The sequence below is a fragment of the Trematomus bernacchii genome, unplaced genomic scaffold (assembly GCF_902827165.1).
Source record: "Trematomus bernacchii unplaced genomic scaffold, fTreBer1.1, whole genome shotgun sequence".
NCBI classification, from domain to species: Eukaryota; Metazoa; Chordata; class Actinopteri; order Perciformes; family Nototheniidae; genus Trematomus; species Trematomus bernacchii.
In genome coordinates, this window is record NW_022987839.1 from 3376616 (window position 1) to 3520794 (window position 144179).

At 39.4% G+C, this 144179-nt stretch overlaps 7 protein-coding genes across 12 annotated transcripts; all 7 read right to left on the bottom strand.

Moving 5' to 3' along the window:
• Positions 1–963: 963 nt before the first annotated feature.
• hectd3 (HECT domain containing 3) lies at positions 964–12608 on the bottom strand. 2 transcript variants are annotated; one of them, XM_034153071.1, is made up of 20 exons: positions 12501–12608; positions 11726–12171; positions 10029–10282; positions 9507–9642; positions 9126–9247; positions 8183–8296; positions 8009–8091; positions 7230–7395; positions 6981–7062; positions 6163–6345; positions 5604–5656; positions 5333–5501; positions 4713–4826; positions 4530–4619; positions 2840–3046; positions 2621–2750; positions 1968–2042; positions 1740–1818; positions 1566–1637; positions 964–1191 (listed from the first exon to the last, which is right to left on the bottom strand). In XM_034153071.1, the coding sequence occupies exons 2-20, from the start codon at positions 12083–12085 to the stop codon at positions 1107–1109; spliced, it is 2574 nt and encodes an 857-aa protein (XP_034008962.1). In that variant the 5' UTR covers positions 12086–12171; positions 12501–12608; the 3' UTR covers positions 964–1106. The 2 variants fall into 2 exon arrangements, with proteins under 2 accessions (XP_034008962.1, XP_034008961.1); XM_034153070.1 differs by having other exon boundaries at positions 7230–7410.
• A 1042-nt stretch (positions 12609–13650) lies between these two features.
• best4 (bestrophin 4) lies at positions 13651–18858 on the bottom strand. The gene is made up of 10 exons (XM_034153072.1): positions 18834–18858; positions 18562–18740; positions 18375–18475; positions 17278–17511; positions 16211–16365; positions 16015–16092; positions 15659–15811; positions 15479–15559; positions 14652–14806; positions 13651–14065 (listed from the first exon to the last, which is right to left on the bottom strand). Exons 2-10 carry the CDS (start codon positions 18711–18713, stop codon positions 13819–13821), a joined length of 1356 nt encoding a protein of 451 aa, XP_034008963.1. The 5' UTR covers positions 18714–18740; positions 18834–18858; the 3' UTR covers positions 13651–13818.
• Positions 18859–22613: 3755 nt separating this feature from the next.
• si:ch211-106k21.5 (leucine-rich repeat-containing protein 38) lies at positions 22614–32389 on the bottom strand. Of its 2 annotated transcripts, none has more exons than XM_034153201.1 (4): positions 32269–32389; positions 26279–26432; positions 24985–26204; positions 22614–23861 (listed from the first exon to the last, which is right to left on the bottom strand). In XM_034153201.1, exon 3 carries the CDS (start codon positions 26200–26202, stop codon positions 24991–24993), a length of 1212 nt encoding a protein of 403 aa, XP_034009092.1. In that variant the 5' UTR covers positions 26203–26204; positions 26279–26432; positions 32269–32389; the 3' UTR covers positions 22614–23861; positions 24985–24990. The 2 variants fall into 2 exon arrangements, with proteins under 2 accessions (XP_034009092.1, XP_034009093.1); XM_034153202.1 differs by having other exon boundaries at positions 26275–26432.
• A 1263-nt stretch (positions 32390–33652) lies between these two features.
• LOC117500128 (zinc finger protein GLIS1) lies at positions 33653–75176 on the bottom strand. 3 transcript variants are annotated; one of them, XM_034152827.1, is made up of 9 exons: positions 75104–75176; positions 59161–60274; positions 50997–51158; positions 46157–46270; positions 43346–43454; positions 41667–41814; positions 36192–36319; positions 35918–36016; positions 33653–35209 (listed from the first exon to the last, which is right to left on the bottom strand). In XM_034152827.1, exons 2-9 carry the CDS (start codon positions 60028–60030, stop codon positions 35088–35090), a joined length of 1752 nt encoding a protein of 583 aa, XP_034008718.1. In that variant the 5' UTR covers positions 60031–60274; positions 75104–75176; the 3' UTR covers positions 33653–35087. The 3 variants fall into 3 exon arrangements, with proteins under 3 accessions (XP_034008718.1, XP_034008716.1, XP_034008717.1); XM_034152825.1 differs by having other exon boundaries at positions 36192–36325; XM_034152826.1 differs by having other exon boundaries at positions 36192–36325; positions 59161–60269; positions 75104–75160.
• A 2109-nt stretch (positions 75177–77285) lies between these two features.
• On the bottom strand, positions 77286–85817 carry LOC117500316 (heterogeneous nuclear ribonucleoprotein C). 2 transcript variants are annotated; one of them, XM_034153142.1, is made up of 9 exons: positions 85712–85817; positions 84006–84096; positions 82400–82665; positions 80832–80865; positions 80575–80625; positions 79972–80141; positions 79053–79166; positions 78771–78916; positions 77286–77874 (listed from the first exon to the last, which is right to left on the bottom strand). In XM_034153142.1, exons 2-9 carry the CDS (start codon positions 84008–84010, stop codon positions 77776–77778), a joined length of 885 nt encoding a protein of 294 aa, XP_034009033.1. In that variant the 5' UTR covers positions 84011–84096; positions 85712–85817; the 3' UTR covers positions 77286–77775. The 2 variants fall into 2 exon arrangements, with proteins under 2 accessions (XP_034009033.1, XP_034009031.1); XM_034153140.1 differs by having other exon boundaries at positions 79035–79166.
• A 1220-nt stretch (positions 85818–87037) lies between these two features.
• On the bottom strand, positions 87038–98904 carry LOC117500329 (putative ferric-chelate reductase 1). Its single transcript, XM_034153164.1, has 7 exons — positions 98797–98904; positions 98052–98152; positions 91999–92205; positions 89568–89678; positions 88550–88691; positions 88022–88276; positions 87038–87182 (listed from the first exon to the last, which is right to left on the bottom strand). The coding sequence occupies exons 2-7, from the start codon at positions 98148–98150 to the stop codon at positions 87130–87132; spliced, it is 867 nt and encodes a 288-aa protein (XP_034009055.1). The 5' UTR covers positions 98151–98152; positions 98797–98904; the 3' UTR covers positions 87038–87129.
• Positions 98905–123884: 24980 nt separating this feature from the next.
• On the bottom strand, positions 123885–132350 carry LOC117500274 (putative ferric-chelate reductase 1). Its single transcript, XM_034153086.1, has 7 exons — positions 132244–132350; positions 131501–131601; positions 129080–129283; positions 126364–126474; positions 125753–125894; positions 125327–125479; positions 123885–124486 (listed from the first exon to the last, which is right to left on the bottom strand). The coding sequence occupies exons 2-7, from the start codon at positions 131597–131599 to the stop codon at positions 124434–124436; spliced, it is 762 nt and encodes a 253-aa protein (XP_034008977.1). The 5' UTR covers positions 131600–131601; positions 132244–132350; the 3' UTR covers positions 123885–124433.
• Between the last annotated feature and the right edge of the window lie 11829 nt (positions 132351–144179).

Below are 144179 nucleotides of genomic sequence, written 5' to 3' on the forward strand. Positions count from 1 at the left end.
ATTTCAAGCATACTACGTCATCGAGTGCCGCCGAAGTACTGTTCCAATCTCTAGTATACTTGGAAATCTACCGAGCCCGGCGTACTCCGTTTGGAGAAATATCGAGTCTGCACATGAGTAGACTTCGCGGCCTTAAAATCCCCACAATGCTTTGCGCACGGACCAATTTCCCCAAATCTGTGGCGAAAGATGTAAGGCGGGGCCTCTCATATGACGCACACCTGCACACTTGCTAGCCTGTTCCACTCTTCGTTTTCCGAATGCCAGGAAGTATTCTTGACTCGCTTCTGAAGCAAGATGCTCGGCAGACATGTGCTACCAAGCAAGCGTACTCGCGATTGAGAAACACCCCGTGTCTGACTGAGGTCGGAAGGTAAACAGAAGCATACAGCGGAAGCGGAAGTTTTTTTTTTTTCTTCTTCTTCTCTCGGTTTTTTGGCGGATTGCAACTTTAAGGTGCATACCGCCACCTACTGTACTCGCCGTGAAGTTGTTTGCGGCCTGCCAGTAAACCCAAAGCAGAAGAAGAAGAAGTGACGTCAGCGGCTCATTTGCCTAATCCACCCCCAGGAACTCATTTTGGTGTGAACGCGATCTGCTTTAGTTCATCAGAACTAAAAGAGCTCTCATGAACTACTGTGGGAAAAGTACTTGGTGTTACAACTATGACGTCAGTCAAGATAAGCGATTGACTGACGGGCAAAAGGCATTATTTTCTGCTTTATTTTTGTATAAATAGGCATCCAAAATGTGTAGAACTGGAAGCAGTATTAACAACAAAAAAAACTGTGAGCTCTGAAAATGCAAATATTCTCATCATATCCTTAGTCCTGTTTCAGTTGCAGAACAATACTCATCCAAACGTTGCCCTCATATAACTTTTCAAGCCCGCCACAACATCTTATAGCAACTTCAAACACATCCATTCGTTTAATGTTTAATTCAAGAAATAATAAAAAGTCATTTCATTGTTTCCATAGAGTTCTTTATTATATACAGCTATGATTAATTGGCAGTTGTGTCGATATGTGGATACAATTGGCGTGATTTTTCTTCATTCATCAGTGATTTGAAAAGTGTTTGTTCAGGTAAGCAGCAGGAGACGATCACTCTTCCCAGGGGCTCATGTCGGTGTCGATGGCCACGCAGTTATAAGCAGCGTAACGCAGCTTCTCCTCACAAACCTTTGCACTGCAGGCACAACAACAGCAGAGAAAAAGGATGGGATTGAAAAAAGGAACATTAGTGTCAATAAAAATATGTTTTCATTCATAAAAGCTCTGACCAGTTGCACAAAACACCAAGTTCACAGATTAAACTAACTTTAAGGGATTCACTAACTATAGACAAAGACAAAACCTTTGAATGCACAAGTGAACATTTGAAGGAAACCCCCAAGAAGAAGACTTTAAGGGTTTTTTGTGCAACCAATTTTATTTTAAAGAAGAAATGAGCTCACAGCTGGTGTTTAACGTAGTGTCCTGCTATAGCGCCACAAACAAGTGCACAGTAAACACAACTGTACAGTAACAGATTTAGCAGGAACAAAACACATATCAGCGTACCTTGGGTAGTTGGGTAAATACAGAGTGCTGGAACAAGTGGACGAGCGTGGAAGTGCATCAGTTGTTTCCATGCTAAATGAGAAAACAGAGATATTAATACCATATTCCTCTATTGTAACGTTCTTAAAGATCCGTTTTTGAAATCTATAATTACATTTTTGGGGATGCACTCACCCTTTATCAGGAAAGACGTAGATCGGCGCAGGAAGACGACTTCTACCGGTTACAAACCTCAGAAACCTGCTGCGATCCTCTGAAAACAGATTTTAAAAAGTCAGTCAGAGTGTTTAAATTTGTATTTTTTCAGCGTAACAAATGCATCATAACACTAGTTGATATCACAAGATGTTGAATACAGTAGATATGCTCTGTAAAATATGGAAGAATGAACAGCAAACTGACCATTGGTGAAGCTCGTCAGTGCGTCCCATAAGTACTGCACTCTGACGTCACTCATTTCCAGGTCCTCATAGCGTGCTGGTGGGGAGAAAGAAACAAAATGAATGTATTATAATTAGTTCTTTTTGGCAGTGTTTGTTCGAAGATGATCCACAATCAAACATCTTCAGCCGTTCTAAAAAAAAAATTCATAGATGATTGTACGTTGATTCTTCTAAAAGAATAATTCTGATACATAGCTAGTTTTAATAACTTTCTCTTTGGATTAACCTCCTAATAAAGTTGTTTAAATAATCTGCTTTGCTTGTTAACATCCCTTTTGACAGTTGTGATGTTACTATCACATGTTTTCCAATCTTAGAAATCACAATGTTTTTTTAACTTCATTACATTTTTAGACAGAATTTGCAGTAAACAACAATTATTCTTAAGATGTGTCTTTTTGAGCTTGTTAGCATTCTGATGTTTAGCAGGCATATAAGCGTGCTAAGATCAGCAAGTTATCACTAAGCACAACTAGAGCTGAGGCTGATGGGAAGTATTGGATGATGGCGTTAGATTAAAATTGTATAAATCACTCAAGTTATGATACTATTATAATACTCGTCGATGGTTTCTAGCATGGCACTAAACGGACGGTGTCACTGAACACTCACTGAGTCGTTTCAGGGCTTCCACAGTGATCTCAGGGTCTCCGCACACTTTCTTCTCCACTTCCTGCCAGGTGAGCATGTCCAGCACGGCCTGAGGAACGACCTTCAGCAGCCCCGCCTGCACGGCTGCGATCTGAAACACACACACACACACCATCAGGCACACACACTTCAGGGATTTAGCTTTGGAACAACTAGCAGTGTGAAGAAAGGCAGTCCCACCTGCTGCCTGCTCTCCTCCAGTCGAGCTTTCTGCACCAGGCGGACAAACTCGCTGCGTTCCTCGTAACCAACGGCAACATTACTGCCGCCGGGGATGAGCTCCACCATCTGGCCGTCGCTCAGCAGGGTGGTGTAAACCAGCTCCTCCCCAAACCTGAACTCATACGTCTCCTGGTCCATGTTCTCCATGGCGTCCAGCAGGTTCACCTAGACACAAACCCACAAGTAACTTGAGACAGTGGCTAGAAAAATCCGGATTAGTGGCTACATGAGACACGACTGTGTATTCGTTATCATTTAATGCAGAGAGGAAAGATTAAAAAGGGTGTAGCATAAAGTATGGGATTTTAACGCTAAGTGCAAGGAATGGGTAAGATACCAGCATATATCTCCTGAACTTCCCCACTCAATCTATCAAGACCCGAGCAGTTCTATTAGAAGTCCAAGGTAAGGCACGGGCCGGCGCATATCGCTCAAAGGAATCCCTCGCCATATGAACTTTGACCCTTAGAAAGTAAAAGTGAAGAGGCACAACGTGTCAGCTCCCTTAGGATAGGTCTGAGAAACAGGGGTATGAAAAGAAAAGTAAGAAACAGAGGAAGAGAGGCACAACGTGTCTACGTACATGCACTCTCCTAAAATATTAAACGAGAAAAGAGGTGAAGAAATACAAAGAAAGAAACTGAAATGAAAAGGCACCACATTGCGTAAATGCTTCCCCTTAGAATAGGGTGGAAATTATGAAAAGGGGACAGGGGACACCAGTGAAGAGGGACAACAGTGAAGAGGCACAACGTGTCTAACCTTGACGTAATTGCACTCCCCAAAGATAAAGAAAGTAAATAGTATACGCAGAGAAGCACAACGTGTCTACGTACATGCACTCTCCTAAACTAGTTCAAGGGAGAAGGGGTGAAACACTAAACAAAAAAATTGAAAATAGAAAGTAGGAAGTAGAGAGGCACCTACCTAAATAAATGCACTCTCCTAGATTAAGTTAAAGAAAATAAATAACAGAAATAGGGAGCAAAAACAAGTACAAGAGGAAAGGCCCAACGAGTCTACGTAAATACACCCTCCTAGAATAGTTCAAAGTAAACGGGGTAGGAAGAATATAGTAAGAAACAGAGATGAAAAGGCGTGCGAGAACGCTTTCCCTCTAGACTAGGATGAAAATGTAGGATAAGATATAAGGAACAGAGATAAGGAGGCAACAACGTGTCTACGTAAATGCACTCCCCTGCCTGTCTAATGGATACTTCCTTCTTTGAAAAGTGTTTGTTGTAAATTTCATATAGAACATTTTTGCTGAGTTATTAACATTACTTTCAACCTTGTTTATGAGCTTTTCTGTTTGATGTTTAGAGACACGTGTCAGCAAAAAGATGAAGACTGGTTCGGAAATAGATTTGAACTCAATGAGATCTGGGATCTGTCAATCTGAACGCGGCCAGAATTCTTAGACAAAAACACGCTGCTGGCTTTTTACTAAGCATATCTGTATTTTTATTTGATTTATTAATGTCAATAATTGATTCCCAAGACGTGTAAGACTCAACAATCTCAAAATCGAGTCTATAAAATATAGATCAAATATCAATCTCTCTCCTACCAGTGCTGCACAACTCAGTCTGCAGAGCCTACGTTTGACATTCAATGTGATCAGGTGAAATCATTTTAAAGTCCTCACCAGCACAGAGTCTACAGCGGGGAAGTCTTTGTTCCAGCTGACTGCCTCTCCGGTCAGCTGCTTCCACACGAGCCCGGGCAGCGCCAACACCTGGGGGGTCACACACAGAAGGAAATCAACTCTGAGCATACTTTTATTCTTACTTTATTGACATACAGTTTATGGAGAGTAAACCGCACTCACCAGGAAGTCTTTTCCTCTGAGGGCCGCTCCCATCAGCTGGCCGATCCACTCGTACTTGTTGAACTCTCTACAGGACGGGTTGGGGACGTAGTAATCTCTGGCTTCTAAGGAGCCCTGAGGAGCAGCAGGTGAAGAAAAACAAGTGTTGATTTATTTGTATTCAGTATTAGTTAGGGGTGGGGGAAATAATCCATACAGCATAGTATCGCGATACTTTGCGTGGCGATATTGTATCGATACACGGACGCCGAGTATCGATATTTTATTATATAAACTATTCATATTGCAAATCCAAATTAAAGTTTTTGGTAACAATTGCTTTTTCAATCCACTAGATGGTGCTGAGCTTTTTCTTGTGTGGTCATAGCCATGGGCAGGAAGTTGGTCAAAACAAAGATGGAGTCAGCGGATAAATATATATATATATATATATATATGAATATATCGTATTGCAATATTTAGCATATCGTAGAATCGCAATACTGTTGTATCGTGGCTTAAGTATCGCGATATTATCGTATTGTGGGAAGCCTGGTGATTCCCATCCTAGTATGATTCCTGTAACAATTATACTTTGGTAACATTTGTATTTTCTGTAGCTGGTGAGGGTGAGGTGTTACCTGGTTGGACGTGCGACTGAAGAAGGGCAGCGGCATGGCGCACTCGGCTGAGCTGGGACAGAGTTCCTCCGACATGTCAGCCAGGCTGTCCCGAAACCCTCCTCCCTGATCGATGATCCCCTCGGCGATGAACTTACACTCCCACCACTGGTCGTACCGCGCCGGCCATCTGGCAAACACAGAGGAGAGAGGCGGTGGATTCAGATCTCAATGGTCTTGTGATTCAGTCAAATTCAGGTAAAAAGCAAGATGAAAGGCTACAAATACACACCTGTAATCCAAAGTCTTCTCAAATTTGTCAGATGGCTTGAGGCCTTCATACACCTGCAAGGAGAACAATGATGCATTATGGGAGCTGTTACTATTGCTTTATGATTTTCAGAGACAGACAGACAAACTGAATAATATTTCCTCAAACCATAATCCCCCCCAAAGATGTTTTATGGTTCAGTATTAGCACACAAACGTACCAAAACTTCAATGACTCATTATGCAGAAAAGCCCATATTAGAACAATTCATTGGATTATAACTATTGAACGATTCATTTAGGTGTCGCTTTAATGTTGAAGCAACTAAAAGTAGGGCTTATTAATTACTGGAAGTATAAACTAACACCAAATAGAAATAGTCAAGTACTTTAAGAAGTCAAGGCAAGTTTATTTCTAAAGCAACTTTCAACACAAGGCAATTCAAAGTGCTTGAAAATGAAATACATTAAGAGAAACATATTATAAAATGGCATTTAAAAACACTTTGAACATTTAAAAGTGTACCCAAGTCCAGTACTTGAGTACATGTACTTAGTTCCTTTCCATATAGTGCGAGTACCTGATTGAGCACAGCGTTCTTGCAGCTGGGGTCCAGAGAGGGGTTGTCTCGGTGCTCCATGGCCAGCCGGCGGTTGATGTAGAGTCGGGGCATGAAGTTGGGCTTGCTGGTCTCCGAGTCCTTCAGGCACTGAGTGATGAGCGCCGAGCGCCGCTTGGACAACAGCAGGAACTGCTTTATGCTCTACAGGAGCGCAGGAGAAAGACATTTCAGAGTTATTTTATTAAGTAGAGATGCACTGAGAAATTGGGACATTATCAGAATGAACAAATAAAGCTTTTACAAGATGTATCAGCTAGTGGTTGTGGAGAGATATTTAATATTAGTGTCCAACATCAACTAAAAATATTTATAGAACTTGTAGATATTGTCAAAAGAGCATGGTAACACAAACTATAATATCTGTTATGCACTGTTTAACACTACCGTAACAGCCTTTTTCAAACAAATGTTCCTATGAATACCATTTATTTAATAAGGAAGTCACCTTGAGACTGACATATTATAATGATTAATATAATAATAACAAAACAAAGATTAGACAACAGATGTTAACCTGTTGGTCACAGGGGCACTGAAGGAATAACATGTTGCTTATTGTATACAGCGTACTGTATATGGAGAGAATAATGATAAGTGCTAATAAGAAGTGCATGAGGATATTCAATAAAACATTTATTACTTAATCTCCAAACTCTTTCAAAATGCTGTTTCACTGCAATTAAACAAAAGCCCTTTACCAGTAAGAGCAGCTACTTTGGGCTTAATTATTATTCAGTGTTTGTCTGGCATATATTAAAAGCTTCACAAAGACTCACTTTGATCTGGTTGAAAGTTCCCAGACTGTAATCCCAGGCGGGAACCAGGTGTGGGAGCACGCTGTCCAGCAGACAGATGAACCTGAGAGAGAGGACACAACAACAACATTGAGAAATGCTTCATGCTTAGAAATCGGAGGACCTGTCAAAGCATTGCATCTGACTTTTAATTTCTAACATTTAAACCACGTTGGAGTAAATGTATTGCAAAACACAGCTCATTTTGGGGATGAACATGTACAAGTGTACCTCTGTATGACGAGTGCTCTGCGGTACAGGACGTCGGGCGTGTTGCCCTGCAGGCGGGGGTAGCGCACCAGGTTGGAGGACTGGAAAACATCTGCGTTCAGACCCAGGTCTCTCTCACAGGACGATTTAATCTTCAAGCCTCGGATCCGGACATCTATGCCCTCATCTGCAGGATCAGAAACTTTATTTAAGGTTCACAAAAACACTTTAGAATCTTTTGATGTCTTCAAAACCTGGAAAAAAAGACACAAATACATAATAACAGGGTCTACTGATCAATTTCATATAGATATGGGACTTAACCAGGCCTGGCCATAATAGTATAGACATTTAATTGGAATTATTAACTTACCTGTATTTATTTAATTGAAAATAAGATGATTGATTTTCACTTGTTCCCTCTAATCCAGCGGTTTCCAACCTGTTGGCCAAGGCATTGCAAGTGGGCCGCCAAATCATTTGCAAGACATTATGATTTGTTTGGAAACATTTTCATTATTAAGATTTTTTTTAAATTTCAACCTCCCTTCCTTTCTATTTCTTGATCCTCCTTAGCAACGGTCATTACAGTCCTTGACAACGGTCTGTTCTACTGGATTTACAACGTGTCACATGTTCTGAATTGACCAATCAGAACTTTATTTAGCCTCCGTATTGTTTATGGTTGAATGTGGGCCGCGAACTGAGTTGAAAAAAGGTTGGGAACCGCTGCTCTAATCCACGCTATATTGAATTATTGTTCATTTGACTTTACAGAGAAGCCTGTTCAAAAGCCTTACCTCTACATTCCTCAATCCGAACCTCAATCACAGGCAGGTGAGCCGTCATATCCTCCAGCACACACACCTCTCCAATCAGGTTGCTGGAGGAAAATATATATATATATAACAATTATTATTATGAACGTTTTTTGGGAAATATGTTGACAAATATATATTGTTGAAGAGGCTCACTCGTCTATGGTGACGTCACTGAGCTTCTTCAGGTTGTCTCCCTCTCCTCCGTACACTGTGACTCTTTTGGGCATGTAGTTATCATCTGTGGAGTCCACCGTCAATATCAGCTTACTGGAAAAGCACATGATATACAATAAAGGCATGTCCACAAGAAGAATTCATTTGAGATGAGCTTAAAATACATCATAGATGAATGACCAGGAATTTAATCCTGTAAATCCTAAAAATACAATGTGAAACATGTAGCTGACATCATGAAACTCCTATTAAAAAGTTCAGAGATTAGATTACAACGTGTAAAATGTCAAGTCATTACAACTGTCTTTAAAGGTCCCCTATTATACTGTTTTTCATCAATATATTATAGGTCTCAGATATATACAAAACATGTCTCTGAAGTGTTTTGCTCCAAACACTAAACAGATCATTGCAGCATCCCATAATCCCCTCTGTTTCAGCCCTGTTTCAAAAGTGCTGATTCTCTGTCTGTTACTTTAGATAATAATAATAATACCTCTGAGAGATATTTGGTTAAAAAGAACACAATGGTGCTCTAGGAGGAGATTCAGGTGATAAGGTGGGGGGGGGGGGGGGTTACCTTGGTTGGTGATTGGCTAATGGTTAAACAAGCCAAACAATCGTTATGACATCATAAAGTGGCCAAAATCTGATCAGCTCATTTTCAGACATGTTTTTATATAAATGGATCAGGACAAAAAGAGAGAGAATCTTTGTTCCTGAAACTTTCAGAGTCTCTTTACACAGAGGGGACACATGTTGATGTAGAAAAGACATGAACAAGTGGATTTTGCATAATAGGTGACCTTTAAGAACTTGAGAGATAGTGTGTGTTTTAAACGCGTCTAAAGTGGCTTATGATATTCAGGAAGGAAGCTGTGACACAATGTATGACGCAGCTGAAGACCAGCAGCTCCCTCACTTCACCACGGTGCCTCTCCTCATGTGCAGGCGGATCCAGTGCTGGCCCTGCATGCCGTCGCTCTCCCAGAACGTCTCAGGGTCGCCGTCCGTCAGGTAGCTCGCCCCCCCGCTGGGATCCTCCTGTCAGCAAATAACAAGGTATATCTATGAGAAAATACCTTCGCCGGCTGACTCTTAATTACATATTTTTTTAACAGGGACTCAGTTAAAAGTAGTATATTATGAATAATGTCTGACAAAAATGCGTCATCATCGAGGTGAAAAGCAGACAGAAACAACCAGACCAATTTTCATATGCATTTCATATGAAATTCAAGACATACATCTCAAGAACCTACAAACTTTTGTACATTTAATACACACCACCAAAAACTCTCACCGAACATGAAGAAACATCGATGCTGGTGACGCACTGCTTCACACTGCCCAGGTTCTCATCCTCCTTCCCTATGTGGTCGTAGAAGTAGTGCACCAGGTCCTCGTCACACTCGTATGACCAGGTGGGAGGAACAAACCTTAAAGATTTGAAGGGGAAAATAAGCTTAATATGAAAATCTGTATCTGTATAATCACAAACAGGGATTCTCTGATCTGACTCAAGTCTAGGGCTGCAAAGATTTGGAAAAAAAAGAACTAACAGCGATAATTTAGGATGATTTTGCACTTGGGATATGATTCTGGGGTTGATTAATTTTTTCAGCATTAAGACATATTTTTAAATATGATTTCTTGCGTGTGTAGAATCATATTTGTAGGTTAGGATATCTTTGCAGCTCGACAATACTTAAAACATTTGACAAATATTGTGGTTCCTGCGATTTGAATATTGCAACAGTCCATACTGCGATTTGGATAAAATATTGATTAATTGTGCAGCCCTACTCAACACAAACATGCTCACCTCAGCTTCTGGACGGCAGAATCATCACACTCGGCGATCTTGGGCTTGGAGCCGATGTGCAGGGCGTTCTCCACCCCCACCACCTGCTCCCAGCGGTTGCAGGGCTTGTGGTCGTATCCGAAGAGCTGCTGCTGTCGGCTGATGGTCTCCGGAGACTCCACCGGCACCAGCCTGTCCCCCCCCTCCGTGTGTTTGCACACCAGGATCCAGCCCTCCTCCAGCTCCTGGCCCGGACGGTGCTCCTCCAGCTGCTCCTGGAGACAGACGGGGACAAGTTATGTCAACATGTGTTTTCAGACCACATAGAAAGTCATCCAAATGTAATAAACAGCTGATACAACTGTAAGAAGGGGGAACAGTTTGTTTCTGGTACATTTAAGAGTCGTAAAATGCCACTCAAGTATCTGAGTTTTATCTTTTGTAAAAGGTCCGACTCTTTGTTTGCATCTGTAAAAGAAAAATTGTTAAGATCTACATCAATGTAGTTCTTCTTGTTGTCCATTAGGGCTGAACGATTAATCGATTTTAAATCGAAATTTGAAATGATGCGATTGTCAAATCGCAAAGCCTGCAATTTTTTTTTAAACTTTCTTTTTTTGTTCTTCTTGTGTGTCATTCATCCACACCAATCAGAAGTGCTGTGCTCCACATGTACCAGCCATTGTTAACCAATCAGAAGTGGCCCATGATAGAAGGTGATAGACAGATTGATCCAATCATCTGCCAAGTATTTTTGAAAGTGCCTGCCCTTTCCAAATGGCTTCCAATGCAGCTTTCCTAGATGGTTTGGTGAAACCATCTGAGTCAGGTTAGTAATGCTCCATCACATGTTATCTATTACAGGGTGAGTCTTAAACTGAAGCTTGACTTTAAAGCAACCCAACAGAAGTTTCATGTAAGTTTAGTTCTTTCACTCGTAGCTCGGGCTGCGGGGGTGCTAGAGACGGGAGCACTTTGATACGACCTTCCTAGCCGGAGATATGGCCGCATTTTACAATAAACTTCAGTTGGGTCGCTTAAAAACAAATATCGCAAATCGAATCGCAATATCTGTCAGAAAAAAATCGCAATTAGATTATTTCCCCAAATCGTGCAGCCCTATTGACCATTTAACAAAATATATCCGAAACAGTCAAACTGCAACTCTCTCTGAATAAAGCCTTTGTTATTAACTTCACACCACATTCTAAAACTAAACAGACCCACCACTTATTTTTTAAATATATGTATTTATGTTCCTTGTTCACATTGCAAATTCTTTTTTATAATGTTGTTTTTCACAATATTGGCTCTTGTTTTCCCATTTGTATTTCTATTAATCTGTTTATGTATGAACTAAAGCAAATTCCTGGTACGTGAATCGAACTTGGGACTTCATATGATTCTGATAGACAACAAAATGATGCGTTTACAAAGATGAAAATCCTGAATATTAGTACTAAAAGACACCCATCTGTTGAAAAGTAAATTAATATAATGTAGTAGTTAAAGTAAAGTAGTTATGACAGCTCTTGAGGCAGAATTAGAATAGTTGAAGTAGATTACTGGGTGGTAGTTCAATGTTATGTCTACTTTCCTTTATAATCCTTTTCTATATATATTCGTTTTTTTACACATGTGCTTGCCTCTTTATTTAATAAGTCAGCCTACTAATAAAACACTAATACAGTAACCTGCAAGGGGGGAACTAAACGTACCTTGCTGATTTTCACCCACAGACCCTGGCTGTTGCAGAACTCCTCCCCTGTGGTCCGGATGCAGGTCCCTTTCTTTGGCTCTATGTAGTACTTGCATAGCTTCTTGATGTTTGGGGTCTGGTGTGGGCTGTCAAACACGGGCACGAGCGTCTTCCCCACCGTGGAGACTCCTCCTGAAGTTCCTCCTGTGGATGGTCCGGAGGAAGAGGAGGATGAATCCTTGCAGATCTTGTAGCAGACTTCTCTGGGAACAAAACACAGACACTGCGGCACCGCCTCGCTCCTCTTGAAGCACTCGATGCAGCGGTTCAGGAAGCGGATCCTGCCCAGCAGCAGGTGAGGGTTGTCGCCCACAGACATGATGAAGATGAGGATGAAGCTGGAGGTGACAGTCAGCAGCTCAGCAGGGGGCCCACAGCTGACATTATACCACTTTCCTGATGTTTCTGTCAAAACAAAGCCAACAACACAGAATATTCTCGTTACACAGAGCATTCAGTGAACAGCAGCCACATCCTGTAATGTAATTAGATTGTTGTCTCTCTTCCACAGGAGTATAAAGGTTATATTATCCTCTAATTAGTGACCAAAGTCCGCAAACAGGGAGAAAGTCTCGGCTCCTTATAAGAGCTAACGTTAGCATGCTAGCTAGGTAAATGTATTCTGAGACGTTAACGACAGCCGTTATCAACAACAACACGTTTATTTTAGAGTTAATGAGAGAGATGTAATGACATTAAAGACAAGGTGGTATCTAAAATTAACACTGACGTACCCTTTCTGCCGATTTATATTTATAAGTGAAACTCGTCTGTCGTTCTAATCTGACTTCTTTGGATTTCTCAACGCGGAAGAAGCGCATCAGAGACTTTTGACCCTCTGCGATTTCCGTCGTGTGTATTTCAAAATAAAAGTCTCACCGCGGATGGTGAATCATGGATGTATAAAGAGATTTGGAGGCTTTGAAAAAGGGGACAAATAAAACGGCTGCATACAGAGCGGTTGGAGTGGACCGGAAAACAATTGCAGAGACACTGCGAGAAGGGTCCAGCTGCAGCCGCAGCCAAACGGTGGAGGTTGAACCTGTAGGAAGTTGTACTTCCAAATGATGGTCAGAAGAGAGCGCGCCCAACACGTGAGACGCTGACGCAAGGATATTTAATGAGGGAGGTTACAGGGGAGGCTTTGCCCAGGGTAGATTCACTTTGCGAATCGCCAAACTTTCCTGGCAACCTCCTCTTTCGCGACCCAGTGACGTCCCACTTAAGGATGTCGTGTTTTTTCATCATCATCCGTCAGTGTCACAAGTTTAATGAAGTCAGCTTCTGTTTTCCTCAATGTAGTGTAGTTTTCCTTAAGACCCTCGATTAGATCGGTGCAATCTGTGACTGTTATAAACACAAATGTATTTGTGATGAGTAAAGGAGCAGCACTTTGCAGTATCTCATTCTGGATATCGGGGCTTGTAAGTTTCCCGTTCCCCGGCAGGTCGTCCAGTCGCCGTTTTATTTATGGGTCATAGTGAGAGATCATAATAGTCGAAAATTATAAAAGTAGGGTAGACATGTGGATATTATCCGGCTGAACAAAACGTGCATTTATCTAACAGGTTCGTTTCCCACAGATCTTATTTCGAGCTATTTTCCAAAATCCTATGGAGAAATCTCATCGCTTTTTTGTCGAGGGAACCGTTCTTAAACATGCTTTTATTGGCATGGAGTTTGTACATTAAGACCTTACATTACTACTTTAACTAAAGAAAAAATACTATTTATTTGACCCTTGCCTACAGACTGTAGTCTTTATAATGCATGCTGTTTACAATATAGAGTCTATATATCTTGTGTTTTGAAGGGAACTGCATTGTGTTTTTAGGACATGTATAGTTGGTAAAAAAACGAAAATATGTTTGATACATTTATTTTCATAAATGAGAGGGGAAGTCACACTGAATAATCACATTAATGTTTCAAATGCACACATAGTACTTTTATTATAGTATACTATTATGTGTTATTTCACAGATTGTTTCAACAATAAGAGAACATTTCTGGTTCAAAAACGCACAATGTGTTCAAGGGTCCCAATCATTTTCAGTAATTGTGTTCCACTGCAACTTTAAGCAATGACATTTCTTGTTCTTTCTGGTTGATGTTGATGATATTTTCCTCAGGAGAAGCATCCTCCTCTTCCTCCTCATGTGGGAGTGACGCCCCATCCAGCAGAGATGGAAGGCTGCAGCCGCGAAGGATTCCTTTACCTCTCAGTAGAAAACCCTCCCGACCCTCACCCTGAGAGCCCTTCAGAGGTAAATGAATCTCCAGATCCTCCGCACTCATCCTGCAAATAGCAAACATTTGAGTTTTAACGGTCCCCTATTATACTGTTTTTCATCAATATATTATAGGTCTCAGATATATACAAACATGTCTCTGAAGTGTTTGGCTCCAAACACCAAACAGATCATTGCAGCATCCCATAATCCCCTCTGTTTCAGCCCTGTTTCCAAAGTGCTGATTCTCTGTCTGTTACTTTAGATGAAAATAAGGAGCCCCTCCCCACGCCCCTCTGAGAGATATTTGGTTAAAAAGAACACAATGGTGCTCTAGGAGGAGATTCAGGTGATAGGGGGGGGGGGGGGGGGTTATCTTGGTTGCTGATTGGCTAATGGTTACGCAAGCCAAAACATCGTTATGACATCACAAAGTGGCCAAAATCTGATCAGCTCATTTTCAGACAGGTTTTTATATAAATGGATCAGGACAAAAAGAGAGAGAATCTTAGTTCCTGAAACGTTCAGAATCTCTTTCCACAGAGGGGACACATGTTGATGTAGAAGAGACATGAAAAAGTGGATTTTGACCTTTAATGTTACTGGTCTGTGCAGCAGCAACAAAAAGCATTGCAAAAGTTAAAATGAGTTGACCTCATGTCAAAGGTGGATCCTTTGAAGGCGGGTGTGAGAGTCTCTGCTGCCGTGGACAGAGTGTAAGGGACGGAGAAATGTCTCTGCTCCCAGTGCTTGTCCTTCTCGATGGGAGCCAGGTTCTGGTACATATCGTCTACAGCCAGCATGGACACCTGGAGCAGAGAGAGTGAGCGGTGAGCAGTCGATGTTGAAGAGAAACCTCAGATGCATTAGTGGATCATGAGACAATGAGCCCCTAGGCAAAGACATGCAAAAGGCCTCAAAACCCTACTTTACATTGGAGCAGGACACATATAGATTATTGTTTGGTCTCTTTTTGTTGTTGTTTTCAGTCTTTTTGTAGTCATTTGTTTCTCATTGTAGTACTTTTGAGTCTCTCCGCTGTCTTTTTGTGTCACTTTGTAGCTGTTTTGTATCTATTTTGTGGACATTGTCAGTGTTTTGGAGTTGTTGTGTTTCTGTCTGTAGTACATTTGTGTCCATTTGTTGTCTTTTAGTGTCTCTTTGTGGTCATTTATGTCTCTAGGTAGCAAACTTGAATGTCGTTGTCTTTATTCCCAGGGTGTTTGTGGTTACAGTGAGTGTCCATGGTCATTATAAGTCGCTTTTGTAGTCAATGTAATCTCTTTGTACTTGTTTAGCATGTCTCAAGTTCATTTGTATCTCTTTGTGATAATCTTGTTTTGGTAATTGGGTGCCTCTTTGTGGCCTTTTTTAGCTTTGTATTCAGTCTAAGTGGTCATTTTCTGTATCTCTGTCATTCTGTGTCTCTTTGAAGTTGTTTTGTCTCTTTGTGGTCATTTTCTGTATCTTGAGGTGACAACCTGAATGTTTCTGTCGATCAGCTGGTTGGTTTCGAAGTCGTCATCATCCTCGCCAAATGGATTGATGATCAGCTCCCCGACCTGCAGAGAGGAAACCGGTCATGAAATCCCAACAACAGATTCCTCAACAAAATTAAAACAAAAATCAGTTTACTACAAGATAAACGAGAAACACGTTACCTTGAGCCAGCCGGCGTAGAAGAAGAACTGCAGCAGAGTGAAAACAGGGACGTACAAGTCTATTTTGTGATCCTTGTATCCTTTCTCAGGGTTCAGGAATTGTCGTCCAACCACACAGAAGGCAAAAAAAGAGTAAACGGCTAAAGTGACTACCTGCGTGGATGGAAAAAAGAACAAGTCAGAGATTACATGTGGTGGTAGAAGATCGTGTAGTTGATAAATAGTAGATTAAAATGAAAAAATATAACAATTTTGGATTGATTTTGTATGAAAATTGACTAAAATGTAAGATAAAGGACATCAAATAAAGTAATAAGAAGTTTTGTCTTCTTATACTTTTGACCTCCTGATGATACCTGAGTGTAGACCAGAGGGATGCTGATCCAGTCGTAGTGGAACAGCAGGCTGCATTTTCCTCTGTACTTATTCAGCTCCTGCAGGTTTAAAAACACATCATTACATTTACAGGACGTGTTGAGACACTGGGACTTTTAAACTGCATTTCCACACATCCCTCAAGTGTGAAACGTTGAGTGGTTTTGTCCCACTCACGTCCATCAGCAGTCTCAAAGCGATGTCGTCTCTCACCCTCCCCTCCTCCCTCGCTCGGGACGCCAGGTTAGAGAACCAGGTCAGAGGCATCCAGTACTTGTTGAAGTCCGAGTGCAGAGACTCAAAATTATTCAGCTCGTGTGTCGTCATAAATCCTGTACACAGATCACAAGGTACACAGCGTACATTTTGTATTGAACATGTATGAAGGAGCAGTACAGCATAAACAAGGACACTATGTATTAGGTTTTTGGCTTTATTCAGAATTGCTATTGACTTGGATATAAATATGTCAAGCATCCTCATAAATCAACATAATTTAAATCTGGCACTTTGCCTACTTAAGAACCAGTTCAAACAGGGCAATGGAGAGATACATACTCAAAATACTGATTTAAAGAGAGAGGGATGTAAGCTTGAGACATCTGGAGATGGGAGCGGATGGATTCTTTACACAGATATGTACTTCTGATGTAATGCATATTCATGTGTCTGTATTCATGCAGAGATGTTCCACCATTTATTTCTCCCACCTGAACATCAATTGTTTTTTAAATTGTTAAAGGTTAAACATTGTTTTAGTATGTTAGGCTTTGACAGACCATTTTAAACAGTTCAATTAATCAAATTCAAGAGCATCCCTTTAGGGTTTTGTGTGACTTTGTCTCAAAATTGTTACTTTAAAATCAGCTGGGTCCTTCTTGTTAACTATAATGTTATATATTTATTAACTTACATTCTACAAGCAACACCTTCTTGTTCAAATGAATTCATAAAAACTTCAGGTTTTTCAGATAAAAATTGAAATATAATTTTATTCCATTCTATTTCTATGTAAATACTGCTATACTTTACTATTTATTATAGTTTTCTTAAAATAGTTATATATCTGTGTTTTTAATTCTTGTTTTACTTTTATGTACGCACCACGACACCAAGTCAAATTCCTCGTACGTGTCCACCTACCTGGTAATAAACCTGATGCTGATTCTAAAAGGTCCAAAGGAACAGCAGGACTTTAATACTGCACTAAATGTAACCTGTACCCTCCCCTCTTTATCCCTCACCGGCCTCCACGATGTGCTCCATGGTCGGGAACCTCTTGAGGACTCTGGTGCTGATGGAGCGCAGGATGAGGACGGAGGATAAGTTGGCGTATCTCATGAGGGTCCGTCGCAGCAGACGCCCCCTCTCGTCCGTCCCGTGCACGTTTCCAGAGACCACCATCATCAGGTTGTCAGGCAGAGGGAAGTTGGTGTACTGACCCCACCATCTGTTGAAGGCCAGGGTCACATAGAAGCCTGCACAAACAGTGAGATGCATCCAATAGACATTTTCTTTTAATTCGGCTGTTTTAATGCATGTGTTCTTTTGTTCTTTTATTCTTATTTTGGAACTTCATCCTCAGCTCCTATAATAGGTCTAAAATAAAATCCAAAATATTAGATCGATAAACACAAAAATCACCCCTCTGAAACCCATTAAAACCACATTTGTATCTCACTGCCATAACATTATTCATCATATTACATCAGCCCTTGCTTCAACATGTGTAGTTTTTTCTTATTTTATACTTTGGACATTGCTGCTGTATTATGTGTAAGATGCAATTTAACATAATCAGCTGCTAATCATTGACATACCCCAGACTGTGAACCCCCCTAGCTAAAATAAAAGGACAACATTTTAATTCAATTTGATACTACTGTATATAAGGATTTTAGTAAAAAAAAAACACTGTCAAAATTATAAATAATAATAATACACAGTAAGTGGATTTTTTTTTACATCTGATACTGTACAAAAATGTTAAAAGGCATCAAAATCAAAATGTTTGCTAATCATTGACATATCCCAGAGTTTTCATTTTAAAATGAAAATAAAACAAAAACACTAGCATTTTATAAACAACTATAAATGATTAAAATATAGAAAATTATTATTTGATAAAGTAACTTTAAGGACTGAAATGGTTGAAAATGATATCTAATTCAAAGAATAATTTAAAAGTTTGTGGCATTTTTATGTAAGGGACATTTTTAATGATCTAATGACTTCAGAGCAACTTGATTAAAAAGGAGAAACAAGGGTTCGGTGTCTTATCTTTTCATATCAGGCTGTGGTGAATTATCTTCAGATTATGTGACAGACAGGTCCGACTCACCGAGGACGAACAGAACTGGGATGAAGTTGGTGTTGGTGAACTGGTCGCAGTAAAGGGCGATCCGCTCAAACAGATCCTGCTGCTTCGGGGACAGGAGGAACCTGGGAGGAGAATTAAAACACCAGAAGCAAACACTTAATCATACCAAGCAAACAGCAGAATTAAAAGATGGAATCAGTGCATTTACCTGTAAAACACACTGAAGAACACATAAACCCCGCAGAAGAGCAGGAAGTCTTTGTAGAGCAGCTTGTAGATGCTTCCCTTCCACCTGAGCAGCAGCTTGCAGAAACCCCCAAATCGAGCGTCGGCCACCTCAAGAGTGTAAGAAACAGTCATGTCTGGGTTCGTTACAGCTGAATAATCCTGTAAAATATCAATATGTGATGCATGAATCATGATGTATACATTATATTACAACAATCTCCCTTTAAAATACAATATAAATCAGTGTCTCACCTGTGAATGCAGGTGAATCACCTGGTGCGGCCGTCCTGGGAGGAAGAGCTCTTCCTCTGGCTCTCAATTTAAACCTCTCTGTTGTCGTCATAAATTAACTTTACTAATTTATTACCTGGGAACCTGCAGATACACACCTATAGTAACTCAGTGAGTGTGCAGTTTTATCCTCGATTGGTAATGTTAGGGGCTTATTTTGTGTGATCAGATAACATTTATCATTGATTTAAAATATGAGCACAGAAGCAAATTCCCCCAGTGTTTAAAAAGTATTGATTACAGTTCAATTCAGTTCTTTGATCAAAGTTGATATGAGAGTATTTGTTTTCACAGAGCTGTAAATGTCCAACATGATTTAAACCGGATTTTCTTGACTTTTTATGAATGATTCATCTACAGATTATTTTCATAAATAATTCAATAAATAGTTGGCAATAAAAAAGTGTTGGAATATAATAAAAATAAGATTAAGAAAAAGAAAGAAGAATATAGTCATACGAATAATCATCACCATAATAAGGTATATAATAATAATAATAATAATAGGTTTTGTCATTGTTTGTTTGTTTGTTTTGAAAACTTGAGTGGGGATGAAATATAACATGACAACCATCTCTGTTGTTCTCTTATATATTCATATTTTACTTCATATATCCTTTTAAAATAAGTGTTTCCCATTAATTAATTAATTAATTAATTAATTGTATCTCTGTTTTCTTTTTGTTGCTAATTCATTTCTTAGTGTCATGTTGAAATCTTGAATGTGATGTAATTTTACCCCTACTCTAATACAAAATTATACAACAGAAAAATATGTAGAAACAACGCAAAATCGGTCATAAAATAGTTGCAGGTTTCATTTTCTGTTTATTTAATATTGATTTGAACTTTCCCTTACAAGAAACTTTGCTAATGCAAATAAAAACAACCGCACAAATATAAAAGACAGATATAAAACAATCTCAAAAACAGTTCACAAGAAACAGGAAGTAACGTAGAAGGTTAAGCGTAGCCCTTGATGGTTAAAAACAGTTATATATATTTTTCTTTTGAGAGTATAAAACAGTATTTTGAGTATTTTTCCACATCTAGTATCCGTTCCAGATTCTTCTAAAATCAGGACACTCTGACCTCTGTTATCTGAGAGAAACCGATGCCCGGCCACAGAACATCAAATAACCCCCAGATTGATTTGCACAGCAGAGTTATTTACTGTCCTGTGATAAAAACACGTTTACAGTGTCAGATGAGTTCGTCTCTCAGTCTGTTGTCATTGGCTGCTGTTCCCTGCTCACTTGTTTGTTTTTCACATCGTTACAAAGTGTGTTGTAAATCTGTTTTATCCTCTGACTCTATTTGCTCTCCGCTCAGCTGACAGGATATTTATGAGACCGTCTATCCTCCATCAGAGCCGGAAAACTGATCCCTGTGGACTTCCCTTTATTATTTATCAGCAGAATGTGAGCCTCACTCTGACTGTAGATTTAACTCAATGCATTTATTACCAATAGATGAATGCATTCATCTTAATAAAGTGTTTTTTCTTTGGCTGATAAATGACAGATGTAGTTCCTGTCACTAGAGGGCGCTCTCGTTGAGCAGCAGGCTCTCAGCAGGCTCTCAGCCCTGAGGCCTGTCGTCTGTATTTATCTCATAAACAAAGAAACATTAAGGCTCTTTATTGACAGAAAACAGTGAAAGAGCATCTGACTCATTTAATGTCATGCTCATTCAAAACACTGAAAGAACAAATCAGCTGTTTGCACTCCATATTATTACATTATTACAATTTCCTATAATGTTAATTGTTATTTTTCAACTGAAATATGCAGCAGTGGACTAAGAACACATACTCAAGTCATGTTAATAAGTATAATTGAAGTACCTTAGTTGACTATTTTAATACACCCCTACTACATTTTGGAGTCATACATGGAGATACATAAGTCTATATACATAGATTGTATTGGCTGACTGTTTTTCTTGCAATTAAACACCCAAAATGTTAAGCTCCTCTCTACAGTCTTATTCCTGAGATATCCAGAAATGATGCCCACTGGTATATAAAGTATTTCAAAAATGAATATCACATGATCTCATACATATTACTCTTAAATGGACTATGCAAAAATAACTTTTGTACTTTGATTTTGAATGCAAGTTTTCCTTGTAACATTTGTCCACTGTTGAATTGTTACTTTTACTTAGGTTAAATATCTGAGGACTTTTTCTACCTCTATAAGTATGACACAAAAATATAATTTAAAAACGATTTTACACGTACTTTCCACTTTTTCATGTGTGTCTCTATCCCATGTTAATCTAGAGCAGGGGGGTCAAACTCAATTTCATCACGGGCCACATCAGCATTATGGTTGCATTCAAAGGGCCGGTTGTAACTTGAAGACTTTATAAAAATACATATATAAATATATCATATATAAAATAATGTATTATATTACATTATTGCCTCTGCATTGGATTATTATCGGATAGGGTAATAACTTCATAATTAACTACGTCTGAAAGCAGAAGTCTAGGGCAAATAATTGCAAGTCTCTTCAGTGTGAATGTCACAAAATGATTTAAAAGGAAAAGCCACATTCTGGACATTTTGAAGAAAAAAAGTCCAATTCTAAGAAAAAGTCAAATTTGAGATGCATTGTGGGACATGTAGTTTATGGGCAATGTGCTTCTGTAAATCGGCATGTAACCGTATAATAAACATATTACATTCTTTCAGAGCTCTTGTGGGGCCACATGAAGTGAAGTCACGGGCCGGATTTGGCCCCCGGGCCTTGAGTTTGAAACCCCTGATCTAGAATCAATGGTTAGACTTTAATCTTGATTTATAGACAAAATAAACTCCCATAAACCTCCATAGATTTTGTTTTCCATCGTTTCCTGCTCATATATTTCCGGTCTTGCACTGGATCTCCTGGTCCTTGGTTTAGGCTTTTGAGAACAGGACAGACTGATCGTATTGGGTTTCCTAACGCGGTAATTACAACTTCCCACAGCGAGGTGAAATTAGAGCTCAAAGTGGGATTTCAGGTATCTGGGGGCGGCCCGGGTCATTGTCGGTTCAGAAAGATACGAAAGGCCACAGAAAAAAAGGTTAAATGAAAAGATCTGGAGCATGCAGCAAAAAAAGGAAGCAAAATAATAAAAATATTTAGTTTCTGTTTGTTTGTCATCATCATCATCATCATCATCATCCTCATCATACACTGAGGCACAAATCTGGAATTTTCTTTTTCTTGCAACAATAAACATTTTGTATATAAAAAACTGTGAAGTTAGTGCATCTGCCAGAATAAACAATATAATATTAATCAGTGCATCATACCAGTATACCCATTTAGTTTAAACAGACAAGGATCACTAATGCTATATGCTAGTAGCTGTTACTAAACAAACAGAGGTTAAGGACTAAATTCACTTTACAAATGTTGAGGTCATAGGTTCTTATTACTCTCGGCAAGTTTGGACCAGAAACCAACATCAAAGTCTCTAAAATTGTTGATCCAGATTAATAATTTATTCTTAATGTATCATTTGAAGGCCTAAAAGAAGGCAAGTTGTAATTTATTGAACCTAAAAGACATGTTTTAATTGACACTGGCAGTTAGCTTAGTCTAGCTTAGCAACATTACAGCACAGCAGGCCTGAACATTTGGGGATTTATTTAACAGTATAACAAGAAAAATACTTGTAATCCAAAGACTTTGGAGGCTGTTGTGCTTTTTTTTTAGCCTTTCAAAAAAAACAACACAAGAACAAAAGTAGACCGTGTTTATATGCGGTATCGTCATCGCTAGCATGAACACTGGTAGCCAAATGTTACTTTCAATTTACCTAGGTAGATACATGTGCCAAAAAAATGGCTAGTGACATAGTTTCAGAAAAAATAACAAGCCTGTATTTGTCAAGCCAATTCTTGGGAACATCTGACAGTTAACAATAAGATAAACCAAATAAATAATGCTACCAATAGAATGGTAAAACTACATTTGCCTAGTAGCTACAATACACTTACATTTGTTATATCAGGTTATTTCTCTGTGTACAAAATTACAAAAAGCAACATTCACTCATTTGTCTGCTTGTCTTTTGACCTAAGGACCTCTGGCAGTAAACCTCACAGTGTCCATAAATAAATCTTTAATGGAAAAAACTTGATAACCCCACTGGAAAATTACCTCCGGTGTTTTAAATTCCAGGAAGCTCCACACCCTTCAGGCTGCACCCACTTTCTGTGTGTCCGTCTCACTAAACACGAGGCAATTAGCGTTAGACGTTTCCCACAACTTGGATGACCCTGATTTTTTAGTTTTTGTGTCTCCAGTGTCATTTTGTGGTAGAACCATTGCACAGAAATGCTCTACATCTCAGGTTACTTTACAGAGATTTGTATCTTAAAACCAGCATTCCCCTGCATTTAGATCTGACTGCGCTGATTGTTTCCAACATATACGCACATTTAGTACGTGACGTGAACCATGAGCAAGCCTTTCATCCTTTATCCAGGGGCATATATAAATTTAGACTCCTCACCTAAGCTTTACATTCCACATTTCACAATGAATTAACTGTTGGCCCTGCAATGAGATTAGTCATTAGTCATTGTTCATTTCTGGATGTGCAGCTTAAAGTGAAGGATCCAGAACATCCTGTATGCAGTACAAGTCACACTGGAAAGCCTTAAACAATTACACTTGGGTGAGTTAAAGGAGAGTGCACACAAAAGAGTGCCTGACTTCGATTAATAATGCATTTAAAATATGTCCTGCTCTTTGTAATACAGGTGAAAACAATATGAAGTGTTCATTTGTGTGGAGTGCAACATCATATATACAATAAATGTCTTAGTTTTTTCCAGAGTGAAAAAAGGCGGGCCTCCCTTTCAAACGTCACTGCGTTGCTCAGGTCCCACAGGAAAAGCTCCGGATTAAATCACTTCCTCTTACATTGTGAAAGCACAGTGGTCGGACCACTCTCTCTCTCACAATAGATAACTTGCTTTTTCTGTAACACACACACACACACACACACACACACACACACACACACACACACACACACACACACACACACACACACACACACACACACACACACACACACACACACACACACACACACACACACAGGGTCTGTTTAGAGCATCATTTGACATTTTGATGGAAAACACTTTCTTGTCAAGAGTTAGATGAGAAGAAAGATGCAGGTTCTCAGAGACAGGATTAGCTTAGCCTAGCTTGGCATGTCCTCTGTTCCCATGATCCTATGTTATTTATATAAACTAACATATTCAAATATTTGTAAGGGCTGTATTTGCAGAGAAAATTGTAAACAAATAAAGGGAGATGGACGATTGAAAAGAGGTTTGAATGGTAAAGATCTTTTAACCCACAGCCATATATCACAACTTTGGTGACTGACTAGCGCTAGCAGTTTTCTTGTTAGCTGTTAGCTAACCAGCTACAGTAGCTTTCAAACTAGTTCTGCAAAAATAGTGACATCTTCAAAAAGCTTCTTGCCTTGCCTAATTCAAAAAGAGTGGGTGGATAAACTTAAACTTTACCACTTTCTGGTTTCAACAAAGCTCACTAATTTATAGGTTGTATCTAATAAGTTGAATCGACATGTAGAAACAAACACAACACAGTCAGGCTATCTGTTTCCCTGCTTCCAGTCTTTATGCTACGCTAACGGCTCTATACTTTAAGCCCCAAAAATAAACTTGGTTTCAAAACTTAAGTTTCTCTTTAAAATGAATGTTTATCACTAAATAAGCAAGAGTCAAAGTTTAAGTAAAGGAAAATATCCATATTTTGCAGTTTAACACTCAACGATGTTCAAACCAGTGAAAAGAGCACAGATAAAAACTAATGCAGAAATCTGTGAGTGTGAATTAACTGAACTTTGCTGCTGTGTTTATTGTATTTTTGTACTTCTGGCACAACAATTTCCTTCGGGATAAATAAAGTCTTATCATATCTTAACAAAGTTTTTTGTTTGACTCCAAACCGAGAAGCTGATTGAGCAAATAGATTTTAGAGAACTTTAAAACAAACATATGTAGGATTAAAATCTTCTCATGTAACTCTTGTAAAAAAAGAAACTACATTTGAGCAATTCTTTTGACCTGTTGTCACGAGAGGCTGACGTTCTCATACTCTCCGTGGTCCGAGTCCTCGAGCTCGATCCCGGGCACCAGGCTGTAGTACTCGGTGCTCTGAGTGAGGTACGCCTTCTCTCTGTCAGTCGAGTCCTTCATCACCTCCGTCACGCTCACCGTGTCCAGCTCGGTCTTCTTGGTCCCTTCAGAGCCCGGAGGAACCTGCTTCCCCTCTGAGGAGCAGATGGAGGTCACACGAGGAAGAGACTCCACCGAACCCAGCTTAATCTCCACCTCTTCGTAGATGTCTCTGGTGCTGCCCAGCAGGGTGGAGGCTGGGCGGAGCAGCAACTGGTTCTTCAGGATCCCCTCTTTGTGTTCTGCTTTATTTTGATCGCCAGGCGTAGGTTTCTGCTTGCTGCGATGCTTCTGGCAGTTACTGGAGTTGGTAGCTCTCTTTTTCGAGGTGCTTAATGACGCTTCCTTCTTCTTCCTCTTCCTCCCGCAGCACCAGCAGAGCACCAGGGCAGAGAGGATGAGGAGCGGCAGCACGATGAAGAGCGCGGTGAGACCAGCTGGGCGGCACACGTCACTGATTCTCACCGAGAACACCGTCCTGCCGGCCAGGTGCCGAGGAGTCACGCAGGTCAGGTTCCTCACCAGATCCTGCATCTTAACCGTCCTGTTCAACTTCCCAGCGTCCTCCAGGCCTTCCAGTAACACACAGGAGCAATCCCACGGGTTCCCATCCAGATCCAGGGTTTGCAGACGGGGCCTCACAAGCACAGAGTCTGGGAGGAGGCGAAGCTGGTTCCCCTGAAGATTCAGCTTCTGGAGGACGTCTGATTCCTGGAGGAAACCCTCAGGCAGCTCCTGAATCAGATTCCCGCTCAAATCCACCTCCATTAGCCTCGGCTGCCCGCTTAGAAACCCCCTGGGCAACACTGTGAGTCTGTTATGACCCAAGTAAACCCTCTGCAAGGTAGACACGTCGTTGCCGGTCATATTAACCGAGCTGATATTACAGAAGGAGAGATCCAGCGTCTTAATGTTCGTCTCGTTGGTAAACACAGACCAGTGCACATGGCTGAAAGTGGAGCCGGAGTAGTTCAAGCAACAGGCGTCAGCAGGTATCTCAAAGGGAAACTGGGATAAAACAGTGGCTTCTGGACATACACATGCTCTCACAGGTTCCATCTTCAACAGGAACAAGAAGATCAGCAGGGCGCCACGCTGGGAAGGCATCTCTGAAACAGAAAACAGACTGTAACTTCACCTGTGCTGCTTAAGAATCCATCTTTCTTTCTCTCTTCTTACCTACCTGCCTCCTGTCTCTCCTTCTCTGACTGGATCAGCTTTATGAAGGCTCACGGTTGTAAACCTAGCGATTTCTCCGAGGACTCCTTGTTGCCGTGAGGATTGGGGGGGTTGGCATGGTGATGCGGGTCACTGGGGATCAGGAGTCCAGTGTTTGGCTGTCGGAGAGGAAACAGATGCTGCTGTGAGTTTCACATGAAGGCTCTGCTCTTAATTGGCAGATGGAGGTTGTACAAACATTACCTGAAGGCAAAGATGGAGCCTGAAGAGGTTCAGCCAGCAGGTTATTGTGTTTACTTAGAGTGGAAGCGCCCTTAAATCTGATGTAAAGATTTAATTTATTTTATATTTTAGGCTCCTTCTAAATTAAAGGTGGGGTAGGTAAGTTTGAGAAATCGGCTCGAGATCGCTAGAATTTGAAAATACACAACCGGAGAAAATCTGCCACTTCCTTACAGAGCCCCTCCTCCAACACACACGAACGCGCACATGACCAATGAGGGCACGAGATAAGTTTGTGCACAGATGGAAGGCTGACAGGCAGGTAGGCCATCCAGTTATTTTAGCCGGGCCGGCTCAGATGATTGGTCGTGCTTTTTACAGTACTACGGCTTCCACAGATGAGATTTTATGGATTTTTTGTCAAAGCACTTAAGATATTCATTGCTATCGGGATGTTAAGAGCATTCCATGGAATATAACAAAAAGTGTATCTCGAGCCGGTTTCTCAAACTTACCTACCCCACCTTTAATGGAAATGATCTGTCAATAAACCTAACTTGTTATTAATTGTTAAAAATGTTTATCCATCTAATCTTAAAACAAATTGCTCGTGTTTTCAGTAATTTAGAAGTTTTCAGTCAATGTTGCGGTAATTAAAGATTTATCCTTTATTTTTCTCTTTTGACTGTGTAAGTCTTTTCTTTTGTTGTGTTCTTTTGTTGTGTACTGATGATATTGTACATGTTGTTTACTATGGTGGAAAAACTAACAAAAACAGAAAAGGCTTTCTGACAGGGAATGGAAGCCATTATAAACCATCTGTCAGCATCATTTACTTTTAGGAGGTCTAAGTAATAATAATAAATAATGTGAGATTCCCTAAACTCACTGTAATTCATGTAGAATTTCCCCCTGTATGGCTATTTCAGTGTCATGTTTGATACCGTGTGTCTACTTGACAGACCGTAACATGACAACATTTGGGAAACCCTATAATTGAAGAGATTAAAAAAGTAATTGCTGGGCACTTCCTAAATCTCCTATGTGTTCAGCGACGCTGCCTGAACATAAAAGCATGTGTGGTCGACATAAACAAGGCCTGTGTTTTCTGACTTTACATGTGAAGCAGGCAGGAAGAGAGGGAGTGTGTTCGGTCATCAGACTTCCTCACACACCACAATGGAAATCTGCTCCACAGTCCGGAGGCAGGAATGTGCTAACACCCCAAACAGCACCAGAGGATAGTTTAAACAGGACCAATGTGTCCGCTGGGATCATCCATTAACCAAAGAATCAATTCACCTGCTGATGTTAAAACGCTATTTGCAAAGACGTTCACTTGGACTGTACTTTGTCACAGTTAATGCTCATCTCAGCATGCTAACAAGCTCAATAATGATGACGCTGGATTTTAGCATGCTGACATTGGCTAAACAAGTGCAGCTAGGGCTGATGGGAATGTTTGGACATAAAGCAAAGACATATTAAACATTTGATCTGATGAATGTGCCGAATGAAAGCTTTTGTCTCATTCACTAGGCAAGCATTCATCGTTTGAATTGACGAGAGCAATCTTGCAGTCCAGTATGTAAAGAGTCAATAGGAGCTACTCTTTAAGAGTTCTTAAAAGTAATAATGAACCATAGAAATGAGAAGACTACACATGTATTTTCAGCCTGGACTTCAGCAGAGCAGCAGAGTGTCTAACAAACGCAGGAAGTGTGCGTCACAGGAAAGAAACTCTGACTCTTTGTTTCTGGCAGAGATGATGTAATATATCCAACATAGAGCAGAGGGTGGGAGGATGAGATACTGCAGGTACGAGGAGGGCTGTTTACGTTATCAAGAGTTATTTTCATTCTTTTGTGACACTGTACTTAATAGTAATCTAACATGGAGATAATCAGCCAAAACCTAGCAGTGGAAAGTGACAACTATTATGACAACTCATTTTAATAAGAAATGAGCAACCTCAAAGTACATAAATATGTTAAAATCAGCTCCACATTTACAAGCTGCAACATAAACGTGATTTAATGAAAGATCACTTTTATAATCAATAATATAAATCATGAAAATAATGATGTTTGTTTTGAGTCTAATGCTGATTTAGTTTTACTTAAACAAGGACTTTTACATGTAGAGTATTGGTGTTATTGATATCTTTATTCATGCCTTGAGTTTTCTTCCACTTCTGTCAACACAGAGTAATATTCAACCAGGTTGTTTTTGTTCTCCGTGGTTCACAGCAGGTGAAACAGTTAATATTTCCGGCAGCAGACGGACGGAGAGCCGGTTGTTTGGATTAAATAAAAGAACAAAAGGTGATTGATGTGAGAAATGACAGCTACCACAGCTGAACAAAGAGCAGATACACGTCCAGTGAAAGTCTCCATTATATTACAATATAGTCATCAACTTCATCTTTCTGCCCCTCATTAAGGGGCTACATGATTTCATTCAAAATAACTTAAACGCTGCAAAAAACAAGGTGTTGATATAACATTGATATGTTATCACCTTTTAAATTGAAGACATGCATTTATGGTTGAAATAGCATACACAGATCAACAATAACTTCAATTTAAAGGGGGGGTAGGTAAGTTTGAGAAACCGGCTCGAGATACACTTTTTGTTATATTCCATGGAATGCTCTTAACATCCCGATAGCAATGAATATCTTAAGTGCTTTGACAAAAAATCCATAAAAAAATGTCATCTGTGGAAGCCGTGGTACTGTAAAAAGCACGACCAATCATTTTAGCCGGCCTGGCTAAAATAACTGGATGGCCTACCTGCCTGTCAGCCTTCCATCTGTGCACAAACTTATCTCGTGCCCTCATTGGTCATGTGCACGTTCGTGTGTGTTGGAGGAGGGGCTCTGTAAGGAAGTGGAAGATTTCAGCCGCCGTCACTGACGTTCAACCACACAACATCAGCCGTTAGCTGTTAGCAGTTAGCACACAGAGCTCACAGCTCCTCATATCCGTTCAGAAACTGGACAAAAATTAAACAAGTACAAACCACAGACTGTCTGTGTCATGGTGCATACAGTCGCTGCTTATTTATGTCTGTAGGCCGTTGTTATGAGTGTGGAATGAGCATATACAACGTTAGCTTAGCCTGGTTGACCCGATCTTCATTCAGAAAACAAGCATTTTAAAAGGTGTTTTGCCTGCCGTCTTGTCTGCAGACTTTAAAAGCATTAATTCATGGGTGTTACTAACCGGTATCAGTATGTTGTTACTTCGGCATCATTTAGAAACGTGTATTACAATTTAATCACGGTAAAATATGTTCATTTGTTGTAGTTGTAGCTCCCGAGCCAGCGCGTCTTGTTTGAATGATGCGAGTAAACACAGCTGGCAGCCGCGGTGAACCTCCAGCGTTTAGAGCGATGCGATAGGAGCGATTAGAGCGAAGCGAATAGTCGCATCGCGTCCGGTGTGAACGCAGCATAAGGAAGTAGCAGATTTCTTCCGGCTGTGTATTTTCAAATTCTAGCGCACTCGAGCTGGTTTCTCCAAAATTACCTACCCCACCTTTAAGTGGAGTATTTTTCCAAGTGATGAATTGAGTCAAATATTGTGTCCTTTCCATCTGTGTTTAGCGGCTTAATGCTCCACTATATTTACCAGCTAGTCAATTACCTTTTCAGCGGTTTTATGCTTGACAGGTTGAGTAAACTTTTTAATCAAAAACAGCTGACTGCTGCTGGAACTGTTGAGAGTAAACCAAACTGTTAAAGTTGTGGGACGTAAAACAACAAGATAAAAAACTCTGTAAAGCTGAGAGTAACAGCAGAGACTTCTTCCACATGCAAGAAGCCTTGTTGTCATGTTTATATACATTTATTTATTAAAGTAGCATTTTATTTCAAAGATATGTGACACTTATTGCTCTGTGATGCTGTTTAGTTCATTTGGTTCAATTTAAAGCAGCAATTTCTTCTTAAATCCCCCAGAAAATAGAGATAGAAAGGCTGTTTTTGTTCTGCGGGGCACTTAACAATCACTTGATGCTTTGAAGGAGATACATATAGTTAAATGTGTGATTAAATCGACCTTTTCAGATAAGCTTGTGTTTGCTTTTAATCTCAACCTTTAATTTAAAATGTTACCGTGTGAACTGAGCCTCCTGTTATTAATACACATTTCATATCCTCGTTATTTGCATGCTGCACTGCTCTGTACAAAGCGCTTGTCCTCACCGATAGCTATCAACAGACGTTATATTCAACATTTGAGGAAAAGGAAATAGTTCTATGAGGGTAACAATTTGCTTAGATTTGGATGATTTGGTCGTAGTTTGATGTAAGACTTTTGTATGTGTTTCTAATTCCAAGCATTCACTAATTGAGATAAGTGTGGCTGCTCAGCTGATAAGAGAAAGAGTGAGGTGAGAGTCGACTCACACGTTACGCTATCTGACAGAAGAGCAGATCTGCAGTCACTCAGGTTTCTGCACAACAGTTTCAAGACAACAGTGTGAATATCTGCAGATGAGTTTATCTTTGGGTAACAGTTCAGATAAGTGACTTTAAACACGTCTGAAACAACTGATCACCTCTTTTACAATGCAGTGTTTGTCTATGGCTCAATAAATTGATTTTAATCATAATACATTTAATTGATAACTACTCAAAGACACTTTACCTAAAGGTTTTTCAACTGCAACACTTGATCTCAAAGGGACATTACTCATGGACTCTTTTTTGAAGATTTGAAAGAGGACTTTTTGGTTAATAATAATCTTTTTTTGGTACATTTTAATACAAATCCAAATATATGAAAGTGAATCCTAAGTTTCCTATTGAGTTTCTTTCATTTGTAAAAGCTTTGAAGTTAATGAAAAACAAGAATGCAACAAAACTGTTTTGGACATGAAATCCCTAGACTTATTTTGCCTTTAGTATTATTATTATTATTTGATATTGTAAAGTCTTGTTTAAGGATTCATTAAGAGTTGTAAGACTTTCACAGGTAATCTTGGCTTTTGCACCTTATTCCAGTCAATTATTGCGAACACATCTTAAAGCCATGTTGTTTTGTGCATTACAAATGAAAAACAAAAACGATATGAGACACTTGTTAAACTGAGCCTTGGAGCTGTGAGTTTGACACCTCATAATCCAAACAGAGAGATGAAGTTCTCCTCTCAGGGTGTGAAGAGGAGTGAGGTTTAAATCTGGGGAACATGGGTGATGTCACGCTCTAACAATGTGAGCAGCTACATCCTCTCTGAGGCAGCTTCCTCTCACATATAACGGTCTCCTTTCATTCAGCTTTCATCATCAAATATGTTAAAAAGCAGGGCTGCAGCACCACAAACCAGAGACGGACATTTTCTGAGGATTTCAGTTTCCAAAAATTAAAGTTTTTAGGCCTAATTGTCTTAGTTCGTATACTTAATATCATTAACATGCACAAATTCAAGGTAACGTAAATACAAAAGTAGTCAAGTTTCAGAATTTGTGTAGGTATAAAAACAACAAAATACTGAACAGAACATTATCAAACAGTTCTACATCAATTAAATGCAAAAAAACAGAATTAATGAGTTAATTTAATGTACTTTCTTGTGTTTAGTCACACTTTTTTAAGGGGTGGGGTTGAATTGTGGAGGACTCATCATGACCCCCGTATATCTGACTGCACCTCTGCACAAAACACATCATAATATCACTATAACAACTACACCCTGTGAATCAAAAACAACACGTTAACCATGCATGCACACACCTGTTTGAGATATAAACACGTGTCTTCTTACCTGTGACGTTCATGTCCGCTGCAGGTGTTTCTCCGTCTGAAGCTGGAGAGAGATGAGACTCTTCTTCAGATTTCAGTCTCCACAGCAGCGGTGAGTTCCTCCTCTCTGCATCCCGGCAGCAGCTCCCCTCCTCGGGTCAGAGGGTGTGTCTCCCTCCGAGCGGAATGTGGACATACAGCTTCCAAATAGCATGTGTGAGTGTTGGTGTGTGTGTGTGTGTGTGTGTGTGTGGTAATCATGTTTATTCACACACACAGTGCGTTTATCTTCGACTGAAACTGGCTGATTTAATCTTTACGTGTTTCAGTGACCGCAGAGCGCCCCCTGGTGGTTAATATTAAGTTTATCATCAAACTGTTGAAAGTAAAGGTTCATGTTAATCTTATTGCATAATGATACAAGCATTTAAACCTTTTCAAACTGGTATTTCCACTATAGTTTCGTGCTTGAAAATGAGTTTCAATGACTTCGGCTACAAGTTTAATTGAGTTGATCAGTTGGTTTTTATTTAATAAGTCTAATCACTTAATTGAATAAGTTCATTTTCAGGTTTCCTTTCAGTAAGGTAATTAAAGTGCTTTGTTGACACATACATTACTCTAGATTGTTTTAAAACAAATATTTCTCATTCATTTAGAATTTAACTTGGCGAATTTGATGCTATTTTAATAGACATTTTACGTCCTATTGTTTTCCAAAATGACTATTTGTTGTGTACTTAAATTATTTGTTCACACATTGCTTCATCAGTTGTCTATTGTAATTGCTAAGAAATACCTTTTTTCCTTTATTTGCTTACAAAACATTTCCCATCCTTCATTATAACACTTTTCTAAATCTTCCTTCTATTTACTTAAGTGGCTTTTTGATTCAAAGTGAACGAAAGAAAAACAAAATAGTCCTACTGTGAACCATTCACTTTTTTTTTGTATTTCTTCAGAAAGTGAAATGAGCTTATCTTTTAGTAAAACTAGAACTTTTTTAAGGCCTTCAGCTATGTATGACCAATAGATGGCAGTATGTACCAGCACTCAACAAGCTAAACACAATCTGTTAACATACATTTACACACTTTTCAACAACAGAGGCTGATATAAGATGACTTATTTAGAAATAATTGAAAGATAGTTATTTTGATAATCTATTGATGTTACATTTCACCCAAAATGCCCCAAACACTAACTGTTCCAGCTTCTCAAGGGTTAGGATTTGCTTAATTTCCTTGAAAGTAAATACAAAATGTTTTAATATTCTGCCTTTACATTTCAAGATGTAATCTCAGGTATTTTTCACAGTTTTTAAACATTATATAACGGATTATTCAAGAACATATCATCATTAATGAAAGTAACCATTGGGTTAAAGCACTAATACTAACGCAAAAACTAAACACAAACGTATACAAACAGATTTATTTGATATAAAAGACAGGAGCAGTTTTTATAAAGTCTATATACACTGGTCAATGACAATAATGTGAAAATCTTTTGCTACAAAATTAGTGTAAACATTTTTTCTGGTTGGTCGTTTTTTTGACTCTGTGATGAGACAGAGTGCAGAGAACTTATTGTAAACAATGCACACCTCCCTCTCACTGAATAAAACACTGATACAACATGTGAAGAAACAGAAAGACAATATAAAAAAGGAGATTATGCTACGCTGTTGATCGTTGTTAGGTTATATTGACACTTATTGAGTTGGCACCTCTCAGTCCATGGCAGAAAATCACAGATGGAATATTTTAGTGCAGTTTTTGTTGTTTCGTGTGTCAGTTTTAAGTCCCAGGAGTCGAACACACAGACTGTATTTATATAATATTTATATACAGACACTTGGTGGCAGTACTGCTACAGTTTATCCTCTTCTGCAGCAAAATGAAACTAGAGAAGCAGCTTCTCAATAACCCTTTGGACACATGCTACAATCTTAAATAAGTATTTTGACGTTACAGCAAAAGAGTATTCTATTATAGCAAAAACAAACTCCTCCCGTCACCATAGTTTAGCCTCTTTGCACTGGTTACCAATTTATTTTAGAATCTATTTCCTACAGTACTTCTTGTCTCACAGTAGCCAAATGTTTTAGCGTACTGACATATTGTTATCAACCCTCTCTTCTAACTCATATCGCATATCTCAAACTGCTCAAGTTGCATTAATGCAACTCATCATGATCTGCTTTAACATAAACGTTTTCTTCCTTGTGGTTCCTTAAGGTGAAGCAACTTACAACACCTTTCACACCTCGAATGATCCGAGTTGTGTGCAGTTAATATTAAAATATAACTCTCTTCTTAACTTCTCAGATTGCTTTCATTTGAATAAGGGAGCAGACACAAATTGGACACAACTAAAGTATAACTTGTAGAGCAGAAGAGTGTTGTTTTGTTCTTTGGTATCTTCATTTCAAGAAACTTATATATTGGCCTTAGGTTTTAAACCACTACATTAAAAGATTGCGTGCTGAAAAATGACAGTATTTAACATTTTATTGAGACAGAATGAACCTTACTGGAGCCAGAGAATCAGCTACCTGTTTCTATCAGATCAAACTAACCAATAAAAGCTCATAGCTCATTCAGATCACAAATGCTGCGGTCATCTCTGAACAAAAAAGTCACCGCTATTAAAAGACACTCTGACTTTAGTTATATTTTGCATTTAGTTTGTGCCATTAAAACTCCCACTGACACATGTTCTGCCTCCTTCAGCCTAGAATACACTTTGATTGTCTGCTGACACACACACCTTACATGCTGCCTTTAGTCTTCACAAAGACAAAGAGATCTGGGCTTCAGTTTCTTTTGGTTCTGGCCATCATGAGTCCAGGTAGATGGAGTAGATCTGGTTGAGGCAGCGGTCGACGCCTCCTGCCTGGAACAGGAAGCTGTCGTCAGAGTACCCGCCCCCCCCCTGCAGCTCCTGCAACAGGTCGAACCCTGAGGGACGGAAATGCAAATCTGTACACAGCTCCTTTTCTTTCACGTGAAGCAGAGTGGGCAGGCAGTGGTTGTAGAGACGGACAACACAATCATTTGCTTATTGTTCATTCTATGACATCCGAAGCAGGAGGTCAATAAAATGTACACTCGTCATAGAGGGGAGCTCGATATTGTTATATACTTATAGGCAGTCATACTGTTGCACAAATTAAAGTGACAGAAATACTTTAGTCAAGCATTAAAAAGACAGTCAGAAGTCAAGTTTCCGGAATATCCTAAACAGAAAAAATGTGTCTTGATGCATGTTCACTTTTATTTTGTATCCCGGTAAAGTGTCTTTGAGCACCAGTAAAAGCGCTGGATAAAATAAATATATTATTATGTTTTCATCCAATATGGTTATGTGAATATTAAGGAAACATTGTATTTATATTTCTTTAATGTATTCATTGCAATCCTTTTTGCATTTTCTTTTACAATAACACAAGCTTTTTTTCAGCTTTGTGTGAAAACATTTTTGGGATATTTTTAGGCTATTTTCTTATTTTATTTTGGAATAAATAGTTATTTCACTCAACCCCACTAGCTTTCTCACCTCCACACATCTGGCCCCAAACGGCAAGAGGTGTGGCGGGAAGAGAGGGTATCAGATAATCTAAGAAGCCCTCTGATTGGAGGATATGGACCATTGCTCTGCGGTCTTACCTGTAGAGTGAGAGGTGGGGGGGTTTGAGAAGTAACTGGTGGGTTCGAAGCCCCCGTCGCTGCCTGGTGGTAGCGCCTTTCCTTCTCCGTACAGACAACCTTTAGGAAACATAGAGGAACCGTCAACACCACGAACGCTCTGACACCCTGATGCTGACACACTGATGCTGACACACTGATGCTGACACACTGATGCTGACACACTGATGCTGACACACTGATGCTGACACACTGATGCTGACACACTGATGCTGACTCCTCCCCTCCTCAGTACCTTGCTGCTGTGAGAACACCTGCTGCTGGTGGCTGTAGATCTTGTGGTACTCCTGCAGCTGGACGTCTCCTCTGTCTGAGGAGGAGCTCACCGGGCTGACGTCAGCCGACATGAACAGTGACGTCGGTCTGTTCCTGTTGGAAACACAACAACGGGTAACTATTATACTCAGTTCTTTCATATCAACATTTATGTGAGTGCAGGGACTTGCAAACACATTTCGAGGGATGGTTGCACATGTGGCGATAATCATTCACAGTGCATTTGTTTCAGCATTTGCCTTAAATCATTTCTACATCTAGAAGAAGAAGACTCATAAAAAGCTTGTGTCACATGACGGGGCAGAGGGCGTTACTTCCAGTCACTTTTTTATGGTTAAGGGATCTTAATCTAGAAATACAAGTTTGGATGACAGTGATTTAGATTGGTCTTAAACCACTAATTATGGGCTATTTGCTTTCATGCAATCACCCAAAAAAGAATCCTCCAGAGGCCTTGTGCACATCCTGGAAATATTAAGCCATTTCAACTCAAATACTGTATTTCTTTATCCATGAATATGGTTTCTTAAATCATAAAAAAAACTCAAATTTCAGTTTTTTTACAACTTCATTTGTCACCCACTTTATTTTCTTTGAATGTTGGTACCATTCATTTAAAGTAATGGTAAATAATTTATCTTAGAATAAGGCTAATTTGTAGCTATGCAACAGATTTGACTTCATTTCAATCTATGTATAGTTTTTTTAAAGTAGGTTTCGATAAAGTTGAACTCTCTGTAGTGTTCTGCAGTCTTTGATGCTGATAACCGTTATCCAGCAGTGTGGCAGCAGCTGTGTAATCACACACAAACATGTAAATACTTAAAACTGAACAAACAGTGCAGTTTATACAGGAAAGCGTTTCCAGGGGGGGTAAAATGGGCGGGCTTTGTATCCATCGTTACGCTGCAGGAATGTGCTGACTGTGCACAAACACTCTGACTCAACATGGAAACCATTGAGTCAGTGGAGCCAAGTGGACGAGAAGAAAGGAAAGACGAATATCTCTCCGAGGAGATATGGAGCTGAAAACCCCCAAAATGGTATTTAACCCCCCCCTCCTGCTTCTTCAAAGTCTCAGCAGTTCATGCGGCCTGAGAACTCTCCTGGATGATGGGCTGCAGTATATTCGTCCCTGGAGAAATAAATGGCCTTAGATTCTGCTTGAGGATTTTTAGTGGTCTTCATAAACAAGCCAGACCTCGTCAGAGAGACTAATGGCTGCCGGCCGAAGCAACTTCTATTTACGCATCTGACCAGTTTCTTTAAAAAGAAAAATGTTTGGAGATTTCTTTACATATCTTCCATTTATCATCCCCAGGTCCCTTTATTACCCATTTCCCATGTCAAATGCCATTACATTTAATTTAACAGTCCCCGGGGAGAATGACTATAAAAGCCAAGATTAATCAGGAGGACTTTTTGAAACCCAAACTGATATAACTTACAGATGGCTGCTCGGCTTCCTGAGGTAATAAAGAGCAGGCTTTGTGTAGGATTATGTAAACAAAGTGGGCTTTGATATAGTGCGACTGTTGAAATGAATGTGCCGCGATGACTGCGAGCCCCAAGAATCCAACACTTCTCTGGATTCCCCCTCGCGGCCCCGCACCATCAGAGCTGACCTTAACTATAAACAACCGCGGCTGTTCCGCGGCTCACATTCTTGCGAAGTTGCAACAACATAGCTGGGATGTCTGATCCGTGCTGCGTGGATCTGTCGTTTTGGGGCCGCTGTACCCAAAACCTTCTGATGCACGAGCTTAACAGAGCCGGAGGGAGAGTCTGTCAGCACAAAAAAGTTTCTCTGATCATATTTTACCGGCGAAACACCCCTTCATCATTTTCTTTTCTCTCTATCTAACTAAAGCCAGCAGCTCTCTGAAATCTGGAATGAGAAGAATCCTGCTTGTAGAATTTAAGCTCTTATGTTTATTTGCTTTTTTAATAGCAGCAAACTTGGACTAGATCAGAGACGGGGATGAGTGGTTTTACTAGAGAAGGTGCCAGCTTGTGCTCTGCTCTGTTTTCAGTACTGGCAAGAGGAGAGCTGCTGTGACATAGATTGACTGGATAACAGAAGATCATGTTGAATGTATGTAACACAGATGGAGGTTTAATGTGATCTAAGGGCTACCAATCAAGTACTTAGAGAGACATTTATTGCATGTTAAAGACGGGGAAAATACAAAAATGTGCGGGCATGTCAAAACATTTCAGCTAAACCAGCTCTTTGGATCCGATGTCAGTCGGAGCTTCTGCAAAATAAACTTCATTACGTCTCTTTCCCTCAAATTGTATAATAGTGTTTCTGTGTGAGAGCCATCCCAGTGAGTATTTGATGGAAACGCTGCTCCGAAAAAGCCAATCCTGCTCTCCCCCGACCGCAAAACACACAAACACTGAACATCACAAACACTCGCTGATGGACAAGCCTTAGCGCGGGCCTCTGAATCCCTCCAGTATAAAATAATTAAAAGAAGTCGAAATGGCTCGTCTCGGCCAGAGTAAACACGCGCCTGGCTATGAGGTCAGAGGAGCACAGATAATTTATTTTCACGTGTTTAACGTCTCGCTAAGTCATTTGGGGGAAAAACAAGTGCTTGTCTGGTATTGGCTTTGGCAGGCCGTGCACTGCGGGCAGCGAGGGACTCCATGACATCCTCAGTGTCTATAAAGAGACTCAATGGACAGACTGTGAAGCTCCCGCTGTAAACTGTGAGCAGATGGAGGCTGAGGGATGCTGCTTTAATGTGAGTACATTACTGTATATGTCCTAAAACACATACAAACAGACACTAAACTCTTACCTGAACATCAAATGGAAAGGACTCAAATGTTTATTAAAACTTAGCTTGGTTTGTTGAACTCCAAGAGCTTTAAATGGGTTGGTTTGACACCTAAACATCTCCTCATGTCAAGAAATCCAGGTGACAGATTTACTACATTTACAGAAGTACTTCCATCATCATTTTTTCGAAAATATTAGGATGTGCAAGGCTTATTCGAGGTTGGCAGACATACTTTAAAGTGGACCTATCATGGTATATTTAAATGATATATTGTAGGGCCATACCTATATAAGGTATATTTATACGTTTCTGTTTTCAAAATACCAAACAGATCATGCATTTTAGCCATGCCTCATTTCGCTCAATTTGCACTTTTTTTTAGCTCTGCTCTGCAAGGGCAGATTCAGTGAGAACAGCACCATCTACAGGCATGGCATATGTACTACAGCGTCTCCAGCGCTTTCGAACGGCAATGGCCGTGGCTGTCTCCTCCTGATTGGTGGAGTTAGCCCAATAGCCGTAGCGCCACCGTCCTGACGTCAGGACAGTGTTCAAATCTGGATCAGTTTTTATCAGATCCGTTGCAGCCCCTTTTTTAGAGATTTGGGTATGGAGGAAAATAGAGAGGGTTGTGTTTTCTGACACTTGGTGAGTTCCCTGGAACACCGGGGACACATATTCATGTATAAAAGACGTACAAAAGTGCATTTTGCATGATAGGTCCCCTTTAAACTAAACTACAATAAATCCACTTTTTATTTCTTACACTACGACAACTTGTTTGGGTTGTTTTTGTTCAGAAAGGAAAAAAAACTGATCTGCACCTGTGCTATATGGAAAGCACATTTAAACTTACACATGGAAACACTAGACATATATATAAAATATGGGATTTGGTAACCCTTGTTTTTCTATGAACTTACAGGAAATAAAAATGATTAGACCCGATGAAAATATAAAGTGGAAATCCTGATTTTACCTTTTACTTTTGTGTGACGATTATTGTCTCAGTTTTCCTCGATCATCGTGATGCATTTTATATTAATTGAAAAAATCACAGCGTTTACAAAAAAATCGCAAACCAAACAAAAGTGAATCGATGATTACTTCAGCACTTGCAAACGTTCAAGGCTTTTTAAGGCACTGCACACATTCAGCACATTATGCAGTCTCAGTACCAACATCACAACATCCTTTTTCAAGTTCCATAGATTGTGACTCAAAGATTTAGATATCAAGCTATACAACTTTTTCAAACTGTTTTTCCCAAGGTCCATAATAAACCTTGAGCCCAGGCATATTTATAGGTTTGAATTTGTGTTCAGAGAGAACAACACATCTCAATTGCTCTGCCATGACCCAAAGCCTATTTTAAAACAAGGTTTCGCAGAAATACGAGAGCATCAGTTATAAAACCACGAAAATTGTTATTCTGACCCTTATCAAATCTCTTTTATTAGATAGACTTCCTTTGTTGTTGCTGTTGTGCCAATAAAAGTCAGTTTACGGGCGATTCTTCAATGAACAATAATTTGAGGCCATATTGACCAGAAACGGCTGCCTGAGGCCTTCAGCTGCAGCTTTTTAGTCTCACTTCTACTTTTATACTGGGCTAGACAAAATGTGTCTCAGTTTACAGTACACATAAGTTCTGCGGCCTCCAACTACCCAATCAGGGAGACCACAAAGCCATAACTCCATCTCTGGTGATAATGTCTTGGGTTTATTCAAGAATGCACGAGCTGTTTCTGAGCCTGAGCTCTAAGACGAGGGAAAGTCACATCGGGGATTTGATGGCGTCCATATACTTGAGGTTTGACACTTGGAAGAGTTGAGCAGTTTTAAAATGGCTTGAGTAGAGGAATCGTCAAATGAATAAAGAGTTTAACGGCGAACATCCAAAAACGCAAAGAGGCGCAGAACACTGTGGTCAGTTTTTTTTTGCTATTTTTATCTGTCCTAGAAAATAGCTCCGGATGAAAACTGCCAAACTCAAACACAATCCCGTTCAGCTGCATTGTATCGGGTTGGCAGCAGAAGTCGCTGCAGCAGATGAATCAAACCGTTGCCAGACAGCAGCAGGGGGGGGGGGGGGATTTGGATGAACTGACCATTTAAGTTTGCCTCTGGGTATATCATTAGCCAGTAGCAGTAAAATACCCATGTTTCAAGGAAATAAAGGCAATATATTAAAAAATGCACGACAGTGAGAACATTAAAACGTACTTTTGACGTTTAACAGCTGCATCTCCTGATATGACAGGTCCTTTTTCTTAATGATTTCAATCACTGGAGCAATAAAACAGACATTCAAAACGGAGAAAATAAACACAATCTTTCTCATGTTAAAAACCGCTGAGCTGCCCATGAGTAAGGCCCTTAACATCTAATAGCCACTATTTAAATGTTTATAACCGCAGCTGAAGAATCCCATGTGTTTACTGTTTATTACCTCCGCATATGAGGTTATGTTTTTGGTTTGTTTGTTTGTTTGTCAGCATGATTACAGACAACTGGCCTGATTTTCTTGACATTTCGTGGGAAAGGTGTACCGGGGGCCAAGGAAGAACCCATAACATGTTGGAGCTGATTGGTTTTGGCAACACATTTACCTTCGTTGATCTCCTGGATCTTACACTCACCCTTCTCTCACGCTCGTCAGTGAAGATATCGGGCTGTTGGCATCAAAGTTTCCCTCCACGCCTCGATACCTGGAGCAGGTGTCCGCGGACGGAGGGAGGAACTCAGGATTTGCCCTGTTGTGGACGGAGCTGCTGTTGGAGTACACACCTAAAAGAGAGACATGGATACATTAAATGGATTAACTTCACTGAAAATCAGTTTTCTGAGTATTAACAAAAGCCATGAAAGGTAGCTGCTCACTGGTAAAGGTATTTTTCACATATAGTAAGTTAGATAAACAAGTTACAATAAAAAAGTAGGAGAACATCATACTAATATGATATGAAATATGGGTTAATAAATAGCTACAGTCTGTGGCTATCTGCTATGAACTCAAGAGCTGGGGCGACACTAATGATCACTCTAATTCTCCATTTTACTGTTGTTTACCTGGAAATGTATTAGTTGTTCCACAAAATGTCAGTAGTAAGATAGATCCTAAACGCATAGGTTAATTTCTTGTTTGTCTGACCAACTGTCCAAAAATTACTAAGAGAATAGAAAATACTTCACAAGATAGGAAAAGCAACAACTTCTTAAATCTAAAAGAGCTGTTGTTTGTTATTTGAAAAAACTATTACTATAATTTAGCAACATAGCAAACAAAGAAGCTTTTCACAAAACGGCTAATCAGCTAACTGTGATGGTGAGAAACATAACTATTTTCACTTTAAAGAAAATACAATGTTTCCAACTCTAAGCACACACATGGGCCGAGGAGATGTGAGTTATGTTTCAAGCGCAGTTTGACAAGTTTCTACAGACTTTTATATATTCTCTTCACACTAAAAGTATTTTGTTAAAGTTCAAATGAAACCTGACAACAGCGGCTGCTCCCTGCAAAGAATAAAGATTTTCAGAGTCACGTTTCAAAACTACAAGAGGTGTTTGATATTGAAAACATTATTTTTTGGTCGCATACATTTAATTCTGTAACACAAAAACCTTCAAGCCTTTCAACACTTGGGTTTGATTTTAATGGCAGCTGATGATTGTTAGCGTATGTCGCCATAAATCCTGCATACATACAGTAAAGTACAGACACTCGTTTATACAAAACATTCAGAAAGTTACATTTGGGTATTTCTGATAAGCAGAAAGTCCTCTTGGGACAATTTCAAAATTAAACACTGACAAGCTTGTTTCGCCATGAATAAAAATAGCGGATAGTGTGCCGTTTGAGGCTTTCCCCTCAAAGTCTTCTGGGTAAAGCTGCAAGTAGTCTGAAGTAATAGACATGGACAGCTCTCCTGGACACTCTGCTCTCTCTTCTGCCAGCTGAGCCTCAGTGTACCTGACAGCTTCTTGATCCCTGTTCAGCCATTGAAAGGGGAAAGAAACAGAGCTTGGCTGGAAAAGGTTTTTTAGCTGAGGGACGGGCGGGGAGGAGGCCAACTCGCCCGCAGTCAGTGCCCGGTAATTGGACAAGGTAAACACGGGCATGATGAGCTATCATCGCAGGAATGGTGGAGAGGAGGGAGAGGAAAAGGAGTGAATGAGGCCATGGGAGAAAATGAAAGAGACACAGCTTAACGGCCCAGGTGTTTGGGCAATTACTCTTTTCTTTGTTGTCTCATTTCCACAGAGAGTAAACACTGATTTGTACATTTGCTCTTGCTACCGTTTCACCCGTGCGTACCTGTGAAGTCATCGACGCCAGGTAAAGGCGAGTTGTTTCCCTGGTGGAGATGCTGCCTCGCCAGACAATCGCTCAAAATGTCCGACTCCAGCAGCGTGTGCGCCTGAACCTGTCACACAGAACACAGATCATGTTCAAGTAGATGTGAAAAGTGGTAGAGATGGAGATTCATACCCTTTACTTAAAAGGCTGGCATTGTTACTCAAGTTAAAGTAAGTATAATTAGGTAAATATAGCTCAAATGTTCACGATGCAGAAGGATTTCTCATGTGACCCTCATTCTATTACTATTATTATATCATTGGATTATTATTATTATTCATGCATCAATATATATACTGTTGTAGTTTGTTGAATTGCAGCTAATTTTGATTTTTTTTTTTATCACACTGCAACTAATTAGTAATTTCGAGATTTATCGATTGATTCTTTTGGTTTAAAAAATTCAGAAAGAGTGAGAAATGCCGTAACATTTACCGCGTTAAACGACTTATTGTTTCAGCTGTACTTATTTTATTTATACTGTTTGGTAGTGTAATTTATAACAATATTTAAAAAGCTCTTTGTTTGCAACTAGTAACTATACCTTTCAAATAATGGTGAAGTTAAAAGTACAATAAGAGTTTAATAAGGTTTTAAAACTTTAAAATCCAGTACAAGTACTTCAGTTAGTTCTCAAGTACATGGACTTTTGGTGGTTGGAGTTACATTAAACCACTGAGAAGTAAATGGTGGAACATGTTATGTCTTCATGTTGGGGAACATGTGCCTGCTTGTACGGATGAGAGTAATTATGTTTAAGCAGCAGCTTTCTTCCAATTGTGTTTTGCTGTTGGGCAACACGGCTCCCATGAAGCCAAACATTGAAATGATTAATTTTGATTACAAACAGTAGATCAATTGAAAACACAGCGCTGTGTCCACGGGCCCTTTTTTTACTGTTCATTTTTCAAAGAAATGTCACTTGGAGCAGATGCCTGGTTCTCGTTTGGTCTTTCAATCCGACTTCTCCAGAAATATCGCTTATGCAACTTATTCCAAGATGTTCTAACAAAGTTAAGACAAGACAATTTATTTTATTATCCCGCGTTAACAGAGGGTCCCCCAGGACTTTCCAAAACAGTTTATGGTCAGCTCCAGGACTAGCAGAGAAGCTTGTGAAGGACACCAAGGAACCACAAAAGAGTTATGAATAATCAGCGAAAAATGTGCACCCAAAACCACTGTTTATGAAGATACAAACTTCATAAGCTGTGACGCATCCGCCTGAAGAAATGTATAACCGTGAGGAGTTACTGAAGTACATATTCATATTTTAAAGTTCTCTGTAGCCCCGCAGCGCACAGGGCGTGTAGGCCATGTCACAACTTACAAGCACACGTGTTTCTGTTTAAGACAAACAAGGCATGGGAATACACACAAAGCCCTGTGTCACTCACGGGCCATAGAAAACAAACAAGGCCCAGATAAGGCTGAACAATAGGCTCCCTATGCTGACTTCCAGCGAAGTGTGTGTAATACTTTGTTTTGTTGCGTTTCATCCTACTGAATCATAAACATGCTTGCTCTCTCCTCCCGTGGCTCTACATCTCGTTCTCACAGAAACTAGAGTTATTAAGAGCAGAGCCAGGCTGCTTCACTTACGTCACTGACCCTCTAAGATGCTTTCGGAGAACCCAATGTTAAAGAAGTCCTTCTTATTAATACACTTTATTCTAAAAGAACTGCATTTTTATATCGTTTTGCTATGTTTTTCGGAAAGCATGAGACATTTCATGACACAATGATTCTAGTCACAATCATTGGGATTTACAATGTCTAATATCTTGATTATCATCAAAATATGCTTAAAGTGGCGCTTAAATAAACTGGAATAACGTTGCCTAACTTTTGTTAAAAGGGAACATTGTTAACTGCATGCCAGAAAGGAAACATGTTCTTTGTGATCATAGTTTTTAGTGAAAAACAAACAAGAAATGTTTTGTATTTATATAATATAGTTAAATATACTGTATATATGGTGGCTGTGGCTCAGTGGTTAGTGTGCTGGACTTCGAATCAGGGGTTAGCAAGTTAGAGTCCCACTGCAGTCAGCATGTCGTTGTGTCCCTGGGCAAGACACTTCACCTCAAATTGCTCCTGTGGGGATTGTCCACAGTATTGAATGTATGTAAGTCGCTTTGGATAAAAGCGTCTAACAAGTGACATGTAATGTATATACAGTATATATCTTCGAATTTTACAATTTTCATGAGAAGTCATGAACTGTGTTTTTTACAGAATGTTATCCCTGATACGACAGAGGAGCTTCTGAAACAGTATTTGCACGATCGTAAAACTGCCCAGAAACCAAGATGAATAAAGATTAGGGTTAACCACTATATTGAAATGGACCTTATTTTCCTAGAAAATGCTATTTCAAAGAAACTTTACTGAATCTCTGTTCACCAGAGGTCAAGCATCAAGATTTTATGACCGTTGAGTAATAAATAAATGATTTATGAGGGCTTTGTGGTGGCCTAGCGGTTTAAAACCCCGACCATTAAACCGCCATGCCACTGGTCCGAGTCCAGGGGTGTCGTTTTTACTGCCACAAAAAAAAAAGTAATCATTTTTACTTTTGAACGAAGAAAACTGTTTATATTGACCTCTTTTACTTGATTTGTATTTAAAGCCTTGCCTTTCCTCCACTTCTAATCTCACATATCTTTAGAAAACACATGGAGGTTTTATTAAAGATGTTGGTGATAAGAGAAGTAATCAGTGTTTTCCTTAATGTGCAACATGTAAGGATATAACTGCTGTTGTTACCTTGACCTCTCTCTCCTGAAGGCCTTTGGCTGAATGAGCTTTGACGTGTTTCCGTAGCGAGCTGGGGTCGGTGTAGCGCTTGGTGCATCCTGGGAGCTGACAGGCGTACGGCTTCTGTGAATGAACCACAACAAGAAGGGGTGAGGAACGGCAAGAAAAAGATAAACAAAGCTGTGAGGGAAGAGAAAGTACTGTAGTATTGAGTCATTTTAAGTGTGTTTTTCATGTTCCAAAAATGTTATTGTACCGAGTAACTATAGTAGCATAAAATTGAAGTAAAGTACAAATACACTTAAGTTCTTTCTTAGGTAACATTAAGCTGTCTTTGGCTCTTTTCTGCTGTAACAATGTAAATTCTCTGTGGGACTAATTGTAATTTAGTACAAAACTTGAATAAAAGTACTTAGTTACTCCACCAATTAACCTTATTTGACCCTTTACAGAATATTCAACTCTATACTTTTAGTTTCATGACTTACACAAACTCAGAACTTTGTAAATCAGGTCACAACATTCACCACATCTGGTTTATGGATATGATGATAAACACAGAATAAAATCGTGTTTAGAAATAACAAGTAATACAAGTTTAGCTGAGTCATAGTGCAGATTGTTTACAGGTGTGAGGCTGTGTACAGTAGTACTGTGTATTACACGCAAACATTTAGGATACATGTGCTCACTCGGCGTGACATGTGTACTAACAGGAAGGAAAGACGTAAAGATTAAGTCAATATTTTATAGGAAAGACTCAAAATGCAGTATATTTACCTTTAATCTGCAGGCTTAAGGAGAGGAAGAGAGAGAAGAGTTCAGAGGAACAGATCGTAAACACCTCATCCTGTTCAGTCATAAATTAATGTGTTCATAATGTAAACTTTAGATAGTGATCGTCCTACAATCAGTAGCTGGAGAGGAGTTTTCCAGATGGTTATTTCTAGATGTAGTAAACCTTTCAAAGCAAAGGATCTATATATGATATAGTAACCATAAAATAACACGTCTTTATATGGAAAATATAAACATTTGTAGGGTTCGTATCGCTTTCTTACAGTAACAATTATTGATGTTTTTTCAGACTTAATCATCACATTTATATTGTTACTATAAATGCAATTGCAAACAAAGCAGTTTCCTTCATACCCTAACCCAAAGCAATCAATGTATATCGCGACACAGGGTATGTTTTGAATACTTTCTTGGTTTATTTGAGTGATTGAGTAGATGTAAAACAGATTATGTTGAAAGTAATGTATTTTTCAAGGAGTATTTTTTAACTGAAGCATATTTTCTAACCTTGAAACAACAACAGTTAAAAGCGAGCGATTTCTAAACTTTGAATCGCTGTTTTTTTATAGCATTTAGCTAGAGAGAGAAGCACATTTCTGCTCTTGGATTTTGTGTCGTGTTTTTCCCAATCTCGTGAAAATTGATAGTTTGGTTAGGTAAATGAGCTCATTTCCATGAATCTAATTCCTCACAGGTTTTTTTTCCCCACTTTGGATAACTGAGTGTTTCACCAGGTGGACTGAATTAAGTTTCCATGAAAACACATGTGAATTATTTCGATGAATCTTGTTGGTTTATGTAGTAGGATCTGAACATAACAAGTCAAAAATAATGACCTACGTGGTGGTAACAAAGAGAACAAACTAACCCACTGTTTATCAAATAAAGGGTGGAGGGGTTTTTAAAACAGCACAATGTACAAGGTCAAAAACACTTAACCATGAATGAAGTATTTAAAAGTTATAAGTAGGAAAAAGTCAGTTTGATTACGTTACGAAACAACGGTAAGGACTTAAATATACAAATATATTTCTGTTATTTTTGTAAGTGAACATATTTAGCTCACGTACAGTTTGAAAATGTGTATGATTAGAATGGGATGTTATTGAAGCAAAGGAGTGACAGTGCACACTTCTTAGTTTTTTCAAATCATACTTGTTATTGTATTTAGTTGTATTATCCTCCTCTACAGTATGTACAATATGACTTTAAACGATATTTCATGCGAGGCAAAACGGATAGTGAAGCGTTAAACTTGACTGTGTATCCTTGGTGTTTGCATGTCAGCATGAATTGATGAATTTACATCTCAAAATGCAACTGTGTGTGTCAAAATTATACAAATATGGAAAACATAATCAACAGCAGAGCTTAAACAAAGCTTTTCTGTGTAATGTTGAGATTCAAGATGTTAGGACTAAAATGCTTTAGTGTACCAAAGTGACGAAGCATGTGAATTCAAACAGGAAACAACAACATTCAGATTTTCGTGGTCTTGTTGTGTTCAACATTTGCTAATACATGTACTTGATGGATCAATAAAGACTTGAATAAGCACTAGGTAACTGTGTGATATCGGTTTAAACTGATTGAAAAACCCAAAAACAAGCAACATGTGAGCTGCACATTTTAGTTGAGACACATCTGCATGACACTGACCACATCTTGGAAACAAATCTTTCATAACACACTATTATTTATAACATTAGTAACACAATACAAGATATTAAATCAAACATAAATAACTTGTATTGACACCAGTCTTTTCTTGGCTGCTTGTAATACTATTTTCACCAATTATTTACATCTAGACACATCTGGCGCCATCTCGGAGCCCCAGATGTGTCTGAAATCTGGATTTGTGACGCAACTGCGAAGCCGCTATTAGCCAGCGTGAAACCACAAAAAGGAGAAAATAACTCTCTCCTCTTGTTGCAATAACACTGAGTGCATCGTACGGCTCCATCTCACCCGTGTAATCAGAGATCTGATTTGCTGGATTACTGCTAAGTCCTCATCGCTTGTCAGCAGGAGTAAAAATAACTGTGGTTTACAGAATAAATCCACAGCAGGTATGTAGTTACACGATCCTAAAGAATGTTCTGTACTGTACCCAGAAATAGGATGGAGTAGGGGAGCAGTGGCACTTAAAATTAAACATAACCCCTTATTACCAACACATATTGAGTCATAAAGAAGTCCGTCTATTGAGAGCCGACAGGAGATTGAGGATTTATGCCTACAAATGCTTAAGTTATATATTAAAGTGACGCCTTTTTGTTCTTCAGACAGGGAAGGCTTTAAAGTAAATGTTCCTAATACATGGAAGGTGCAAACTACTTTATTGGAAGGGGCCATTTTATGCTTTTTGGGGGTTTCCCTTTCCTGTAGTGTGTTTTATAGGTTTAGGGTTTATGGTTAGGGCTACTCACTATCGCTTCAACACATTGTACATGAGAGGCTAAGGGGCGGGACATCTCTAAGCGGTTGACCAATCACAACAGAGCCGGCCAGCTGACCAATCAGAGCAGACTGGGCTCTGGTTTCAGACAGAGGAAAAATAAAGCACTTTGAACATTAAAGGGGACCTATCATGCAAAATGCACTTTTGTACGTCTTTTATACATGAATATGTGTCCCCGGTGTTCCAGGGAACTCACCAAGTGTCAGAAAACACAACCCTCTCTCTTTTCCTCCATACCCAAATCTCTAAAAACGGGGCTGCAACGGATCTGATTATTATTTGAATTTTTCTGACGTCAGAAAAGGGGTGCTCCGCCTAAATGGGCAACTCTCCACCTATCAGGGGAATGAGAGACCTCTCGAAAGCGCTGGAGACGCTGTAGTACATATGCCAGGCCTGTAAGTGGCGCTGTAGTCTGCCACAAAAGCAAAATCAGCCCTTGCAAAAACAGGGCTGGGAAAGAGCAAATAGAGCGAAATGAGGCATGGCTAAAATGCATGATCTGTTTGGTATTTTGAAAAAAAAACTTCACAGACATGTTTTATATAGGTATGGCCCTACAATATATGTTTCAAATATAGCATGATAGGTCCACTTTAAATCATGTATACATGTCACAGTAGAAGTGAGAATAAGTGTAGAAAAAAATTTCAGTATTTGCCTGTAGTGAATGTAGTATTTTTGAGTAGCATAACATGTAAAATGCATGTACTGTACCTACAAATTGTACTTGAATAATTTAGAGCCTTGATAGGAACTTAACGGAGAGAGCCAGATTGTTAGGGCGATCTTTTGGCAGCGAAAGGGAGCAGTGGCGAGTTTTTAAGATGTGATTTCAAGGAACAAGAGCTTCTTTCTGTATCCTCTCGGGTGTCATCAGTAGTGGATTTCATAACTTCTTTTGTAACAGAAGCCTTCATTTATGATCCTGATCCCCTGAAACATCCCCCAGTCAGTTTAAGCGTTTAGAGTTATTAGATGATGATTTCTTCAGCGTGTTTTTATAAAATGTGATAGTGAAGAACAAGATTTTATTTTAATATTCTATCGTCTACTATGCAGTTCATATAAATCATAGCTGCAAAGTCGTCACTGAAAGAGATGGATTTGAATGATAAAAAAACACTTGCGATTTGTGTGCAGATCCCAAGATTTTTTTATTTGAAGTTCTGCAAGAATGCAGTTCGACCTCATGTTTTCTATTAAACTGTTTTTGGTTTTTGACATTTTTCCTGTTTAACTAAGCTGTTCAAACCATTTCCTCCCCACAACACAAAGCGCCAAACATACAAAGTTAAATTGGCTCATCAAGAGTTTTTCACGGTTTAATGGATTTCCTTTCTTTCTTAAAGTTGTTAATTAGCTGATACATTTATTAAGAGGAAGTTGCTGCATAAGGCCCATTGTTTTTCCTCATCATTTGTACTCATAAAAAGAAAAACTCATTAATGGAAAGTATTTCTTCAATACCATAACAGACAGAACATTCTGGTTACTGGTTTCATTTAATGAGACTTGTGTGCTGGTTATTTTTGAATGTAAAGTGTGGTCTTTAAGGCACGTGCAGTGTGGCTGTGTGTTACTGACCGTGTCCAGATGTGTGCGCTGGTGTTTGGCGCGGTCGCTGGAGTTGCTGAAGGCCTTGAGGCAGCCGGGGTGCTGGCAGATGTACGGTTTCTCTCCCGTGTGGCTCCTCAGGTGGATCTTCAGGTTCTCCAGACGGGAAAACGCCTTGAGGCAGCCCTCAAACTGACAAGGAACATATAAACAAAGAGCCTTACTGAAACCTGACACATCAAACATTTGAGGAGAGTCAAAGTGAATAGTTAAAAGAGTGAGAGTTTATAGCAGCTTAAAGTTACATTAGGGTCAGGGCTAAAGAGAGATTTCATCCAACAGGGCGTAGTAATAAATGAAAACATAATTGAAAACGAATACTGGGCTTATATAAGAATGCTTACCCAATATCTGGCACATTTGACAGTATATCAATAAATGTTTTTGTTTGAATTGAGTAAATTATGATAAATTGTGAAAATTACAACCATGGACAAAGCAATGTGATTCCTATTGGACCTTTTAAGTATTTTATATTCACATGTTAACATCCTTGTTTTATCTTACTTCTGGTAACCAAAAGGAAAAATGATGTTGGCCTGTAAGTAACACATAATAAAAGTCATATTTTCACCTTACATGAGTGAAGTTGAAGTCTGGTCCAACAGTAATAACGAGTAAGGAGGTCATAAATCACGGTTTAATTTTATACGTTTTAGGTTATTGAATCATAAACCTCAGGTAATGGCCTTTCCCCAAATTGCATGGAACAACACACACACACACACACACACACACACACACACACACACACACACACACACACACACACACACACACACACACACACACACACACACACACACACACACACACACACACACACACACACACACACACACACACACACACACACACACACACACACACACACACACACACACACACACACACACACACACACACACACACACACACACACACACACACACACACACACACACACACACACACACACACAGCAGAGAGAACGTGCTCCAAGGTGTAGTTCAACTTTACCCGTCTCGATGTGGACAATGCTCGTTGCCAATAGTGCAATAAGAGTTTAGTATCTAAGGGCGGTAACACGAGCAATTTGTCTAAACATTTAGCAAAAGTGCACCACATTCAGACGGAGAAATGCACCGGGTTCGACTGTCTTTCTAGTAGCTCTGTAGCCACATCCACGAGTAACGTTTCCACGTCAGAAACTGTGTCACATGTAATCTCAAATCTCACACACTACATTTTTTTTCATTTATGTCATGCAAGTTAAAGTTTATATAGAAATATTTCTCAAGGTTTGATTTAAACATCCTGGCTCTCTTAAAGGAAGTGGGAGAACATACAGATGATCACAGGAGAGCATTTTTCCATGATTCAAAACTTTCTAAAATCACCTTATGTTGTAAATGCAACACTTTCTGAACATTAGGAATGTGTTTTTAATGCTTTCAGCCATCATTTACATTCAACTAAGTGCAATCTACTTACAAAAGTACGTAAAATAACAGTTGGTTACATGATGTCATGCCATTAAATAAGGTAAAAGCCCAAGTTTTTGAAAATGATTAATATCTCCGTAAACAAGACTTCAAACAGGAACCGGGGTTTGGTTCTTAAATAATTAAAATACAAAAATAAAGAGTTTTCATCCTTTGTAAACTAGTCCAGAGGAAAATATGGAAACAGTTTTTCTACCCAATATTCATTCCAGGGGTTTTATTAGGTCTCGCTAATGAGTCAGTAAATGTCATTCACCTCGTTTATTTTAATAACTGTGTGCATTAAGAAAGACTACATCATGGAGATTAATTCATCCAAGACTGGAACTCTCCTTAAAAAACAACAAAAACAGAAATAAAAAAGCAACCCATAAAGCAAAACAGATCCGTGACTGAAATAAGTTAACGCTCGAATGCTCATGAGTACTTATCTAGCAGTTTATTAGCACACATCGACTATAGATCATGTCTTTTTATGAGAAGGGAAACTGAGGAAATGCAGCTTTATGTGGACTGATCAGTCAAAGTTTAACAATGAGTTGTTGGAAAGGAGGAAACACTCATTACCCTTTAAGTGTTGCTCGTCACTAGTTCAGGCATGAAGTAGTAAAAACATTGTTTAAAAAACCATTAAGAAAATGTTAACACACCCTTGAAAAAATACACATATGTCCACTTAAGAGAAACATATTTCTAAAGTATTTTACAGTAGAAATACGAAGTCAAGTTTTATGTTGGCCGTTACAGTTGATGTACTTTATTTGCTCGTTATGACAGCATGTATATATATATATATATATATATTATACCGTGTCTCTACTACCAAACATAATTATATTTTCTTTATTATTACATACAACTAAGAAAACTCGAGGAAACAGTGCATTGAACTTTATTTTGTCAGATATTTAATGAGAGTAAAGTGTGTCCTTCAATATGTAGATTATTACTCAGTACTGGTAATTGTACATTTTTCAATTTTAATCATTGAATGTATTAATGTGTACTTAAATTATTAAAGGCTGGCAATATTCAACAAACAAATCGTATAAAAAGAGGTGATGACAATAACTTTCATTTAGGTAATTTTAGTCAGGGGACAATGGTGGACCAAAATAATCAATGTGGTCTTTAGGTTGGAATAAATAAATCAGACAGAAGTCTTTCATGTTAAAGGACAATACTTTGTTGAACTAATGAGACCTGGATTTCTTTGTAACTTCAACGTACGTGTATATTACGTGTATGTCGTTACGTGGAACTGAGTAATGATGCTGTCATATTTCTTGTACGGAAAGTCTTGGCGATGTTTGTGTGTGATTGACGCAAAATTAACTACAGTGCCCTTGTTCATTTTAGTAAAGAAACGTGTCAGCCAGTGCAAAACTATGAGAGGCCGTCTAGCTCACAACTCATACTTGGTCTTACAAACAATATCAGAATCTCACACATACACCATTAAACTCTTTTATACATATAGCTAAACACTTTTACACGCATAATCATACTCTCTTTCACACACTTTTGTCTGGGCCATAAATCAAACTTACTTACATACCAAACTGTACTTTCTTAGAAACACTATTATTCCCACTTACAGACAACATCATACTACAATATAATACTCTAGTAGTGTATGCAAGATAGAAAACTTTGTGTGTGAGAAAGAATGATAGTGTATGTGAGAGAGGAATTGTAGTATGTATAAGGGTATAGTAGTGTGTGTGTGAGAGAATGATAGTGTATGTGAGAGGAATTTTAGTATGTATGAGGGTATAGTAGTGTGTGTGTGAGAGAATGATAGTGTATGTGAGAGGAATTTTAGTATGTATAAGGGTATAGTAGTGTGTGTGTGAGAGAATGATAGTGTATGTGAGAGGAATTTTAGTATGTATGAGGGTATAGTAGTGTGTGTGTGTGAGAGAATGATAGTGTATGTGAGAGGAATTTTAGTATGTATAAGGGTATAGTAGTGTGTGTGTGAGAGAATGATAGTGTATGTGAGAGGAATTTTAGTATGTATGAGGGTATAGTAGTGTGTGTGTGAGAGAATGATAGTGTATGTGAGAGGAATTTTAGTATGTATGAGGGTTATAGTAGTGTGTGTGTGAGAGGAATGATAGTGTATGTGAGAGGAATTTTTAGTATGTATAAGGGTATAGTAGTGTGTGTGTGAGAGAATGGATAGTGTATGTGAGAGGAATTTTAGTATGTATGAGGGTATAGTAGTGTGTGTGTGAGAGAATGATAGTGTATGTGAGAGGAATTTAGTATGTATGAGGTATAGTAGTGTGTGTGTGAGAGAATGATAGTGTATGTGAGAGGAATTTTAGTATGTATAAGGGTATAGTAGTGTGTGTGTGAGAGAATGATAGTGTATGTGAGAGGAATTTTAGTATGTATGAGGGTATAGTAGTGTGTGTGTGAGAGAATGATAGTGTATGTGAGAGGAATTTTAGTATGTATGAGGGTATAGTAGTGTGTGTGTGAGAGAATGATAGTGTATGTGAGAGGAATTTTAGTATGTATGAGGGTATAGTAGTGTGTGTGTGAGAGAATGATAGTGTATGTGAGAGAGGAATTGTAGTATGTATGAGGGTATAGTAGTGTGTGTGAGAGAGAATGATAGTGTATGTGAGAGACAATGCTTGTGTTTTTGAGAGCTTATGACAGTTTATGTGAGAGGACATTGTACTGGTTGTGAGAGAGTATACTTTAAAAGGAAGTCAGGTTGATCCAACAGGAAGCCAGTTTAAATATTCATTCCTTGACTGGTTTACAGCCTCGAAAACAAAGCCTGAAGCTGCTCAGAGCACTGCTAGCTAAATTTGAGCTGCAATAAGAACTTTTGTTAACACTTTATATTAAGGTACACAAATTCACCATCAACTAGTTGTTAATTAACATGCTTATTAGCAGTATATTGGCTCTTTATTAGTCATTATAAAACACCTATTAATGCCTTATTCTACATGACCATATTCTACAAGTAATAGGCCATTAGTTGATAGTTTTTCCTCAATAACCCTCTAATTGGTGCTTATTTATTGCAAGTAAGGAAGTTGTTTGGTCTTAATATGCTCAATATGGACCTAATAAGGCAGTAGTACCACAATAATAGTAATTCTCCCATAATAAATATGATCTATCCTTATGTAACAAGACATGAAACTATAAGTGTTAATTAAGTCTAAATAACTCAAAATTAGGTATTTCTATCTAAGAATATGTTCCCTATTTTAAAGGGAAGTCTTGTTCATAACCAATAAGCTAGTAGTTTGACTCTAATTGACCTGAACAGGTTCCCTATTCTAAAGTTGCCTCCTCTTCACACTTTGTAAATACATTATAGCACACAACTACTGAAATATCTGTTTTATTAAACCACTAAGGAGAGGTTCAGACACATACCAAAACATGTCAAGTTTCTCCAAGGCTGAGAACACATGATATGCAGCCTGTGTATACTTCTTAATAAAAACTGATTTTTAACAGAGTTTATCTATTTGTGATCATACTGTGTGACCTGCTTGTATGTACTTACACAATAGGTGTACTGTTCTCTCTATGTGTTGTACTGTCTCAGTGTGAACATATAGATTAAACAGCCAGCCAAACTCTTTTGAGAGCTAGGGAATGAGCAGCCATGCTCCTTTATTGAATTATTTGCTGTCCACTGACATTGAAACGGAGTGAAACTATAAAAAAAGAAGATACAAGGCACTTAAAGATCTCATACATGCAAGTGTAACATACACAGATTAACACTTAGGACCGCTAAGTGTAAACAAGGTAAATATAGCTAATGCTAGCTGTAGCATATCCCTCCGAAATATGGTCGTAGACTTTACTGATGATTTAGAATTTATTGAAACTCCAGAGTCAACGTAAGAGCTATAAAGACACAAAAATAACAAATACATTTAGGCCCAATCCGTATTAGATTTTTGTGTGTGAAAGAGAATAGTTATTTATGTATGATAGTATGATAGTAAATGAAGGAAGGAATGACAGTACGTTAAAGACGGTATGATACTGTGTGTTACTGTTAATGAATCTGGTGGTGTACATGTGAGATTCTGATATTGTTTGTAAGACCAAGTATGAGTTGTGAGCTAGACGGCCTCTCATACAAAACAGTGCCATTGGTTCCACGTGTTTTTTGTAACAATGGCACTTTGGCACAGATAAATAAGATCAGTATATATATTTGACTATAGTTGAGGTCTTTCCTGGGGTGTGTTGACGGAAAGGAAAACATAAAGATATCCTTTATATGCATCCGACCAGAATGTTAATGCAGGACCATAAGTTATGACTGATGACTCCATCATGGTGTATTTAAAAACGCTTCAGGAGCTTGTGTTTACAGCTTGAGTAGCACCTGTCTGATCTGAGACTTAACATAACGAGCCGTCAAATTAGATTGAATTCATTAAACACACACACACACACACACACACACACACACACACACACACACACACACACACACACACACACACACACACACACACACACACACACACACACACACACACACACACACACACACACACACACACACACACACACACACACACACACACACACACACACACACACACACACACACACACACACACACACACACACACACACACACACACACACACACACACACACACACACACACACACACACACACACACACACACACACACACACACACACACACACACACACACCTTCCATTACTGCACCAGGAATGACTTAATTTACATGTTTTGACCGGAGCAGTTAATGAAAAATTAAATGACGTTATTCATATAGTTTCAAGCGTGACTGACTTTTCTTGTGTGTTGATTTAAATGTATTAATCTGTTTGCAGGCGACTCGCCAAAGTCATATATTTACAAGCTTGCAGCAGGTTTAGTCATTTTAATGAACTAATTAACTTAAGAAGGAAGCGTGTCCCTGAATGAAGATTTCTGAAGGAACTATTCATCGCAGCCTCAGTTTGACGACAGCAAAGAAATCGCTGGGGAATAACGGAGAGAGTTACTCACCCTCAGGGACGGGGATTTGGAGCCGAGCTGAAGGTCATCATGAGGCAGATGTGTTCAGGCAGCAAAAGTCGTGTTTCAAAAAGTGACTCATGACAGATGTGAGGCTGTGCTAGGGCTCAAAGGCCACGGTTTTGATGGTCAATGCAGAAAGTGTCTCTTTTCGGACCTAATCTGGTCTGGTTTCGTCTTTATCTGGGACGTGCCTCCTAACTTTTACATGTTATGGGTTTATAGGCTATCATCCTTATAAGCAGCCTGTATGTTTCACAAGGCATGTAGCTCAGACAGGAAATGGTTACAGGGTTTTCTCTGTGGGAACATATAGTTTACAGGAAGTGCAATGTGATGTTAAAAATGTTATTTTGGGGGAGTTTTGTTCATCGGTTTTAGATTTTGCAGAAAGTAATGCAACAAAAAGAAGCAGCCGCAGTGATCGCTTGGATGAAGAGTTACAGCAAGGTAACAACCTCAAGCTTTTACAATATGTTTTCTACAAAGTAGCTGCTCAACAGGTGTTTGGTTCCCCAAGAATTCTGGGATTTGTAGTCTTTAATCTCACTTGACGTCATCACGGTAACCAGGGGTTTAAACAAATCAACCCAGACATCAAAACCATTTTTTACATTTAAATAGGGACGTTTCAGATGACAGGGACATGTAGAAGGCAAGACAAAGTATCTGGTTGAAAGACTTTCTGCAAGAATGAATGATTTATCAGTTGATTGCATCATTACCTAATAACGTTAAATTATTGGATTTCTCAGAATAACCTCAGGGCGATCAGCAGGTTTTTGGATACTGGCTCCTCAAGACAAATCCTCCATTCATACAACACCTACATGTCTCGTCATCCGGCGAGCATGAGTAAGGGAAACCTGTCGCAAGGAGAGGAAACCATTGGATCATCTCTCTGTCTCACAGCCTCTCGATCAACGGCTGCACAGTGAAGTCGAGACGTACCGTAAGCTATGTCTCTCAAATCCCCTTTCAATGCAACAAAACGTTGGAAAGGATGAGATTTGTTTTGACTGACTGAAAATTGTTGTTTTGGTGGAGCTGATTTGGAGAGGTTAGCATTGCTCTACAGCACCTCTAGTGGTCAGTTGTACAATTGAAAGGCCAGTCATTTCTCAACCTTTCATCTAGGAGTGAACTTTGAGATTATTTGCCTTGATTTCGGTTCATTTATATTCTCTTCTGCTCCTATTAGTATTTATTCAACCTGTTTTATTAGGTAAGACCAGGAGCAAGTTTATTTTTGCATTCAAAATGCAATAGGTACCTGCACTACAACTACAACTTTATTAGCATGGAACAACCCAACATAAACTATGTCAAGCCCAAATTGGTTTGTAGCAATACAAATCATTCATTTCTGACATCAAAACATGACATCGTGCTAACCACCAATGCTTAAAGTAGAAACTCTTTTATGACCGTCTTGTAAATATTTGAATGTTTCTTTTATCTTTATCTCGCCGCATGGTAAGCAGTGGAAAGCTGCCAAGTCTGATTTAGTGATACAAATAATTTTTTTTTGTTTTTCTGTAGAAATCATATAACAGTTATTGTGATCAACCAGACAAAAGAAAAGCGACTCACCATGCATTTATTGGGCTTCTCTCCGGAGTGGACCCTCATGTGGATGAGCAGTTTGTAGCGAGCGTTGAAGGGTTTGTTGCGTCGCACGCAGCTGGCCCAGAAACAGGAAAACTCTTCTCCTTTGCGCTGGTCGATGTGAACCTTCTCGATGTGCCTCACCAGCTCCTCCTGGCTGCAGTAGGTGGCGCTGCAGTCGATCCAGTGGCACGTCAGTGGCTGGTCCTGCTGGTCCACTGAAGGGTCCTGGCCTAAGGGTCCGTTAAGCCTCGGGATGTGAAGTTGGGGGCCTTCCTGACCTTTAAAGGTTTGGCCCACATGGAACAGCTCCCCCTGCTGGTTGTTGTTTTGAAACTGTTCCCTCTTACACGGCGAGAAATCATCTGCAGGCTCTTGTTTTATTGAGTGATACTCTTCCTGTATCTTTTGTTGAAGATGAGGAGTCTTGTTGCCACCAGGTGCATCAGAAAGAGGCAAGGAAGAGGAAAAAAACAAAGATGATGAGGAGAAGGAAGAGGAAAGAGAGGAGGGTGGAGAGCCAAAAGGAGGCGATGTGGTACAGCTAGACAGCATGTAGGATAAAGGGAGGGAGGGCTGAGGGTAACAGCTGAACCTCTGGGTGTTGTTTTTAGGATCTGTGTGCCCCGGGGTGGCAAAGTCCTCCATTGTCTTTTCTATGTGGGAGGTGAGGCCCAGCGAGGACAGGGAAGTCCTTGGAAGACAGCACACACCGAGACCACCTGAATGCATGGAGGACTGACAGAAGCCACCAGAAGACAGCGGCGCCTGAGGGTCCTCGGCATCGTCAAACACACTGCCAAAGCCAGGAAGAGTCAGCTGGACGTCTGGAGGCCCGAGGTCAGGGGGCCACATCCTGGCCCCCCGCTGGCAGACTTCCACCAAGAGACCCTTTCAGTTAAAAAGCTGATGCTGATTCTGCTGGAGAAACTTCAGGCATCCATTGGAGGTAAAACGGTCAACAGCATCTTCTTATTCCTAAATGTAATCAAATGACGTTTTATTTTCTGCTGCTGGCATCTTCGTATTTCAAACCCAGCGTGTGTAATTCTGTCATTTGTTCCAAACGGCTGCGTGGTCAGTCATCTCTCATGCTGCGCTGCAGGAGACAGAAACCAAACCCAAATGAGTCATCTCAAAAAAGTAATGCAATATGAAAACAAAACACTCTCTGAAACATACTGTATCACGTAAGAGATTTGAGAAACAGCGGGTGAAGAAGTAACGGGATCCTTTACTCCAGTAAATGAACCAATACAAAGATGAAAGTCCTGCAATCCAAATCCTACATGAAGTGTTATTTCCCAAGTATTAAAAGCAAGTGTATAAAGAGTATCAAAAGTAGAAGTGAATAAGGTAAACACATGTATATACAGCTTCGTTTTGTGGTTCCTAACATAGGGATAAAGATACATTGAGTAATTGATGAAGAGGTTTTTACACACTTTTCCCACATATCCACCTGTATACTGTTCGATATGTAAAATGTTAAAAGTCCTACAGTAAGTAAAAGCAGTAAATGTACAAAAATGGATGTTGCAAATCTATGATTCAGACGCTGTGACTTGCAGCATAAAACACCACATTTGTCACACTGCAAAAGTTTTCCAGCCATCAGCAACCCTGCTTTCAATGATTCACAACAAATGGACCAAGTCGCCTGGCAGAGACGCTCCCAGATGAAGTGAAACTAAAACAAACAGCGTGCCCGACCTTCTTGTCAGCAGGCTTCAATCACACGGCTCAGAGTGCGACGCTGCAGCGACTCGGTGTATATTTGGTTTCCTTTGAGCCGCCGTTACAGTCGGGGCTGATTCATTACTGCATTAGGGCCACCCTTGCAGCAAACAGCCAGTCGTTGTGTGGCAGCAGATTGCCTGGAACCTGGTCCAGATGCTTCTCACAGAGGACGAGTAATGGACCACATCTCTGGTCCTGCAGGAGGCTGGGGCTGGAAAATAGTGGGGCAAACAGAAATTCCCCTGCCTCGGTCACATGTACAGAAGCTCTACTGTGCAAAAGTCCAAGAGGGTTTATTAGAAAACGTTTTCCACTGCCAGATATTGATGATCTATTTTACAACAGGATCCCCGCAGTGTGTAATTAGTCACCGGAGACATTCAGTTATTTTACGAGATAAAAACGGACACAGCGAGGATGATGAGTAACTTCACGTTTGTAGTTATATTAGCTGACGAAAGAGTCACTAAGTGTAGGTTCATCATGCCCGTAGTTTCCTGGTATAGTCTGGGTTACAGTTTTATGATTCTTCCCGTAAATCGCGGGAGTTCCCCCCCCCCCCCCCCACCCCACCCCACGAGAGTCATGTTGCAGAGCAGCCATGGGAACTGTGGTTGAGTCTTAATTAGAGAGGTTGAGATGTGTCTGTGTGTCAACAAGTTGAACTGGATTACTAATTCCTTTGAGCAGAAGATGTTTGAAATATCTTAATGCAACCGAGTGCTTGTTAGCTTTGAGAGCTAAATCCAAGTTCAGAGTTTTGAGGGTGAACTGAGGGATTAAGGATGTACAAAAATACATTAGATTCACAAAAATCAAACAATAAATCTGATAAAAAAAATTATTTACTTATATCTGTTGAAGGATGGCAGATTTAAGGTTAACATGAGTGCTGGTTTGATGCTAAAAAGGACCAGAGTGAAGTCCTGCAGCAAATATAGCAACACGGGAATTTTATTTTAGCAGTGTCTGTTCTCAAACCACTTTGGTGTTCATCCAGAAAGAAGAGTCAGACAGTAAAACTAAGAAAAGTGTCCCACAAAACCTCAACCGAGCCAGCACACTTTATAAAATAGTAGGCTCATCTCATGTGGTGTCTTTTAAAGACTCACTTGCTGAGGTTAGCTAAACACAGCTGTGGCGTTTCAGGACAAGCAAATGTGTACTTGTCTCAACAATAAGCACTTTAGGTTCTTGAATTACAAACCCTTTTTGTGCTTTTTGGTTCAAGTGAAACATGGGGAAAAAGATCCTTATTGAAATGACTGACGTGAACTCACAGAGTAAACAACATCCAGCTTCCCTAAATAATCTGTGTGTTGGTACCGAGGTGTCAGGGAGGGTTGGCAGTTTCAGACTGAGGCAGAGATCTGTTGCTGAACACGCTTTCAATATTGTCACATAGGTCTATTACTAATATTTATATCAACTTCATTTATACATTGGAATTTGACACTAGTTTTATAAAGAACAGAGTTCATCAGGTGCATGTGAACGCGGCCATCTGGGAAAATCTGACATTTCTATTTTGTTTGTTTCCCTCTTCTTAAAACTAAAACAAAACTATTAATGGTTACAACATTGAACACATATTGTCAGTTGGACCAATATATTTAAAAAAAGACTATTTTCCAAATGTTTTAATTAAGAATTTTAAAGGGAGTTGAGAAAAATGTATTAAAAATCTAGGTAAGGTCATTGCAATTATACAACCAATAAAACAGCATGCAATTCTTGCAAACATTTCATTATTTGTTTTGACTTTATGTACAATCAGATATGTTTTGTATGCATGCACGAGTACATGTACATGTTGTTTGGTCATATCCTTCGAGCATGGACTAACTGTCATACATCACTACCAATAAACGGATCACAGACATATGGAATTAGCATCATGTGTTTCCATGTACTGATTTGCAATCCTGTCATTGCTTTTTATGACATTCCTATATAAATCATATGATATTTGATGCGTTTGAGAGGGAAAATAAGCGTAGTAAATCTTAGTTCTTGGATTTAAAGAAATACATAGGGACAGGTTTTGTGGTTAGACATGCCCATAGGTGCAGTATATTTCAGGTTAGGACAATATGTTTGCAAGAGAACAAACTCTCATAAATGTGCCTGGCTGACCATTAAAGAAAACATGTGGATTACGTAAGTAGTTTCACAACTGTCGCTCTTGTTTTTATAAACGACAGGAGAGTCTGGTATCCCAGGGACGGAGAGAGTTGGCTGGAGAGTGAAGGCTTACACTTCAATAAATAATTTGTGCCTCAGGGTCTAAGTTTTTAATCCCGTGAAACCAATTTTGTGGGCTATTAATGTGCTTATAAATCATAATTTACTTTCTGGTCGTCAACATTTATTTATTCAGAGGAAATTGAGGGAGTTGCCTGCTTTACATTCTTACACTTACACACATCCATAATATGGAAACATACTGAACGACTTCAGTTTTCTACTGGCAAACACTGTGCAGGTGCCGACTGAAAGAGAGGGTTCTTTTTGAGACAGGAAGGAGTTGCTTATTCATTTTCCACAGGCACAACATTTCAGGAAGCAGACCTTGGAGATACAACTACCACTATAAACCCAAACTCTATAAAAAGCTCTTAATATCCTTAAATGTTAAGCAACAGGGCTTTACTAGCATTCATTTATAAATGCAGATTCTCACAAAATGTTTAACTACCCATCTTGAGTCTCAGACGATCATTTAAAAACAGTCGTCAAAATACAGAAACAAAAGTGAATTCAAACCTATTCAAACTGTCAAATTGGCATGAGCAACATTGCTGATGTGTTGGTATACGTAGACATTGTGGCTATTAACTTATAAGTAACAAGAAAGGGCAAAAATACAAATAAAAACAGTCTTACTCTTACATAGTTTGTAAAAAAATTCGCCTGTTAAATATCCCTTTCATTATGTCTCTTTGGCTCAATTTTAGACATCCAGATTTCCTATTCAAATTCATGTGTTCCACATTATTTGTATCTGCTCTTTTACAGAAACAGGTAGAAAATCACGCCACATTTCACCACTTTAGTTCACCGTATCAGAAGACACAGGACAAATGCATAAGTCATTCTAAAACAATATCACTCAAAAGGAAAGCCAAGAAGAAAGTAATGCAAAATCAAACATATTTCAGATCAAACACAATGCTGAGTTTGGAGCACAGTCCTTCCCGCTGTGGGAGGAGCAGCTGGATTTTCTGCTCAAATAGGGGGGGTCAATTTAGGTCTGAATGTTATAGGATATGCTGAGGAGTTTGTTCTTCTAAAACATGCTGTACTTTGTAATTCATATGCATAACAGCTGAGAATGTTCTGTTTTTGTTTTGTCTTCTTTGAGTTTTATAAAATGTCACAGCAAACCGAGCTGTCAAACAGCTTCAGCTGAGAAACTTAAACAAGAGGATCATGAGGTGGAGCCTCCTGAAACATGTATTTATACTGAGGGAAGAGGCCCAACCTGAGAGCTGCACAAAGACGCAGACTGTTGATTGGAGGTGAACGATATCTTTCCCCTCAGAAACAGATTTTTAACTGAGTATTAGCTGTCGATAAGCCACACAATCCCTTTTGATAATTGTACCCTTATTGTCTAAGGTGTATGCGAGGCTATATGACGTTGATTATACAGACATTTCTCCACTCATAGGAAGATATTAATAGCTCAAAGCACAGTCTAACATCATGTCCATGCTATCAACCCAGAAAAAGACAAATGGAAAACAATTAAAACCGTAAAATTGTTCTAGCATCGCTTTGAACCCTGCAGGAAAAATTCAGTATTGTTCTTCAGCAATGGGCCAAAAAGAACAAAGGAGGAAATAGTGTGACATTGTGATAAATGAACAAAGTCCATTGGTCTGAGAATGTGGGGGATATTATTGGACTTTAACACGGGAGTCAACTGTTCGCTTCCTTTCCACGTTTAGTTAACATCTATTTTGTGCCTAAACCTTATATAAATTCACACTGTTAAACATTTTGTTTTCAACAGTGATGTGTATCAGTATTGCAAGGCACAAGAAAACAATATCATCCTGTTGAATTAAATGGAAGGCATTAAAGTTGTCTGTTCAGCTTTGCACCGTAGAAATCTGACCACAACAAGTAAACAATATAGATGTTAGCATTCAGACTGGAGGACCTATGAGGCTGACTGACACAACAAAAGGTCTACTGTGAACGAGAAGGCTGCAAAGACAATTGACTTCACGTGGACCTTCAGTGCGAATAGTCGAACACATGTGGACAGTAAGGTCACGCAGGTGTAGAGTCTAAAGACATTTACGTCACTAATGAGTGACACATGGCTGTAAGTCGCCACATCGTTTCTGAACATGACGTCTCAGTGTGCCAGTCTAGATCCTGCAGCCAAGTCTACAGAAAAAGGTGCTGATGATGATTTTTCCAGAAATGTCAAGACACAGCAAATAGAAATCCAGTGATCAGAAGCTGCGGCAATACCATGACAAACTCCAATGGTGATGCCAATGCCACTAAGTCATGTCTAAAATGTTGAGGCTTTGCTCGAGGTCTTGGTGACAAAACCACTGATGCCTGTGGAAACAGAGCTTACAATTGAAGTGAGGAATTTAAAATGTAAAGACCCAAACAGAGGAGGTGATTACTCTTCCATCCCTGCCTGGTTATATCGATACTCCAGCTGGAAGAGGCAGGAATGATGCAGGACGGAAAAGCAGAATGGTATGTGTTTCTTTTAAAGCCACAAATCAAGATCTGATGAAGGTACATGGCAAGAACCCGGAACATTCACCAGAACAACGGGACAATCCAACTCTTTAAACCTACATGGAGGAAAACATTCCTCCACAGACATACATACTGTACTTGTCTCTCTAAAAATAATGATTCTGGATTTTCCTAGATTCCCCAAAGGTTTCCAAGGATCGAAGACAAGATCCCTATCCTACGGTATCCATAACAGTGCGGTTGTTTTCAGTCAGATATGTGCATACAAATAAAGAACACACTCATCCACTAGTCCTCACTTGAAAAGTTGCTGAGTCTACAGTATAATACGGTCTGCCAACAGCTTCTCCTTGAGGATGGATACTTGTGTAAATAGGACTGATACTTAGGCATATGCAGGATATATGAACACCTTCCTCATCAGGCACATATCCACAACATTTACATTAACTGTATCCATGTGAGATACTGTCTATCAAACATTCATGTTACTTTATATGTATATATTTGAGTCCTAAATTTGAACTTGCAACATGTTATGTCAGCGTTTCCGCCAGGGGGGCGTCTTGCCATCATTTGACGCCCTTATTCAGCTCGGAACGCCCTGAACTCGAGCCGAGGGCGTCCAAAAAATAATAATAATTCGAGAGAAGATCGAGAGTTTTTATCGCTTGAAATGACGAAAAGGAAAAAGGACAAGGAAACCCCTCTGTTGGAGGGGCAAAGGAGTCTGGTGGGATTCTTTTCGCAGTATTGAAGATCATTTCCCCGACATCGGCGGTGCCTGCTACAGGACAACACGGAACGTACGCGATGAGCGGGGGGGTTGCTAGTGGAGCACGCGCGTGAACTGCGAGCGCCGGAGCCATGAAGAGTCGTTTGGGCCAAATGATCCGGCCCACTAACGTAAAGAGATAGTATCTATAAGGGACGGCTCTATTCAAAATTCAAGCATCCAGTGGATTAACACCCGATGTGTCATACTAAGAAGTTATGAGAATGTAATGAGAATTAGACAATTAAACATTAGTATTTTGTATCTGTATTGATAAAGGTGGGTCTTGCATTACTTGGTATGATCTGTGGTATGACCCACTTAAATGCAGTAATGTCGTCCTAGCACACACAAGTGATTTAACCCCCGATTGACCTCAAGTCATGAACATGATCAGTGTGGTCAATCCTAAAACTCTCAGTGTCAGCATTGTTTAACAAATCTCCTCAGTTATTTTGACAAATGGGATCATTTGTTTCATTGATAAGCGAACACTCCCAATTTGATAATACTGCAGGCTACTTTGTTTTGTTCTATTAATGCCAAAAATATATTCTTTGGCCCTTTTGAGATTTTGAGAGGCAGTTTGGGTCAGAGTAAACTCAGTGGGATCAGGTGAAGAACACAGTCTCGTGTTGCACAAAATAAGAACGTGTTATTGGACGAGAACTCATGCGTGTCATCTTGGCAAGGGTCTTGAATTGCTGTTAACTTTAGACACAGTGATCCTCCGGGGGCTCTTCTTCTATGGTTTATACTTCAAATAGAGTTTTTAGAAATGTGAAATGTACTGTATCTCTGAGCTAACAGAAGAGTTTTTTCTTATTGTTTATTTTTACTGGATGTTCTTTCTAAAATTCTTCTTGTGTCTGTATTTCCATTATGTTCACATAAACGGAGAGGGTAGGAACTGTACTACATACCTTACCTGAGTATTTCCGTTTAATGCTATTTTACACTTCTACTTCGCTACAGTCAAGAGGGAATTGTTGGATTTTTACCACATTTGTGATTTGTTGTAGTTAGCTTCACACCTATTGTAACGATGGACCAACCATAAGAACCAAAGCACATATACGATTACAGTTTTTTCATCCCGATGTTGAAATCATAATCGCAGCTACAGTCCAACAGAGTCAGCATCTGCAGCAGTCCGTTATGCACATAACACTCAGGACCGATAGCTGGCTTTTGTTATCTTATGACAAAGTCAGGCTTCCCTCCATTTCCAGTCTTTATGATAAGCTAAGCTAACCAGCTAATGGCTGTAGCTTCATGGAATACATCTTAACATCACTACTTATTCTTCAAATTGTCCAATTTAAGGAGAGAAATCGTGAGACTTAAGTACTTGCAATGGCTGCAATTACCAATTATTTTAATTACCCATAACTGCCGATTGTTTCCTAGAATACATGGTAATGATTTGTTCTATAAAATGTCCATCCCAGTTTCTCAAAGCCAAAGGCAAGGTTTTAAAAGGTCAGAGTATTTTTTACATTGTTGTATTGTTACTTTAGGTGAAGCCAAGGATCTAAAATCTGGTATGTAGTAAATATGACGACAAGAGTGAAATTGCAGGAAATGACTAATGAGTTCTGGAAATGTGAACATGTTTAAGAGATTTTCTTAGATTGATGTTGACATCTAATCATCCTGTTTCAGCAGCTAAAGTGCTGTCTCTAATGAAAAATCCCATTTTCTTAACAAACAAGTGAGTTTAAGTCTCACAAAGCAAAGGGCGGTGTGGATCTCGCCCTCATCAGTGCTCACCTATCCCTCCGTGCTCTCCTCTTGGCGCAGCTAAACATTTACAAGCAGGTGTGGATCTGTGAGAAACTCTGACTGAGCGCAGATGGCAGGAAATTCCAGTGAAATGACAGTGGATCGGTCCAAACCACAAGACAGTGTGAGCAGAGTGAACCAGATACAGCAGAAGCAGCGCCTATGGACTGGACTGAGACTCCAAGGCCTGCCAGCATCTTGAAATAGGAGCGGCTTCTCAAGACGTCTGCTAAATCTCTCCTATGATGGACTGAGTCTGGTGTGGTACTACTGACCAACTTCAATGTGTCTTTGAAAACACATTTTGGATGGTACATGGTCTTTGAAACCTCGTAAAAATAGATGATGTTTTGCCTCGAGTGGGTTTTTTATAGCAGTGTGTTTGGCGAAACTTCAATGTTTCTGTCAATAGATCAGGCAGGACTATGTGAAGCAACACTTTCCAGCTCTGCATGAAGCACTGCTCTTAATTATGTCATAGGAGAACACACTTACTGTACACACCTCAACGCACAACGAACAGCTCTGCGAATAACAAATAATACATACACAAGTCATGTAAATTACGTATATTGTGGGATTACAATTATTATTTCATGGGCTGTTTGCAAATGTGTACAATATACAGATATAATAATTTACTTCAATGCATTTGAATGGCCACAGATTTGAAGCATTGGGATCAGCCTTAATGTGAGAACCTGATTTGTGTGCCAGACCACTACTACTAGAAAACAATAGCTTTCTAAAATAAGACAGTGAAAGTTTTGGAGTCGTATTGCATTACATTTGGGATCGGAGGGGAAGGAATGAAGCTGAGAGAGTGCGGTAAGGAGAAAAAAAGGCAAACTCACTCAATTTGAATTAATACTGTCAAAATACACCAATATATTTTCTGTCTGAGCATCACTGTATAACTCATATTTCAGTTTATATTCAACATTTCTCCCTGTGATTTTAGCTGGCCCTCTGGATCCTTTAAAACACTCTTTTTTTGTACTTAAACTTTGAAATGTAAATTGGTATTTCCTCTGGGAGCGGATGAAACGCCGAAAGGTTTGTGTGCTCTGCATCTGCTTCACATTTTCTGTGAGGCATCATCAATCTTGACAGATCCCTTTTAATTTAACTGCTTTATTTGTTATGCTTGTATGTTAGCTTTATGTGGCTTCCAGTTATAATATGTAAACTGTATTGCAATTACCCCCTCGACATGGTCTTCTCTTAAGTGTACATGTCCCAAAACTAACTCATGCAATAACAGTACATTATGTTGCTACTGGCGACTAAATACTCTGTAAGACTGTCATTTCAATTTGACACAATATTCTCATTGTGTAAGACTGTTCGGCCTTCCTGCATTATATTTTCCAATTTGCATGCTGTAATACAGTTTTCTGCTTTTCACTGATTTAATAAAAACTTGCTGTAACGCACCTCCCACCAAAGACCTCATGGGATATAAACTAATTAGCTTTATTGTGTTATCCTTTATATATGCCTTGTGTAATCATCTACAAACTTGAAACACCGCAGCTTCATGAAGTAGAATCAATAGGTTGTCAAACTAATTTAGCAAGCAGAAGTAAATCTATCCTTAAAGCAATTCTAATCAGTATTTTTCATATTAAAATTGCAATGGCAGTGTATATTATACGCTTTCTGCTCAGCATCAAACAGCTGACAGACCCAGTTACTCAGGCGGGTGAACATAAAGGAACATTGAGCAGCTAAAGAGCCAAACATTTCCCACAGGAGTTGGTGGAATCTACACCAGAACTAAAAGGAAAATTACTTTTGGTTTTAGATGAATTCAGAGGCCAGAAACATGACTCCAAATACATGCTAATGTTGGTCAATATCTGCTGGATGTTCAAATAAACAACTGCCATATCAACTTGACTATGTCAGACATTGTGCCCAAGTGGCCAAAAAACAACGGCTACTGCTTTGAAATGAAGAACAACAAATCTCAAAAGGCTGTAGCTACTGGACTTCACAACAGTATGACATTCAGCATGCAGCTATTTTTCCATTTATTTGGCTTATTTAACTATAACCTGACAAACCAAGCAAGCAATAAGTGAACTGGAGAACTACCAAATTAAATTAAATGTATTTTGATGCAATTTATCATAGTTCTAATACATAAGCATGAAACTGCTATTTGGCTTTCCACGAGTAGATTAAATAGATAGCATTCAGTTAACTCAAGTAGCGCTCAATACCTACATTTCAAGTTATATATAGAGAGTGGTGGAAGAAGTATTCTGATGCTTTACTTGAGTAAAAGTATCAATACTTACAATAATATTATGGTCCAAATACTTAATTGCAAATAAAAGTCATGCATTCAAAATCGTACTTAAGTAAAACTATTATCATTCCTTAAAAGTACAAATTGTGCAGAAAATGGCCTTGTGTGTATATAATTATATTTATACAGTATATTTGACATTTCTAGATAATATTGTTGCATTTTACTGTTGTAGACAAACAAAGTTCTGATTGACTTTCTGTAAAATATTTAAATAATTGGACTCTTTTGTGACTTAAATATGTGTTAACTAGTTTGGTTTTTAAAGATGTATTTTCTTAAAAGTAGCTAAAGCTGTTAAATAATTTACCTGTGAATTGTAGTGGGGTGGAAATACAAAGTAGCAAAACATTGAAATACACAAGTAAAGTACCTCACTTAGGTACTTCCCACCTTTGTATGTACACTTTTTACAGTTCCACTCTGAAACATACCACTTTCTACACACAAAAACCGGAAGTGTTCAATTTAACGGCGATTATCCTTTGAACACATACCTGTTCTCATCAACTCCCCGGTGAACTTCGCCGTCTGTTTGGGTAGCTATGTTGGTCCAGTTGTAACTTATTATCATGCTGCTTTAATGTTTAATAATCCCTTTAGAAAGAAGCTTGAAATCCGGAAAGTCTGTTTCTGACCAGGTACGTTTCCGTTACCATCGCCGCAGAAAACGCGAAGGGGAAAAAACGTCTCTGACAAGCTAGCAGTTAGCATTATTTTCCGGGAGAACCGCTCCATATTAAATGTGTTTTTTTGTTACCAGAGGTTTAGTTTATCACAATATCTAGCGGCTGGTGAACTCCGATGAGTTTAATCCCAAAAAAGCAGACTTTTAAATTGGTGTTGTGGAAGAAAAAACAACTCGCCATGGTAACCGGAGTGGACGTTACTTTCCAACCACTTACAAGTGACAACAACAGTAGTTGACAAACAGCCAATCAGAATGCAGCTCAGCAACGGACAATTAGCTCTGAGCATGCGCAATGCTTTCTCTAAACAAAGGGACTTGACGTTGTGCGTCTTATCGAGCACAGCCCATTTAAAACACCATTACAAATTATTATCATATTAGTATCATGTTATTATTATTTTTCACAATCACAAAAGTTAATATAACTCGAAAAAACTCCGTATACAGTTTTCATAAATGAAATACAACAATATAGACAACTTATTGAACATTCTACTTAAGCCAAAACCTTCTGATGATTGATATGCAAATGTTAATATTGTGTGAAGTGCTAAATCCTTTTTTTCCAGATTTAATTTACTTACCCTTTGACCCCTAGAATATTTGTAACTGTACCTGTCTATTGTTTTGGCCAAAATGTTGAATAATTATAAATAAAAGTAGAAACCAAGGATTTTTATGTCATGCATTATGGCAAAAATAAATGCACGTGGCCCCTCTCTTTATATACACTCACGCACATTAAAATGTTGTCGTTTTTTCTAAATCATATTTTTTTGTGAAGTCTGTTTTGAAGTTAAAGTTCATGGTGCAACTTTTGCTAAACACTATGGTTTACTTTGGTTTTCAAACGTACATGTTGCTGCTAATACTTGGACTTCACTTGTAATGTAGTCATTTGAACATGTACTTTAATAAAGGATCTGAATACTTAATCCACTACTGTCCAACAACTCATTAAAGCGGAAAGAAAAATGGGTTTGCGTGCAACTAAATATGGAACCTAAACCAAAGAGGCTGAATACCCACACGCACATGTCATTAATGCATTTTTTTAATATAACGTATTGTGAGAAGAACCCCAAGCAAGGATCTGGAGTTTATAATAATCATGTAGATAAAAATATGTATCATGGAATTATTAAAATCCCACTAATTTACTGGACTCTGTTAAGAAGAAATGTTCTTGGAATTGAAATAACTTCTCAAGTAAACATGATTTAAAAAGACATTTGCCTGCAGTTAATACACACCAGAAACAATGTTGAAACAGTTACGTCTGATACTCACAACTCATAGCGAGTCCTATTACCCCGCTGTGTCACCCTTGGGTGTTGCAAAAGAGCAGGCACCTCTAAGCCAGGAATAACATTTCTGAAGCAAAACGAGTTCTGCTTATAGGGCAATCACTGTGAATGTCCGGGAAAGGTATGTAGGGAGCGCAGAGGAGAAAAACAAGTGACACATTATTTCATCAGAAAACTATGAACCCAGGCAGCGCTGTCAAAAAGCAGCAGTTCAAACTAGCAGGAGATCGGATGTGACAAATTCATACTGCAGGCTGTTTCTTTTCATGGTACCAAATATTTATGTAAGAGAAAGCAAATTTGTTTCTTGCCTGAGACTAATAACTCCCATATGATGGGACTAGTCTCTCAGTCACTTTGAACCCCTAATTAAATACATTAGGTCATCTGTGTAAACATGAGTTTTTAAGGGGTATTAGTAAGTGTACTGGGACTTAAATGACCTCTGTCGTCCACCAGAGGGGATTGCATTAATAAGTTCCAAACATTTCTCAAATTGTTATAACATTTACTCAAAGTAAACAAAAGACAGATTTTCTCAACAGGTGTTTCCATCGACTGGCTGTGTGCAAGTAGTAAGAAGAGGGTGTAACAAGATTACATAATGAAAAGTGCTCTAGTAACTCCACATTTTCCCTAAGAGCTGAATTGGTTTCTTCTACATGTGGTGTTTTTAATTTACCGCCATTTGTGTTTTTCTGTTTGGGGATATGCTTGTTAGAGGATTCGCTTTGGGGATAATTCGATTTCTGGCCAAACATTTGATCAAAAGATAAATACGACTGTCATGTTTTTGTGCTCCAATCACACAGGAGGAAACTGTTAAAGTCCTAACAAGACTTTAAAGCAGCCTTGAAGCCTATCTAGAGCTTTGAGGAAGATTTAGAGCATTGCTGTTTATGTACCAACTTTTTCAACCTCAGACAAGAAATACACTTTTTTAAATGTCTCTGTCACAGCAAAGGTGCAGATTCACAATGTACAAGCAGAAACTAAGAAGAGGCAGACTTTTAATTTCAACACAAGGTCTAATACAGCTTTTTCTGAGTTGTCATAATTCATCGCTGCTGAAGGTTATGAGGTTGATAACTCCAGAAATACCTTGAGTTAAGGTTATTTTTTGTCATGTAACAGCTTTGACTCAAGGTCCACTTTCTCGCAGGTTTGGGAGCGTTTCACTTTATCACACAGTCTTCAGCAGATTACCAATGTCAAGAATGAACTTGAACAAAGTGTTGCATCAAAATGTATGTGCTTAATCAAACTGAGCTTTCTGTGTGTCCTCATCTAACCCTGAATGTATTAAGTATTGGCGCATATACATGTAGCTGCCAATAAACTAAATTAAATGTGTCACTGAATAAATTATAAGTAATCTACATCACATGGAGAATCAATGGATTCTGTTTTGGGGGTTCATTCTTTCACTATGATGAAAACATATTAAAACTGTTGTTTGTATTTTGAAAAAGCCAGCCTCCTGTATAATTGAAATGCTTTTGTTGTTTCTGAGGTGTGAAATCAATATGAACTATTGGGTGAAACAAATCTTGGCTCCTTGTTGTCTTTCGCTCCTATGGCTCCATCTGAGCACATGAACAATCAATCTGGTGTAATACATAATCACTGACTGAGTATCAACATCCTGATCAACTTCCAAAAGGCATTGACGAAATGGTGTATTTTACGGAGCAGCACAAATCTTTTTTATTACCCTTTAATTGCCACATATAATTAAATGAGGTAACTGATGAAATTAATATGACTCAGCACTCTACACCTCTGTGCAATGGGAGCACTGGCAGAGGCTTGCGAGTATAAAGCAGCTCCGTGTCAGTGATACCATGAGACTAATGATTAAAACAAGCCTCCTCATCTGTTTGGCTTCCAGAAAGCCAGATTTCCACCCCCCGCGCAGCACTTTTCATTCCAGCAACATTACATAAATCAATGCTCTGCAGAGGAGGAGTGGAAACGAGAAGTCCCAGAAGTAATAAGGGGGAAAAATATCCCATTTGGGTAAGAGTTCACTACAGTATAGAGAAGCATATCTATTAATGGTCTTCCTTAACTCCTTATTGCACAATCAAAACAAGTTATTGTGAAATTCTTGGTACAATTAGACCTAGTAATAACATTTGTAGAACTATAGTTTCCGCTCTTTAGGGAAGTTTTTCCTTATGTATCATACACTTTTTCAATGTTAGTGGTTGTAAAGTTGTTGAAAAATCCACCAAACAATGCTTCATGTTTCAGCTGGAGTGACTTTATGGGTAACTGCCAACATTTACAGTGATGTAGCTTAATACTTATTCATTTGTTCCTTCAAGCTCATTGTTAAAAGAGGAAAAAGCTGATTTTTAGGTGATAAACTGAGCAGTAAAACACTGAATCTGCATTAAAACGTGTCTCTGAAAACATGTTTATCTAAAACACAACATGCATCATGTGGTAACGTGTCGTTGTCACTTTAAATCACCATGACAACGTGGTTTCCACTACTTAAATACATGAACGTATAACTTATTATACATTTAAAACACATTATAAGTATAGTTAGATCACTTTAAAATTCTTACCGTGTTGGGTCCACTTATAGTTCACACAGCTTCACACGGTCTGTGCCTCGCGCTCGCTGCTCGCAGGTTGTGCTTCCCACTGTCACTGCACGCTCTATGCAGCGCGAGCCCCTCTGCATGTGGTATTGCTATGCGCACATGCACGCTCGCGCAGGACCACTTTTTGTGTGTATCTTGAGTGAATTTAGTTAATGAAAATGTCTGTTTCTTTTATTGTGTATCTACTTATTTATTGTACGTTGGTTTGTTTGCTATTTTTGGGTTTCTGTTAACTGAGTGAGATTCTATGTAAGAAAAAATACCATGTGACCCCAAATAAAGAATACAAAAAACAGACAAAGGAAATGTCTGTGGTAGGCCTAGGCCTACTATACAGTGTTATTATAAGAATAAATGACCAAACTATATTTTTTATCTGAGTATGCAAAGCTCAGTAATGACTCACTTCATTTAAGTCGCCTCAGGCACAGACGCTGATAAAAATGAAAACCTAAATTCATAAAATAAATTAACATAAACTGGAAATTACTTGCTAAAGATTCAATTGAGACCAATTTGAAAGCGTTTTTTCCTTTTATTTGGGGTTTATTCCGTTTTTTTGTATTGAAAGCATTTGATTAAATAAGGTTTTGTCCATGGTCATTTGCAGTGATTTTGACTTTATTATAACACAGTGGTTCCCAACCTACAGGTAAATCTAAGGGATTTCAAAAATAATAACCAGATGGGAAAATAGGAAAATAAAGAAACAAAATAACCTTGATATAAAATAATTTGATGTGGAAACTTTCCCTATTGATGATATGCTCACAACTCCAAGAGACGTGCAACCTCCGACGAGGGGTGCTGAGCCAATGTTGATTGATTCTAAAGAGTTACAAGCAACACAGTTTAGAGATAGGAAGAAAGACAAGGTTAAGAAGATCTATTACACAGGTGGGAAGTAACTAAGTATATTTACTCAAGTACTGTACTTTTTGAGGGACTTGCACTTTACTTGTATTTCAATTTCATGCTACTTTTTACTTTTACTCCACTACAATTCAGAGATTGAGTACTTTTACTCCATTACATTTATTTTGTAACTTCAGTGAAATGTGAAATATAATCAACTCTTAAATGAGACTTTAGTTCCACCTGGAGTAAATTCACAAGCTACCCTGCAGTATACAAAGTCATTACAACTAGCTGCACCTTTACCAGCTTTGATAACACTTTAATGATCAATCATTATAAAACATATCATATATATTATTCTGAAATGGACCAATCTGCATAATAATTCCTTTTGCTTTTAGTACTTTAAGTATATTTTGATGCCGATACTTTTACTTGAATAACCTCTTAATTGCAGGACTTTTACTTGTAACAGAGTATTCCTACACTCTGGTACTTCTACTCAAGTAGGCCTACAAGATCTGAGTACTTCTCCCACCCCTGCTGTTACACACCTGCACAAATAGATGTCCTCAGCGAGTTTCCTGCCTGCTGCTCACCTGACTTCCTTTAGCATTACCAGCATGCACAGCTATTACTGATAGAGATCTTTACGGCTGCATTTACCATTGCAGTTGCAACATTTTCTAAATTAGTTTAGTTTGTGTTTTAAGATTATTTAGTCAAACACATAACTGGCCTTTTATATGAAGGTCCTGCACACGAACAGATGTTTTCAATTACTCTGGGTAATTACAGCTCAGGCGAGGTTTACAAATTGATTTCATGGCCACTCAAGAGTTTATGAAACATCACTGTTCAGCTCTTGTTTGGTAAATGTGAAGTTTATCACAAAATCTCCTGTCTCCATTTATTCAGTGTCATGACCACGGCGGCACCTTCTGGCGGTCTGTGGTAACACATCTGTGATTTGTTCCTTTCCAAATGTACAATAATATAAATACAGCATAATTTGATCAGTTCATAAAGCTTACAAGTTTTTGAACATGAATGGGATTTTAAAAAATAAAAAAGGACCAAATTAACCACTGTTACCCCACTGATCCCCTCCAATTATTGTCATGGTAAACACCACTAGATTTGATATTATATTTGACCCTTCATCTATTAAAAATCTGCATCAGTTAAGTGAGTTTACTTTATCCACAGTCTACAAAATCCACAGTTTCCCCCTCAGCAATCTTCACCTTAGTTTATTTGGAAAAAATAAAATACAGAAAAACGATTTACATTTTAATATTTTATTGCAATTTATTCCTTTACAGTTAAACTGAATAGTATAAAAAAAACTGACATTAACATACAGACACACAAGGTCAAACAAACTCACTGATGATGACACAACCAAAACACATTAAACTTAATAAAAACGGTCTTTCGTAGCTGAATTGTTGTCCTCTTGCGTTAAGACATGTCCGTCGAGCTGTCGTCTCTGAGAACATTTACAGTCCGTGTTTCCTTCTTCTCCCGGAGACAATACCGACGCAGTAAAAACAGACTGGATCTACAGCTAGTTATTTCCTGTTACAGCAACACTGGACAAAATAAACAAAATCGACTTTGGGACAACAGAGTGTGTGTGCACCATGCTTGGGTGTGTGTGTGTGCACCATTTGCATTTCATATCTACAACATGAGTGTTAAAACAGGAGTCCGAGTTCCTACTGGAAGCTGTGTCTTTCGCAGCATGCTTCGGTGGAAAGTGAGGTCCACGCCTACGAGTCATCTTCACCGTTCACACTGTCGCCATCATCATCTTCAATGTGCTCGCCTTCCTCTTCCTCATCATCGTCATCCCTCTCTTGACTCTTCACCTGCCGGTCGAAAGAACATTTTAGGGATGAGATTTGATACACTTTTCAAAGTCAAAGTCAGCTTTATTGTCAATAATTCTACATGTTGTACATCCAGAAATATCGAAATATCGTTTACCGCAGTCCTACAGTGTGACATATATACATCAAACAAAAAGGGCCTAGATAAACATGGTATACATTAAACAAAACAAAGGGCCTAGATAACCGGGGTATACAGTTTAAAATGTTAATAATATAATTTAAGTGTTCAAAGTACTGTTTCAGTGCAGTAGCAGCCGAGATGGGCAGAAAAGTGAGTTTAGGGGGTTTGAGTCCAGGAACATTTGGGGCAGGGGAGAAAGGTCGGTGGCAGGGTGGAGAGTTCAGGGGAGAGATGTCAGAGGGCGGAAGAGATGATTAACAGCATTATTGGGGCATGTATTTTAAATATGCAAATGTCAGGCACAAATTCAGGGACATAACACGGCAATCATATACAAATCTTTATATCAAAAGGGGTAAAGGTTTTATAAAGTGTTTGTGGAGAGATTTCTTTAGGATTACAGAATTATACTGCTTTGCTAATATTGTTGTTGAAAAGTAGCTAGAGCTGCAAAAGCCAACAATACAGTGGCAGCAACTTGCAATCACAAGGCGTACATCTTTTTTTGTCCATTTTACTCTCAACAGGAGCATAACTTAGAAAATTAACATTATACTATATTGAAGAAGACTTGAAACTAGCGATTGAGATTTAAAACTCATTAGTAAAATGTTTACCGGGGTAAAAAATGAATTAAGAGGTAGGATCATTTTCTCATTTCCTCTGCATTGCCTTCACAATCACAGAAGACCCGCATTTTATATATGAAATGCATCTGTAGCTTTGCAAAAATAAACAATGGCATTCGCACCTCTTCCTCCTCCAGCATGTCTCCCTCGTCGTCTTCATCCTCGTCAGAGTCGTTTATGTCCCCCTTCCTTTTCAGCCCGTCCACCTTCTTGCTGCTCGGGTGTGGAGGTGAAGTGACCTCGCCTGGCTCCGTTTGCATACTCTTAGCTTCAGACGGAAATTCAGACATCACAGTCAGAATACTCGTGGCACTGTGCAACACAATCTGGTAAACATGCTTTTGTTTGTGACAGTCAGACATGCTCTCCTCCACATTTAAACATACTGTGTTTCCTCTGCATACCCGACTTCTTGCCGTGGTCCTTATCCATGCTGTCCAGGCTCTCCAGCAGGTCGTCCACTTTGCTTTTGATTTGAGACAACTCCCGTTTGATGGTCTGCAGCTCGTCCACTTTCACTGCAGAGAGAACGAGTACGACGATTAGAAAAATGTCTCTGTGAGCCACTCGGGGTCATATACCTTCTCATCAATGACACATTTAAAACCAGCTAAAATGATTTGTTTGACTGTAGGGCTGTAACTATTACCCAAAAAAAAATAAAAATAAAACTAGAAAGTAAATTAAAAGTTATATTTCACTCTTGGTTAATCTTGACAACTTCAGAGACCCCAAGACCAAGTTTTAAGTATTGCATGTTTTATCAGACAATATATTTTACACACAGTAATATGATGGTAGGGTCCAGCAGAAAATCCTCACATTGAAGTGCTGTAACTAGAACATGTTGGCCTTTTTGTCTACCGACTAAACAGTTATTTTGAATATCAAAATTGTTGTTGGTACATTTTCTGTCAATCGACTAAGTTTCAGATCTAAATCTTATATTTTCTCAGCTCATTGTTGAAATGAGTCAATTGTTTGATTAGCAAATACATGAAAAAACAGGAAATACTTACATTTGAGAGATTGAAATAAGCTTAAATGAGATTTTGTTAATAAATTATGATTGTTTATCAAAACTGACTTAATTCAGCCTTTATCTGGCATCCCCACACCTAGTAATTAATTTAAATATGTAATAAATACATTAAAATAAATATTTACGCCTGTATCCTGGTACTTCAACCTTTAGGCATTAAAGCATTTTTCAGGAGATGAAAACATGTTAGTAGGATTTTCATTTCTCCCAAGTAAAAAGACTTCATAAACAACGTCTGTGCAGCACCCTGCAGAGACTGATAAAGCTCCAGATCATCTCACTTGTTCTGGACGAGGATGTCCTCTGACTGCTCTTGGAGGAAGTGGAGAAGCTGCTCTTTGTCCGCCGGCTGCTTCCTCCGCTCAGGCTGACCCGCGGACGCTTGGAGGGGATCACGGCCCGCGACAAGGGGGGGGGAGGAGCGGGAACACGGGACGGGTACGAGTACATTCTGCATCAAACACAGCACAATGCGGTGGAAATGAACCGTTTTATTCAAGGAGTATAAACAGTAGTTGATGAATGTGTCATCTACTCGTCTATTAAGTGTTACTTTCAGGGTTGACAATTGTTTCAAAGACAGCATATTGTTTCAGACAAAACTGGACTAGAATTCTTTGTGGTGGAAATAAACCATTATATTCAACAAGGTATTGACTAATTGATAGGTTTATCCCCTACTGTAACATTCTGGAAGTTAAAAGCGTTACTTTCATTGATAAACTTTTATTTTTTTATTTTTTTTTACATATTTGCAGCATTTATTAAAGTGAGGGGAAGAACATCAGGAGAAATAGGAAATACTAACCTATGAGGGAGAGACAAAAAAGGTAATTTTTCATTCCGTTTCTTCATAAAATGACAAAGGGATATGTTGAACTCACCTGTCGTAATAATCTCTCTGAAAGTCATAGTCGAGTTCGAAGGAGGAACTACTGTTGAGACAGAAAAACAAGAAGAGTCCGTTTAAGGGAAACAGAGACGCTGAAGTTGCGTCAAGTCAGCTGAACTTTTATATGTATATTTCTCTGTCTTAGCCATCCTCCCTAGCGGTATTTTTCTAGAAAAAACGTGGATAAACTGAAGTATCATAGTGACACCTGTACATGTCCCCAGCTGAGCACTTGGTAGTTTTTTTTACCTGTGTGGTTTGGGTTCTCCAGCCAGGTTGATGTCTGAGGAAAAGAAAACAGAAAAAAGCTCAATTAGAAAGAGAAGCAGAGGTTCAATCTCTGCAACCGACACAGTTTACAATATCAGACAATTTAAATACGTTCAAAAAGATTATTTAAAGGACAGGTGTCATGGCCATTTCTACTGATCATAATTCCATTGTTGAGGTATACTAAAATAGATTTATACTGTGCAATTTTCCAAACTCACATTGGTTTCTCATACAGCATCTCTGTAAAGTATGTGTATTCACCAGGTATTCACTCTCTGTCCTAAACGGCTTGTTCGAGCTCCTGCCCCCCCTCCCTGTGAGCCCAGTGTGCTCTGATTGGTCGAGAAGCTGACAGGCTCGTTGCTGCTCGCACACACACAGACACATACACTGCTGCAGGAGCAGACAGGCTTGCCGATACAGCTAGAACAAGCTAAACTCATCCTGAGCACACACAAACACTCACAGCCGAAGTAAAAACCGTAAGTGTGGCTTGATATTGAGTAAGAAAAAGGTTTATAACTCTGTGAGAATGGGTCTGCGGAGAGCATTTCTCCGCGATCCCAACGTAGTAGTCCGAAAAACGTTTACCCATTTAAACAGTCGTGGTAGATACGTTGTTTGTTTTAAACATCATAAATACACAAACAACAATGAATACTTACAGGTTGTGTACCCGAATCTCCCGCTGGTCCAAACATAGTAGGAACAGCATCGTTCTTCAGTGCCCTACGCTGTACATATCCGGCATGAATCGCTGAAAGGTTTGGGAAGCTTTGTTTCGTGAAAGGCTGGCAGATGGTGCGGCCTCTGGGCACTGTGACGTGTGACACGTCACAGTGCCCAGGAAGAAAATGAGAAATCTCCAACGAGGTGTTTAGAGTTTTACTCGCTACAGGGTGTACTTTGAGGGTTTTGACTCTGCAGACCGTTTACATGCATAAAAACCTTCATAACACACAAGGGGACGGGTAATAACCGGAAAAGCATGACACCTCTCCTTTAAAGAAAATAAAAATACTGTAGGAGATGGCTTGTAATTAGAAATCAAGCTTGTAAAAATATTTTGAGAGTCAAGGTTGTGGATTATTCACTGACAGATGAAGTGGATTAAAAAATGTATTACGCAATTGCTGTTTTTCATGATTTAAAGCAGACTTTTTTTTGTCTAACAGAGTCTTTCACGTTGCAGGAGATCAAAAATATATACACACACAACTGTCAAGTATGTCGTTTGTTTACATTTGTATTATTCTCTTTGTTTTGTGAGGTACATTTACTTCAAAACTTTAAATGAAGGACTTGTGCTTTGCTTAACGTGGTGACAAGCTGTTGGGAACCACTGTCCTTCTGAAAACTGCTTTAAATAAAACAGCTTGACCTTAGAATATGTCTATTGAATGACCTATGCAATAAGTTTAAAAACTAAATCCTCAAGTGCTATGTGGCTCTTTGCTGCATGTCATCACTTTTCTCGCCCACCTATCCTACTCTACTTTCATTAAAGCAAAAAAAAAAAAATCCTAACACAATTGGATCCTCACCGAGAACTTGGCCGACGATCATCCTCCCGTCCTCTCCGTCGACAGCAGAGCGCGCCGTCCTCTCGTTGAGAAACTGGACGAAGGCGTATCCCTTGTGCACGGAGCAGCCCACGATCTTGCCGTATTTGGCGAAGATGGACTCCACGTCGGCCTTGGTGACCAGCAGGGTGTTGAGGTTCCCGATGAACACCCGGGAGTTCAGGGAGCGCTGGTCCGTCTTGTTGGTGACGTTGCTGGCCATGAGGCTGGCGGTGGTGGGGGAACGACTAAAATGGGAAGAAACACAGAGAGACAGGTCACATGTTTAGTGGCAGAATATTTAATTAATTCCTCTGATATTCTCCTGCTGTCCCCGTGTTAAATACTGGCGAGTCCCTCACGCAGCTGTGAATCAAGACAACAGTGTAGAATATAATCAAATCTAGTGCAGATAACAAAGGATAAACCCACAGGAAGTTAAGGGGGGGATATGAGGCTATTTACCCTTTTTGTTTCAACAGGAGAATCCAAAACCTGTCCTAAAATTGGTCTGACATGTTCCTTGTATAAAGTCTTGCTGCATATTTTCCCCCATCTAATAACACATTTCTAAGTTTCTCAGTCTAAATATAGATCATTTTCTTATTATGCACCACATTCTGGGACAAACCAACCAAATTAAGCATACAATTGGAGGCCTGAGCTAAGTAAAGCATACACCGACTCAAGTTTTTAGTAATCATATTATCTCCAGAATGACAATCAGACTGAATTTTAGTCCATAACAAAAATTAAAAAAGCAACATTTTGACAGCAGCATATTTCCACTTTCTGAAGCGTGTAGCTGCTTTTATCAAGGAACTTCATTTAAGTATTTGTATACAAAACAACATTATGCTGCAATATACAAGATAAAGTATTAAAAAAATAAATCCCTTTCATGCTGTAGAGAAGGTTGAACATTCGGCTGATTTAAGAGTTAAAGAATGCTACTGGACTTAATATTTAAGGTATTTTAAAGTGAGATGTTGTACTTGTATGGTATCATTTGTACCAATAGTACTGTTTTGAGTTTGATCAGTTTGGGGTTTAGAGTCAGTGCTAATTGTTGGCGCTTTAATACAGTATTGAAAAAGGGGTGGCCAATGTGTTTATTTCTGGGTATTAGTCAGTTGAAAATGCTGGTGAAGGCAGCGTAAAACTATTATCCATTTCACTCAGCAGGAGAACATTTTAATGACTAAACTGTAATTCACCATTAAGACCAGTAGAGGACAGCATTTAAGATAAAGAAATGTAATCTGATGTCATGCTCCATAAAAAAGGGGAGAAAAAAAATAAATTCTATATACTGCTCTATAAAGATCTCAGATTTGTAAATCACCGATAAACTACTTTATATTTACTGGATTGTCTCTGTAGTCCAGCTCACTCATGATCTAATAAAGAGGGTGTGTTATTATTCTAGTAGACGCAAGGAAGGATCAGAGAACCATATAAAGCCCAGAACCGTATCAATTGGAGATGGAAAGTGATCCCCGATACAGCAAACATGAAAACATTAGTGTGATCAACAGTGTACCCCCACCCCCCCGGGGTGACAGGGGGTTGAACATTCATCACTCACTCCATAGCGTCTGTGTGCAGTCGTCTGAGGTTTCACACTGAGGGCTGGGATCAGTTTGGGCTGTCACGACCTTCGCCCCTCACGATAAATACTGAGGTGACAGAAAACACACTCAGTCAAGCTGAGCAGGGTTATGATGTACCAAGTCTTACCTGGTTGGAGTGTGTACATGAGATGAGGCAAACAGAAAATCACCTCAAATAAAAGAAATAAATATAGGTATGCGTCTCCAAGAAAATCCCATTACAACAAGCTACTCTGGGACTGAATCCTAACCATAATGCATGTTAACGTGATATATCTATGGCTATTAAGCATGAACTCTGGGAGAATATTGTATTTATCCAAGAGTAAGGGAAATCTAAACCGAACAAAACCATTACAATCATCACCAACTTGACTTGAAAAGTCGAAAGGCAGGCCCAACATATCCCATATGTAGAGGAGTTTGAATATTATAAACACAGTAGGTGAAGCCCTTTAAGAGCTTGTGTATACAATGATAAAGTCATATTTTAGAATGTTATCATAGGCATTTTCATGTGTAAAACATATAAGTCAGGTGTCAAATGTAGTAATTATCTAGGCCTAGTTAAATACCATCTACTCCTACAATTGATAGTAAAAAAAAATATGAGTCCTTATCTAATACTCTTTTAGCATGAAGTAATATCATTGTAAATATTAGACCAGTTAAGAATTAGACCTCTTTAAAATCGAAAATAAATCACAATAAAAGTAGCCTACACATAAAATAATAATAGTAAAGAATTAGAGTAGAGAGATTGAGGGGAAATAAGAGATGTAATACATAACTTAAAGCTTTATATTATAGGACCATGCCTTTGTTTTTAATTTAGTAGTATTTCCCCTGAATGTGAACATTTCTCTTGTCTCTTATGAACAGTCTATGGGAGCTTGTGGGTGTTTCTGTGGCCTGGGGGTGAATGTGAAGGCGTGATTTCATTTTGATACACAAACAGCCATAATACTCATTCAGATCAACAAACGTTTAATTAATCAAATGTGTATTTTTTTGTAACGACATGCAACAAAACTGAGGCCACCGGAAGACCACTTCCAAAAGCAGAAAAATCTCTCTTGCATCAAAAAGGGGAGAAAAAGAAAAAACACTGGAAAAATCTACTCTTGATCCAGAAAATCCAAAACCATCCACCAAACAGCGCCACCAAAAGGCCTCGGTGAAAAACACAAGGCCGGCTAGCCAACCACAACTCGAAAAGCATTAAAAAAGATAGAGATCAGACCAGTTCCTCTGCTTGCAAAAAACAAAACCTGCAAAAGAGTGACGAAATCTGCAATAAATCATGGATCAGGGAGAAGCTGCGACTATAAAAACCAACAAGAGCCTCTTAGCTATGAGCTAGCTTAGCTTAGACAAAACGGTCCCGTCAAGGAAAAATCTTCACAATAAACGCAGGAAAACCAAAGCTACACAATCTTGCGAAAAATGGAAGAAACAGCAGCTAAGATGCATCCAAAAGAGTGGCGTTTCTTAAAAAACACAATCAGCGTGTGTGTGTTTTCTTTCAGTGGGAAAAGAGCGAGTTAGCATAGCTAGCTACCTCGCTAGCTAGCCATCACATAACGCTGGTAAAATAGAAAAAGCATCGTTGCAAAAATTCCAAAAAGAAAAGAAAAAGGAAGGAAAAATAAACAAAAATGTCTGGGAACAAAATACTCACCACGACCTTTAGGGTAAAATGTCTTGCTTTCAGTAAAATGTGTGACTACAGGCCGTCCTTTTATGAAGCTCTGAGCAGCTTTCTCTTACCACCGAGCTGTGATGGCGGTGGCGCAGTACTGGAAAAGGATGCTTGTTTTGGATCATAAAACACCCCGGGAAGGCGGGGTCTGTGATTGAGAGAACATTCAAACAGTACCACCCACTCCGATGTGGCCTGGTGTTTAAAACATACTCACCTGTTGTCTTTGAAAGTCAGTCTTTCCTTCCTACAAATATTTCTGCCTTGATTTCGTCGTCAACTAGGGTTTTAACTTTGTCTGTTTTACATAAGGAAACGGGTATTTAAGTCATAATTGTGAATTATGTTTAAAATGTTATTTTTGAGATTAATGGCAAATCACAAACCCTTTTTTTTTCAGTTGTTGTGAATGATGCTGAGGTGATGTCATTCTATGGCTGAATCAATTAGTTGATTGACAGGAAGAAATAAATACTAGTTATTATGAAGAAGTCACTTTTCAAGCATAGATTCCCTGTTTTATGTGCTTTATTGGGAACATGTGCCCACTGCTTCTGTCTTATTCAAGAGATATCTGAGTGTTTTTTAGGTTTTAGACTGGTGATAAGACCATATTAAATTGCAATCACTGTCGGCTTTATATACTTTACTGGCATTTTTCACAAATCGTTAGATTTTATTCAGTACCTAAATTGTTCGTTGCGGTCCTAAAGTCATGGTTTGTTATGTGTACCATGATGCATTTTCAACATCTGTAGAATAATTCTGTTAATGACATGACTCCACAAACAATTACAATTAAAATGTAATTTAATCGTTTATTATTTCCCTTTGAAAAGTATTTTACAGTCACAGTACATTTTACTATTAAAACACAATAATGACACAGCTGGTTTGGCTTGGGTTTCCCTGAATGTGTGTTGAAGTTTACTTGAGTTTCAGTAAACAATTCAAAGTCTGCAAATGTGTGTTTATAAAAACTACCTGAGGTGCTAGATAGGCTGGATCAGATGGAAACATATTACATAAATGCAAAACTGTAATTACAACACTTTTTCACTATGCAGGAAATTAATATCATAATTTATAATAATAATAATAATAATAATAATAATAATAATAATAATAATAATAATAATAATAATAATAATACATGGGATTTTTATAGCGCTCTTCCTAATGCTCAAATACGCTTTACATATAACCAATTAAGGCATTTGAACCATAACAAGTGTTTCATCTGGAGTTGGATCACAAAGTACATCTCATGAACAAACAAAGTGCAAAATGACCTTCAAACATGTCTTAATGAGTTCAGTGAAAATATTTTAATAAATAGCTTGACACTCGGTTTATTTCTTTCTTCATGGCATCAAACTGGACAGCTCTCTCTCCTCTCAGACTCTCAGCAGGACGGACAGCGTGAGGACGCTCAGCAGGAGCAGCACGGCTGGAGGGAAGGAGAAAGAAGATGTTAATCACAAAATGTTGAATCATTAGGCTCTTCCTCCTCTGCTGTTTAATTGTTACCATGGCGCCTCCTTTTTTTGTCTTTTGTTTACAGATATCCAGTTTTATATGCAGAGGTTTAAAAAAAGATGGATCCTAGTTAAATACCTTCACCCAAATACCATGTGAATTAATGGAGGGTTTTTTTTGTCTAAGAATCTCCCTTCTACTCTAGATGATCCTCTAAACATGTCATTTGTATAGTGATATGGTCATATTTCAACCTGGTTTAAAAAACTCATAATTGTACGTCATAAAAAGTTATAGTATAGTAGAGCATTAAAAAGTCATAATATGCCACATTTTATGCCACGTTACAAAGGAAACAAATATGCTTTAAAAAGCAATTGCAAAAAATCAAAGTATGTCATAGAAAATATAGTAGGTTATAACAAAATATCATAACAATCATGGTATAATAAGTACTTATAGATGTCATGAGTATCAACAAATGTCATATTATAGCATGCCATTAAAAAAACATAGACAATTATGTAATAAAACATTCTCAAAAAAGTCAAAAACAAATAAGGACAATGAAGCCTTACATTTTTTTTTTTTAATACTGTGAGCATCACAGATGCAATTCCAACCCATTGTTTAAATAATTAATACTAAATTCCATATTTCCAGGACACGGAACAATACAAACGTTTTACTGATCTTATCTCTCAGTAGTTATTGCTCTCAAATGTGTTGAATCAGGACACCATATACTTCTGGACCGAAGCTTCTGAAAACCTCAAGCTGGAGAGAAATTATATGTATGTATTTTCTTACCATGAGGCTGGAGAGCTCCACTGTTGTTGGGCATGGTGGTGTTGCTGGGCATGGTGGTGTTGCTGGGCATGGTGGTGTTGCTGGGCATGGTGGTGTTGCTGGGCATGGTGGTGTTGCTGGGTATGGTGGTGTTGTTGGGCATGGTGGTGTTGTTGATGGGTGCTGTGGTGGTGGGTGCTGCTGTGGTGGGGATGTTGGGTTTGGTGAGGTCCAGTGGATTGCTGCCGATCAAGAGATTGAAGGCACCGAGAGCACCTGAACAATCACAAGAGGAGGACAGATCAGTGGGAGGTTAGACATGTATTGACAAACCTTTAAGATATAGTTAAATGCATTAAATACAGAATCGTATCAAATCATAAACGTTTCAAAGTGGAAGCAGTTCATCTGTTCTTATCTCTGGATATAAGCGTACAAATCTGTAATGATATATTTTTTTAATTTATGCCAAAAGGGAGAAAACAGTAAATAATCAAGCACTTATAAATAAAATAGTTATACAGTGTGTGTATCTGTGTGTGTACTTACTTCCGTCGAAGCTTCCTTTCCCGAGCAGGACGGAGAAGATAGTGTCTTCACTGCTCCTGGTGTTGGAGGCGTTCACGTTGGGGACCGTAAACTCACACTTGATCATATTTCCGTTCACCATGCCACGGATTTCTTTCACTCTCTAGAAAAAGATAGATAATGTAATAACTGTTTCCAAGGCTGTGTGCTGAAGCCAAGGATAACATCTGCTTCACTGAGCAACTCAAATCCAACAGCAGCTGCCTCTCAAAACCAGACTTTTCAGATCAGTTTTCACATGTACAAATCTAATGTACAATCTAATGTTGGCATTTGATTGCAAACAGGTGGGTGACAAAAAAAAGAAATTAACGATCTCTCTAGATTAAGAAACTATCATTATTCTAAATTAAATGTGTGACAGTTGATTGAATGGACAATAATCTGAGTATCTGAGCAATATGTGCATTCATTAAATCACTATCATTTTCTCATATTAAAGGTGGGGTAGGTAATTTTGGAGAAACCAGCTCGAGTGCGCTAGAATTTGAAAATACACAGCCGGAAAAAATCTGCCACTTCCTTACAGAGCCCCTCCTCCAACACACACAAACGCGCACATGACCAATGAGGGCACGAGATAAGTTTGTGCACAGATGGAAGGCTGACAGGCAGGTAGGCCATCCAGTTATTTTAGCCAGGCCGGCTAAAATGATTGGTCGTGCTTTTTACAGTACTACGGCTTCCACAGATGAAATGTTTTTATGGATTTTTTGTCAAAGCACTTAAGATATTCATTGCTATCGGGATGTTAAGAGCATTCCATGGAATATAACAAAAAGTGTATCTCGAGCCGGTTTCTCAAACTTACCTACCCTACCTTTAAGATTACATTGTAAGCAGTAGAAAAAACGATATGAAGGTATTTCAATTTCTGGTCCTCCATTGTTTCATATCACATAAATAAGTACATTTCCCTAAGTGTGAATACATGAATATGCCAACATCTCTCTGTATGAGTGTACATTTGAAATCTCACCCTCTCAGTTGGAGTGAGCATTTTGTCAGTGTTGTTCATCTGCATTGTCCGGAAGAAGAACGTCCCGTTGTCCGAGCTGTTCTGAGCGCAGATGAAAAGCATGCTGGTACCCTGCGGAAAGAAATATTGGTGAAAAGATGAGATGGCTTCCTTGAAGTGAAGACAATGACACATTGCTACAGTACAGTGTCTTTGTTAAGGCTAGGAATACGACAATAAAGAGATGAACAACTCTGGAGTTGAGTTTCCAGCTCTTATTGTTATGTTTTGTCTCTGTGGTCACCCGAGTGTGGTGTGTGTGTGTGTGTGTGTGTGTGTGTGTGTGTGTGTGTGTGTGTGTGTGTGTGTGTGTGTGTGTGTGTGTGTGTGTGTGTGTGTGTTTTTTTCCCTGTTTGCGTCATGTCTTTTTGTGTTCCTGTCAAGGTCTCACATAGTTCTGTCATTGCACAATATGCCTCAAGATATTAGTGTAAAAAAACTCTGATTTGCTGATGTGGAGAATAGAATAGAAAACAGGAGAAAAATGCCCCTTTTGCTAAATTATAAGAACAACTTTGACAGAGTGTTTGGAGACAGGAGGAAAATTCAGGAAAAATCACAGAATTTTTAAGATTAAAGTTATTACAAATAAAACTTGATGTTCTCTGAGATTTGAGTGCTCGATTTACAATAAAACGTTTAAATACAAGAAAAATACTTAAATAAATTGTGAAATTATTTTGTCATAGTCGTTGGAGAAAACGGGATAACAAAATAACGAGAAAAAATGGGTGTTGTTTTAAAAAACAAGTGAACAGTATGAGGCATCAAGAGTGTACCAATTATACTTAGAAAAGACAGAAAGGCAGCAGCACAATACACAAACACAAGAAGGTCATTATAAAGAACGAAAGTATAATATTAAACTTATTTTTAAGTGGCCTTATGCTATATATCTTCAGCGTTTAAAGAAGTAGCGCAGTTAATTACAGTCTGACGTTTTTAAAATGTTTTCCTTCAGATTAAATCTTAGTTTAAATGTATGAAATGTTATATTTGGCATCTGGGTAATGTTGCGTGACACATAAGATGAAACGTTGACGCGCGATTACATAACACATCATTGTAACATCGGGTAATAAAATACCGGTTTATTACTTCTCTATGGAAACAAAGCAGCCGCATGGTGTTCCTCAAACAAATGTAGGCAAATATGATGTTATTATGTGTCCTATTTCAGGGGCCGGATCCTCTAAATCCCACGTCTTTAAACACAGCAAACATGAAACAGACAGAGAGAGACACTGAATCCTCTTTGGCACAAAGCCTGCCGGACACACAATGATGTTTTCTCCACGCTCTTCAGTATTTTACAATGAAAACAATGTCCTTATCAACTGAATACATATTTGATCATGTCAATAAATATCACATGATGCTACTGCACATGAGTTTGTATTCATGCAGTCATGAGATCCTGGTGACTTGTGTCAAGATAGTCAGTTTGCTTTGCTGGGAGCTTAGACATCACAATAGGGCGTAACATAAAGATATATCCTGTCGTCAGAATAACTCATGAAACCTGTCTCCCACTGCTGATTCATTTCTAAAAAAAAGTGGGATTACAAGCAGGATAACAATGCTGATTTATGGTTTTAACTTTTTTATTCAGTAGGTGAATTCATTATGTCTTAAACGTGTGTGTGTGAGCTTCACTGTTTCTATTGAACTGTAATGATTTTAGCTTTAAACTGCAGTATGTGGTCACTGTTGCTCTATAGTCTGAATATGATAAATGAACGGCAGGTTATATATTTTTTAAGAAATCTCTCAGCAGAGGACACATTATTTAAATATCTTGGTTTCGTATTGTCTCATTGTTCTGTTATCTTACGTAATACACTTACGTAAAAGCCATTTATATTCTCTTGTACTTATTTGTATAGCATTTGATTTGACGTAATCCAAAAGAAACGGCCTTCAAACACGTCATCACTGCACACCTCAGAACATAATAAAGTAATCCTCCCAACCCTGTTGAGGTTCTTGTTGCTTAATATGGACATAAGACACAAGTTATGAGTCAAATTTAGCAACAAGGTGCTTGAAATTGGCCACACTGGTTTATTATAGACATTTTTGTTTTAGCTGGATGGTTTTCTATTTATTTACTTGTTTCTTTTTGTTTGTCTGTTTTTGTATGTCTGTTTGTCTGTTTGTCTGTTTGTCTGTTTGTCTTCTGTCTGTGCATCTTTGCCCTGATGTTACGCAGTATTTACATTGTTACTCTACCTATTTTTCCTATAAGTGAAGATTTGTTTACCTACTTTTGATACATGCTCTGATAGAATAACTGTATGTATATATAAAAAATGACCACACTGCATGATTGTGTGTGTGTGTGTGTGTGTGTGTGTGTGTGTGTGTGTGTGTGTGTGTGTGTGTGTGTTACCTCTGAGGCGTTGGCAGTGAGTCCCACAGCGATGTATCCTGCAGACTCTCCGCTCAGCTCGATGGAGAGGTCAACCCCGTTGGGAGGCACTGAGACAGAGGAGACCGTGGAGACAAACAGACAGGAAGAGTTTCCAGAGGGGTCGCAGTTATTTGGAGTCTGCACACACAGTTTGGAGACTCCACAGCCATCTCGAGTGATGTTCACCTGTTAGACACACACAGAAACATCAACACCGTCTTTAAAGGTCCCCTATTATACTCTTTTTCATCAATATAGTTCTCAGATATTTATAAAACATGTCTCTGAAGTGTTTGGCTCCAAACACCAAACAGATCATTGTAGCATCCCATAATCCCCTCTGTTTCAGCCCTGTTTCAAAAGTGCTGATTCTCTGTCTGTTACTTTAAGTTCCTTACACACCGAGCCGATTTTCGGCGTCGATAGATGTTGATAGATGTCGGGCCGTCGATGAGCGTTGTGTTGCCCTACTCAGATTGGTGTGTACTGCACCGTCGTGTCTTTTCGGCCGTGCCGACACCTTCCGCCACCGATTCGACATGTTGAATCGGTAGGCTGTCGGCCAAAGGCCGTCGGCCAAAGAAATCACTCTGATTGGCTGTTCAGCTTAGCGAATCAGTGCATGAGAAGCGAAACGGAAGTGAGGGACCCAAACAAACTATTAAGAAGGCAAATCTGAGATTTCATTTAACTCCAGCCCTCAACACAGTTTCGGGAAAGCCCCATGAGCTTCTCGTTGTAGAGTGAAAATGGAATGCACACGCTATTTGTTGTTTGTTTATATCACGCAGTCTGTTCTTGTTCTCTCAGTGTATCACGCAGTCTGTCTTCCGGTTGTTGCCTCTTTTGAATGATGAATACACACTACCGCCGCCTGCTGGTAAGGAGAGTTATTGCCACTCACGCATGCGCAGTTCGTACGTGCAACTTGGCCGCCGGCTGAAGTCTTTGCGGTGTGTTCCAGTGCGAAACATGGCCAAGACGCAGGAGACGTGAGGCGACGTGAGGCGACGTGAGGCGACGTGAGGCGACGTTCCGTCGGGACGTGTTCTTTGGTGTTCTTTGGTGTTCTTTGGTGTCAGTTTGATGTGTAAGGAGCTTTAGATGAAAAATAAGTAGCCACTCCCCACGGCCCTCTGAGAGATATTTGGTTAAAAAGAACACAATAGCCGCGTTCACACCGGAGTACTTTTCACCGTACTTTTCGCGTTTAGTTCCGTTAGTACCCCTTATGTCGCGTTCACACCAAAAAGAGCACTTAATCTCGGGAACTTTTACCCCCATTTTTAGTGCCTGCTGAGAGATCGTACTTTCCTGGGGGAAAAAAGTGCCCCAGTTCTGATTGGCTGGGCGAATTGCAAACCACGCCCCGTACAACTCTGAAATGTTTTGTAGAGCCGCCATTTTATTATCCTCGCATTAGCATTATTAGCAATAGCATTCGCCCAGCGCACAAACGCAGAGAGACTAACTTATGGCAACACAAAATAAAACATGGGAGCGGTGGAGATGAGGAGGTGTCGGCGTTCTGGCGATTTACTCGGAAGGCTTCAGTAGAAGCTGCTGGGAGTCCCAGCAGCTTCTACTGCAGTGTTAATTTTTGGCAGCTGTTTTTGATTTAGTCTTAGTCTTAGTCTTTAGACGAAAATGGTTATTAGTTTTAGTCACATTTTAGTCATTTCTATCCTTCATAGTTTTAGTCTAGTTTTAGTCGACGAAAACTCAATACGTTTTAGTCTAGTTTTAGTCGATGAAAAATTACATTTTAGTCAACTTTTAGTCCAAATGTTTTCTCTCTTTAAACCAATTCAGTTAGGCAAATACAGGTATCTGACATTGTAATCAAGGTAACAGCATCAAGTGTTGAAATTCGTAAAGCAACATTTCACTCTCTTAACACTTTACTTGTGTAATATCTAGGGATGGGTATCGTTAAGGTTTTCTACGGTACTACTAGTCTTATCAATACTGCTTATCGATCCGGCACTTTAACGGTATTCTTGTATTTACTTTTTGTTATTTTTTAAAGGAAAAAACGAACAAATTGTTAACCGAATTAATTGCTTTATTTAAATGTGAAATAAATGAAATATATATAATTATGTTAAAATATTGTACTGTACTTGAGTAAAATGTTGAGGTACTTGTACTTTACTGGAGTATTTAAATGTTTTGCTACTGTGTACTTCTACTCCACTACAGTTCATAGTTAAATGGTGTACTTCTACTCCACTACATGTATTTAATACCTTTAGTTACTTTACAGATGTGGATGAATGATGTGAAATATAATCAAGTGTTAACTCAGACTTTAGTAAATTCACAAGCTACCCTGCAGTATACAAAGTCCTTCAAACTAGCTGCACCTTTACTAGCTTTGAGAACACTTTAATGATCAATCATTATAAAACATATCATATATATATTATTCTGAAATGGACCAATCTGCACAATGACTACTTTTACTGTCGCTACTTTAAATATATTTTGATGATCATACTTTGACTTGAGGAACTCTTCCTACACAATGGTATTTTTTTACTTAGCTACAAGATCTGAGTACTTCTCCCACCTCTGCACACCTGATGTGATAACGTTACTCATAATTGGGGCAACAGAGCTACGAGTTAAGGAAGTCGAAAATTGTGCATTTCTCCGACTGAATATGACGCCTTTTGGCCGGCTGTTTGGACAGACTACTCTACTCGTGTCAACGCGCTAACGCGAAAACATGGCAAACGAGCTTTGTCCACATCGAGTCTTGTAGAGTGTCTCTATACTCTCTGAACGCTCCGTCCCCGGCAGATCTCTGCCGCTGCAGCGTGTCTGTTAGGCCCCGCCCCCGCACACACAGAGAGAGGGAGATCGCTCTTCTGGAGTGAAGAGAGCGGAAATAATGATATTGCAAGTTAGAAATGTAAGATGCATTTTGACAGACAAGACGGACACTTGGGGGGAAATACCCTGCATTTTGAATGTCCGATAGTCCACCATTAACACCTTAGTCCCGTCTCGTCTCGTCAACGAAAACTAAATATACATTTCGTCAAATTTTCGTTATCAAGAATCTATTTTTAGCTCGTCATCGTCTCGTCTTAGTCATGTAAAAAAGGTCGTTGACGAACATTTTTCGTCATAGTTTTCGTTGACGAAATAAACACTGTTCTACTGAAGCCAGTCCCCAACTCCGGGGACTTCCGGCCGGGGACTCCGGGTGGCAGTATACGTCGTGAAGTTGTTTGCGGCCTGCCAGTAAACCCAAAGCAGAAGAAGACGAAGTGACGTCAGCGGCTCATTTGCGTAATCTTCCCTTAGGTTGGTGATTGGCTAATGGTTACACAAGCCAAAAAATCGTTATGACATCGTAAAGTGGCCAAAATCTGATCAGCTCATTTTCAGACAGGTTTTTATATAAATGGATCACGACAAAAAGTGAGAGAATCTTTGTTCCTGAAACTTTCAGAATCTCTTCACACAGAGGGGACACATGTTGATATATAAAAGACATGAAAAAGTGGATTTTGCATAATAGGTGACCTTTAAACCTTTAAACCTTTAGACCTTTAAACATCTGCGGCTACTCTCAGCTGGCCTCATTCTTTCCTCCTCCTTCATCTATTTTGTAGTTAGATTACATTTTATTTAGCTGACGTTTTGTGTAGAAAGTGATTTACTATTTCAGCAATCAACCATGAGGATACAAACTCAGGACAGCAAGAAGAATACTGCAACTACACTACCTTTAAATTAGACCAACAACTTGTTGTGCTGGTGCATTAGCTTCAAACATTTCTGTCAACATTTTTTATTAAATGGTCTTCTTTTTTTGTTTAATGGCCAAGGTAGCTAACACTTTTTAGTTGGTGAGTTACACTTCACCAATTTGACAATTTGTCAGTTTACTCATGGCGAGGAGTACTCAGCATGTTACATAATAGTCGCGTTCACACCGGAGTACTTTTCCCCGTACTTTTCGCGTTTAGTTCCGTTAGTACCCCTTATGTCGCGTTCACCATTTAAGTTGCGCTGACGGCCGACAGAGGGCGACAGCGGCCGCTAATGCAGTTGTGTGGTTCTTATCTGTCAAATAATCACACACGAAGAAGAAAAAAGACCGGCCACACGAAGAGAAGGGATTATACGCCGCGGCAGACAGGGAGAATGAAAAAGCATGGATACAAATCAAAGAAAATGAAAAGAAAAAGGTTGGGCCGAGAAGGCAAGAGAAAAAAGGTGAAGTCACTCGCAGGTGAAGCATATAAATGTCGCAAATTGACAGACCTTTTTGGCAGCAGCGCTGCTACAAGCACTATCATCAGCAGCTTAGAACAAGTGCAAGATGATGAAGAGAATGATGAGGGCGCGAGTTCAGATACAGCCAGCCTCCTGCGTTCATGATGAGGGACAGAGTTGAGCTGGTGGAAGAACCAGCTCAACTGGCACATACAACTGCAGGGCAAGAGCAAGAGCAAGAGGTGGGTGAGAATTATCCCTTGAACATCAGTGGCGTTTTCTCCTGGAGGCCAAGGGAAGCCAGGCTTCCCCTGTTTTTTTGGATTGTAGTTATAATTTTAATACATAAATAAAAACACTTCGTTTAGTTTCGGTAATTATTCTGTGCTGTGTGTTGCTGCCGGCCCATCTCTCCCCCATTCTCATTGAGTATTTTAAAAAGAGTGAAACAGCGTCCCTCTAGATGTTATGGTGAAACAGTAGATTGCACTCTCTGTTGCGAGAGGAGGCTAGCCGAAATTGGCTTCCCTTGAAAAAAATGAGGGATTGACCAATCAGATGAGGCTCACGTCATGCCCCTGCCAACCTGTGATTGGTCAGGGCCATGCTAAGGCCAATCCAGAGGCGGCTGGCTTCCCTTGCCTCAACTTCAGTTCGTACTGTAACTGTCATCACCGCCCTTATAAAGTAGCAAGCAACTGAAGCAAGTGCAATTATGGAGGGTTTCATCAAAAATAATTTGAATAAACTTCCGCTACAGCAGCAACTAAAAATTAAATCTGATGACAGGCCAATGCCCAAACTGGAGCTGTGTACAGAGAGGAAAAAAGGAGCGAATCGGACGTAAAACTTTAAATAATAAACAGCTGATTTCTAACATTTGACATTTGTGGCCGGACTGGGTCAGTTTCCAGGGCTGAATTTTAGTCCCAGTCCGCCCCTGGCGGTGGAGATGAGGATGTGTCGGCGTTCTGGCGATTTACTCGGAAGGCTTCAGTCTCCGCCCAACTCCGGGGACTTCCGGCCGGGGACTTCGGGTGGCAGTATACACCGTGAAGTGGTTTGCGGCCTGCCAGTAAACCCAAAACAGAAGAAGACGAAGTGACGTCAGCGGCTCATTTGCGTAATCTTCCCTCAGGGAACTTATTCCAGTGTGAACGCGATCTGTACTAAGTGCCCTGGGGTAATAAGTGCCGGGGCACTAAGTGCTGGGGCACTAAGTGCCGGCACTTAGTACGGCAAAGTACTTGGTGTGAACGCGGCTAATGTCCTATTTTAAATTTCAAAAAGCTTTTTTAAGTATGCGAGATGTCTAGAAACTATTGAGTTGCATTATGGGAAGTGTAGGATCCACTGTGTTTTGGATCTTGGATCTTGACCAGTTCTTGTCAATGTTTAGGCTATTTAGAATTGTTCTTGATTTTTTAATAAATATTGATACTTTTATTATTATAGACCTCTTAAAATCAGAGCCGTGTTTTGCGGTTTTGTTTGGCTTGGAGTTGAATTTGAGTTTGTAAGTCAGGCTGCATCAACAACTTCTCAATAAAAGAGGAAAGAGAAGTCCAGACCGAGGAAATACGGCAGATTTTAAATACTACACTATACAGATCAACCTGACCTTTTATTAATGAGCTGCTACATTTAAAAATATATTTGTAAATTATTATCAACCCTTCAAATTAAAAAGGAAATTGGTCCTTGGACAAATATTTGTTGGTTACCTGTTTGAAGTACAAAGGTCAAGCAGGTCAATTTGGTTATTTACATTCAGAGGATTGAAGTGAAAAAACTCCCACCTGTGTATTATTGGAAAAAGACAAATGAGCCGTTCCCTGGACATCTGGTGACAGAAAGAGCAGCAACGCAGCGGCCAACACGATCAATCCTCCTTCCATTTCTATCAGTAAGACAGTCATCGACAATGTTAATGTTGACCATGTCTGATTTGAGAGCCTTTCCATCACCAATTAACCCTCAGTTTTATCTGAAAATCTGAATTAATCCCAAAGATATTTAAACTTTCTCATAGCATATTCATACCTGATCAAATTTCACATTCAGACTTTTTCATTTAAGCACAATTATTTCTTATTTTGTGATTGTACATTTTTAGAGTTAATACATTTATAAAATCCTATTTTTACAATTCTTTTTATCACAATCAGATCATTAGACCTTCGTTTTCCTCAGCAAAATTATAAAATCACTAAAAAAAGATTACTTTTATACTCTGTCTATACACTACTCTAGTACTAATAGTCCATCTTGCGTTCTTTGTCAGGCTTTTGAGAGAAAGTTAGCAAACTTAAACATCTACAAATGTAAAGTAATATTGAGTTTTTTGATCATCTGTAAACCAGAACACTTCTCAGTATCGTTAATCTATTCCAGGAAAAGTAAAAACATCATGAAGTAGGACAATAGTCTTTAAAATCACACAGCAAACAACATTAAGAGAAAGAAGTGGGTATACATTAAAATTAATAAGAACAAATCCTTGAAAGTAATCACTCAGTAATCAGGTTTTTCATAGAGACTTACCTGAGGTGTGAGAGTCAAATGTTGAGTTTTAAGAAAGTTTCTTCAGCTGTTTCTGCTCCTCTGTACGAGCTCCTGTAAGAATGATCAGCACTGATGCTGCTGCTGGGTGATGAGGGAGGAGGGAGGAGGAGGAGGAGGAGGAGGGAGGAGAGGGGGTTTCTGCAACATCCTGGAACAGGTGTGTCTGCACCTGACTGACGACCCGCATGAGATGTGTTTAATCCGGGAAACAAACACAAGAGGAAATTCTGGTTCTCTGAGAAAGATCTGACCCACCCCTGGAAACTGAATCTCAAGTTGAATGTAGTTTACATTTTGAGCTTAATTACATAAGCAGATAATGATATATTTAAAATGTAATGTGTCTCTGTTTGGTGTGTCTAAATTCTTGACCTACATTCATAAAAACACATGTTTAGCAAGTTACAAAATGGCTCCTTTTGAACATCTTTCTAGAACCAATTACTTGAGTATTTGTACAATCTGTAAATAAAGTCAGTGATTTAAGTTGATTTTCTTTTATTGATATATATAACGGTAACATTTAAATACATACTAAATGTGAGAAAATGTAACTGTAGTGCACTTTCTTTTCAGTAATACATTGCCAAAAAATGAACTGAAAGCGTAGCAGTGAGGGCAAATCAAATAAGTTGAAATAACTTTTATCCATGGAAAATGACACATTCATGTCATTATTGTAATTCATCGTGACATGTGATCCGTTGGTGCCTAACAGAATAAAGAGACGTCACGACACCGTCAGTGAGAACAGAAACCTGACTCTAAAGTGAAATACAGATTAGGCCGAAGGTGTGATCTAACACTCCTGTCAGATTACTGTGATGGCTAAATAAACACCATATCCACAGCATACATTAACACACTTTGATGCACTCCAATTGAGTGTGAAAGAGAAAAAAATAACAAGTAATGTCACTTTTTTTTAAGCCAGATGCTTTAAGATCAATAAGATTCATTTTAAGTTAAACTATGCCAACTTTTGCATTTAATTAGACTTAAAATTCAACAAAACATTTCACAGACCTTGTGTTTCTCCTTATTAGACTCCTGTTAAAGTTGAAAAATCTTAGAAACTATATTTAACCCATTATAGGACACTTTGCTCTCCTGACTCGGACGGATCACATTTCTTTTGTTGTTGTTACCCTTTCTTTAAAGCAGACCTCAGCCTTGCTTAACAAAAGAAACTGAGCAAGAGGAGGTATTTATGTCTCATTCCTTTACAAACTAGAGGGGCACTGTTTTACTGGTAAGATCCCCATTTTCTTAATTGTGACTATTTCTAAAAAGGTAATGTTTGGAAAACAGCAGTGAAAGCTCTGTGTAAGAAACCTCAAGAATAAAGTTAAATTGGTGAACAAGTTTCTCTTAAAGGTCACCTATCATGCTATTTTTAGGCAATAACATATGGTCTCAGATATATACAAATATAAAAAACATGTCTGAAGTGTTTTGCTCAAAATACCAAACAGATCACCCATTCTAGCCATGCCTCATATCTCTCTATTTCACTTCCTGTTTCAAAAGTGCTGATTTTATATATAAAGCTTTAGAAAATTAAAAAATATATAAAAAAGAGGGGCGGAGTTTATGCGTGCTCATGCGGGAGATTCTACCGGCAGATTCTGCGGTGATGAAACTCCATATCATGGATTATCAAGGATTATTTCTGAAACAGTATGGAGCTCAAAGGCTTTCTCTCTTGCCACAAGGTGAGTTCCTTTTTATTTCCTGCTTCTTCACACACATGCTCTGTGCAGTACAGGTTAGCTCTGATGTGTTAGCGATGCTAATGTAAACACCGACCATATTACGTCCAAAACAGTCGGACATTGTTTCTGATAGCAACGTTTCTGATAGTGCTGTGGGTCCGCCGCCGATATTACGTCATATCGGCGACTGTATTCGCCATGAATGTATTCGACTTTATTCGCCATGACACAGACAGTCTGTGGTTTGTACTTGTTTAACTTTTGTCTAGTTTCTGAACAGATATGAGGAGCTGTGAGCTCTGAGTGCTAACAGCTAACAGTTGGTTTTGTAGTTCGCATTGAAGATGACGTCACGGCTCCGCCTAAACTGCGTTACTATAGTTACTGCCCCAGCTACTAAACTGTAATGGAAACGCAGCATAAAGTGAGCCTGGCCTACCAAGGCCTAACTATACCGTACTAAGCCGTGCGAGGCCCTGCAGTGGAAATGCGCCATAAGTGGGCCCATTAATCCCTGTTATAGTTGATGGCACAGTACGTTTACAGGAGAAACTCCATTTGAATTTGAAATGGTTGTGATTGAGCTCTTAAGGATCTCTCCATGTGTTATTTCTTAAGGGAAAATGCCTCCCTGTTTGTACAGTTGGTACTTTGCACTCTCTCTTTATTTTTTGGTATTTGTTTTGCCTCTCTTTACTCTGACCAACCTGCAGGGCGTACCTAAGGTGTGTTACTCAAACAGTTCAGAGCTACAGGATAAACAGAAACGCTGAGTGAAGATCGATGAGGAGATAAAAGAAAACCCTTTACAGTCTGCAGTCTGTTTCATGAGGGCTCAGTCATAGGTCAATGTGTTCAAAACTAATCCATTGTCACGCATATTAGAGTTGTAATGCAGCCACAAGTATTACATGGATGTCATTCAAATTGCATCATTAAAATAATATTGTGTTTCCTAAAGATGTGTGGTACAGCTGCTTTTTTTTTGTTTAACAGTTTTTATTGAGATTTCAAAATCAGAAGAAATATACATTCAATAGCATTGCATCCCACCCAATCCCGCCCACCCACCCAACCCTCCCCACCCACCCAACCCTCCCCACCCGTCCCCTTAATTCCAGATCTTCACAAGGATGATTGTTCATTGAGGTTTTTGTCCAACCAAGGATATATGAAAAAAGGCCAGTACATACAATATAATACAATGTACAAGGATAACAAAGCACATCAGTGGGAAATAGTCAAAATAAAATGATAAGTACAATAACCAATGAGAATTAAATTAAAAAGAAGAAGAAAGGGGGGGGGGGATGGGGGTTGGGGTCCTGCTGCTGCTGCTGCTGCCACAAACTATTGCTCTAGTCATCCTGGTTTAGGGGGATCTGTAAACTATCGTAATAATTTAGGAAGGGGGTCCAAATCTTTGTAAACTTCTGCACAGAGCCTTTTAGAGTGTACCAGATTTTCTCAAGTTTAAGGAAGTGCATAGTGTCTCTTATCCATCTAGTAACATTGGGAGGTGCTTGATCCTTCCAGGACAGGAGAATTAGGCGCCTGGCAATCAAGGAGGTAAATGCTATGACTGCCTGAGTTTTACCTTTAAGGTAGTCGGTTTCAGGGGTGAGGCCAAATAAAGCACATACAGGATTGGGTGTGATGTCTTTTTGAAAAATCTTGGAGTATGCAATGAATATGTTGCCCCAAAATGAGCGGAGGTTGGGACAGGACCAGAACATGTGAATGTGATCTGCTGGTTGACTGTTACAGCGAGGGCATGAAGGGTCTAGGTCAGGGAATAACTTCGCCAGCCTTGCTTTGGTAAAGTGCACTCTCAGAACAATTTTGAGTTGTATCAATCTATGCCTAGCACATGGGGAAGAGGTCATGAAGTCAAGCACTTTCTGCCATTTCCTCAGCAATGTCATTCTCCCAACGACTCCTGACATGTTGCAGAGATAAAGCAACGATGTTGTTTATACTATTATAGAGAAGAGAGACTAGCCCTTTGCTACCCGGCGATAGTGAGAGAATATGATCAATTGCGTTGTTCATTGGGATGTCAGGGAAAGAAGAGATATTTGTCTTAACAAAATGTCTAATCTGGAGATATCTGAAGAAGTGAGACTGTGGTAAATTAAATCATTGAGAGAGTTGTGTAAATGATCCGAATTTCCCATCTACATACAGAGTATGAACGGATTTAATGCCATTTGTGTCCCATATCCCAAAAGTAGAGTCAGAGAGGGAGGGAGGGAAGTTGTAATTATTCTTGAGTGGAGAATGTACCGACGTTGTCTGCAAATTGAAATGCCTTCTAAATTGCCGGAGTGATACACCACTGGATTAGAGCTGAATTGAGGTAAAGAAGGAGGTGACTGAGCGCATAGTATGGAACGTAGATTAAGTGGGCTACAGGCCTGTTCCAATTGTACCCAGGCCTCACCATTGCCAGGTTCAACTTCCTTCATCCAATGTAGCATTGCTTTTATATTGCACGCCCAGTAGTAGTGGATGAAATTGGGTAGGGCCATGCAGGCCGGCAAGTTTTTTAGGTCTTTGAAGGGCACTTCTCCTTATTCTCGGGGGCTTGCCATTCGAAATGAATGATGAAATGCTTCTCTCCAATGAATGAAAGAAATACATTTTTTATCAAGATAGGAATATTCTGAAAAAGGTAGAGGAATTTTGGTAATACAATCATTTTTATCAGATTAACACGGGTTCGTCCATAATCGGAAAAAGACAAGACATTTGTCTGTTAAGACAAATCAACTTCGCTGATTTGTCTTAACAGCTGAAATGTCCACTTCATTCAAACTCCTGAAACTTGACATCTGACGTGATTCAAGATGGCGCCTGTGTCGGCTCGTCGCTCCCTCAGCTCTCTCCCTTTAGCTATCCTGTTTTTGTTTTATGTTTGTCAGAATGTCTCTGCTCTGCTCGTTTACGATCGCCAAGCTCTCCTCCACCTCAGACCCTCACTGGAGTTGATATTGCTGCCCAAACCTACATCTGGCAACCATAAATCGTCCCCCCTCCCTCTACTGTCGAATATTCCCACCTACCTGTGCCGGTTGCCCTGCATCCTGCCTCGCCGAAAGCGCTTTAGACGACGGGGAAAGCGTGGTGGTGCACTGGTCCATCTGAAGGCATACCTGACGGCTTCTCCTGGGACTTATCCACGCCTCGGATGTCATGGCCCTCCCGCTGCACGCCATGTGAGGGATCGGTGGATTCGCCCTGTTTTTCCGGAGCTGCGGACTCTGCTGGGCCCGCTGGCAGCTCCTCCTGCCCGACTGACTGCTCCCGGCCCGCGCGGCGTTCAACACGCACATCTTCGTCAGCTGAGACGCACTACACCTTCGGCAAGCCCGGAGCGAAAACTTTGCATGGCTTTGCTAAATGCTAGGTCGATAGCAAACAAAACGTTCCTGCTAAACGACTTCTTCACCTTTCGTGAACTGGATTTTATGTTCCTGACGGAGACCTGGGTCCACGCTGGCGAGTATACACCGTTCTCTGAACTTCTTCCTCCTGACTGTACATTCTTCAGTTCCCCCCGTGCCACCGGCCATGGTGGGGGCATAGCATCAGTGTTTAGAGCTAGCCTCCAATGCCGATTGCTTCACCCTGTAACTAGCTATGCTAGCTTTGAGTTGCAGCTTTTTGAACTGAACCCGGCCTCGCCTATACTCTGCGCAGTCGTGTATCCGCCAAAGTGCAATAAGGATTTCATAAATGACTTTTCTGACTTTCTGTCCGGGATCATGGTGAAATATGATCGTGTTTTGATCTCCGGAGACTTCACTGTCCATGTGTGTTGCGAGTCCAAACCTCTGGTTAGGGACTTTTTAAATCTCCTTGATTCTTTTGGTCTCGTTCAGTCCGTGGCTGGCCCAACACACGAAAAAGGACACACTTTGGACTTAGTATTATCGTTTGGACTGTCTGTATCTGTGGATGAAATATGTGCAGCAACGCGTATCTCAGACCATTTACCGGTTCTGTTTACAACCTCCATCCCTTCCGCAGGAGTCGAATCACGTGCCCCTGCGCGTCATCTGCGTTCGATTAACCCCTTGACTGCCTCACAGTTTTCTGATGTTTTAATGCTTCTCCGATCTGTAAATTAGATGTGAACTGTGCTTTTAATGCTGATGAGCTTATCTCCATGTTTGACTCGACATGCACACTAATACTGGATTCTGTTGCTCCTTTTACGCTTAGACGCACCAAAGTTCTATCAGAGCCGTGGCTCAATGACTGTACTCGTGTTCTCAGACGCGCTTGCAGACGTGCAGAGAGAAAATGGAAAAAGGATAAACTCCATGTCTCCCTAGAAATCCTTCGTGCTTGCCTTTCTGACTACCAGACGGCAGTCAAAGCAGCCAAAACAGAGCACATTTCTCTGTTAATCTCCAAAAACAGCCATAAACCTCAGGTTCTTTTTAATGTCCTCAACTCTATCATTAATCCCTGTGATGTTTCTTCTATTGTCCCATCGACTACTCTCTGTGATAAGTTTCTTACATTTTTGATTGAAAAAGTATCTGCTCTTAGGCTATCCCACACTAGTGCTACCCCAGATCCTGCTCCTTTTCTGTGCCCTGCTGTCCTCGACCACTTTGAGCCTGTATCCCTCTCTTCTCTCTCGGATGTAGTCAAGCACCTGCGGCCGACAAACTGCACCTCAGACAGCATTCCCTCTCGCCTTCTCAGAGATGTTTTTGATTCAGTTGGAGCAAGTATTTTATTACTTTTAAACACCTCTCTTAGCTCAGGATGTGTCCCAGCTGCCTTCAAACATGCCGTGGTTAAGCCACTACTTAAAAAGAAAAATCTCGACCCCTCCATTCTCGCAAATTTTAGGCCCATCTCCCAGCTACCTTTTTTATCAAAAGCCCTGGAGCGAGTAGTCTACGCCCAGCTACAGTCTTTTTTAACCATGCATGGAATCCATGAAAAGTTTCAGTCTGGCTTCAAACCCATGCACAGCACTGAAACAGCCCTTTTAAGAGTTTTTAATGATCTGCTCCTAGCCGCCGACTCAGGTAGCTCCCCTGTCTTGGTGCTGTTAGACCTGACAGCTGCCTTTGACACTGTGGACCATAGCATCCTGTTGTCACGGCTTGAACAGTCCGCTGGCATCACAGGCTCTGCCCTTGCATGGTTCAGGTCCTACCTGACAGACCGTAGCTTCTCAGTACAGCTAGGTGCCTTCTCCTCTGCCAAAGCCCCTCTTACCTGTGGGGTTCCCCAAGGCTCGATTCTGGGCCCCATCCTTTTTCTACTGTACATACTGCCCCTAGGTTCAATTCTCACAAAACATAATATTCCCTTCCACTGCTACGCCGACGATGTACAGATATATCTGCCTCTCAAAGCAAATGTCAAACACTCACTACAGCAGTTGATGGACTGCTTAGCAGAGATAAAATCCTGGCTGAGCAAAAACTTTCTCAACCTCAATGAGAGCAAGACTGAGGTCATCTTTTTTGGACCCCAACCTCCAGCCTCTCCGGTTGATATTCTGGGCTCTCTCAAAAAAAACATCCTCCCCTCGGTCATGAACCTTGGAGTGACCTTCACTAGCACTTTTAAATTCGACAAGCAGGTCAGCACTGTAGTCAAATCCTGCTTTTTTTAAATAAGACTATTGGCCAAAACCAAGTCGTATTTATCTTTTAATGACTTAGAAAGGGTTATTAACGCCTTTGTTACCTCAAGACTGGACTATTGCAACGCTCTGTATGTGGGTATGGACCAGGCCTCAATTAAACGCCTGCAGCTAGTCCAAAACGCAGCTGCACGTTTGCTGACTGGCCACAAAAAGCGTGACCACATCACCCCAATTCTGGCCTCACTACACTGGCTTCCAGTTCGGTTCAGAATTGATTTTAAAATCCTTTTATTTGTTTTTAAAGCACTAAATGGGCTGGCTCCGGCCTATATAGCTGAACTCCTCCAGCGCTACACCCCAACAAGAGCTTTAAGGTCTGCTGACCAGCTGCTGCTGGTAGTGCCCAAGACCAGGCTTAAAACCCGAGGGCACCGAGCCTTCGCAGCAGCTGGCCCTAGGCTCTGGAACACTCTGCCCCTCCATGTGAGGTCGGCCCAGACCCTAGGGGTTTTTAAATCTACACTAAAAACACACTTCTTCTCTCTGGCCTTCTAGTTAGAGCGGAGTACGACTCCTGACTTTTCCTTGTGTTTTTATTTTTATTTTTTATATATATCTGTTGTAATTTATTGTCTTTTATTGTGATTGTAGTAATGTGTTTTTATTACATGTACAGCACTTTGGCTCGACCAAAAATCGTTTTTAAATGTGCTTTATAAATAAAACTTGATTTCATTTCATTTGATACATTTTTTATCAAGATAGGAATATTCTGAAAAAGGTAGAGGAATTTTGGTAATACAATCATTTTTATCAGATTAACACGGCCGATTATGGACAAAGGTAGGTTCGTCCATCTAGTCATATCTTTCTTACATTTTTACAAACAGTGTGCCAAAATTCTCAGTGATGAGGGATGAAAAAGAGGGTGTGATTTCAATCCCAAGATATGTAAAGCCCTTTTTGAGGGTAGTAGTCTATTATCTAAGAGACATAAGTCAATGCGGGTATACTGTATGTGTGATGAACATTGGAGAAGAAGGAAAATACTTTTTGGTTGTTATATTTAAATCTCCAAATATCCTAAACAGCATTTTAACATCCTGCAATTAGCCTACTCTGATAGGTGTTAAAAGGAATAGGATTTTAGGAGGTTAAATACATTGATTTGGAGAAGAACAATACATAAATAAATACAATAAAATATTTATTCTTAAAAAGTATTCATTTCGAATGACTAAAAACCTTTCTAATAAAATCCTGTTAATTTAATCCACTGAATATTCCTGCTAAAATGGAAAAAATAATCTTTCTTGTTACAAAGAATTCATTTGATTTATTAAAAACATTCCTAATAAAATCTTGTTTAATTGGTTGAATACTTCTGTTAAAATGGAGGTAAGAATATTTTCTTGTTTAAATATAATGAATTTGATTTGTTAAAAACATTTATAGTAAAGTCCAGTTAATTAAATCTGCTGAGATTTTAAAAGAGCTTGGGTTTAAAGAAACGGTTTCATGTTTAAAATGGATATTTCTGTGCTTAGTCTGCTCAATCTATGTGTAACATATTCATAATTAAGGCAGCAGTTGCCAAACAAGTGTATTGTTTACATGCTTTATTTACATGTTTACATGCTTTATTTATTTTTGATAACCTGCAAGTTCTAAATGCATCTTTCTTGTTTTCAAAGGTTTTTCACCTACACAAAATGACCCATTCAGCAATTGGACATTTGTTTAAGTAAACTGCATTGGAGTGGAACCCTGTTTCAAAGTCCAGTAGATGCCTCAAGTCCCGTTCAAGTGGGGAAACTGCACAAAATCAGAGGAGACTTGACAATTATATTGCTTTAAGAATCAATTACAAAAAAAAAAAATGGTATTGCTGGTATGTTAAGATATGTTTGTGACCTTTTATGCCCGTCCTGCACCCTGAGACCCTCAGAGGCATCACTGCTGGTCATAAACGACCTGCCTGAGGAGATCAGGGTTGCAAAATCTGTCTGCTCTTTTAGGTCAATGTTGTATTATTTGTTTAATTTATTCTTAATCTATGTATTGTATGGTAATAATAATACAAAAAAAACGTTATGTATTGAACACATTCCGAGACAAAGCTGATGAGACAGAACTAGACTCAGACATAAGACGAATTATTGTAGAAACATTTTGCGGCTGTTGCCGCAAAATGGAGACTTTGTTGATTATCTATTCCAACTGGCCACTGGATTCAGATAATTAATATAAGTTGAAGTTTAATTACAGTTTTAAATATAGTTTAACATTCTTTATTAAACTGCTTCAAATTATTTCTCGTATCAACCAATTTGGTCTCCATAGACATTACTCAAATTCAAATAGTTGTTAAACTACTGACAAGTTTTCTGAAACCAAGCTTATGAACAAAATAGTTAGGGTCCCTGGTTAAGCCAGGATCAATATATTTGTTGAAGTTTTTATTGTGTGGATAATAAATGTGTTAAATGAATTGAGCAATTCTTTAAAAGTCTAATGTTTAAAATAAGTAATTACTAGAAAAATAGATGTTGTTTTCCAAGGGCCTCTCCTTCACAGGCCTACACTTTAAATCATGAGACTTCCAAATCATAACAGACAGAGATCAGTATCACTTTGTGTTGCAAGCCAAATCCATGTAAAGGTTCTACTTGAGCCCAATTTAAATACCATAAAGAAAGTATTGAAGCCAGCTCAAGCTAAATGTCAAATGTATTTAATTAATGCACAGTTGTTTTGATTTAAAATTCACCAGTCGAGCTTCCTTCGAGTTCAGTCTAAGCAACAAATTGTTTCTCACAACAACACACACACACACACACACACACACACACACACACACACACACACACACACGATATTTCGAACAGTAAAGTAACATGAAACCTTTTGCCATTTCTTCACTGTTAGCTGTTCTCACACTAAAGAACAGGCTCCAAAGGTTGCGGATTAACTCTAATCATCTTTATTGACATGAAACAAACACATGTTCTCACAGTATCAGGTTTTAAATATGCGAAACACTGCATTGTATTTTTAGATATTGGGAGTGTTTGTCTACCTTTTCTGTGGGTCTGGGTGGAACCACAGGAGTTTGTATAGAGTTCCCATTCGCCTGATGAGGATGAAAAAAGATGAAGATACACTTAGTTAAAAAAAAAAAGGGCATTAGACTATCTGGAAAGCAGAATATTGGTTAAAATCAACATCATAGTAATCATAAAGGGTTTGACGTTTGTTATTTTCATGTGAATCAACATAATACATAATTATACTGATGATTAATTTACTGACCTAATTCAAACACACACACACTTTGGATAAGTGTTCACCTTATCCACATTGTAAATGGTTGCCTTCTTTAGAGTTATTAGTAATTCAACATTAATTATTAAATTAAATGTGGTACATAAGATAAAATAAATAAATAACTTTGACTTCATACATTTGTTCACAACATTAGACCTGTCCTCTAATCTCTACTATAATAAGATAAGTGTGCATGTTTGGATTTTTAACACTCCTGTAATGTACCTAATCTTGATATCCTTTTCATTACAGAGCTGGGAAAATGGTGTATTGATTAGATCCTGATCCGTGCAAGTCCAATTTTGACTGACTTTAGTTCTAATGTTAATTTGACTTCAACCCATAAGTAATTCTTTAAAGTAACTCTACATTGTTCATGATGATGGATTAGTGTTCCACATTTTTTCCACTAATTTGTTTTACAATTAGGCCAAAGGTAAAGAGAGACATTGATGACCTCGTGTCCATTTTTGTTAGTACGTGGTTCCATTTTGCCTATGGCCTTGGACGGCTTCACTTAAAGTCACCCAGTTCTGCCCTGCTGCAGTCCGGCTGAGTGCAGTCACAGAGATGCTATGGCTGCTCTACATGCAATGACATTAATGGTTTGGTCCGAGAATGGACACTATTTCCTGCTCCCAGAGAGAATGACACTCCTCAAACTGCCGCTTCTCCTCCTCCAAAGACTCAGGAGGCACACGAACATTACAGCCGTTGATACTGTCTCACATGGGTCTGCTCCCCCCCACTGAGCCATGAACTGAAAGCATGACATCTGCTATAAACACTTGGAAGCCTCCCTGTCACACCAGCACCAGCCTTGGGTCAGTCAGATGAGACTAACGGTTTCACTTAGGGCATTTGGTTCGGATACATGACTCTCGTTACCGCAGAGTGGGTTTGGTTCTTTAAGGCTATTCATACTGCTATGATGCCTGTAAGTTGGTGAGCTGTTAAAAGCCCCTACTATTGTTTCAAATAGGCCTAATGTCAGGGGCCTCTTACAGTCTAGTTCTACATGTATTCACATTATATAGACAATGTTTCCACCTAGTAAAACTAAAGGCTGCACAAAACTCAGGCTACAATACAACCATTCTGTTCTGCTCTAACGATTCAATATATAGATTCTACATCAAAACAATTAGCTTTTATTGTTTCCAATGATAACGTCACCTTAAGTGGAGGAATGCAAACCTGTTTTCAAATATAAGATTTTGATTCTCTTTGACATTTCTCAGTAATGACACCCTCAGACACCCAATATCATTCATGCTATGCCTTCAGTAATAACTCAGATGTTAAAGGGATGAAACTTTTCCTCTCAAATCGGATATGCTTTGTTTTTTAACAAATGTATCCATTTCCTGCATAATATGTTTCTCACAATTGTTTTTTGTAAGCTGCACACAGGTGATACGGAGTCTTCTCGATTAATTATAAACTATACCATGCTTAAATAGACTCCTAAGTTATTATTTCATATGTACCATATGTAAGAAAAGGGAGGGAAGAGTCAATTATATTGAGTAATTTATTTTATATTGAGTAATTTATTTTATATTGGGTAATTTATTTCTCAAACCTATGTTTTATGGAAGAAAACATTTATTTCTGATAAACTGATATTTTATCAAACGGTAAATGGTGAATTAATATAACAGGGACTAGCTCACCTTTAACTTACAATAACTTTTCTCTGCTATGGACTGATGAGTATGTGATTCTTGGATGTTAAATGACTAACGCAAACCTTCAAAATCATAACGTGCATGTGTCAGGAAGGCTCCCAAAGCAATCTGAGGGGCCTATCCTATTTTTGTAATTAAATGATAATGTGCTAATCCATTACATTGAGTTGTCATCTCAGAAAACATCCCTATCAGGTGTTGTGCCAATAACTAGGACAGCTCTCAAGGCCAAGGGTCAGAGAGAAAGAGTCCACACTCTCCGGGTGCAGAGAGCACCCCCAGCCACCTGCAGGGAAACACGAGGTCCTTCAAGATGAGAGGATTATACTCTTCAACTTTCTGCTGAGAGGGGATGCTTCTCCTGCAGGACGAGCGAGGGCTTCAGAGGCTTCTATAATACAAGGTTCCATGTTTCTTGGAGCAGTTTGATGTCTTCCTAACCTCTCCTATCACGAGGGGGACACCTGGATGCATCACTAGGAATACGCAGTTGCACTGCTCTCAACATTGATAGCAGAAGGAATACAGGCAGATGAGCCTCCGTTTCACTGGGGGTGATCAACTACAGTGCTCACTGAATGAGCCACAAAAGCAGAGCAATTGGGGGGTTGAAATATGGCGCTCTGATGAAGAAGAGTTTGAGTCAATCAGCACCTCAGTGCTTATCTTGTCACGACCTCGACACAAACTGGAGAACCCAAATGCACGACCCAGAGACAAAGTCTTGAATGTAACAAAAATGTCTTTTAATTTCAAAGAACAGATAATCCCTCTTAACAGAGTAGGTACTGGATTTAACAAAAAACGCTCACAAGGAGGACAAAACAAAGCATAACAAAAAGAGAATTTAAGAATAAATGGGGCGAAGCCTGCGAGCTAGTTCAGGCAGTCAACTGGAGCACTTATGCTGCATTCATACATAACGCCCCTTGCCACTCTACAACCAACCAAACAGAGTCTCCTTAATATGCCGCTCTATTTAACCTGCCAGATCTCTCTCTATGCATTGCTTGCTGCTGCTTTGCTGCAGCTACTCTACGTCGCTGCTGCTTGCCTAAATAACTGGATGGCCTACCTGCCTGTCAGCCTTCCATCTGTGCACAAGCTTATCTCGTGCCCTCATTGGTCATGTGCGCGTTCGTGTGTGTTGGAGGAGGGGCTCTGTAAGGAAGTAGCAGATTTCTTCCGGCTGTGTATTTTCAAATTCTAGCGATCTCGAGCTGGTTTCTCCAAAATGACCTACCCCACCTTTAAGTCAACAAAAATAACAAAATAACAAAACCTGACATGAGTGAAAACGATCCTTTCTTAGCTGAGGCTTGGCACGACCATTTGGGGAAACAAACAAGATGAACTGACACAGGACAGGGGAGAGACAGGACTATTTAAACATGAGGTGTGTGGGAACAGGTGGAAATAATCAGGGGCGGGGCAGACGCTGACGATGGCGGGAAAACACACAAGGGGAGGAAGTAACAGGGCCTGAAATGAGAGACAAGAGGTAAGTACAAAATAAAACAGGAAAATGGAAAACGAGACATGACATGAAACACATGGACAGACTAGAGATGAATGACCTAAGTAGACAGACATGACATGACGTGAAATAACATGAAAACCTGACTAGACATGAAATGACAGACATAATACATAAACAAAACTAACACATTTGACGAGACACAACAAATCTACAGTATCAGGATACCTTTACACACCAGACACTCGGTGTCATAAAGGGAGGAGGAGAACGAGTCAGGAAGACTGACGGACATGTTCTTCCAGCTCTCGTACAAAGATCAACTTTGAATTGAATGACCAGATGTTTACAGATGTACAATTAATGATTGTTTTTTATATTTCCAATGACCAGACATGTGTTAAATAGTGGTGATTAATATATTTGTGTCAGATCAGATTACACTTTCACACTAAACAAAATAAATGAATTAATATTTTCAGATTGCAAGGTATTGAATAATAAGGTATTTCTACTATTATCACAGATAATGTTAACATCCTTAATCCTCCAGCAATCAGGCTTAACAACACTACTCTTTAATGTAGTATCCATGCACAGACAGACTTAAAATGAGGTTTCAAGTACTGGATTAATTTCATATATTTATAATAAGTCATAAAACAATTATGCAGCATATTTGATCCTCAAATTAGAGAAGTATAATTTAAAGAAATTGATATTCTATATTCAACATTAGATAAACACAGAAGAACCCTTTCCAAGTACCATAAGTAGATTTTCAGGTAATTTCCCTTCCTTTCCAGGTTTTTACAAAAGTCTTTGAATATTTGCCTAACTTTTCCTTTTCAGATTGTTACAATATACTTGACCAAAATGAATGTATTGATTTTACTCAGACTAAAGTGCCTTACTCTTGACTAAAGCGTAATGAAGTAGACACTGCAACTTTGCAGATTACAGATTGATCAAATCACCGGTGTGAATTGTTATACCTTAGCTGGATCTCTTATGATCCTAAGTTTAAAATGCTTTTGACTAGTGATTGCCTTGAAATAAATCTTTAAGCTGCAAGCTGGTTTTGATTTTATAGTTTGATAAAGGAGATTAACTAATGGTTAAATGTTAAAACATATTGGTTTAAAATAAATGTTTTTGCTATTATGTATCTGTGATTTGATATGTGTTCATTATTATGCTTTTGACAAAAGATGCTCCAAACACTGACGAGAGATGATGTTTCTATTATGATTGGCTGTCTCAATCTTATTATGTTGTTATTAATGTGATTGTTATTGATGTGATTGATGTTGTGTAAGTCCACACAAATCTGAAGATTCCCATTGATTTAAGTATTGAAGAAATTATTATTAGACTAAGGTTTTTAGGTTATCAAAATTGATAAAAAGAGAGGAACTGTTGGGGAAATATTTTCCAAGGCCCATAACTTTGACCCAGTTTATCAGTTCATACTGTCCTGACTGAGCACAGGCACCTGTAGCCTTGGCTGCTGTGCTCTCAGTGTTTTGTCTCCCTGTTCCTGCCTGTTGGCGCCAGCTGATAGAGGTGTTATGGTTCTATCTTGCTATGCACAATGTTGATTATTCTCTCAGAACTAGCTAAATACATGGGTCTGGGGTAGAGTTCTTCAGAATTGATGTGGCATCTCAACCGTGTGGTCAGACCATGGCCCGTGACTTGTCTTGTGAATTCTCCGGCCGAAGCTCTAAATAAACCGTCAGTGTTTGCCATCAAAGCTCCAGCTCTCGTGTCTCTCTTACCCCATTCACACCAACGGTGTTTCGGGGCCGGTTCGGTGCTGGTGCTTGAAAAGCACCGGGTTTTCCTGTTCACACCGTAGCAGAGCAGCCTCTAAGCTCCGGAATCCGGTTCGTTTCGAGCACCAAAAAGTTGTCCGTCTAGAAGCAAGAACCGCATACGTCACGCTTACGTCGGAGGGGGGCGAGATTAACCTGAGCTAACAGTTAAGGCGAGTACGGCAAATAAAAGTTGTAACAAGCAGTAGTGCTGAGCAAAGTGACTAGAACACAACCACACACTTGTAAAAAAAACAATTTTTTTTTAAAGTCAGGCAACACTAACCAGGCTTCGTGTGATTCTGTTTATTTGTACCTTACTTTGACCATCCGTTCGCTGTTATTGATCATTGTGGAGAGCAGGCAGACGTTTTGTTTGTTATTATAGCAGCTATCGGATGGAATCAATACATGGGCTGCACAGGTTGTCATGTCCGACTATCACAAGTAGAATCATAATGAAAAATACGTCGGTAAAAAGTGCCTGTAGAAAACGGCTTAGCAAGTAGTCAGTTTAGCTTCGGTTGCTATGCTAACATCACCCATATTATACCAGAGAAACTTTCATAACAGCGTTGTGATGCCAAACAGCGTCAATTCAGACTGACACCAAACAGCGTCAATTCAGACTGACACACATTCACTTAAAGCTCCCATGTCATGCTTTTCCGGTTATTACCCGTCCCCTTGTGTGTTATGAAGGTTTTTATGCATGTAAACGGTGTGCAGAGTCAAAACCCTCAAAGTACACCCTGTAGCGAGTAAAACTCTAACACAGAAAATACCTCCCCAAAACGCCTCGTTGGAGATACGTCACTGCCCATTTGAGTCTTCCATTTAGTTCCGGGTACCGCCTGATGTCATGCGGTACCCGGAACGAAATGGACCAATCCCGAAGAGCTATGGCCACACCAGCAGCGTCGTGTTCCTCCTCCAGAGGTTCGAAGAACCGGCATTTCACAGACGAAAGCTTCCAAAACATTGCCCAGTTTGAGGCCGGATATGCACAGCTTGTTTGGACCGTTTGGAGCAGGGGAAGATCTGGGTATACAACCTGTAAGTTTGCATTGTTATTTGTGTATTTATCAAACAAGACTGTTTAAATGTGTAAACTGTGTTGGACTGCTAAGCCATTGACACAGTGCTAACTGTGCTAACTAAGTTGCTAGAGTTTCCATATATCAACTCTAATATCAGCAGATGGCCTTGCATACATGTATCTCATAGCAGGAGAATGTCTGCATTCACACACAAAATACCTATTGACAGTATACTCCGGGTGATTTGCCGGTCAGTCGCGAAACGTAATTACATTATAGCTGGCGTAGCGATCTAACACACGGAGCTAGAGCTAGTTTTGGTCAGAAAAACATTTTTGTGATGCTACGTTGCTAGCGTTTAAATATATCAACTACAATGTCAGCAGATGGCCTTACATGTTTGTCATGGCAGGAGAATGTCTGCAGTCACACACACGGAATACTCATACAGTATACTGTACTGTGATTTACCGTACATTGTGACCGTACATATACTGCATGTAGCTAACGAGGCTAGCTGTATGCTAGCGCAAAACAATGTATTCATGCAAGTTACATTGTATGACCGAACGTAGCAGAATACCCGTATACGATTGCAATTATAAACACGTTATTGCTAGCCTAATATGAACCACTAGCTTTTGTTCATAGTAGTTTTATTACACTGCATTATAGTTGCCTTTCCTCCAAGCTAACGTTCATATCGTGTTAGCTACCAAGGTAAACAAAGCTAGGTTAGCATATTAGCAGGCAAGCTGTTCATTACACAACTACTACTAACGAATCTAAAACAACTAAGTTTCTCTAATATTTTGTGATTTGCATTTGATTTCGTCCAGCCAGATCCTGGCGGACAATCCATGACGGGGAAGGGATTCTACTACTACTGAGGGTGCTAAAAGGCACCGCACCGACTGTGCGCAGGCAAGATGCGAGGAGGAGGAATGGATGATATACCGTGTATATATGTATATTTATGTTCATTTTGTACATTTCTAAAAATAAAGTTTAATGGAAATACTTAGTAGGCCTATCCTTTCTTCCCTGAATTCATATATAGCAAACCATGATTTGATTTCTCATCAAACAGTAGTAGTTTATAACGGGTAAAAATAACTTACTCTTTGTTATGAGAGTAGCTCGTAGGCCACAACGGAAAGACAAGGAGACATACACGAGTTTACAAAACCACGGCACATTTATTGTGGTAAATGCAGAGACAGGTGGTCGAGGGGAGAGGGTCGCTCAGTTCGTCCTTCTGCAGCCGCTTTGGAGAGAGACTCCGGGCCGCTGGGATTAATAGCACCGGCTACGGAGGTGTCCGTGATCGCGCTGATTACCCTCTTCAGCTCCACCCCACCGTAAGACAAAGGCCCTGAGGCCGTCACACTCTTCTATAACAACAGTTAAAAATATATATGTATATAAAAATATACCGCTGTACCGACGCCATGATAAGACTGATGTTACGCTGAGAGCAGCCGGGAAAAGCACTGACATGGGCGCAGCCTGTCTGGTGGTTGACTAATCAGAACGAGTGGCCGAGCTGACCAATCGGAGCACACTAGGCTCACAGGGAGGGGGGGGCAAGAGCTCCAACGAGTCGTTTAGTGGAGAAAGTGAATACTGCTGAATACACATGCTTGACAGAGATGCTGTATGCGAAACCAATGTGAGTTTGGAAAATTGCACAGTATAAATCTATTTTAGTATACCTCAACAATGTAATTATGATCAGTGGAAATGGCCATGACATGGGCCCTTTAAGGGGAACTGGGGATATGTATCAGCTGCTTGTGTGACAGTCAGACAGTGAATACTTTAGAGCCGTGTGAGCTAACCCGGAGCTAACGGGAGAATACACTCGTGGAAGAGCAGCCAGCACTGCAGCGGTCGGTAAATGCCGCTGAAACACATTAATAAACAATGAACCACGGCACTCTGGAGAAAAGTATAAGGTTGGAGAAGTCGTTATTTAATTTAATCTGGCTTCGTATGATTAAAAGCAACGCAGTCCCCGGCCCGTTGTTGTTGTGAGGTGAGCTCCGTTGGGGAGAAAATCAGCGACGTAAACTGTGACGTCATGACGCAGCAGCGGCAGCACCAGTCGGTCTCTGAGCGGTGTGAAAAGAGCCGGAGCTAAATCGAAGTACCGGTTCCGAACCTGAAAAGCTCTAGCACGGAGCTTGAACCGGAGTTGCGTTGGTGTGAAAGGGGTATCTGAGTCCTGACTCCAATTGCTTCAGAAGTTTCCCCCACAGCCACCATTTTGGAGTTTCTGCAGTCCCTTCTAGATAGTGGACGTTCTCACTCTACTTTGAGAGTTTATGTGGCTGCTATTTCGGCCCGACATGTTGGAGTCGACGGTGCCACGGTGGGGTGCCACAGGTTGGTGTCCCTCTTCCTGAGAGGGGCTTTACGGCAGCGTCCCCCTAGCACCCCGAGGGCTCCGGCTTGGGACCTGCCCCTGGTGCTGGATGCCCTATCATCTCCTCCCTTCGAGCCCCTGGCCCAGGTGGGACTTAAGTGGCTGTCCATGAAGGCAGCATTTCTGCTTGCCATAACCTCAGGGAAGCGAGTTGGGGAGTTGCATGCCCTCTCTGTGAGCGATACATGCCTGAGGTGGAACTCCGATGGCTCAGGTGTTGCACTTTGGGCAAATGTGGCATTCCTGCCCAAGGTCCTATACCACAAACCAACTTCAATCAGCCTATCCAGCTGGCACGCTTTGACATTCAACAGGAGAGCAGCACGTCTGAATTGCTGTGCCCTGTGCTTGCCCTAAGGGCGTATATTGATGCTACTGCCTGTATACGGCAGTCGGTTCAGCTCTTCGTTAGCCATGGCGGCACTAAAAAAGGTTGTGTTCTCTAAATATCGGCTGTCCCACTGGGTTGTCGATACCATCTCACATGCCTATGGGGCCAGTGGCCGCTCTACAAGGAGCATCTCAACATCTTGGGCTGCCCCTGGAGACCATCTGTGTCGCGGCGTCGTGGGCGTCTTCTGGCACATTCTCCAGGTTGTATCGGTTTAATGTCGCCACTCCCCATCCTTTGGACGTGGTCCTATTGCCGAGCTCCGCTGCTTCCAGTTAGTGAGTAAGTGCTTGGATTCTTCATGACATTGTTGGTTTAAGTCATCCAGTGCTTAAAGCACCGCCTCTGGCGGTCAGTAGGGATGAAATAGAATGAAAGTTATGACTGTAACTACGGTTCTATGAGTCCCGGATGACCGCCAGAGTATCCTGTCACTCAGAATCCTTGTGTTCTCGCGAGAAGATTCTGGGAACAGATCCTCTGACGACACCGGCAGATATAGCCCGGTGTCACGTGGGGTCACAGGTGACTTTGTTGGTATTGGTACTCGACCTGCGCATGCGCGTGATGGGCATATCCAGTGCTTAAAGCACCGCCTCTGGCGGTCATCCGGGATTCATAGAACCGTAGTTACAGTCATAACTTTCGTTCTGCATTGTTATTCAAACACTCCCTTTGTCTTATTAATGAAAAATAAAAAAGTGTTCCTCATTCTGTGAGATGCCTAATATTATCTAAGATATGAACTGAGCTAATGGAAAATATTCCAGAGACTGCCTATCCCTTCTATTCATTTAAAATATTCCACAATCTGGTCTAGAGTAACTTATTCAACATCATCTGAATATCCGTCTGATTTTAAAATGTTTATTTAGCGCAATACTTTTTGATTTGAGTCTTTAAATGAAGTTTGAAATTGTTTTGTTCCTCCACCCTAAATCTTGTTGTATTAAGATTAGATATTAGATATCAAATAGCGTCAGCAGGAAACAAAGTCGCTGAGAGGCTGAGGCCGGGCCTGTTTGATATTGTGTGACACGCTACAAAAAAGTACTTGCTGAGATCAAAAACTCTGTTGAAAAATAATGTAGTTTAATGAAAACTGGGATGATCAACTTATTTTCCTTGGACATAGACATCGTTATAATAATCAAAGCAATCATTAAACTGCGGTCAACAAAAAGTAAACGACCCTGTGTCACCCTCTCTTCCACACACACACCTCACGCAGGTGAACAGGATTTTAATGAGTGCCGCCCATATCCATGTGACCCAAGCCAACCAATCAATTGTGATCAAACAAATATCTTATATTAAAACAAAACTCATTACTGTACACGCTTCATGACTCCTACAGCCGCTAAATTGAAACACTTTTGTCCTGTGAACCAATTCACCATTAAAAAGAGCTCTATAAAATGACACACTGTTATTAACACAAAGTATACATGCATATTTTTATTCATTTGTGTTTCATTAAACCCAAAGTCTCTCGTTTTGTCTGTACTACTAAAAAACAACCTTGCCTTGAAATTAGAAACATTCTTTGGATAAGACTCATACGATAAGAGAAGTAAAGATATGGTTGTATCAGCACCTCCTTAGTTAAACACAGCCACCAGCCCACCACTCAAACACAGTACATGTTGATCCTGTTCCTTTGCTACTTTTCTGTTCATTGACTTTTAACCTATTTTGCTGTTAAGGTGTCAGGAATTCTTCTTTGAGGAAACGTATTGTAATGAGATTTATTACACATGCCTCTTAACCTCTTAAGCCCTGAGCCTGTTTTTCAGGTCTGGTTTCAGGTCTGGTTTCAGGTCTGGTTTCAGGTCTGGTTTCCGTTACAGTAAGAGCAGAATAGGACATTAAATACAACATGCACACCCAGAGTAAACTCATCAAGGCTTTAAGATTATTTTACTGAAAGACAATTATTATTAATCAGCACTAAAAACTATCAGGAGTGAAAATCTTTCAATAAGAGAAATTAACACACATTTGTATTGAGCTATTTGTATATATCGAATTCAATTTTTAAAGCCTTGTGGTTTGCAGAATTGTCCTCTTATATTTTAATTTATTATCACCTTAATTCGTTTTTCTACCCATCCAAAAATAAAAAAATGGCTTTTCAAATTGTTTACGAAGTGCTTTACTGTAATAAGCAGCAATTCCTTGATGTAAAAATAAAAAAAATTACCAGCACAAGTGCTTTCAATACTGTCGTTTTATTAGAACAGGTTAAAAACAAAGTACTCGTTATACTGTAATATTTCTTGCAATACTCAAATCCAACAGGTAGAGTTTAGAAAATAAAGAAAAAGATCATAATGTATTTGTTTAACTCGTGCTTCAGCTCTCTGTCCCGCCCAGTGGTGACTGTTATCCACAGCACCACAGGACACCTTTAATGAATCTTTTCGATGTCTAAATGACCAAAATCTAGTATTTTTGTTTTTGTTTTTACTTTATCCCAATTTTTTCTTCCAGAATAAATTAGCATTTGTCACCTTTTGTGAAATTGTTGACTTATTATTTGTGTAAATGTGTCGTCAATGTCAGAGATCAAAAAACGAAGAAGAACAGACTGCGTGGTCTAAACAAACAACAAATAGCGTGTGCGTTCCATTTTCACTCTCGTCCATCGAAAACATGTTTCGTGCGGTACTGGAGCTATCAGCCATTGGAGTGTTGCTTGTGGAAGACATTCTCAAGCAACCGTTTCGCTTCTCATGCACTGATTCGCTAGCTGAACAGCCAATCAGAGTGATTTCTTTGTCCGACTGCCTGTGGCCGACGCACGGGACACACCAACGCATGGCCGTGCGTCGGCATGAAAGGCCAAATAAGGCGTGTCACGGCCGACGGTGCGGGACACACCAAATTGAGTTTGGGCGACAGGGCACGCTTCGTCGTCCGACTAACGAAAACGGCCGATTTCGGCCTGGTGTGTCAGGGCCTTTAAACAGATGCCCATATCTGTAACAGTCCACTTCCAAAAGCAGAAAAATCTCTCTTGCATCAAAAAGGGGACAAAAAGAAAAAACACTGGAAAAATCTACTCTTGATCCAGAAAATCAAAAACCATCCATCCACCAAACAGCGCCACCAAAAGGCCTCAGTGAAAAAAACACAAGGCCGGCTAGCCAACCACAACTCGAAAAGCATTTAAAAAGATAGACATCAGACCAGTTCCTCTGCTTGCAAAAAACAAAACCTGCAAAAGAGTGACGAAATCTGCAATAAATCATGGATCAGGGAGAAGCTGCGACTATAAAAACCAACAAGAGCCTCTTAGCTATGAGCTAGCTTAGCTTAGACAAAACGGTCCCGTCAAGGAAAAATCTTCACAATAAACGCAGGAAAACCAAAGCTACACAATCTTGCGAAAAATGGAAGAAACAGCAGCTAAGATGCATCCAAAAGAGTGGCGTTTCTTAAAAACCACAATCAGCGTGTGTGTGTTTTCTTTCAGGGGGAAAAGAGCGAGTTAGCATAGCTAGTTACCTCGCTAGCTAGCCATCACATAACGCTGGTAAAATAGAAAAAGCATTGTTGCAAAAAATCCAAAAAGAAAAAAGAATGGAAAAATAAAACAGAAATGTCTGGGAACAACATTTTAGGGTAAAATGTCTTGCTTTCAGTAAAACGTGTGACTACAGGCCGTCCTTTTATGAAGCTCTGAGCAGCTTTCTCTTACCACCGAGCTGTGATGGCGGTGGCGCAGTACTGGAAAAGGATGCTTGTTTTGGGTCATAGAACACCCCGGGAAGGCGGGGTCTGTGATTGAGCGAACATTCAAACAGCACCACCCACTCCGGTGTGGCCTGGTGTTTAAAACATACTCACCTGTTGTCTTTGAAAGTCAGTCTTTCCTACAAATATTTTTGCCTTGATTTCGTCGTTAAATAGAGTGGCGAAGTCCCTCCCCTTCCGGTGGACCTCCATGGGACCTTATTTCGGAAAAATTATGTATTGAAGTCAATGGAGAGAGAAAGATTATCTTTCGATCCCGTTTGAATTGTGCCACGAATTACACATATGATGTTTGTCAATTTAAAAGATAATTTTGCAAGTAAAAAAAAAAAAAATGTGTCGTAAAACTGTGAAGTAACACATTTGTTTGTGTGAAACGCTCAATGAACTACATCTCTGGTCTCACAGAACAACACACGTCACCAAGATGGCCATCACTACTGTCTTGTCAACAAAACGATTGACTACCCTCACTATCACCACAATGAAACACGTCCTGAAGAATGTCATGCAAAGCTGCCTGCCTGCCTTCCTTTGATTCTCTCTGAACTGCCTGGTCTTTTTAATGTTTAATGTCAACCATTTGTGCAGATAGCATGAAGTAGAGAAGATCGCCGATGCTAGCGTTAGCGTTAGCATTTCTCCCCCGGGCTTAAATTGTGTATTATAGAATGATCACACCGGTGACAGTACTATTCAAAGGGTTCACGAAATATGACTACTACTCTTACTGTTTAACATTTTGGGTTACTTAATGTTACTTCATGTTAAGGCTAATAAAAATGACAAGGCTGTAATGCTAACTAACGTGCTAGCTACTAGCTAGCTTGATCCAGACACTCCTGGTCCTTTCATCAGACGGGAAGCGAAAGAACGAGCAAGACCCATTGCTGGTATGATAACAACCTGGTACTAAGCACACAGGCATCTTGTTAAAGTTATTTTATCTTAGCCAGCGCCATATAGATAGATTCTATCTATATGGCGCTGATCTTAGCTATCTCTTAGTGGAGGAAAACAATTGTGACATCACTTACTCTGGGATTTGTAGTCTTTCTAGTTGCGTATTTTTCATAGTCTTATATTTCAACAGTTTTACGACAAACTGTGACTTTTTTGACATGGAAATTATTTTTTAAGATTGACAAACATCATATGTGTAATTCATGGCACAATTCAAACGGGATCGAAAGATAAGTTTTCTCTCTCCATTGACTTCAATACATTATTTTTCCGAAATAAGGTCCCATGGACCGGAAGTAGATGGGCGTGACTTCACCACTCTATAGGGTTTTAACGTTGTCTGTTTTACATAAGGAAACGGGTATTTAAGTCATAATTGTGAATTATGTTTAAAATGTTATTTTTGAGATTAATGGCAAATCACAAACCCTTTTTTTTCAGTTGTTGTGAATGATGCTGAGGTGATGTCATTCTATGGCTGAATCAATTAGTTGATTGACAGGAAGAAATAAATACTAGTTATTATGAAGAAGTCACTTTTCAAGCATCGATTCCCTGTTTTATGTGCTTTATTGGGAACATGTGCCCACTGCTTCTGTCTTATTCAAGAGATATCTGAGTGTTTTTTAGGTTTTAGACTGGTGATAAGACCATATTAAATTGCAATCACTGTCAGCTTTATATACTTTACTGGCATTTTTCACAAATAGTTAGATTTTATTCAGTACCTAAATTGTTCGTTGTGGTCCTAAAGTCATGGTTTGTTATGTGTACCATGATGCATTTTCAACATCTGTAGAAAAACTCTGTTAATGACATGACTCCACAAACAATTACAATTAAAATGTAATTTAATCATTTATTATTTCCCTTTGAAAAGTATTTTACAGTCACAGTACATTTTACATGTAAATATTAAAACACAATAATGACACAGCTGGTTTGGCTTGGGTTTCCCTGAATGTGTGTTGACGTTTACTTTAGTTTCAGTAAACAATTCAAAGCCTGCAAATGTGTGTTTATAAAAAACTACCTGAGGTGCTAGATAGGCTGGATCAGATGGAAACATATTACATAAATGCAAAACTGTAATTACAACACTTTTTCAATAGCCCTATGCAGGAAATGAATAACATAATTTATAATAATAATAATAATAATACATGGGATTTTTATAGCGCTCTTCCTAATGCTCAAAGACGGTTTACATATAACCAATTAAGTGTTTAATCTGGAGTTGGATCACAAAGTACATCTCATGAACAAACAAAGTGCAAAATGACCTTCAAACATGTCTTAATGAGTTCAGTGAAAATATTTTAATAAATAGCTTGACACTCGGTTTATTTCTTTCTTCATGGCATCAAACTGGACAGCTCTCTCTCCTCTCAGACTCTCAGCAGGACGGACAGCGTGAGGACGCTCAGCAGGAGCAGCACGGCTGGAGGGAAGGAGAAAGAAGATGTTAATCACAAAATGTTGAATCATTAGGCTCTTCCTCCTCTGCTGTTTAATTGTTACCATGGCGCCTCCTTTTTTTGTCTTTTGTTTACAGATATCCAGTTTTATATGCAGAGGTTTAAAAAAAGATGGATCCTAGTTAAATACCTTCACCCAAATACCATGTGAATTAATGGAGTTTTTTTTTGTCTAAGAATCTCCCTTCTACTCTAGATGATCCTCTAAACATGTCATTTGTATAGTGATATGGTTATATTTCAACCTGGTTTAAAAAACTCATAATTGTACGTCATAAAAAGTTATAGTATAGTAGAGCATTAAAAAGTCATAATATGGTACATTTTATGCCACGTTACAAAGGAAAAACATATGCTTTAAAAAGCAATTGGAAAAAATCAAAGTATGTCATAGAAAATATAGTAGGTTATAACAAAATATCATAACAATCATGGTATAATAAGTACTTATAGATGTCATGAGTATAAACAAATGTCATATTATAGCATGCCATTAAAAAAACATTCTCAAAAAAGTCAAAAACAAATAAGGACAATGAAGCCTTAAAAAAATGGTTTAATACTGTGAGCATCACAGATGCAATTCCAACCCATTGTTTAAATAATTAATACTAAATTCCATATTTCCAGGACACTGTAGGAACAATACAAACGTTTTTCCTCCTCCCACCCTTTACTGATCTTATCTCTCAGTATCTAGTTACTAGTCGTAGATTGCTCTCAAATGTGTTGAATCAGGACACCATATACTTCTGGACCGAAGCTTCTGAAAACCTGGAGAGAAATTATATGTATTTTCTTACCATGAGGCTGGAGAGCTCCACTGTTGTTGGGCATGGTGGTGTTGTTGATGGGTGCTGTGGTGGTGGGTGCTGCTGTGGTGGGGACGTTGCTGTCGGGTTTGGTGAGGTCCAGTGGTTTGCTGCCGAACAAGAGATTGAAGGCACCGAAAACACCTGAACAATCACAAGAGGAGGACAGATCAGTGGGAGGTTAGACATGTATTGACAAACCTTTAACATATAGTTAAATGCATTAAATACAGAATCGTATCAAATCATAAACGTTTCAAAGTGGAAGCAGTTTATCTGTTCTTATCTCTGGATATAAGCGTGCAAATCTGTAATGATATTTTTTTTAAATGTATGCCAAAAGGGAGAAAACAGTAAATAATCAAGCACTTATAAATAAAATAGTTATACAGTGTGTGTATCTGTGTGTGTACTTACTTCCGTCGAAGCTTCCGTTCCCGAGCAGGACGGAGAAGGTAGTGTCTTCACTGCTCCTGGTGTTGGAGGCGTTCACGTTGGGGACCGTAAACTCACACTTGATCATATTTCCGTTCACCATGCCACCGATTTCTTTCACTCTCTAGAAAAAGATAGATAATGTAATAACTGTCTCCAAGGCTGTGTGCTGAAGCCAAGGATAACATCTGCTTCACTGAGCAACTCGAATCTAACAGCAGCTGCCTCTCAAAACCAGACTTTTCAGATCAGTTTTCACATGTACAAATCTAATGTACAATCTAATGTTGGCATTTGATTGCAAACAGGTGGGTGACAACAAAAAAAAATGAACGATCTCTCTAGATTAAGAAACTATCATTATTCTAAATTAAATGTGTGACAGTTGAATGAATGGAAAATAATCTGAGTATCTGAGCAATATCATTTTCTCATATTAAGATTACATTGTAAGCAGTAGAAAAATCGATATGAAGGTATTTCAATTTCTGGTCCTCCATTGTTTCATATCACATAAATAAGTACATTTCCCTAAGTGTGAATACATGAATATGCCAACATCTCTCTGTATGAGTGTACATTTGAAATCTCACCGTCTCAGTTGGAGTGAGCATTTTGTCAGTGTTGTTCATCTGCATTGTCCGGAACAAGAACTTCCCGTTGTCCGAGCTGTTCTGAGCGCAGATGAAAAGCATGCTGGTACCCTGCGGAAATAAATATTGGTGAAAAGATGAGATGGCTTCCTTGAAGTTAAGACAATGACACATTGCTACAGTACAGTGTCTTTGTTAAGGCTAGGAATACGACAATAAAGAGATGAACAACTCTGGAGTTGAGTTTCCAGCTCTTATTGTTATGTTTTGTCTCTGTGTTCACCCGAGTGTGGTGTGTGTGTGTGTGTGTGTGTGTGTGTGTGTGTGTGTGTGTGTGTGTGTGTGTGTGTGTGTGTGTGTGTGTGTGTGTGTGTGTGTGTGTGTGTGTGTGTGTGTGTGTGTGTGTGTGTGTGTGTGTGTGTGTGTAAGAACAACTACAAAAGGGTGTTTGGTTCAATGTAGGTTAGAATATAAATACATGGGAGACGGGAGGATAATTCAGGAAAAAACACGGAATTTGTATACAACAGAAAAACTTGATGTTCTCTGAGATTTGAGTGCTCGATTTATAATAAAACGTTTAAAAAATACAAGATATTTTAATAAATTGTGAAATTATTTTGTCATAGTCGTTGGAGAAAACGTGTTAATAAAATAACGAGAACAAACTGGTGTTGTTTTAAAAAACAAGTGTGTGAGGCATCAAGAGTGTATAAATTATATTTGGGAAAGGCAGCAGCACAATACACAAACACAAGAAGGTCATTATGAAGCATGAAAGTATAATATTCAACCTATTTTTATGCTATATATCTTCAGCGTTTAAAGAAGTAGCACAATTAATGACAGTCTGACATTTTCCTTCAGTTTAAATCTTAGTTTAAATGTATGAAATATATTTGGCATCTGGGTAATGTTGCGTGACACACAAGATGAAACGTTGACGCGCGATTACATAACACATCATTGTAACATCAGGTAGTAAAACACCGGTTTATTACTTCTCTATGGAAACAAAGCAGCCGCATGGTGTTCCTCAAACAAATGTAGGCAAATGATGTTATTATGTGTCCTATTTCAGGGGCTGGATCCTCTGAATCAAAGCTGAACTTTATAATATAAAAAGGCACACATGCTGAAAACCCAACCCCACAAGGGAGGTCTGGGGAGATTTTTTAGAAATTCTAACATATAAACTACGCATTCTGGTACACTCTGAGAAGAAAATAAATAAATCTATTACTACCCGACATATTAATAATATTTAATGCCATTGTTTGTTTTTCACTTTGTTCTGACAGCTGAACTTGTCTGTGTGAATCGTGGGTAGGTAGATAGCTCCCATTGTTCTGTGACCTGTCAGTCATCAAACCGGGGGTCATATTTCATTATGTGTTCATTTTTATCTGAAGTTGTACCCATGGGTGCATAAAGAGTAGTTCTTCCGCAAAATTATTCTCCGTGGGGACTTCCGGCAACAATCTTGATTCTGATAGAGTGGCGAAGTCACGCCCATCTATTTCCGGTCCATGGGACCTTATTTCGGAAAAATAATGTATTGAAGTCAATGGAGAGAGAAAACGTATCATTCGATCCCGTTTGAATTGTGCCATGAATTACACATATGTTGTTTGTCAATCTTAAAAAATAATTTCCATGTCAAAAAAGTCACAGTTTGTCGTAAAACTGTTGAAATATAAGACTATGAAAAATACGCAACTAGAAAGACTACAAATCCCAGAGTCGCGTAAGTGATGTCACAATTGTTTTCCTCCACTTTTGCTTCCGGTCTGATGAAAGGACCAGGAGTGGCTTGATCAAGTTAGCTACCTAGCTAGTAGCTAGCACGTTAGTTAGCATTACAGCCTTGTCATTTTTATTAGCCTTAACATGAAGTAACATTAAGTAACCCAAAATGTTAAACAGTAAGAGTAGTAGTCATATTTCGTGAACCCTTTGAAGAGTACTGTCACCGGTGTGGTCATTCTATAATACACAATTTAAGCCCGGGGGAGAAATGCTAACGCTAACGCTAGCGATCTTTTCTACTTCATGCTATTTGCACAAATGGTTGACATTAAACATTAAAACGACCAGCAGTTCAGAGAGAATCAAAGGAAGGCAGGCAGGCAGCTTTGCATGACATTCTTCAGGACGTGTTTCATTGTGGTGATAGTGAGGGTAGTCAATCGTTTTGTTGACAAGACAGTAGTGACGGCCATCTTGGTGACGTGTGTTGTTGACCAGAGATGTAGTTCATTGAGCGTTTCACACAAACAAATGTGTTACTTCACAGTTTTACGACACATTTTTTTTTTTTGACTTGCAAAATTATCTTTTAAATTGACAAACATCATATGTGTAATTCGTGGCACAATTCAAACGGGATCGAAAGATAATCTTTCTCTCTCCATTGACTTCAATATATAATTTTTCCGAAATAAGGTCCCATGGAGGTCCACCGGAAGGGGAGGGACTTCGCCACTCTATTGGCCAGAAGACTCGAAAAAAAATGTCTGTTTGTCTGTTTGTCTTCTGTCTGTGTGGGATTTCGTTTGCCCTGATGTTAGGCAGTATTTACATTGTTACTCTACCTATTTTTCTATAAAGTGAAGATTTGTTTACCTATTTTTGATACATGCTCTGATAGAATAACTGTATGTATATATACAAAATGGCCACACTGCATGATTGTGTGTGTGTGTGTGTGTGTTACCTCTGAGGCGTTGGCAGTGACTCCCACAGCGATGTATCCTGAGGACTCTCCGCTCAGCTCGACGGAGAAGTCAACCCCGTTGGGAAGCACTGAGACGGAGGAGACCGCGGAGACGAACAGACAGGAGTTTCCAGAGGGGTCGCAGTTATCTGGGGTCTCCACACACAGTTTGGAGACTCCACAGCCATCTCGAGTGATGTTCACCTGTTAGACACACACAGAAACATCAACACGGTCTTTAAAGGTCCCCTATTATACTCTTTTTCATCAATATAGTTCTCAGATATTTATAAAACATGTCTCTGAAGTGTTTGGCTCCAAATACCAAACAGATCATTGCAGCATCCCATAATCCCCTCTGTTTCAGCCCTGTTTCAAAAGTAGTGATTCTCTGTCTGTTACTTTAGATGAAAATAAGGAGCCACTCCCCACGCCCCTCTGAGAGATATTTGGTTACAAAGAACACATTAGGCGCTTTCACACCGGAGTACTTTTCTCCATACTTTTCCCGTTTAGTTCCGATAGTGCCTGGAATTTTGCGTTCACACCAAAAAGAGAACTTAGTTCAGATAACTTTTACCCCCATTTTTAGTGCCTGCTAGAGAGCAGGTACTTTCCTGGGGAGAAAAAAAGACCAATTTCTGATTGGCTGGGCGAATTGCAAACCACGCCCCGTAAAACTCTGAAAAGTTTTGTGAAGCCGCCATTGTATTTGCTGGCATTAGCATTATTAGCATTAGCCCCGCGCACCAACGGAGAGAGAATAATTTATAGCAACACAAATAAAACATGGGAGCGGTGGAGTGATGAGGAGAAGCTGCTGGGAGTCCCAGCAGCTTCTACTGAAGCCAGTCCCCAACTCCGGGGGCTTCCGGCCGGGGACATCGGGTGGCAGTATACGCCGTGAAGTGGTTGCCAGTAAACCCAAAGCAGAAGAAGAAGAAGTGACGTCAGCGGCTTCATTTGCGTAATCCTCCCTCAGGGAACTTAATCCGGTGTGAACGCGATCTGTACTTAGTTCCATGGGGGTACTAAGTGCCAGGCACTAAGTACGGCAAAGTACTTGGTGTGAAAGCGGCTAATGACAACAAAAAATAACTGCCCACGCCCCTCTGAGAGATATTTGGTTAAAAAGAACACAATGGTGCTCTAGGAGGAGATTCAGGTGATAAGGTGGGGGGGGGGGGGTTACCTTGGTTAGTGATTGGCTGATGGTTAAACAAGCCAAAAAATCGTTATGACATCATAAAGTGGCCAAAATCTGATCAGCTCATTTTCAGACAGGTTTTTATATAAATGGATCAGGACAAAAAGTGAGCGAATCTTTTTTCCTGAAACTTTCAGAATCTCTTTACACAGAGGAGACATGATGATGATCAAATGATGGACTTCATTGTGTGTTAGGGATCTATTCCTATGGGGGTATTTAAGGGCAAAGCATAGCTGTTTGTGTGTAGTTTTGAAATCAATAGTATGTTTTAAGCATTTATTTAAGTATTCATGAAAAAGTGGATTTTGCATAATAGGTGACCTTTAAACATCTGCGGCTACTCTCAGCTGGCCTCATTCTTTCCTCCTCCTTCATCTATTTTGTAGTTAGATTGCATTTCATTTAGCTGACATTTTGTGTAGAAAGTGATTTACTATTTCTGCAATCAACCATGAGGATACAAACTCAGGACAGCAAGAATACTGCAACTACATTACCTTTAAATTCGACCAACAACTTGTTGTGCTGGTGCATTAGCTTCAAACATTTCTGTCAATTTTTTTTATTAAATGGTCTTCTTTTTTTGTTTAATGGCCAAGGTAGCTAACACTTTTTAGTTGGTGAGTTACACTTCACCAATTTGACAATTTGTCAGTTTACTCATAGCGAGGAGTACTCAGCATGTTACATAATGTCCTATTTATATTTCAAAAAGCTTTCTTAAGTATGTGAGATGTCTAGAAACTATTGAGTTGCATTATGGGAAGTGTAGGATCCACTGTGTTTTGGATCTTGACCAGTACTTGTCAATGTTTAGGCTATTTCGAATTGTTCTTGATTTTTTTTTAAATATTGATACTTTTATTATTATAGACCTCTAAAATCAGAGCCATCTTTTATGGTTTTGTTTGGCAAAGTTATGAATTTGAGTTTGTAAGTCAGGCTGCATCAACAACTTCTCAATAAAAGAGGAAAGAGAAGTCCAGACCGAGGAAATACGGCAGATTTTAAATACTACACTATACAGATCAACCTGACCTTTTATTAAAGAGCTGCTACATTTAAAAATATATTTGTAAATTATTATCAACCTTTCAAAATACGAAATTGGTCCTTGGAAAAATATTTGTTGGTTACCTGTTTGAAGTACAAAGGTCAAGCAGATCATTTGGTTATTTACATTCAGAGGATTGAAGTGAAAAAACTCCCACCTGTGTATTATTGGAAAAAGCCAAATGAGCCGTTCCCTGGACATCTGGTGACAGAAAGAGCAGCAACGCAGCGGCCAACACGATCAATCCTCCTTCCATTTCTATCAGGACGACAGTCATCGACAAACAATGGAGAGTTAACGTTGAACATGTCTGATCTGAGAGCCTTTCCATCACCGATTGACCCTCAGTTTTATTCGAAAATCTGAATTAATCCCAAAGATATTCTTTCACTCTTTCATTTAAGCAAGATTGTACATTTTTTTAAAACACAAGATGAATTTTACAAATACAGAATTTGTAGTAATGGATTATAATTGTTAGAGTTAATACATTTGTGAAATCCTGTTTAAAAATGATATACGAAAAAATAAAACTTCAGACCTTTGTTTTCCTCAGCAAATTGATAAAATCACTAAAAAAAGATTACTTTTATACTCTGTCTATACACTACTCTAGTACTAATAGTCCATCTTGCGTTCTTTGTCAGGCTTTTGAGAGAAAGTTAGCAAACTTAATCATCTACAAATGTAAAGTAATATTGAGTTTTTTGATCATCTGTAAACCAGAACACTTCTCAGTATCGTTAATCTATTCCAGGAAAAGTAAAAACATCATGAAATAGTCTTTAAAATCACACAGCAAACAACATTAAGAGAAAGAAGTGGGTATATTATTAAAATGAACAATAACAAAACATTAAAAGTAATCACTCAATAACCAGGCTTTTCATAGAGACTTACCTGAGGTGTGAGAGTCAAATGTTGAGTTTTAAGAAAGTTTCTTCAGCTGTTTTTGCTCCTCTGTGTGTGAGAGCTCCTGTGAGAATGATCAGCACTGATGCTGCGGCGGGTAATGAGGGAGAGGAGAGGAGGGAGGAGGGAGGAGGGAGGAGGGAGGATTAGGGGGTTTCTGCAACATCCTGGAACGGGTGTGTCTGCACCTGACTGACAAACTGCATGATGTGTTGAATCCGGGAAACAAACACAAGAGGAAATTCTGGTTCTCTGAGAAAGAGACATAACCAGGGTTCGAGTTATGTGGGAGCCAATGGGAGCTGAGCTCCCATAAGGAGGGGTCTGAGCTCCCACGGACGCAGTGAAATCATACATCTGTGGGGGTCGCTAATACATTACCAACAACCATTATTTTAATCACAAATAATGCACGTGTCAATGTAATTAGTATTATTGAAAATAAAAACATGTTTTCCAAAAGAACAACGCATCTCTTGAATAACAATATGCCTGCACTGCACCTCTTGCACAATCTATGCCTGTGAGCGTGCTGCGCGAGCCGAGATCATGTGTGTGTGCGTAGTTTAACCTTTTCATACAGGGCCGTGGTAAGTAGGGGTGCTGAGGGTGCTTGCAGCACCCCCTGATGGAGGACAGGGAATCTGCACGTCCACAAGATTAAATGGAAATATAATACAAATATAATACCAAAAAATGTTTTCCATGTGCCCTGAGAGGCTCAGTGAGGTAAAGGACTCTGAGTGTTTAGATAGTTCACTTTAGTCTAAGTTATCACAGTGTGTCTCAAACGGTTTTATCACAATTTATGTAAACAAATATTTCCAAGGCACACCTTTATAATTATTAGGATAAATAAAAACAGGTTTGAAATCATTCCAATGTATACTATAGGACAGTAAACCAACAATATCCTTTAAAACTGGAGAGATTAAAAAATATGGATAAATAAATAAATAAATGTTAACTGGTAAAATAAGATATAAATGAACCAGCAAAAATCTTGCCTAGGGCAGCAAATTGGTCAGAACCGGCCCTGGTGTCATCCCCACAGCACCCCCCATTCGAAACATGTTCCCGCGGCTATGTACAACAATACGCCCAAACTGCCCCTCCTTAAAAAAAATGACAGCTAGTATCTACCTCATTGTTTTGTTTTTAGAAAAACAAAAACTAGGTGTGTCTTGTTCTTGTTCTATCAGATGTTTAATGATTCAACATGTTTTTACACTTTCCTGTTTAGATTCTGCCTCGTGTTTGTTGTCATTGGGCCGTATGGAACAACATGTTCTATTCCAATGCTCAATTGCTCTAGGTCGGATTTCCTACTAACGTAATAGACACTTTGGACATTTATTAATCCTAGTAGATTGTGAGTCATCACTAGGCAAGGCGAGGCAAGTTTATTTATATAGCACCTTTCAACACAAAGCAATTCAAAGTGCTGTACACAAATATAAGACAATAAGATCCAACAACACTAACATGTGTAGTCAAATTTGTCTGAAAATGATTTAGAAATGTTGCTTCATTTGGATGGAACATTTGCGAGGCGAAAATGTACCTCACTCTTAGTTTATGAAATCATCAACTCACTATATAAAAAAATGAAAATTGGCATCAACAGCACGAAAACAAAACCGGTTGCAACCATGTTGTCAAAGTAGCAGCAAAAAGAGCCAATGTGATGTACTGCCCGCTTGTTTGTTTGAGAGCTTGAACAACTACTGACAAGTGAAGAAATGCATGGATGAAATGTTGATGTGTGGTTCAGTTGCCTCTATATGCATTGAATACAAACTGATGATTATTTGCGATGCATTTATGTGAAGCAGTATTTTATTGGTGTTGCTGGTTAAGATAAGTATGATGTAACTATTTTATAGACTAATATGTAGCTTTATCAATAATGCCGTGCCACATTTTATAAGCTATTTGTTTTGAATGTAAAGTAGTGAAGTGGGAGTTTAAACTAACAGAGATTTATGCCCGGGCAGCCGAAAATATGTTTTGTGTGCACACTTTTGGGCCTTTGGGGACTCCGTAGAATCACCGCAGACAATTACATTTCAGGAAGTTACTTTGAAACTTGCATGTAAAGTTTCACGCTATGTTTTGCTAAATGAAAGTTAAAACGTTTCACTATCACTCATATCACTTTGTCTGATCTCTCTCTCTCTCTCTCTCTCTCTCTCTCCTCTCTCTCTCCTCTCTCTCTCTCTCTCTCTCTCTCTCTCTCTCTCTCACTCTCTCGCCCTGTAATGAGTTGATTCAACTTCTTAATGTCAGTCTAAATAATACAATTATGTTGGTGCATCATGGCATGTGACTCATTAAAAAAAAGTACAGCTATTATCTACCTCTTGTATAACTGGTCGGCCCCACCTGCATTAGCACAATGGACGAAACAAATACATTAAAGTAAAACCACTTTCCAGCAGTCAGCAGCACATTGTAAAAGCTGTTGATACAACTGTTCACATTCATAATTAAGTAAAGATAACACCCTTTTCACCCCGGTTACATTTTCCATTTGCCCTGAGAGGCTCAGTGAGGTAAAGGACTCGTGTTTAGATAGTTCACTTTAGTCTAAGTTATCTCAGTGTGTCTCAAACGGTTTTGACAAAAATATTTCCAAGGCACACCTTTATAATTATTAGGATAAATAAAAACAGGTTTGAAATCATTCCAATGTCATTTCATTTCATTTCAAACCTTTATTTAACCAGATTGGTCCCATTGAGATCATAGATCTCTTTTTCAAGGGAGACCTGCAGCATATAGGTTCCACATGAAACATAAAACAATAAAGGACATCATACATTATATTTACAGGATACATTTACATAGTTATAGACATTTACAAGTACCCATAGTATCAACGAGCATTTCATTTAGCCTAGCTTTAAAAACATGCAGAGGAATGAGATTGCTCAGTTTCAATTCTTGCTGAAGATTGTTCCAAGCAAGCATAAAAGCTGTCTTACCTAAGACAGTCCTTGCTCTTGGCACATGTATACTATAGGACAGTAAACCAACAATATCCTTTAAAACTGGAGAGATTAAAAAATATGGATGAATAAATAAATGTTAACTGATAAAATAAGATATAAATGAACCAGCAAAAATCTTGCCTAGGGCAGCAAATTGGTCAGAACCGGCCCTGGTGTCATCCCCACAGCACCCCCCATTTGAAACATGTTCCCACGGCTATGTTTTCATATTTAAGTTTGTAGCGAGTAGAGGGCTGCTGGCAGGCCCAGACTGGCCATCGGGAGGGCCGGGAGGTTTCCCGATGGCCTTAATGTAGGCTATTGTGAATGCAACGCTGCGCAAATGTGGGTTTGCCTCACACAGGGTGACTGTCTGTCTACATGATGTGGCATCTGTTTCATATGGGTGTTTCCATAGATCTAGTCTCTTTATTTTCCCCTCAAAATGCACCAGATTGATGCATTTAACTCCAAAATTAAAAAAATATCTTACCAGGGGGGGCATGCCCCCGGACCCCCCTAGAGGATTTGAGGTCCACCCCCAAAATATGTTCACATGGATAGGTTCCCAAATACATTTGCAATTTTTTTTAAATAGTAACCCCTGTCCATATGTTTATTATTGGTGTGTGTGTGTGTGTGTGTGTGTGTGTGTGTGTGTGTGTGTGTGTGTGTGTGTGTGTGTGTGTGTGTGTGTGTTTGAGTTTGAGTGTGTGTGTGTGTGCGCGTTAGTTTCAAAGACCCCCATAGAGCTCAGTTTATAACTCGAACCCTGGACATAACCCCTCTGTTAGTCAAGTCAAGTCAAGTCAACTTTATTGTCAATCTTCCAGTTTGTGTGTACAGCAGAGAGATCGAAATACCGTTTCCCACAATCCTGAATACAAAAATACAAATATATATACAAATATGTATATACCTATATATACACAATCAACAGACACATTTAAACATATGCACACATTAAGACCTAAATAAAAGCACAACAATCAATATATACAAAATAAGTTTAATGTAGTTTACATTTTGATCTTAATTACATAGTACTTTTTTACCTTAGCAGATAATGATATATTTAAAATGTAATGTGTCTCTGTTTGGTCTGTCTAAATTCTTGATCTACATTCATAAAAACACACGTTTAGCATCAAAATATGCCAAAGTTACAAAATGGCTCCTTTTGAACATCTTTCTAGAACCTATTACTTGAGTATTTGTACAATCTGTAAATAAAGTCAGTGATTTAAGCTTTATTGATATAACGGTAACATTTAAATCAATATTAAATGTAAGAAAATATAACTATACTTTTCAGTAACACAATGCCAACAATTCAATAAAATGAACTGAAAGAGTAGCAGTGAGGACAAAAAAATATTTCAATACACATTCATGTTATTATTGTAACTCATCGTGACATGTGATCCGTTGTTGCTTCACAGAATAGACGTCACGACACCGTCAGTGAGAACAGACACCTGACTGTAAAGTGAAATACAGATAAGGCTGAAGGTGTGAACTAATTCCAGTCAGGTTACTGTGATGGCTTCCTGATGTGTTTCCAGTGAAGGACACATTGATTTCCTTCACATATTTTTCTATAAATAAACACCCTTCCACACTTCAATTGAATGTGAAAGAGAAAAAGTTAAAAAATGTAATGTAAAGTAATGTCACTTTTTTTTAAGCCAGATGCTTTAAGATCAATAAGATTCATTTGAAGTTAAACTATGCAAACATTCACATTCACATGTTGCTGTTACCCTTTCTTTAAAGCAGACCTCAGCCTTGCTTAACAAAAGAAACTGAGCAAAAGGAGGTATTTATGTCTCATTCCTTTACAAAGTAGAGGGGCACTGTTTTACTGTCTTAATTGTGGATATTTCTCAAAAGGTAGATGGTGGGAAAACAGCAGTGAAAGCTCTAAGAAACCTCAAGAAAAACTTTAATTGGTGAACAAGTTTCTCTTAACCCATGAGAACCCGGACCCATTTCTACTTTTGGGGAAATTAAGGGGAACATAATTTAGACTAAATAGACCACCTAGAACACATTTCTGACAAGAAACCGCCCCTAGTGTCAAATATCTGAAATGTGTCATATATGTCACATTGGGCTTTGTTGGTAAAATAACTCTTATTTTTAACTTAATTAATGAGGATGATTTTTTTGGTTTAAATTAGTTTGAACATTCTTTGGATTGAAGAATAAGAACATATTAACTCAATATATTTGAATCAGCTAAATTAACTGAGCAGATCATAATGATATTTCTAATTGTGCATGTATATGTGACTTTGGGTTTACTGTGAAAGTTTAGGGTTACAGTCCCAATCAGTGTCACAGCGATATTTATCTCATTTGTTTCATATCAATTTGATCAATAAATGTTTCCACAACAGGTTAAATGTAATAAAGGACATGTTTTGTAAGCATTTTAATTCTTAAATGGCTTGAATTTTACCTTTAGCAACAAACAAAAAAGCTTTTTTAAATGTAGCTCGTTCTGTCACATGTGTTAGCCTGGCACATGGACATCTTGGACATGTTGTCATGGGAACACTAAATCAAATGTCCTGGACCATGACCCACCAGAGTGTTCAGTGTGTGTCACTGAGGCACTTCATGAGATAAAATAAAGGCTAAAGCTGTATAAGGAACTTTCCAGAACGTTTAAAGTTCATGTGACCCCCGTGTCACGGTGGTCCTTATGGGTTCAAACTAAATGTCAAAGTGAAACACAGCTTCTCCAGTAATGTAACGAAAGCATCTCGTTGTTCCTCTGAAAAAACTAACAATAGTAAAGTGTACAAACGGACTGAGTAACACCTGCTAATGTAAAATAAAAACATTTTATGGAATGAAACTAATGTCTCTTTTACTAGAAGTTCATATTTGTACCTGATTCTATTAGATTTATTATAAGTAACGCCCTTACGTACAATAATAGACAGTTAGCACATGTTTATGTTTGTTTAATAAATGCTTAATTATACTAAAATATATTTTCTTTCTTAATGCAGTTTGACAGCACTGACAGGAACAGTTTTGTGAGAATAATAACTTTTTAGTTTGTTGTTGATGTAAATAGTGATATATTTTACTTACTTTACTCTTTACAAGTCAGTGTGTGAATACATTTGTGAATCAGCCCCTTTAAGTCCTTAAATCCTCGATCAAAATACACCTGATCTGATCCTCTCCTTCTCAGTTGGTACGATAACATTTGAAGAACTAAACTTTAACAGGTGGAGGGGAAAGGTTTGTCATTGGTTTCAATATTATGAGTTTTAAGCTGCATTCAAGTCTATGTGGGCCCATGCATCCCTGTTATAGTGGTTACAGTAGAAACTCCATTTGAATTTGAAAACCCTCAGTATTTATCACTGATCGACTGTGATTGAGCTCTTATTGATCTCTCAATGTGTTATTTCTTAAGGGAAAAAGCCTCCCTGGTTGTAAAGTTGGTACTTGGCAGTCTCTCTTTCTTGGTATTTGTTTTGCCTCTCTTTACTCTGATCAACCTGCAGGGTGTATACCTACTGGAAGGTGTGTTGTTACTCAAACTAGAGCTACAGGATAAACAGACACACTGAGGGAAGATCCATGAGGAAAGAAAACCCTTAACAGTCTGCAGTCTGTTTGATGAGGGCTCAGTAATAGGCCAATGGGTTTAAACTAAGCCGATGTCACGCACATTGGAGTTGTAAGTGGATGACATTCTTATAAGTTGCATCATTAAAATAATATTGTTTCCTAAAGATGTGTGGTACAGCTGCTTTTAGCTGGCAGTTAAGGTGTTAAAAACTCAAATTGATTAATGTAAAATCCCACCTAAATGCAGAGATCTTCCACTTTCAAATGTTAAAGAGGACATATTCTTCTTATGTTCAGGTGTATATCAGTATGTAGTGTCTCTACTTTAAAGAGTCCTCTCCTGCTGATGTTCAGGTGTACTGTATATCAGTATGTAGTGTCTCTACTTTAAAGAGTCCTCTCCTGCTGATGTTCAGGTGTATATCAGTATGTAATGTCTCTACTTTAAAGAGTCCTCTCCTGCTGATGTTCAGGTGTATATCAGTATGTAATGTCTCTACTTTAAAGAGTCCTCTCCTGCTGATGTTCAGGTGTATATCAGTATGTAGTGTCTCTACTTTAAAGAGTCCTCTCCTGCTGATGTTCAGGTGTATATCAGTATGTAGTGTCTCTACTTTAAAGAGTCCTCTCCTGCTGATGTCCAGGTGTATATCAGTATGTAGTGTCTCTACTTTAAAGAGTCCTCTCCTGCTGATGTTCAGGTGTATATCAGTATGTAGTGTCTCTACTTTAAAGAGTCCTCTCCTGCTGATGTTCAGGTGTATATCAGTATGTAATGTCTCTACTTTAAAGAGTCCTCTCCTGCTGATGTTCAGGTGTATATCAGTATGTAGTGTCTCTACTTTAAAGAGTCCTCTCCTGCTGATGTTCAGGTGTATATCAGTATGTAGTGTCTCTACTTTAAAGAGTCCTCTCCTGCTGATGTCCAGGTGTATATCAGTATGTAGTGTCTCTACTTTAAAGAGTCCTCTCCTGCTGATGTCCAGGTGTATATCAGTATGTAGTGTCTCTACTTTAAAGAGTCCTCTCCTGCTGATGTTCAGGTGTATATCAGTATGTAGTGTCTCTACTTTAAAGAGTCCTCTCCTGCTGATGTTCAGGTGTATATCAGTATGTAGTGTCTCTACTTTAAAGAGTCCTCTCCTGCTGATCTTCAGGTGTATATCAGTATGTAGTGTCTCTACTTTAAAGAGTCCTCTCCTGCTGATGTCCAGGTGTATATCAGTATGTAATGTCTCTACTTTAAAGAGTCCTCTCCTGCTGATGTTCAGGTGTATATCAGTATGTAGTGTCTCTACTTTAAAGAGTCCTCTCCTGCTGATGTCCAGGTGTATATCAGTATGTAGTGTCTCTACTTTAAAGAGTCCTCTCCTGCTGATGTCCAGGTGTATATCAGTATGTAATGTCTCTACTTTAAAGAGTCCTCTCCTGCTGATGTTCAGGTGTATATCAGTATGTAGTGTCTCTACTTTAAAGAGTCCTCTCCTGCTGATGTCCAGGTGTATATCAGTATGTAGTGTCTCTACTTTAAAGAGTCCTCTCCTGCTGATGTCCAGGTGTATATCAGTATGTTGTCTCTCTACTGGGACATGTCTCCATGCTTTAATGTTCTAAAAAAGCTCTTTATTTGTCTCATACTGCCTGTGCTGCAGCACCTCTTTTCACCCTCTGTCTGAAACCAGAGCCCAGTCTGCTCTGATTGGTTAGCTGGCCGGCTCTGTTGTGATTGGTCAACCGCTTAGAGATGTCCCGCCCCCCTTAGCCTATCACGTATAATAAATTGGAGCGAGTGTTACATAGGGATGTCACTGAAGTAAACAAAGGAGTCCAATGTAGTCTTTGTAGACCATGCTAAAAAACCTATATAACACACTACAGGGGAAAACCCACCAAAAGCATAGTAGGGCCTCTTTAAGCAGTTTGGCTTCTTGACTTTGATATCTTTAAGCAAATAAAAGTGTCTTAAAATATTTTATCTGCAGATGTTTGCCATTCCTCTATGAAAGAGTACATGACCTACAGACCTATATATGCAGCTCAGTTTCAGAGCAGAGGACACTGATCACACATAAACACACAGACAATAGAGTCTGTCCTACTTTGTTATTCAGAACATTCTTTCTCTGCCTTATTACTGTAAACTAAAAGAGTTCCTCATTCTGTGAGATGACTATGAAGTAAGATATGAACTGAGCTAATGGAAAATATTCCAGAGACTGCCTATCCCTTTTTTTAATTTGAAATGTTACACAATCTGGTCGAGAGACTTATTCAACATCATCAGAATATCTGATCTGATTTTTAAATGTTTGTTTAGCGAAATACTTTTTGATTTGAGTCTTTAAATAAAGTTTGAAATGTTTTTGTTCCATTCAAATGAGATATTAAACAGCCGTTAGATTGAAACACTTTTGTCCTGTGAACCAATTCACCATTAAAAAGAGCTCTATAAAACGACTAGGGCTGTCAGTCGATTAAAATATTTAATCGCATGATTGTCCATAGTTAATCGCGATTAATCGCAAATTAATCGCACATTTTTTATCTGTTCTAAATGTACCTTAGAGGGATATTTTTCAAGTTTTTAATACTCTTATCAACATATGAGTGGACAAATATGCTTTATATGTTTGTTTATTATCATTTGAATAATGACAAATATTCTCATGAATATTAAACACAACAACCTGAACATTACAAATATTCGCCTCAATTCAACCTGGAACCTCTCATACAATAATACTGTGTGTGTGTGTGTGTGTGTGTGTGTGTGTGTGTGTGTGTGTGTGTGTGTGTGTGTGTGTGTGTGTGTGTGTGTGTGTGTGTGTGTGTGTGTGTGTGTGTGTGTGTGTGTGTGTGTGTGTGTGAATGTGGAGACACTGTGATGGATCGTTGGAGCTATGTGCAGCTCAAGGCATATATGCTCGAATGGGAGCTGCCTGGACGCTGCAATCATGTTGCGCGTACTATCCGTGCTGACTGTGCTGACTTTTCGTACAATGTCCCACTGTCTGGCTACCTGCATAAAGTCAAGTGCTCGGCGCAGTTGTCGGCGAAATGTCATTGAAACAACTCCTTATATCCGTTAGCGCAGCTAGCTAGCACCAGATGCTAACAACAACATCAACACTAAAGGTGTGCCTCGCTCGCGCGAGTCGCGCCACACATACACACGCCCTCCCGGTCCTCCCGATGGCCAGTCCGGGCCTGCCAGTGAGCGTGGAAGTGTGGTCTGCCACAAGCGGGCGGCAGGAGCGAGGCTGTCAGCATCAGTTTGTCGATGGTATTTTACACTCGATGCGCTCTGAAACTACGGCGGCCGAGGACAAAAAATACACATGCGTTAATCGCGTTAAAATAATTAGTGGCGTTAATTTTTTTTTTGCGTTAACGCGTTATTAACGCGTTAACTTGACAGCCCTAAAAACGACACACTGTTTTTAACATAAAGTATACATGCATATTTGTATTCATTTGTGTTTCATTAAACCCAAAGTCTGTCGTTTTGTGACCGTTTGCGTGCCTGCTTCATAAAGCCAAACCGCGCGGACACCCCTGACAGCTCACACCGACAACAACAACAATGGCCGATTGTGTTGAAGCGCTACTCGTTTTGGTTTTGCTCTGTCGAAACGAAATGGAAGACCAGTAGGTAGCTGGTCTCTTCAGTGGACCACTGCTGCTTGTTAAGTTCCTCCATCGTTGTGTACAAACTGGATAAAACGCAGGCTTTTTTTGCTCTAGCCGGACAATTTTTTGGTGCTTGAAACTAACCGGATTCCGGAGCTAAGAGGCTGCTCCGCTGCGGTGTGAACAGGAAAACCCGGTGCTTTTCAAGCTCCAGCTCCGCACCGGCCCTGAAACACCGTTGGTGTGAATGAGGCATTTGAGAGAGGGGGGAACTGATCCAGATCTGAGGGAGGAGTTCATGATGGTGGCGATGAGTTGGGAGATGGCAGTGAGGCTCTCTTTAACACATTTGGATGGCATTGGGTCAAGTGTGCAGGTGGAGTTAATTCCAGTCATGAAGTGGGACAGTTGCATGGGGGTCACAGGGGAGAAGTGGGACAGGGGCTGTGAGGTGAAGGGGGGGTAGCCAGGAGGGGAGGTGGGGGGTGCTGATGAGGGTGTCAGATTGCTGTAAATGTTAGTTATATGGTTGTATCAGCACCTCCTTAGTTAAACACAGCCACCACTCAAACACAGTACACGTTGATTCTGTTCCTTTGCTACTTTTCTGTTCATTGACTTTTAACCTATTTTGCTGTTAAGGAGTCAGGAATTCTTCTTTGAGGAAACGTATTGTAATGAGATTTATTACACATGGGAGTGAACATCCTTTAAATTTGTAATGTCACGGTAAATTTGTAATTCAACATGTATATATTCTACTTTTTTGTATTGCTATTTTATTGCTATTGAGATGTTGACATTTTTATGTGTTTACTTATTGTCTTTTAATTGTATTGTGTAGTGCCGAGAGATAGGAGTCGGAGGCGGTGCATCGAAGGTGCAAATGGGTACTTTAATGAGCGACAGAAATAGACATGTTGTTGGGTCGCAGCCCAGGAAGACAAGAGAAAGCGAAAGGGAGGAGGACACAGTATATACCCCGGAGGTACCGTCAACATATGTGTCCGTGCGGAAACAATACCCCCAACCTGTAGTTCCTTGATTGAATTATGTAACCCCGTTAATTAGTGATCACTACACAAGCCCCCCCAGAATTCAACCATGGACACAATCCTCGCGTCCGGGAGGAAGCACCACAGGGGCCGAGGAGGGCGGGGCCGCAGAAGAGGGCCGGGCCACGGAACGGGCCGTCGGAAGGGGGCCGCAGGAGAGGGTAGGGGCCCCAACGAGGGCGAGGGCATCCCCACTGGGGGGTGGGCCGGAACGGGCCGTCGTCAGGGGGCTGCAGAAAGCAGGGTCGCTGCGATGCGACGCGGGGACGGGCGTGAACATCCCGGTGGTCCCCAGCAGGGAGGAGCGCTGCCCGGCCGCAGGCGAAGGCACAGCGGCGGCGGGCACGAAGTCCTCGGGAGGAAGGAGCCGTGTCCCCGGGAGGAGGGAGCCGTGGACAGGGGAGAGGCCAGACGGGGCGCCGTCCGAAGCCGCCGTTGAGGCGAACCGTGAGCCGCGGTTAGAGGCGAGGCCAGGCAGGGTCCCGAAGCGCGCCACCCACGGGCCGATGAAGGCATGGGCGACGTCCGAAACCGCCGAGGCGAGGGAAGAGGCCATGGTCGAACCTCCTCTCAAGCACCAGAAAAAAACTCAAAAGGGTCGTCCTGTCCACGATCAAAAACAGGTGGGCGAAATAGCGAAAGGATCCAC

Bases quoted from the DNA above. Each gene is read 5' to 3' on its own strand.
- hectd3 (XM_034153070.1), bottom strand. From the start codon at position 12,085: ATGTCTGTGGGCGACAACCCTCACCTGCTGCTGGGCAGGATCCGCTTC. The intron at 7,063-7,229 runs GTACACTTGTAC...CCTCTCTCTCAG, and splicing joins AGAGCACTCGTCATACAGAG to GTTCATCTGTCTGCTGGACA. The intron at 4,827-5,332 runs GTAACACCTCAC...GCTGCTCCTCAG, and splicing joins TCAGTCGCACGTCCAACCAG to GGCTCCTTAGAAGCCAGAGA.
- best4 (XM_034153072.1), bottom strand. From the start codon at position 18,713: ATGACTGTTTCTTACACTCTTGAGGTGGCCGACGCTCGATTTGGGGGT. The intron at 15,812-16,014 runs GTATCATCAGGA...CCATCCACGCAG, and splicing joins TCCCTCTGGTCTACACTCAG to GTAGTCACTTTAGCCGTTTA. The intron at 14,066-14,651 runs GTCAACTCATTT...TGCTATTTGCAG, and splicing joins GGATCCACCTTTGACATGAG to GATGAGTGCGGAGGATCTGG.
- si:ch211-106k21.5 (XM_034153201.1), bottom strand. From the start codon at position 26,202: ATGCCTTCCCAGCGTGGCGCCCTGCTGATCTTCTTGTTCCTGTTGAAG.
- LOC117500128 (XM_034152825.1), bottom strand. From the start codon at position 60,030: ATGTGGCCCCCTGACCTCGGGCCTCCAGACGTCCAGCTGACTCTTCCT. The intron at 46,271-50,996 runs GTCAGTAACACA...GTTCATTCACAG, and splicing joins AGCGCACACATCTGGACACG to AAGCCGTACGCCTGTCAGCT. The intron at 36,017-36,191 runs GTACTGAGGAGG...TGTTTCCTAAAG, and splicing joins GGTGTTCTCACAGCAGCAAG to GTTGTCTGTACGGAGAAGGA.
- LOC117500316 (XM_034153140.1), bottom strand. The intron at 80,866-82,399 runs GTGAGGATCCAA...TCTTTTCCTCAG, and splicing joins GATCGTCGGCCAAGTTCTCG to ACATCAACCTGGCTGGAGAA. The intron at 80,142-80,574 runs GTGAGTTCAACA...TGTTTGATGCAG, and splicing joins CAGAGAGATTATTACGACAG to AATGTACTCGTACCCGTCCC.
- LOC117500329 (XM_034153164.1), bottom strand. From the start codon at position 98,150: ATGGAAGGAGGATTGATCGTGTTGGCCGCTGCGTTGCTGCTCTTTCTG. The intron at 88,277-88,549 runs GTAAGTACACAC...GTGATTGTTCAG, and splicing joins GAAAGGAAGCTTCGACGGAA to GTGCTCTCGGTGCCTTCAAT. The intron at 87,183-88,021 runs GTAAGAAAATAC...CCTTCCCTCCAG, and splicing joins TGGAGCTCTCCAGCCTCATG to CCGTGCTGCTCCTGCTGAGC.
- LOC117500274 (XM_034153086.1), bottom strand. From the start codon at position 131,599: ATGGAAGGAGGATTGATCGTGTTGGCCGCTGCGTTGCTGCTCTTTCTG. The intron at 126,475-129,079 runs GTAACACACACA...TTATTTCCGCAG, and splicing joins TCACTGCCAACGCCTCAGAG to GGTACCAGCATGCTTTTCAT. The intron at 125,895-126,363 runs GTGAGATTTCAA...ATCTTTTTCTAG, and splicing joins TGCTCACTCCAACTGAGACG to AGAGTGAAAGAAATCGGTGG.